The following is a 144,179-nucleotide window of genomic DNA, read 5'->3' as shown; positions in this document are numbered from 1 at the left end:
GCGAAACTTTGGGTGGAAATCGAGTAGTACTAAAAGGATGAAATTGAACAAAACTCAAAGAGGTTCAAGCAAACATAAAAGAATTCCCATGAACACGGTTCTAAAGGAGATAATACTTAAAGGTAACTATGACGAAAAGGAAACTAACGCATCCTAACTAGTTTCATCGAAGAAACTTCCATCCTTGTGTCATGTCCTATCCTTGGCCCGGGTTGTTGGATTCCTCTTCCTCGGTTTCGGAGTCAGACTCAAGGTGTACCACCTTAGATGACCGCTTTTTAGATGCTGAAGCGTTCCTATCTAGGAAGGTTACGACGGGCAGCTGGGGTTCTTCTTCCACGAACTCTCGACCTAAGTAGATAGTTTGAAGCACGGTAGTAGTGGTTGCAACTACCCACGCATGCTTCGAGGGGTCATACTCAGAAGTTACCTTCGGGGGCACTGCGTCGTCTCTATCCGCTATGCCATCTTCCTCTGGAGACAGTATGGGAAAAGAAAGGGAGTGAGAACCTAACGTCTCAGTAGGAGTGCTATGCAACACCTCCATATCCATCTCCAACCCACGTGCGGAATTTTTAAAAATAAGCGTATAACATGGCATGTAATATGTATCTTTCTTGTAAAACATGTGTGCAAAAAGGAAAGCAAATAGGAAAATAGAAGGATAACATCTTAAGTAACATCAACATAATCATAATTAAATCTAAAGAAAAAAAACATAAACATCAAACTTTCATTCATGCTTTCTTCTTTCTTAACTTTTAACTTTTATGGAAGGTATTGAGCTCAAACCGGTATAAATGAGAGTCCCCTTCCCTTACCGAAGGTTCTTATCTCGAGTGTCTTGGCGATCACCTTCCCTTACCGAAGGATCATCTCGATCGATCACCCTCCCTTACCGATGGATCATCTCGATATCTTGTCTTTGGGGGTCACCTTCCCTTACCGAAGGATCACTCCCTCAGTTCAATTTACAATCAAGGTTATTTAGACATACACAAGAAAAGAATTATATCAACAAAGATATCTTATTAAAAAAAATTGATGGGAGTTCCCTTCCCTTACCGAAGGTTCCCAAAGGATTGCCGATCACCTTCCCTTATCGAAGGATCATCTCGATTCGATCACCTTCCCTTACCGAAGGATCATCTCGATTATCTTGTCTTTGGGGGTCACCTTCCCTTACCGAAGGATCATTCCCTCAGTTCAATTTACAAGTAGGGTTATTTAGGCATATACAAGAATAGATCATGCGAGAGGAGAGACATATACCATGATAAAATAAGCATGTTGAATAAGACTTTATAAGAAAGTAGGTACTCTCGTCCCTAGAGGGGTATTAATAATATAAAATAAATGTACATTATAAAAGATAGAATAATTTAAATAGTTGAATAAAATAGTTATAAGAGAGCGTGTACTCTTTAACTCAAGGAAATATTAATATTAATCTAATGGTATAAAAGTCAATATAATTTCATGTAATAAAGTGGGGAATATTAATTAGTTGAAATAAAATAATTATAAGGAAACATGTACTCTTGACCCTAAGAAGATATTAATGATATACTGTATAAAATATAATCTAAGTGCATATAATAAGAAAGAGGGTATTTGAAATATTTGGATTAGATATTATAAGAAGCATGTACCCTTGATCTTTAAATTAAAGGAGCAATAATAGCATAATGATATAAGGGGTCATTTAGTTGCATATAATAAAATAGGGTTCTTTGAACAAGACACAAAAAGGGGCATGTACTCTCAATATTAAAGGAATAATAATAATGTAACGGTATCAAAGGTCATATAAGGGCACATAATAAAATTAGGGAATGTTAAATAATTAGATACAATATGGTAGGAAGGTATGTACTCTTAACATTAAGGGAACGTTAATGATGGAAAGCCATGTAAGTACATATGGTAGGATTATGGTACATTAAATAATAAAATATGGTAGAAAGGCATGTACTCTCAAAATTAAAGGAACGTTAATGGTATGAAAAGTCATGTAAATGCATATGGTAGAATTATGGTATATTAAATAATTAAATAAAATATAAAATCAGGAACATTTATAATGATATGAAAAGTCATGTAATTGCACAAGGTAAAAATTAGGATATATCAAGTAATTAAACATGGTAAAAAGGTATGTACTAATGAATCAATAGGTCATGAATGATAGAATAGATGAACATGGTCAACATGGATAAGGGATGAGAACAAGGTACTAATGCCATGTAACACATGAAAAGATAGTAATCATGCATGGATGGAAGGAAATAAACTAGAGCATACTACATGCCAACATAAGTAAGAAAGGCATAATTCCCTACTCTTTTTCCTAACGCTTCTTCGAGCTTGCCTCTTGTATTTGCCCACAGAATATTATTTCTTTGTAAAAAGAGAAGGGAGATGATTAGTATTTGAGAGGAGTGATTTTCTACCTATGGGTGCTCCCCCATTTATATACATTTGGGGATAGGGTGGTTGGGATATTTTAAATTCAAACGGAAGGCGGTTACTAGATTCCTATCCATAATTCAAAATTCTAAGCCCAGCTTCCAACTGACTTTTGAATTTCAAATTAAATTTTTTGTTTCTAGAAGGGGTGGTTGTTACATATCACAAGCATCTGGGAAATACCTTCTCTATTAGCTAGTATAGCTTTCTGCAGGAACTGCAAAAAAACTTGACCGCATGCGATCTGTGCCTGTTCCTCGCTCGTGACCTTTCTTGACGAATAATGCATTAAGACGATGGTAAGTAGACTTCACAATAGAACAAACTGGAAAGTTATGGGTACCCTTGAGAACAGAATTGATACACTCCGACAGGTTGGTTGTCATATGACCATATCGTCGGCCCTCGTCACGATGCTGCAGCCACTTCAGAGGCTCCAACCCTCGGATCCAGGTCATCATTTGCAGAGAAGAGACTGGATCCTCATTGCTAATTAACTCAAGGTAGTATTGTGTCTGCTCTTGTGTCTTGGAATACGCCGCGTTGACTAGGTGCCTTTTTGCTTCTTTGCTCTTGAAACTGGTTACAAAGTTAGAGGCAATATGTCTCACACAGTACACATTGTGTTCCCATCCACACCCAGCCCGCTCTAAAGCAGTCTTTATTGTTGCATGCCGATCAGAGATAAGCAATATCCCTGGTTGAGTTGCTACATGTCTCCTGAGGTTCGAAAGGAAAAAGAACCAGGACTCCGTGTTCTCCCTTTCGACAATCGCAAACAACGGGCAGAATGTTGTTACTCTTGTCCTGCGCTATGCCCATCAACAGGGTCCCTGTGTACTTACCATACAAGTGCATTCCGTCTACGAAGATCAGTGGTTTACAGTGCTTGAAGGCTTCAACACAGGACGGAAACGACCAAAAAACCTGATGAAACATGACACTGTGACGGTCCAACATGTTGCCGATGTAGTTCGGTTGTGTTTGGATATCAACAATTGTGCCTAACACGACTACACTTAATTAGAACCACACCATAACGACTCCAACTTATAAATTACCGTAACTTTCAATTGACAAAAATACCTGGAACAAAAGCTTGCAATGCATTGAAATATCTCCGAAGCTGGTCGTATGACTCCTCCTAATCACCATAAATTTTGGCAATTGCCTTCTGCTTTGCGTGTCAAACCTTCTTGTAAGAAACCTTGTACCTATAGGCTGCCTCGACTGATCCTTGCAACACCTTAATGCAAATAGTAGCATCTGCATGAACCATGGGGAATACATGCTGACAGATGACATTGCTATCAAGCTGAGCATGATCTTGAGACATGGAGCTTGCCAAACAACTGTGGGGCCCTTTGTATTTTCGAATTATCCAAAATCTGGAGGCCTTTGTCTTTGCAACTCGTACCATCCAACGACATTAGTCTCCAAACTGCTTGCATCGACAGGCATACCTAGCTTGATCTGACTCTACCACCTTATATTCTGCATTTCTTCGAATGTTGTAGTTCTTTACAGCAAGCATCGCAGTTTCTCTATTAAAAAATTTCAAACCAACCTCCAACTTCATCTCACCAGACAAATCATAGTTTTTCGGTGTGTCTTCGGCGGTGGTCGACATCATGGCACCAAGATTTAAAGACAGGTAGTGGCCTGGGGTACCACTAGATCCACCACCACCCCCTCCCACAGCAACTGATTCAACACGATTCGGAACATCCCTCTCGTGGTAAACATGTTGGCTTTCGGGAACTACTTCGGCTTCTTTACCACTATCATCTTCGATCTCATCTTCATCAGAAGTTTCTACCAACCCGTCAACAATACCTTCTGTGGATGGAACACGGTTAGAAGGGGAGGGACGTGAACGACGATTTGCTATAGTTTGACCAGGTGTCATAAAGGCGTTGAAGGTTGGACTACAAGCTCTTAAAATCTCTTGACCTAGCATCAAATCTGCCGCACTGAAATTTCGAGCTTGCTCCACATTATTGGAACTAGAGGAGCTTCCTCCAACATCTTGGAGATTCACACATAGTTCCAATGAGTAGATACTTCCAATGCTCCGATGGTAAGAAAACATCATCGACACTTGTTGGTCAGATTTAATATGCATTTTCTAATACGCAAATGAGTTGGCGACTGCAACTGAAATTCTGTAAGTCAACTTCGTGATTTCCTTCTTTCTGACCATACCAGTATTCATGAGGATCACATTTTTCAGCTTTTGCAATGATGTTTGGGGCGTGGTCATTTTCCACAGTGGATCGTCACAAATAAATGTAATAGCTTCAGATGTATGAGAAATTTCTCCATTAGGATATATGATAACGTAGACATTTTCAGAAGTTATAGGCACAACAACGTACCAACTTAAGTATTTTATAAAGAAGGTGAAGAGATGGAGATAGAAGAGAGTTGTTGGAGATGGAAGAGAGTGGTTGGGGATGAATTACTCGGAGACACAACAATGATTTCCAAATGTGGTTTTGAACTAGCTGCCACAGCCCTTTATATAGCGAAATCCATGCTCTATTTCATAGGAGGTGCACCTGAGTTGCACCAATTCGTGTGGGGTGCAACTGAATTTGGGCCAACTCACGTCTGGCATCCCAGTTATATGTCTCATGTGCCATTTCGTTTGTACCTCCTAGGAAATGGCCCAATTCGTGGGTGCCCTACCTTAAATGCCAATTTCTTGGACGCTTGTCGCATAATGGCACCCTGGTCCAATTCGTGAGCACCTTGCTTAAGTTGGAGGCTAAACTCATTTCGTGGGTGGTGGCCGAAAAATGATGCTATGCATTTAGATAATAATTTTCATGGGTGCATATTTAGGAAAATAATGAATTTTCTTTATTTATTTCAATAAAAAAGCCGTTATTTCAATTTGTCAATTTCTATTTAGAGGGATATATTTTGTTAATAAAATTATTTAAAAATAAAAATATTTAGTAACAACAAATTATTAACCAAAAAACTACTAAAACTTATTATTTTTTATTTTTTTAATGTATCTTACCATAAATCAATTTAAATTAGTTTTTTTTTGTTTTTCTAGTATTACGGAAAATAAATCTCTTATCCATATATATACCTTTATGCGCACCTTGCATTAACTTCAGTAGGTACCTCCCCTCTCGGAGTTAGATAGGTTCATCTTTTATTATTTACACTTAACTTTTTATTTTGGGTAGTAGACTTTGCACTTAATCTTTTAAAATGGTGTATTTATCCATCACGGGTGGCCCCAAAGTTGCCTTTGCCTTTTTTTCTTTTTCCCTTTGCCCCCACTACACTTTTAAGTTTTAACTCACACTCACAAAGTTTGAAACTAATTAGTAGACTTTGATACACAGATATCATAAGATAAATACAGATATAATATCATCACCCTCTTCTTCTTTTTCTTTTTTTTATCTTTATCTCAGTGCTATCAAACTAAATATGTCTGCATATTTCTATATTTATATATTTCATTAAAGTCACACATGCATGCCAATTGCCAACCTTATAAGAGTTACGTTCTTAGTCTCAAGTGTTTGTACTTTGTTCACTTCACCAAATGAGACATAATTTGCAGGCCTTCTCACAGTTTTCATCTCCACAAAATGCCTCACATTAAATACAAAACCGTACCTCTTCCTCTTTCTTTTCGTCCTTCAATTCCTCCCCCCTTTTAATTATATATAACTCCATTTCTAACTCTTGTATGTAACCCTTGTCATCTCCATTATACTCTCTTACCTTCTAAGCTTGTCTTGCACAACAATAAATAAACATGAAGAAGAAAGGCTCAAAGAACAAGTTCTTTACCTGTATCCGCCCCGTTGTGGACATTGATTCCATGCTAGAGCCTAAAACTACCGTCGTCGATCGCTCGTCTAGTCGTCGTTTTTCGTGTATCCCTGCCGTTTCAGAGAAGCATGAAGAGGATTGGATTAATGTTACTCAGTCAAACCCTCCAAAACGAAAGCTTGCTAAGGTGATTAAAGCTGTGCTGCTCTTTGAAACACTATTGGTTAGTCTAAGCTCCTTAGATAATTTTCATTCCTACTATTCTTAATTAACAATAAAAAAATGCAGTTTATCTTGAATAATTGTTATATATCCTAGCAGAACAAAAGGGCTCAACACAAAAATCATTTTGGATCATCAAAGGGATGCTTTCCGGTTTACTCATCATCAAGTTCATCACCAAGTAGCTCTATGGACACCAAAACGAAGAAGGCTCTTGAATTGTGCTCCCCTGTATCAAAATCAAAGGACACATCCAAGCACGTTAATCCCAACAACAGAGATCATCAATTATTGGAGAGTTACAAAACGTTCCGGTGCATTATTGGAGTGTTGTTGTTTCTCATAAGCTTATCAATTACGATCATATGGGGCAAGTTCAAAGGCATAGTTTTGACATCAATATGGCTATACTTTATCTCTCTTTTGATAACATGCTTTAGAAGAAGGACCACTAAAATTATGGTTTAGGCCTTAGGGCTTCTCTTTTTCGTGCTTGTTGAGATTTCTTCACCGTGCTTCCTATAAAATAATAAAGGTTTCTTTAGGCATAAGGGGGGCACAATACAAAGAAACACAAGTTTCTTGCCTTAATATGTCTCTTTTCACTTTTCGGAAGTAGCTCACACTCCTGTTCATATTTATTTCCCCTGCTCCGATCCTTCTTCTACCTTTTCTCTTTGCCCCCATATATACATATCTAATTAATGCAAGTTATAAAATGTACTTGTTAGTTTTAGCTTTTACTTTTATTTATTACCATATCTGTTTAGTTTTTAGAATTAGTTTTTGTATATATACATCATTGAATTAACAAAAATACGTACACTAAAATTAGCTATTAAAATCAGTCACTAATTTGGTGACTAATTTTTGTGTACTCCTAGCATAGTCCTTGAATTAATATATATATATGTACAAAAAAGGCCTTAAAAAGTGATAACAATGGATAATAAACAAAAAGTGTAACCTCACTAGTCACTACTCACTTGTCATTCCTAGACATTGCAATGGAATAATGGCTCATGCCATAGCTAGGACTATTAGATATCATATGATAGTGTAGGAAAATGGAATAAAAATGATGATATATAGTGATATTAGAACTCTAATATCTGTATTTGAATTTTTGTGTGATTGAATTTTATTTTCCTGATCCTAGTAACTTGATGGCTATGCCATAAGAGCGTGGATTACCGAAGATTTTCATAAAAACAAACGAAGAAAAAAAAATAAAAAAATTAAAATACATGAATATAGACTGCAAAAAGGTAATCAGCAAGCATTAAATTCTAAATCACTTAATCCCCCCCCCCCCCCCCCCCCCCTTCCTTTTTTTTTTTTTTTTTTACTTTTCAGTTAAAACGGTTTGAGTCAATTCCCTTTCAATGCAGCACGGCAAACTATACGATCACGGGAGATATATAAACAGTCACAAAATTTAACACTAATACATCCCTTTTTCTCACAAGTTCAACGCAATATTCACGGGTAGTGCATAATAAGAAGATTCAATCTCTAGTTTTGACATAACAGATATAAAAATAAATAACAAATAACAACTAATGAGAAGATTATAGAAACTGTAATTCTTATTTATGTTGTATCGTATTAATATTTTAAAAAATTATTTGTCATAATGTTACTTCTCCTAAAAATTTAAGTTGTGTAAAAAAGTAACATAAATAAATAGTTATATCTCAATATACTTTCTCAAGTAAGAGTATCTTTTGAGTTTGTTTGATTTTTATATAAGTCTTCTCAAACATAAAGTTATAATTAATATCATATCATGAAACCATCCACTTCTTTCAAACGTTGAAGATGATAGAATGAAGTAATATGAATACATTAATAATGTTTCTATTTTTTCATGCCTAATAATAGAGCATTTTCTTTGTCCTTTATGCATGGTTGAATTCGTACTCTTGCATAGTTCCTTGCACATGAAGATGTTGGTTTTCCTTACGTGTGGGTAAGTGTATTGCAAAGAAGGAACTTTGCCATTCTAGGACCTGAAATCTGTGATACTGTTGATGTTGATCTTGATGTATTTGATGTTATACATGATTGAACATTTTTCCCCTTCTGTTTTTTTTTGGACACTGTCTCTTCCCCCTCTTGAACGTAAACTCTATATATATATATATATATATATATATATATATATATATATAACAAGTTTTTATAAAAATGTTGGTCCCATCCCTAAAGTTGGCTTTGATACATACTATGTTCAAATCAAAAGGAGAGGAGAAAATATGATAAAATTAAGGTAATACAAACTCATTCAAATCATATATTAATGCTATTATTAAACATTAATCAAATAAAAAAGAAAGAAAGTTTTAAGAACCAATATTATACACCCAATATTACAGTCAAAATTTAAAATAAGAAAAAAATATTTAAAATTCTTTTAAAAAAAATTCAAAACTCAATTTAAAAAATATCCAAGTTTAACAAAAACTCATTTTTAGTAAAATTTATATTAGATTTATTTGATAATATGGTATAATATTAGCCAAAATTAGTTATTATAATGTTGATTCCCTGGTTACTCAAAAAAAAAAAAAAAAAAAAAAAAAACCAGTTTCATCATTTCACTTTTTGTTTATATAAAAAAATGAAAAGATCAACTCACTAAAATCAGGGCGTGTCTCTAAACTTAATAAACACTTAGAAAAATACTTATGACTTGTATCTTTGTAAAATACATTCTAAATTTTTAGGTCATGTGTCAATTATTTTAAGTCGAATAATATGCTCAACTAATTACCAACTCTATTTTACTAAATTGGGCTAGGCCTAACGTATCCTCGTTAGAGAAAGAATCAACTATATGCCGTATTATTTTGAATTTTACATTCATATTGAAAGTTGCTGCTTGTTTGATATTTATTTACCAGCATATATAATCCATACTGTGACGCAATGCATTGCAGCAACACGCCAAAGATCTGAAATAGAAGGTTTGTGGGCGAAAAGAAACTTCCAAAGAAATAGTGCTTCTAATTTTTCTTTTTTAAAAAGAAAAGAAAAAGTTCTTACCCTGTTGTACTATGTTGCTTTTGGTAATACAAAAAGAAAAACAAAACTGAAATTGTCTATTCATATATAGTGCAGGCATTAGTGACATCAAAAGTGATGCATACATTTTTTTGGTGATTACCTAATGAAATATCAGATTTTTCCTTTTGCAGTTTGGCGTCATCTTTTGTTGTAGGCTTATTAATTAAAGAAGATGGTGTATTGTGACTTGTGACAACTACAACACGTTTAATTGACCTTATCCAATATACTTCTCTTTCGAATGCATGCGTGTTCTTCAGGGAACCATGCCCAAACATCGTTCATTTTCTTCGATGGATTCCATGTAATATATATGCATGAACTTCTACAAAGTCATCTTCAATTATTGTTGAACTGAAACATATTTTCAAGTAGTATCAGCTAATGCAACTTGTAATGTAAAGGGTTATGTCTATTGAATGAATATACAAGCTGCTAGCAATCATGGATAGAGAATATTATATTATTAAGACACAAACGTTACATTATTACAATTAATTTTCCACTAATTAATTTCCTCCTAAGGACTTGGAGCTTGCTGAAGAGATGTTACTTTTGGGTTGAGATGTTGTTGAGACAGTGGTGGTGCTCTTCACCTGTGAGCTCTGGTTGGAAGAGTTGGAATCGGTGAAGAAGACTATGTCCTCCTGGTTGTCTAGAAACACTTGAAGGGTTCTTGGAATGGGAGGCGAAGCGACATCCAAGATCCCTTCAAGTATCTGAACAACCTGAGCCATGGTTGGCCTATGAGATTCATCATCTTGGACACACCAAGAAGCTACTTTGATTATTCTAGTGACCTCTTCAACATCCGCATTCGCCTCCAACCTAGGGTCCAAGAGGCTAAGGACATTGCTGCCTTCAGTTACAAGAGTAGCAGCCCATGTAGGGAAGAACTTCACTCTGCCATCATCACAAGGCTCAGAGTTCCTCTTGCCGGATACAAACTCGAAAAGCATCATTCCGTAGCTGTAGACATCTGCTTTGGGGGTTATAGCCACCCCAGAGATCCATTCAGGGGCAAGGTAGCCTCTTGTTCCTCTCATTGTTGTAAGGACCCTGCTGAATTCTCTTCCAACAAGCTTTGCAAGGCCGAAATCTGCGACTTTGGGACAAAATTGAGCATCTAGAAGAATGTTCTCAGGCTTGACATCACAGTGTATGATGCAGTCTCTACAACTATCATGAAGATAAGTCAATCCCCTGGCCGTGCCAAGCGCGATTTGGTACCTCATTTTCCAGTCCATGATCTTGGAGTTGTTGTTCTGAAAGAGATGAAATTCTAAGGAGCCATTTGGCATGTAATCATAAACCAATAACTTTTTGGAGCCTTCGGAGCAGAAACCTCTTAACCGAACAAGATTAACATGTTGAACTGTCCCAATAGTACTAACTTCTGTTCTAAACTGCTTCTCTCCTTGGCTAATGCTCTCAAGCTTCTTCACTGCCACAACACTTGAATCACCCAAATAACCTTTGAACACAGAACCGAAACCCCCTCCTCCCAATTTCTCTGAGAAATTCTTGGTTGCGTTTTGTAGGTCTCTGTACCCAAATGCCACCAGTGAACCCTCCACTAGCTTTCCCTTCCCAACCATTCTCTTCCTTCGCCGAATCACCAAGAACAGAACAAGGCCGAGGAGAATCCCTATGGCAACAATACCTCCCACAATGCCACCAATAACTGGCACCTTGTTGCTCTTAGCATCATGAAACTCAGAAGCTGCAAGCTTTAGGTACAAGATTTGTCCACTGCTATCATCTGAAGATAGCTGCTGCAGATTCAAGAGATCTCCATTCCAAATTGAACATTGGCTACTTCCATATGCATAAGCAGTGCAGGAACAATTGTTCAAGCACGTTGATTCACATTCCTCTTTAGTTCCTGCCCCTACTTCTTCTGAATGTTTCGGTAATGCCATGTTTAGGATTGGTAGAAACCTGTCCTTTTCACCATTAGATGATTTTGAACTCTCACATTGCAAACTTGTTTTCCTGACACACCCTCCTGATTGATCCTGAAGATCCCAATCAGACTTTGATTTTGGCTCAAAACCTTGCAAGCAATTGCAGTATGGCATTGAGTTCTCGGTGCAGCTCCCGAAGGCACCACAGAAAGCATAAACCTGACACTGCGTTCTCGGCTGAGACCAAAACAAATTCCATTGCTGAATGCTATCCAGCCATGACAGTTGCTTGATCTGGCCCGAAACATCCATCACGAAGCGCGATATAATGGAAGAATTATAGACTGTATAGGTGAAATAGCTCTCGTTTTCGTTCGAAATGAAGCTGAAATTGTAGATGTAATTCAACCTCATCTCAGGGACCAAGCTGAAGATATGACCATTCCAAGGGCCACTCGTCCAATACTGTTCAGTCTTGTTCCAAAGAATAAGGTATGAAGTGCTCCCTTTAGGGTCCAATTCCAAAGAGAAGAGACCAGTTGCAGGATCTTCATTGTTCTTCCATGAAGTTAGATACTGAGGCTTCTTTGTTTTGTTATCAAGTTTGATTTTCCCTCCGGGAAGCCATGTATCAGTTGGGTGATCAAAACTCTGCCAAATGGCTTCTGATGATGATGATGCATTAGGCTTATTACTAATTATGAGGTTCCCATTATCGAGAAGAATAGATACTACTAGTGCAGAAGGTGAAGCAGGAGAGGTAGTTATGTTGGTTGACCAAACTTGAGTTTGAGACTCATCAAAGAGTACTAAGTTACCCTTTGAAATAGTGAAGTTGGCAGTGCTCTTATCAGATACAGGGTGGTCTCTATTGGCAACCCAAACAATTGTTTGTAGAGAGAGCTTCTTGTACCACATGCCTATGTAGTAGTTAGAGGAGTTACCTGGCTTGAAGAAACCGAGTTCGAAGATTCCACCTTTGGAGAGAAGGGTCTGGTCACCGGAGAGAGATTGAGTTGCGGAGATGGCGGTGAGTGGTGCAAGGGCAAGGGAAGGAGTCAATGAGAAGAAGCAGTAGTAGGAGAAGAAGGAGAAGGAGCAGAAGCATGGGTTCATCATGATGGTGGTGTCTCCAGGGAGGGTGGGAAGGAAGTGGAAAGTAGAAAGTGGAGAAGAGAAGAGAAGAAACAACGAAGCACGGAGCAAGTAGTAGTAATAAAATGGAACAACAGCGAGTGCTCTGGTGTTCCATCAAAGGAAAAAAAAGGACAAGTTGGCACTGCCTACTCACTGTTGTTCCCACAAAAGTTTGCGGAGATTTGTGGTCTGCCAAAAAGTCAAACGATATTATAGATTACCCCAATACCCGTTTTTCACTTATAATAAACAACCACCAAAAAGTCTCATGTCACTAAGCTCTAAGCACTCTTTCACATACAATCTGTAAACCAAAAATTATTACTATTATTACCTCTTCTTTAATTTGTTCATGGAATGGAATGGAAACTCCACTACTTTCAATTTGGAAAAAGTCTCATTCTCTCATCAGGAGTGCTAGCGTCCATAAAACATATAATTGGATATGATATCCTTTAATGTTGATGAAGACATTGGCGATGATCAGGTTGAGGTGTTGAGAGGTTAGTTGGGAAAAGACAAGGTGGTATTAATGCGTAGGGTAGGGTGATCTAAAACGTCCTACGTACATATAGTTTTCACTGGACAATGAAAATCGTAGGTTTGACCCTGGTGGGTTCCGCTTCATGTGACATCTTCTACCATCTTCAATGTTCTTCAAACCCAACCTCTTCACGTTATATATCTAGAGAATATACTCTCTAACTCTTGTCACAGTAGTGGTAGGATACTATATTTTGTAATTTGTAATTACTAATTAGTTATTATTATTTTTTAATAGTTTAAAATTATATTTAAAAGAGTCATTTAAATAAAAATATCTAAAATATTTTTTTAAAGATAGTTTTTGGTAATTAAAATCCAATACATATAATTAATTAAATAATATTATTTTTATTAAAATTATATAAAATAAATTGATTTTGCTAAAAAATATGATAAACTAAATTTTGAACCGATTTAAATTAATATTTGTTATAAAAAATAATTATAATATTTTTATTATAAAAAATAATTAAAATACTCTTATTATATATATATTGAGAACTCTAAATCTAACCATTTTTTTCTCTCTGTACCGTCATAGAGTTAAAATTTAGGTTCTTAAAATTTATATATATATATATATATATAAAGAGTATTTTAGTCATTTTTTATAATAGATATTATAATTATTTTTTATAAAAAAAATATTAATTTAGACTAGTTTAAGATCTAGTTCATTAATTTTATTGGCCAAATTGATTTGTCTGATCTAATTATTATAACAGAAATAATACAATTTAATTGATTATATATATTAAATTTTAATTATTAAATGTTAGCTAAATTTTAATAAAAGTGTTTACCCTAAAACTTTTTCAATTCACTTATATCCAATGCCATCTTATTTCATGCTTTTGATATAACTATCTTGCGTTATTCCTTGGCTTTATCATAAACATAAATTACTTTTAGGTTGTAAACATTTTTTTTCTTATTTTTGTCTTATATTTAAATTAATACTAGTCAATTTTTTTCCTTTTTACACTAAAAAGGTTAATAGCTTAACATTTGATAGAAGTATAAGTGAAAATAGAAAAAAAAAATATTGCATTCAATTCTTTTGGGCTCCGTTTGGTTAATGTCTATGTCTATCAGAGACATGGACACGGTGGTACGTGTACACCGTTTGTTTGCTGAGACATAAAATTTTAAAAGACACGGTTACACACAGATGCACATAAAAGACATGTATTCAGTGTATCTCTTTCAAGTTGTGACACTAAGACACAACCCATGAGACGCAGATTTTTCCAATTCTATCCCTAATTATTTTTTAAAATTCCAACCATTGTCCTTTATCTTTAACACTTGAGTTGTTTTAATTTGGAGATAAAATAGACTTTTGAATTAAATACATGTGTCTTGTGTATTATCACCAAACATGTTATAAAATTTGTGTATCTTTGTATTCATGTATATTTGTGTCTTTATGTCTATGTCTCTATTTTTTTAAGACAACAACCAAACACTGCCTTGGAGGATGACCTAAATTGGAGCAACCCTTCTAAATCAAACATAAGTTTGTTAATTTTTAGAAAGTCTTTTTTACGATGCCTAAATTTTATTCCTGAAATTAAAAAAAAAAAGAGTAAATTTCATCTTATTTTATTTTTATTTTTAGATAAATTAGACAAAACTTCTATAAGCACAAAAAATCTCTGTCTAGAAATTAAAGTTTAATATGCAGCCACAATTTTTGTATTGTTTGGTCAACTGCTGCCTCAAATTCAATCATGTCAAAATGAACAAGTAAACTTCTATCACAAGAAATGTTATATATATATATATATATATATATATATATATATATATATATATATATATATATATATATTACAAATAATTAATAAAAATGAAAAATAAAATATTTATCTTTTATATAAAAAATAAAATATATATTTAATAATATAAAAAAATAATGCAAATATTATTTCCTTTAATTTATATCGTTTTACTTCAACAATGCGCATAAACAAGAAAACCACAAGGAGTTAATCATCAGGAGTGCTAAAACAGCCACAAATTGGAGAATCCATTCTTTGACCTGATTTTGGTTTCACACTATTTTGGGGTCCTAACTCCTAACCCCTAACAAAACAAAAGGTTTGTTAGGGTTGTATGTATACAAATTGTTAAAATTATCCCCAGATAATGGATGATATAAGATATTACTTTAGAATAATAAATGCCATGTGACTTGATCTTATAGATGGATGATGACAGCACATCCATTAGAGACTTTTTGTTCACATTTTGGTGAAAAGTGAAAGCACGAAATCAACATACATATATTCTCATACGATTAATTATGGTGAATACAGAAATAACCAATTCATTCGTAAGAATAAAAATACGATAGTTACGAGAATTATATAAGAGAAGAAAAGAACAAAAAATTTATTTAGGACATGATTCATTAATTATAATTCGACTCAATTATACCTATTGATCCATTCGTTGATTATAATTCAACTCAAGTAAAATTATAAATTAAAATTTAGTTAAAACTAAATAAATACGCACTATCTTAAAGAGTATGTGGAGTACGTATTCTCTACAATATTAGATCCACTAAGTAACAGTTTTACAATAGTGTCTTTATAAGTGTACATATTCAAGAAAAAGCGAATCCGAGCTATATTTTGAAGTCGCTATTCACACAAGAACATTTGGCGCCCATCATAAAGTATAAATTAAATAACTCCACAACAACCTTTTTTATTATTTCTGCAGGTCCATGGATAATGATGTTATTCTCCCATCTACTTATAATAAATTGGTAATGAACATCACTCTCTAAGTGGAGGCAAAGAAAATGACCGATCTTAGGACCAACGGCAGCAAAAACGAAAGAAACAAAAAAGGGGCGAATAAACTAATTTCTACTCCAAAGTTCATAAAGTTGGAATTATATTCGAGTTTTTAACCAAATTTAACAATATTTTTAAATATTTTTTTACAAACTTATCATTTATTCTATCCTTTTAGTGATAGTAAATCTTTTTTATATTCATTTTAAATTCACGTATTACTTGTGGAAAATGGATTCTCTCCATTTTTTTGAACACTTAGAGAGAATAAAGTGTGATCTCTCACATTTAATTCTATAAGTGAGACCAAAATTAAATAGGAGAGAGAGAATAATGAATGGTGAGATTGAACACTGGACACCATCCAAATTTTTTCTCTGGAGATGATCCACTCCCGAATGAATATTCGTTTTATTCCTTATTTTACATTGCTTTGTTCTAATCATAATATTTATTATTATGCCAAATTCTTCTTTTTTTTTATGTTACCGACAATAAAAAATTTAAGCAACTTACAATGATAACAATTATTTCTCATTGATTTTTTTGCAAAATAGCATAATACATAATTATTTTTTATTTTTATTGATGAATTATGCAAAAAAATGTTATATGCGAAAGGAGTTACTCTTTCATCTTTCTATAAGTTTCTTAATTTATTTCTTCGAACTATTTAACAAAATATCTCTTTAATATATTGATGATTGGAACATGCCATATTTGATATATCTTCAACGATTAATCACTTGATTTTATAATTCAAATGCCTAAAATTAAAAATCTTGGTTGCTATATACTATTGCACCCTTATTTATTTACTATTTTTTATGTATTTTGCTATCTATTAAAAGTTTATAGAATTTTAACAAGATCCCATCCAATTAGGTGATATCAAACTATTTGTTATATGTTTTTAGAAATTATAGCTCCATTTTATACACGAAGTCTTTTTCTATTGTTTTATAATATAACCAAACAATTGATTCAACAAAATTTTACTATTACTGTTATATTACTTTGTCATTAAACTTAACCACATTTTTGGTAGATGAAATTGTCATGATTATTCATAGTGTCATGAATTGGGACTTATCTAATTCAAATCTACAAAAATAAAGGACTGATTGTAATGTTGTCCCACATTTTTTTGTCATTTGTTATTTCTTTTTTTTTGTAGACCTTGATCATAGTTCATGAGCAAATTTCATCTCCTCCTCCAACAATTTAGAGAGTTATAACTTATAAACCTAAAAGTCGAGATTGACAATTTTATTTCGGTAAAATCATGTATATGCATGATCTAATTTACTTTACTACTTTATATATTCGAATTGCTTCGCATTATGTATGTATTTTATCATTTCATGTATCAAAATCAATCAATCAATCCAAAAATAAAATTGGCTATTAATCAACAACAACAACAACAACAACAACAAAACCTTGTCCCACTAGGTGGGATCGGCTACATGAATCAAACGACGCCATTGTGCTCTGTCATGTATCACGTCTACAGAGAGATCATTTACATGTAGATCTCATTTGACCACCTCATGGATGGTCTTCTTAGGTCTTCCTCTGCCTTTCGTCCCTTGTCTATCTTCCATCTCATCCACCCTCCTGACTGGGTGTTCTATCAGTCTTCTTCTCACATGTCCAAACCACTTGAGACGCGATTCAATCATCTTTTTCACAATGGGTGCTACTCCAACTCTCTCCATTATATCTTCGTTCCTTGGTTTATCCAATCGCGTATGACCACTCATCCATCTCAACATCTTCATCTCTACCACACTCAGCTTATGTTCGTGCTCCCCTTTGGCCGCCCAACACTCTGTACCATAAAATATAGCCAGTCTTATAGCGGTGCAATAGAATTTACCTTTAAGTTTTAAAGGCACTTTTTTGTCGCATATAAAACCATATGCACTCCACCATTTTGACCAACCTGCTTGGATCCTATGATTTACATCATATTCAATCTCTCTATTATCCTGTATGATGCACCCAAGATACTTAAAACGTTTAACTTTTCGTATGATGTTTTCTCCAATCTTCACCTCTATATTAGGATTTTTCCTTCTCAGACTGAACTCACATTTCATATATTCTGTCTTGCTACGGCTTATGCGCAGACCATACACTTCTAGAGCTTCTCTCCATAAGTCGAACTTCTTATTTAGGTCTTCCCTTGACTCTCCCATAAGAACGATATCATCGGCAAAAAGTATGCACCATGGCACAGGCTCTTGGATGTGCTCTGTCAGTACCTACAAGACTAATGTGAAAAGGTATGAACTTAAGGATGATTTCTGGTGTAATCCTAAAAAAATAACTTTTTACCAATAAAAAAACAAACTCAATTAGCAATTATCGTTACTTGATACATGGGTGATTGGCTCATCCCTTTTATTTTTTTATTTTACAATAATTTATGCATGCTTACTTTCAATCTATTTTATTTATGTTACAAATCTTTATTATTCACTGAATATTCAATAATTAATTGCTTTGGGCAAAAAACTCATCAATAAGTTGTTGTGGGTTGAAAAAATTCTCATGACAATTGATCATTACATCCTCGGATCATACAATCGATTCGATCAAGGAATACATATTTTTGAACTTTTCAGTTCGCGTCAATCAAATACTATATGCCATCCATGAAAAATTGTTCTCAAGCAGAAAAGTATCCTCACACAATTATATTGATCGAACAACTCTTACCATTCAATTATTTTTGAATAAAATATCGACTAAAACTGACTAAGTTTGGGGGCTACCACTCATTGAATAGCCATAACTATCTCACTTTCTAATCTTTTTTATTCATCTTTATTTATTTGTTTATCTATTTCATCTGTTCGATGGTTCACAATCTTTCCATATAACTTTTCACTACCAAATTTTTTTATTTTTCTCTCTTTTTAATCTAACAAGTTGAGCTTGGGGGCTGTTTAATTGAAAACTTGCTTATCTTAAAAAGTCAAACATCACTAAGTAACAGCTTCACAATATTAGACCCACTAAGTAACTGCTTGTAGCACAACAATTCTATAAATACATCCACTCCTGAAATGAAGGAGGTACGTTATTCATTCTGAATAACTCATATTTATCTTCTACTTTTACTAACTTGAGCGTTGGAGTGCCTTTGCAGGTGCCCACCGCCGCCGTTCTTAGAGGAAACCAATCTATCATCCTTCTTGTCCAAGGAAAAGTGAGTCCGAGTATCAGGAAAACGAGCTATACCTTGGAGTCGGCTATCCACACAAGAACACCTATAAATCGAAAATTCGAATAAAATAAATAATATAAGATCTATTTTAGTTAGAGAGAATCTTGACTATAATAGAACTATTTGAACACGTGCATAAGTAATTACCAAAATACTAGGATTATTGAATAACCATCTATAGCATAACAACTCTATGAATACAAAATTCTAAGCACGTAAAAGGTACGTTGTTCATTCTGAATAACTTTAGACTCATCTTCTACTCTTATTAACTTGAACCAGGTGCCCATTGGCGTTCCTCTTAAGGCCGATATATATCTCTTCCACTTCAGGGGTTGAACAGGATGAGCTATACCTCTCCCCAAACTTATTACACAGGAACATTTGGGGTCCACCATGGGACCAAATTTATTTAATCCCACATTTTTTTCACTAGTTATTCCTCTCGTTTTTTAGGATCTCGGTCATGGCTGAGGAGCAAACTTCGCCTCCTCTCCCATCAACTTAGGCCGAGGTATAAGCCATAAATGTTGCATTATAAATTGAGGATTCAAACTTGATTTTCTTCGCCAACCAAGATCGGCATCATAACGAATAAAACCCTACAACTCACTACAAATCATTTTAAATCTCCTACATAAAGGCAAAATTATTTATTCTTATTGACATTAAGAAATATATTTCTTCTTATTTTTTTCAATTGTTTTTTTGTATTACAAATTTTGTCTAGCTATTTTTACGTTGTTATTGCTAATAAGTACTATTTTATTTTTCAATTGCATTTCAATTGCTCAATGCTCATACTTTTTTATTTGTGTTTTTTCTTCATTCACTCCAATTATTTGTTTCTCGGAGTGACGAAGTTTAGTTTCAGCTTTAGCCAATAAACTTAAAATATGCGTTTACAACATCACATTTAACTTCTTTTTCAAACTGAAATTGCTTTATCACTATATCATGAAATGCTGAGGTCAACATAAAAAGAATTTAAAATCAACTCAGAAGCATGGTGATCAGTAAAGAACTCTTTCTCTAATCATAAAGATTTTTCATTAATGACATATTTTAAATATTTATTTTAAATTGTGATTATAATTATTTTATTTGTTAATATCTCAACTCGATTTCTAAGTCACCCAGTTCACGATCAATTAGTCATTCCGAAACAATTATTCAAACCACTCATATGATTTAGTTTATCAAATGTCAATCCGAACTATACTTCATCTTTCAAAGGTAGCAGACGGTAAGGTATTCGCCACAATCTATTTTCCCTTTAATCGAGTTTAAAGGTCGAATAATCAAACCCAAATAAAACTCACAACACTCATACTTTAGTCAATTATTCAAATCCAGACTGACATATAGATCAGTTACCACGCTAACCGCAAATAATTCAAATTGAATTAGCTACTACAACTAATGACTATTGACAATATCAAAAGTCCAAACCTAGGATCCCATCAACAAAAACTATTCTAAATTTTTCAAATAATAATCTAAATGCACTTACCAAAATATCAATTCCTACCAAAAATCGGGAAATCAAATCTATTCAAATACTTCAGAGAGTAGCAACTATTTCTAAAACAACACATATCAATTAGCCTTTCTCTTATAATATCTATAACTATCCACATATATTTGCGCAAGCTAATCATCAATCACTTATATTCTCCTTATCAATATTTCTATTCATTATAGCGTAGAACCCCTACCGACCTATAGGTCAAAGCAGCAATACTCTTTTCTGAAATATATATTGCACCCATCATCGATTGTTCAATACAATAAAACTCACACAACAATAATCATATAGTTAACACATGATTTATATACTTCAAAAATTCAAAATAATTTTCCAAAAACAACAACTATTCTACAATTAACCGAATTATACTCAGCCTACTAACATATGAAATCACAAAAAGCTCATCATATCAATATACCAAAACACATTTAACCCTGTGTAAAATAGTACCAGTGTGATATAATAAGCTGTACTATGCAGTAAGCTGTCAAAATAAGAGAAGAGAAGTGAAAGCTAAAGCTGATGATAAAGCTTCAGCAGATTGAAATTGAAGAGGATAGTGAAAAAGATTTGAAGAAGTCAGAGAACTGGAGTTTGAAACTATTTTAGTATCCATGAAATCCGAATAGAACTGGCGTTTTTGCTGTGTTAGCATGGCCAGGACAGTATTGACATCAGAAAAAGGCTTTAAAAGCATGATCTGAGACTTGACAGTGGAATATTGCTCGTTTAAGCCTCTCAAGAATTTAACAACATACTCCTCAGATGCATAATCTCTAATAGTTTTCAATCCACAATTGCAACTATTGACACAAGCCAAACAACTAGGAATTGTACGAAGATTCTCTAATTCCTCCCAAATAGATTTCAATTTAGTGAAATAAGTAGTGATAGTGGAATCACCTTGGCGAATAGCATAGAACTCCTCTTTCAACTCACCAACTCTGAACACATCTCCATGCGAGTAGCAAATTTTCAGATCGTTCCACAAATCTGAAGCAGAAGTGATCCACATCACGCTCTTAGCAATTTCTGGACTGAGAGAGAGATTAATCTAAGAAAGAAGAAAGCTATTGCACTGATCCCAAACTTCGAAGGTAGCTTCATGCTCAGCAGGTTTCACAATTGATCCATCTAAGAATTTTACCTTATTCTTAGATTTGAGAGCATGCCACATATCGTGTGACAACTGATAATAATTTTGAGGTGTAAGTTGAAGAGGTATCAATGAAGTACCAAGACTTTCTGCAAGATGAAGAAAATAGGGGCTAATGGGGTCTGAAACAGGGGAGGAACCAGATCTGGGAAATTGAGCTTCAAATTGGGAGAATTGGGCCATGAAGGCAGTGAATCATTCGAAATCCGCAGCAGAATGAGCAGAGTTGGTACTGGTATTCGTATCATCGGTCGCCATTGAAAGATCGTAGGCTCTGATACCATGTAAAATGGTACCAGTGTGATGCAACAAGCAGTGTTTTGTAGCAAGCTGTCAAAATAAGAGAAGAGAAGTGAAAGCTAAAGCTGGTGATAAAACTTCAGCAGATTGAAATTGAAGAGGATAGTGAAAAATATTTGAAGAAGTCAGAGAAAAATTTGGATGATGAACATTCTCTGTATATTGAATGAATGAAGCATCATAATTTACACCGTAGATATACACTTTATATATCTGTACAAAGGAAGGAGATAAATCACTAATTCTCAGCTAATTCTCTAACAAATTGTAACAAACTCATTAGCTGTACAAGACTGGAAGCTTCCTAACAACTTTTTGTATTTTATTTTAAATTCAATTTTATTTTCAGACTGTCACATATTATGTTACACCCTGTGATTTCTAGTATAACCCTTATTAATTACTTGATCCAAATACAACGAGTACCTACAATTTATCCACTCAACTTCACATCTTAGACTTCTCAGGTTTGCTTAACAAAAGATCAATACCTTACCTAACTTCACTAGACTACATACCGTCATATCCAAAATAGTTAAACGTAAGTATCATAGAAAATACAAACCATTATTTTTAAACACCACAAACAAAACGTGTGCCCATTTCTTAAACAAATCACCATCACGGTACATCTATCTTTTCATCAACACCTTCTTGCGCTATGTCATCATCGACCAGCTCACCATTCATCACTATCTTATAGAGATTCAAAGCAGCAAAATCAACTTCATCTCAGTCACCCTGTTATCTAAACTAGTTATATCTTTCTCAAATTTTTTTCTCTTTTTCCTCTAATCCAGCAACCTTCCCCTTCAAATCCTTTATCTCTTCATCCTTCATAGTAATTTCTTCTATGGCTTTATTTAACTTTTTTTCTTTTTATGTATTCTCTAGCTTCAGTCGCTCCATATTTTCCCTTTTCAGTAGCCTCTTTGGTATGCTTTAGTTCCGAGGTACGACCAATACACATAAACTGAGCTCCCAAACCTACACATTAAACAAAAGCCGAATTATACTTATATTATTCATATTTCACAATAGCTATAATAAACTAACATATGTGTACATATAAGAATACTCAAACCACTCTCCTTTATAACATACTCTATTTGACACATTACAAGGTAAAACCTCGACTTTTAGTTTCTTTCCCTCCCTAACCCAACTCGCCGACCTCAACTAATCTATACTTTAATCATCATCAATAACGACACCCACGATTTAACACTTTCACCAACCCAAGACACAGGGTCCGTCTCATCTATCGCCACCTCCATTTCCTCTTCCAAAACCTCCTCCTTTCCCTTATTCTTCTTTTTTCCCATTCTGAAACACTCCAACAAGTAACAAACAAGAACAAAGCCAACACTTTCTCGTACATAAATAACAGAAAACACTAACCTTTGTAACACTCTCACTACCAGAATGTCACGCTTCTGACTGCGCCACCCCGATAGCAAGAAGTATTACGACTACTTTATATACTTAATATTAAAATAGGAACCTATGACTCCGCACCGCATCACTGATTTTTTTGAAAACCGAAAATAAATACTTTACCTTAAAAAACCAAATAGGCATAAATTCATATACAAGACTTCTTACATAATAGCTTATAATGTAATATACATATAAAACATACAACTCCTATCCCTCTTATAAAATTGTAATAACAAAGACGAGGGAAGAAAAATTATCTAATTAATACAGTATCATATAAACAAAACGCAGTATGACTCTACATAATGCTCTTTCACCCGGTTCCTGAAAATGTAAAGCTGTAGGGGGTGAGAACCTAACCACACGGTCTCACCATGGAGTTTAAGAATTGTAATAAGATATTTAATAAGAAAATTGTTTTCAAGCTTAGTGATTATCATAGCCTTATGAATCTTTTAAAACCCAATAGCTAATCATTCAAAATCTTTTCAAAGAAACCAACCACACAATCAATCAACACAATCATCAATTCAGCACCAAAGTTCATTCTCAAAAGTAGCATACCAGGACAAACACAGGCAAAATAGACAAGGAAAGTACATGTTTAGATAGCAGTTACAGCAAATAGTTCAGGTAGCAGTTAAGAACAGTTTAACAATTAGGCAAACCAAAACAAATTCAAACCCAAGCAAAGTATACAAATGCATATGATGCATGCCTATCCTATGACTAATGAGCTCATCTGTCGGTTATACAGCCAACCCGACAAGTCCAATTTTCTAAATCATTGGACTGTCCCCCGATGCGCATCGCCATGAGTCTATGCATAGATTTTTCTCATATATATATATATATATATATATATATATATATATATATATATATATCTCAATGGGGGTACCATTCCCGGAAATTTATAAGTGCCCGGTCACCCTTACGTTGTAGGGTCAACAGAGTATTGAATCTCAACCTAGAACACGTGGTGGCAAGCCACGGTACTTTACCCAGGGAAATTCGTATCTCAGATAATTCAAATTCATAAGCCATATAAATAATTCAGTTATAATTCATCAATATCCACATCATTCTCAATCGCATCTTATTCATCATCATAAATAAATCATACTCAATCATTATCCTTCATTATCACGCCTCCCATTCCGTTCATCAATAGTTCCAATTCAAAATATAATTCATTCTTTTCTAAATAAATCAAACTTAAAACATACTTATTTTCTTAATAACTCAAAATCAAACCATATAACCTTTGAATCCAAATCTTTTTAAATAATTACTTCAAACGAAACTTCCAATTTTATAAAATTTCGGCAACATCTCCTCTAAAACTTAGATTCTGCCACCCTTTTGGGTCCTAACCAAACCAAACCAAATGCCTGTTAATCGTTCAAATCACTTCCAACAACCATTATCACAACAACAACACTCAACCCAATGAAATTACAAAATCCAGAATTCAATCAATCAATCATATAAATCGCAATTTAAACCAACTTCAATCAACAGCATTATACAATAATTAAGAATTCTTGGTCTTCTCAAACAGTTTCAAACCAAACCATTCCTCAAATCATTTTCGAATCATTTTTATAATAGCAAATCATTCTCAATAAACAAGCCGTTTTCAAATATCAAGTCCTTTCCAAATTTGTTTTAAAATCAGATTCCGATATCAAATCGGGTTCAATATTAAATCAAATTTCAATATTAAATCTTTTCTAAAATCAAACAGTTTTCAAAATTAAACAAAATGCCAATAATAAATCTCTTCCAATAATTTAAGGAAAACCACTTTAACAACATCAATCAACTAATCAGAATATCCAACTTTCTCAATCGATCAATCTATCAATCGAAGTAATAATTTCATTCATCCAAAACAACTCAATTCAATTCATAAGACTTACGAGATCACAAAAATGTATTTTACGCATTAATATCGATTTATAACAACTCTGGAAAGTAAAACAAGTTTAAGAAAGGTGCCCCTACCTCGACTAGCTGAATTCACATAGATTAAACATGGTAACTCCCTTCCCTTTTTGTTTCATGGTAGCAGCGGTAATTCCAACGTGACCAAAACGATGGCAGCAGCACCAATTTTAATTTTTCAAACATACCATAACAGAACTAAAATAGAGACATACGCTGTCATAATTAAAAGAAGATTATAGCAGGAAATTAAAATGGCAGCAGAGCAAGGATAAAGGAGTTACATATTCAAAAATAGCATAATTGGGATTGAAACTGGAAAAGGGCAGTGCTGATTTGAAGACAAGAACAGAGGAGGCTGTGGTGGTTGAATGGGACCGAAGTAGTGACTAAGGTGGTTCAATAGCAGCGGCGTTCAGAACACTTCTCCAGCGGCAACCACGGTGACTCCAACGGCAGTGATAGCTAGGGTTCGGCGGCGGTGGATCCTTCTGGTGGCAGCTCGGACAGTAGACGCCACCCACAGCAACGTTCTCTTCCACAGACCTTGGCAGCAGCGGCGATGGAAAGGTGGCGCCGCTTCCTCTTCTCACTCGCGAACTCATCTCTTACCCTCTTCTCTGTTCGCGGTTCACGGCGGTGGTAGAAGCTTCATCAACGGCGATGCAGCAGCGGTGAGAGAACGGCGATCTCCGACGGCGAACTCAGCAGCAACTAGGTGCGACAGAGCTGGCAGCATCCTCTTCATTTGCGACGGCGACGCGGGCTCGGCTCCATGGAACGGTGGCGACGGCGCAGTGGCGTTGCGGCGGCAACAACAGGGCACGACTCCTCCCTCTCTCTTTTCTTCTTCCTCCATTCACAGCTGTCTCTTCCCTCTCTTTCCCCCTTTCCGTTTTCCCCCTTTTCTTTTCTTTCTCATATCTCCCTTTCTTCCTTTCTTTTTTCTTTGTTTCCCTTCTTTTTGTCTGAAGCTGGTAAAGGTTAGGGTTTTAGGGAAAGGGTAAGACGGTAGGGGTGGCAACGGGGCGGGTAGGAGCGGGTTTTTGCTCTACCCAACCCCACTCCGCCGTACAACAACCCGCATAGAACCCGCTCCGCTTCTACCCGCGAGTAGTAAAACGTTGAACCCTAACCCGCCCCTACGGGTACTCGCCCCGCCCCTATAATTATTAAAATCCAACAAATAAAATTAAATTTCAAAATTTATATAACTATCATCACATACATAACATAAATTAAAGTAAAAATTTAAATACGATACAATATTATTAATCATTTACTAATTATTTTACATATATTATACATATTATATATTAAAATTATATATATAGCGGGGCGGGTATTACCTAAATCCGACTCTGTTCCACCCCACTAAAAATCCGTCCCGAGCGGGTAGGGGCGGGGTGAGTACTTGCGGGTTCGGGTGGTATTGCCATCCCTATAAGATGGTGGGAGTAGAAGGTTAGGATTAGGGTAGTTTAGGAAATTTTAATAAAATTAGAGGTATAGAGTATTAATTAAAAATATAATTTAATCTATTAAAATTATTTTAAAAATGTTATTTGATTATTAATTTACTAATTGACTTTAAATTGAATATTTTAAATTAAAATTAAAGGTAATATAATTAATTTTTTTGTTTATAAAATTAAAATATTAAATTCTAGAATATTTATTATTTAATTAAATTATATAAAATTTTTACTCTTTTATAACTATTAAGCTGTATAATTTAAATATAGAAAATTATTTAATAACTATAAGAATTAAGTAAAATTTTTAATTTAATTATCAAAATTTAATTTAATTATTTTTAATAAAATAATTTTTAAAAATAAAATTTTTAATAAATAAATAAATTAAAATTAATTCATAATAATATTTTTTTTTAAATTATGGGTGTTACAACCTATGTTGCTCATACTTCAAAAACCTTTATCTGGTAACTTGTTACATCAAAAGAACTAAAAATAAGAACAACAGAGATAACTCCAAGCAAACCCCTTTCAAATTCACAAATATTACAAATTATCAAATAGAAGACCCATGAATAAAAACCTTTCAAATCATAAATTGCAGCTCCGCTGTCCATTATACCTACAAAATTCACTCTCCTTTTACCATCAATTATAATGGCATAGGGATTTGTGAGAGTAACTGCCACAATTTTTCATAGACATTCTTTCGTATGTCACCTCAACGTTACTATGTTGTAATCTTTTTCACTTTTATTAATATTTTCCTCTCCAGCTTTAGTCTTTTAAATTTTTATTTTATTTTTCCTCTTATATATATATATATATATATATATATATATATATATTAACTGATATTGATGGCTAATTCTCATGTTATTGTACTACAATTCTTTATGATAATTATTAATTTTTCTTTTATTTTATTATTATTTAACTCAAAGTTTCACACTCTTTTCTCTAACAAGAATGTTATTTTTCAAATGCAACAAATTGAATTTGGAGACTACTATTATTACCACAATTTCGATTTATAAGTCGAAAGTTTAATCTGTTTTATCAAAAAATATTATAAGTCAAGTTTGAAAACTATAATCCGTTAGTTATAACCTTACCCAATTATACTTATAAATCGGAATTCGAATAAAATAAATAACATAAGACCTATTTCAGTTAGAGATAATCTCGGCTATAACAGAACCATCTGAATACGTGTAAAAATAGTTACCAAAATATTAGGACCACGCACTAACCACCTATAGCATAACAATTCTATAAATACAAAACTCTAAGCACGCAAAAGGTATGTTATTCACTCTAAATAACTTCATACTCATCTTCTACTCTTACCAACTTGAGCGTTGGAGTGCCTTTGCAGATATCCACCGCCACCGTTCCTCTTAAGACTAATATATATCTCTTCCACTTCAGACGAAGGAGAGCTCAACCCCTGAACAAGACGAACTATATCTCTCTCCAAACTTACTATGCAGGAACAGGGCAAATAAAAACAATCTATTCATTCTTAATACCAACCAAGGTGTAGGATAAAATTGTAAACCTGCGAACTGTTAAATTCAATGACCACCAAATGGAGGATCGTAATTTACAAGTGAGTCAATACAAAGTAGACACATGATCTTTATGTTCACTTTAGACTCAAGAGGACATTACATAAATCTCGAATAATTAGTAAATAATTAGTCAATAAATTAATTATTAATCAAAAAAATTAGAAAATTTATTTTTATAGTTTAATGAGAAAGAATTAATAAAACATGAATTTTGACACTAATTTTAAAAAATTTAGCCTAAGATTGAGTCGAACGAGCCAAACCAATTGAACTGGGCCCAAAATGAGCCCAAGGCCCAACCTAAGCCCATCATTAATAAGAGCCTTAGCTCTTTTTCCCTTGCTTTATAATGAAACATGCTGGGAAATTGAAGAAGGGAGCAAACAGGGAATCAAAATCCTTGTTCCAATTTCGATTCGTCATAAATTTCGATCCAGAGCTCCAATTGACGAGTCGTCAGCGGTCACGCATTTGTCTCGGAATCCCTTACAAGATCCACTAAACAATTTGGTAAGAAATTTGAGTTTTCTCACCCAAATCTTCTCATCTCAGTTTCAAAAATTTGCGATTTTGGGTATTGAAGAATTGAATAATTTTGATGATTTAGGTGAATTCTGGCAATAGAAAATTATCGGATTTTGCCCAATTGCTCATGGGTAATGGTTGTGTAAATGTGAATTGGAACAATAATGATGTTGATGATGTTGGAGGCTTGAGCTCAGGTATTCAGAGATGGAAACTCACTTGATGAAGGTTTGGAGCTTGTGTATCGAGGGCCTGCGGTGCCTTGTGACTTAGAAAAAAATCGATCAAGGTGTGATTTCGGTTTTTCATAATTAAAATATAATGTAATATGAAAATTTAGGTTAGTTGATCATAGAATAAGCTTGAATGAATTTTGGTTAGTGAATAAATGTGGTTGATGTGTAATATGAAGAATATATATTGGCATGTTGTGGTATGAGACTAGTGCAATTAAATGAAATTGTTGTTGGTTTGGTATATATATGTGCGTGCGTGCGTGTGTATTGTTGAATGAAGTTGTTTGATGTTGGATTGTTGAGAGGAAAAGTGAATTTTGAATGTTGTTCATGATGTGGAATAAATGCAAAGTGTTTAGGCATGTTTTAGGTATGGTTGGTTGAATTGAAACTTGAAAACTTGTAAGTTATGTAATGAATGATTGAGTTAATGTGAATGATTTGAAAAAGTGTTGAATATAATATGAAGAAAGCTGTAATGACGATGACTGATCGAGATTATTGAGGATGAATATATGATTGATGATTAAATGATTGGGAGTAATTGAGGAAGTGTGAAAAAGTTGTGAATATGTCAGAAATGCATAAACGAGTTAATGAATCAATGAATGAATAATTTATAATGATTTAAAATGAAATTGATCTTTGAGCTTTGACCTGAAAAGAATTATAGTGGTTTACCGCTTGTCCAGTGCCGAAATGTCTGTGAGAATCGTGGTGGTTTATTGCCCACATGTGTGTTGTTTTTTCGAATTGAAGATCTTGCGAGATTCGTGGTGGTGTACCGCTCGCAAAGGTGGGGTTTGTGGTAGTGTACCAACCGCCAGGTGAGGTTCGTGGTGGTGTATAACCCACTGTTTTCAAGAGGACGATATCCGGGTTAGCTGCCGGATGTGTTGGATTCTAACAAAGTAACCAACACGTAAGCTCACGGCCAGTAGGAAAGGCATGCATCATATGCATTTATGTGTCTTGTTTAGTTTTGCACTACTTGGGTTTGCTTATTTGGATATCTATGCTTAACTGCTATATGTTTTGTTTGTTGTAACTGTAAACTACATGTGTTTTCTTTATATGCATTGTTGTGTATGCACCGGTGTTTCGGAGGATTGGAAAAAAGACGATGAACTTAGGGGTTACGTTAGAAATTGAGATAGAATCAAGAATCCTTAGATACCTCAGCCTATTTATGGTTTTTAGTTTTAGTTTTAAGTTTGAATCTATTTTCGGAAGTTCTAGAATCGCCTTTGACTTTCTCGGGACCTTATATGTTAATTATGTGGGAACCGTTACCATGTTGAGAACCTCCGGTTCTTATTCTATACAAATATTGTGGTTTTTAGATACAGGACGTGAGACACCTCACTGAGGCATACTAGGAGCTTTCTGAAGTGAAGAACTATTCTTTTGGGAGTTTTAATTTGGTAGAGCTGTATATATTTGTATCTCCATTGTATATATATTTTATGTTTATCCCTCTTAGAGGTTGACTTGGAGAAACAGGTTTTGTAAACAGTATTTTGGGTACCTTGGGACTTCTTATATATATACACACACGCTCTGACCGGTCTTGACTTCACGAGCCGAATCAGAAGCTTTGTTATCTGTATCTTTAGAATTCTTCTCTTAGGTATCTATACTACTTTATTCTTATCTTATACAGTTTACTTTTATCGACATCGAGAGATATGCGCTTTTCTATTTAACGCTTTTGTTTAACTTTTCTTTAAGACTCTTAAATATACACCCTTTTCAACTATATATATATATATATATATATATATATATATATATATATATATATATTATTTTAGAGATCATAATACCTGGCCACCTCTATTTTATGACTTAAGTATAAAATTCTGTATGGTAGGATGTTACACATTATCTTTTTATACAAAATTTACGTGATCTACAACGTACTTAACAAATTTAAATGATTTGCAAAAATAAGGAAAGTCACTATAAGAAAGTTTATTTACTAAAATGAATGTTCATAGTGTTTGTATAATGCATTCGGTTTTTTTAACACAAAGCTCAATACAATAAGCTTACAGTACCATTTTTTATAGTTTTTACACAAAAATGCAACAACATCCGCAATTTTTGATGTCTTATTCTAAAAAATTTTATGATTCTTTTCTAATCAAATGTTTCAAATAATGATAAAGAATTCCATCAATCACAATATGCAAAGTTCTGTCTTCATAGTCACACATATCCAACTTTTAAAGTATTCTTTAATAGTATATGAGATAGTCCAAGAACACCTCTCATCAGAAGTCCAAGAATACCACACCTGATACAAAAACTCACAAACAACAAATAAATAGAATACGTACACTCTCAAAATCCTTACCAAACAACACACACATATTCTCACTGATGTCAATTACACAAAATCTACACAATCTATCTTTAGTATCAATTTTAACTCGAGGTGAAACCAATTCCTTTCAAATAAATTTTGTGGTGCTATAGCTTGATATTTTTGCTAGTGTTCTTTTTTCCTGCAAAACCTGCACAAAAGAATTTGTAAAAAACAGTCATGTTTTATCAAACTTCCACACGACTGCATCTTCTCTTTCTCTTGTTAACTTGACAGCTAGTGAAGTATCGTGAAGTTGACCAAATAATTCCAATTCTTATTGGAACAGATCTCTCTTCCACTAGAAATTTCATAAACATTTTAATTCATCCCAAAATCAATATTTCCTTATGGTGAATCTCTTTTGGTCTCTTAATTCTATAGACAGCTATTGACCAACTTTTCTTTCACCTGATGCTCCTTAATTTATAGTTAACAGATGTCCTTTCATGGTTCACCTCTAATAAGAAGTTTATGTGCAGATAGCATCCGACTTGAATCCAGGTTATTACATAAGCACACAACCTTTTTTAAATATTTTTTAAAAAATTTTCACCATAATTTAAACAGAAGAGTTGTATGTATAACTGCATCACCAATTCCAAACCTCCCAGCTTTTTTTATAATACATTCGTTATGAACAAGTGTTCTTGTTTAAACAATTAAAGAAATTATATTTCTGTTGGTTCAATTGAACTTCGATCAAAACATGATATTCGACTTGAAATAAATTTTTTGAACAATGGGTAAATCAAGGAGAGAAAGTCAAAATAAAAGGGACTTTGGTCCATATGATCGATGACCAGAAAATTTATATTAGGATATCGACAGGAGTCGAAATAAAATGTTGAGACCTCCCAAATAAACCCATAAAATATAAATTGAGGCTTAACATAAGTTGTTTGATTAATTAAGATAGTGCATATAAAATGTGCTTCAAGAAGAGGGATAATAAAAAATGTAGTATGAGGTCAAAGTGAATGACACACTTAAGAAAATCTTATAAAGGTAAATAAGATAAAGACGGTCATAAAAATAAATGCAAATGATCACATTTAAAACATGCTTAAAGGGTTAATCTGATTCTAATAAATAATTGCTATATGGAAGTAGGTTAAAGAAAATTAACTCCTAAAAAAATAACCGCTTCTATGAATGTGGTCAAATTTCTTAATCTCCAAGATAAATAGAACGTGAAACAATATATTGAAGATTAAGCTGAAGCAGAACTGGGCTAATCTATGTGTAGTCTTAGGGGTGGCAAACGGGCCTTAATCCGTCGGGCCAGCCCGCGTAACCCGTCAAAAAAGGCGGGTTGGGCTGGAAAATTAGAACCGCCAAATAGCAAAAATCCGCCTAACCCGTACCGCTTAAACCGCAGGTTTTGGCGGGCTTTGGCGGGGCGGGGCGGGCTTCCCCGCCAGGCTTAGTATTTTTTTAATGAGGGGGTATTTTTACAATTTTTTTGCCAAAATTTAACTTCCTCCAACCTAACATACAAGAGTATGAAGATAAAAATTGAGTGGTTTGGATTATGTTTATGTTACTTTGAAGAGAATATTTATAATTATGATTTAAATTATGTTTATTTTGTTTTGGAAAGAATATTTATACTTATGTTTTGAATGAAAACTTGGTTTATAATTATATTTATTAGATATTTATAATTACAAAGATTTTAATGTTTATGAATATAAAAAAATAATTTTTTATGCTTTTAAAAATTATAAATTTATTAATATGGTTGTGAAATTATATATATTGTTTAATAGTTAATAGTAAAAAAAAAAAAAAAAAAAAAAGAGGAGCTTAAGCGGACTTAGCCCGCCAACCCACCAGCCCACTGTTAAGCGGAACGGGGTGGGATTCTAGGACCGCCTCATAAGGCGGGGCGGGGCGGACCAACCCATCAAAAGGCGGGCTTCTGGTGAAACGGGGCGGGGCGGACTTCCCCGCTTGCCACCCCTATGTAGTCTACAAGCAATGAAAAATGAACTAGAAATTTTACCTATAAATAAGAGAAGTCATATACTGAAAGAGGGGCTTCCATTCCACCACTTATTACAAAATCACATTGAAGAAAGTTTCTAGCCGCACTGACACAGTGAAGCAATGGGGTACAAGTCCATGTGAGAATTGAGAATCATTTTATTTTTAGTTTGTTTTTTAATTTTTTTAATTAGTTTATCTCTTTTCCTGTTTTTTACAGTTTTATCTTACTTATTCTTATTTTTAACATCTATTATTTCTCAAATTGTATATTTAATTCATTGTTCAAGCAAACATTTTTGAAATTTTTATTTGTAAGATTGTGATCAATAATAATAAAGCTATCGATTTTTCTCTATTTCTTACAAAGTATTTAGGGCAATTTACGTAAATAAATAAAGCGGGAGAATTATTTACGTAAATGTGCAAATCTGTTTGTTGTTACGATTTTGTGCAAAATGGATTTATATGTAAACCGTGGCAACTCACCACGGTTTCTAAACATGCATAAACCGTGGGAGGTCACCACGGATTAGGAGCAAATTTTTGTAGGAGGAAACCGTGGTAGGTCACCACGGTTTATGAAAGAAATTTGGCAAGCATAAACCGTGGGGAGTCACCACGGTTTATGAAGAAACTTGTTTGCACATAAAACCTTGTGGGTCACCACGGTTTATATGTGGTAAATAATGGCAAAAAAATCTTGTTAATTTTATGTCCAAGAGACACAAAGCTGTTTATTATAAAAATCATTATTTTTATAATAGAAAGAGTACAATAAAAAAAATCAGATAATACTAAGAAAATAATTTTTATAGTGCTTAAAAAATTGATGTCTATTTACTAAAAAATAAAAAATTAATATTTAATTTAAGATGATGAAATTTAATAAATTTAAAATATTTAAAATTTGTGATGTAAAATAAATTAGAAAAAAATTAGACTCTAATAATAAACACCATGAAATTTTTGGATTTTTTCTATTATAAAATAAAAAATATTTTTAAAAATAAATTACACTAACATTAATGTTTGGAATCTGTGTTTTTATTTTTTATTTTGAGTTTTTATGAAGTTTTCAAAATCTTAGGCGAACTTATAAAAACTACTCAAAAGTTCGTTTAAGCTTAAGGTGACCTCTCTCATTATATACATCTTTATTTTTTCATTTATAAAATAAAATTTATTACACTATAACATATTAATGAGTACAATAAAATAATTACTTGTTAATATTGGTATATTAATATTCATTAACATGCTTATTGATTAAATCTTTTATATAGATTTAATAAATTCACATATAAGTGTATATTGATACATTAGTATTTGTTAAATTTAAAATAAAAAAATATTTATTATATTTAAGAATATTAATGAGTACTCTAAAAAATATTAATAAGTAATTATTTTATTATGTTCATTAATATTTTTATAGTATAATAAATATTTAAATATAGTGTAAAATGAAAATAGGGATAAACATAATGAAAAACTAATTGATAATACATGTAAAAATTTTATATATATTAGTCAATAATACATAAAGAGAACGAAAAAATTTTATTATAAATATTCAATAGAAATAGATGATTTTTTTTCTTTATAAAATGTACTATATAGTGTGTATTTATTAGGCTGCCTTTGTTTTCAACAATAAAATAGGATAAGACACTGAAAATAGGACAGGACAAGACACTGATGGATAGAGACACAAAATTTGTGTTCTTGTAATTCTGCTTGGTGATAAACTAGAACAAATTATGAAATCTAATTTATTCTCATTTTTTCATTAAAAAAATTTGAGATGAAAAATATAATAATAAAAAATATAATTATAAAAAATTTAACAAGAATAATAAAAAAATAAAAAATAAGTTGTGTCTCTTGGACATAAAATTAACAAGGTTTTCTGGCCATTATTTACCACACATAAACCGTGGTGACCCACAAGGTTTTATATGCAAACAAGTTTTTTCATAAACCGTGGTGACTCCCCACGGTTTATGCTTGCCAAATTTCCTTCATAAACCGTGGTGACCTACCACGGTTTCTTCCTACAAAAATTTGCTCCTAATCCGTGGTGACCTCCCACGGTTTATGCATGTTTAGAAACCGTGGTGGGTTGCCACGGTTTACATATAAATCCATTTTGCACAAAATCGTAACAACATACAGATTTGCACATTTACGTAAATAACTCTCCCACTTTATTTATTTACGTAAATTGCCCAAGTATTTATTTCGATATCTATAGTCGATAAATCTAAAAGTTAAATACTTTAAAAAGAGTTGTATATAGCTATATGCTATTCAGTTGAGATATCCATACAAATTTAATCGACATCTCCTGTCTACATAAGAAAATTTAAAATCCAAACAAAACAATTTTAAAACATTTTTCATTTAAGAATAATCAAATATTTATATCTTAAATAAATTTAACAAATTAAAATTCTTTAAATAAAAGTCATATATTATATTATGACCTTCCATTAATAAATAATTTCAAAAATATTATTAATAGAATTAATACTCAAGTTGATATCTAAAATTAAACTTGTATGTCAATCTAATTTTTAAAATTTTAATTTACTCAATTTAGTTTCTAAACTTAAGTATCTAACTATCTGTGACTCATGCTGTTTCCATCGCAAAACAGTTAACGACATAATAAGATCTGAACTCTCTAATAGTAATTTAACATGGTAATTGAATTTTTTTTATCTCAATTTATTCTCTAAGAAACTTTTAAATTGTTATGTGAAATTAAAAATAGAATTTTATATACTTCGTGTGAAGTAAATTGAGGTTAAAAAATTTTTAATTATTACTTTGGATAACCATTAAGAAGTCTAGCTAATAGAATAGTTATCAGTACATTTTAACACGTTAAATTAATAAAAATAAAATTAGAAATTAATAATGTGAATTATGAATGCTAAATTAAAGAAATTGAAATTTTAAATATTGCAAGTGTAACTTTCGAACTTATATGAATATTAACTCAATTAATATTTAATGCCGTATCAAGTAGGCCGTGGATGACTATGGATGTAAAAGAAAGGTCAGATTCAACTAATGATACAATAGTACTTAAAACAGCTGTGACTGAAAAATGCTCTTGATAACAGGCGCTTGTGTTCATTGTACTTAACAAACACTATTTGAGTCGCATTTTATGATGTTACATGAACAAAATTGAACCATGCATGAATCCTCTATGGCCTAACTGATAGCAAACAAATGTTCGTCATGTATGCTCTTTAACCCCTCAATTATTCATTAATAGCCTAATAGGTATCGTTTCATCGTTTCTGACTGTCTGTTTTCCATGGTCCTCTGAACTTGCTAGCCTTATTGAATTCGCTTTGCTTGTTTAATTTGTTCTTGTTAGCCTTTTCCCTTAAAAGAAAACAAATATTTTTTGCCCAACATTAACAAATTTGTTTGTTTATTTATTTACTTGGCGTTATGACTAACTTGGAACCAGGAAATTCGCGAGCTTTCCATGATGGATTTAAACATAAACAATCCATGGTTTCTTGGTTTATGTAATGACAAATTAAATAATTTACAAAAATATATCAACCAGGCCCGGCGAATGGGTAACTAAAATATGATTTTTATGATTATCTTTCCCCCTTCCCTTCACAACATTTTCTTTGTATCATATTTTATATTTTTTACAGTGGAAAAGAGAAAAATATTTGTACGAAATGCATGTTCTTAGTCTTATTTTATTTCATGTAACATGTACATATTATTTGTTTATTGTATAAGATAAGAAACTCCGACGAGTGGATAGGAATGGATAAATTCTTATATATAATGAGCAATTAATTATTCCATTAAACACATAAAGAAAGATGAATAGGGCAAAGTCTAAAGGCTAGGTAATAAGCCAAATGAATAAAAAGACTAATCCACCCTTCTGGATGCATTGGATAGTGTCTTCTATGCTGACAAGTGACGACTAGGACTAACGCATGAAGAGTGAAGAGGGAAGGCAGGGAAGGAAGAAAGCAACTGATAAATTATTGAAGTCACTCGGAGAAAAAAGAAACAGAACCTTCTCGCATTATCATTTCAATTCCCTCAAACACTCCAATAACTTAAAAAAAAAAGAAAGAGAGGAAAATCTCTCTGTTCTGTCACCGGTGACCAAAACCGTAATTTCAGGTTTTTTGTGTTTCCCTCTGTAGTAAGACTAGAGTGATGAAGCCGCAATCACCGGATCGTCCGGTTCCCACTCTCTCCCCTCGCTCCCCCTTCGCCGCATCGGCCTCCGCTTCTAACCGCAAAATCGCTATCGCCGTCGATCTCAGCGACGAGAGCGCCTACGCCGTCCAGTGGGCCGTACAAAACTACCTCCGCCCTGGCGACGCCGTGATCCTGTTGCATGTGCGTCCCACGAGCGTGCTCTACGGCGCCGACTGGGGCTCCGTCGACTGCGGCGGCGGAGAGGAATCCTCGGAATCGGCGGAATCAGAGCAGAAGAAGCGGGAGGAGGATTTCGATAACTTCACAGCGACGAAGGCGAGTGACCTTGCGGAACCCTTGGTAGAGGCGAAGATCCCGTTCAAGATCCACATTGTGAAGGACCATGACATGAAGGAGAGGCTGTGCTTGGAGGTCGAGAGGTTAGGGCTTAGTGCTGTTATCATGGGGAGTAGGGGTTTTGGTGCTTCCAAGAGAGCTTCCAAGGGTGGAAGGTTGGGGAGTGTTAGTGACTACTGTGTTCATCACTGTGTTTGTCCCGTTGTGGTGGTGAGGTACCCCGACGAGAAGGACGGTGGTAACGGTGGTTTTGGTAGTGCTGGTAGTGCTCAGGGGAAGGTTGTGGATGAAGGGGATGTTCTTCACCCTGTGCCTGAGGAGGAGCACGAGGTTGAGGAGTATCATGATGCACAGGATGAACACCACAAAGGTTTGGACTTTCGACTTTAGCTTCTGTTCACTAGAAATATTGTTAGTCAACGCTTTTCTTATTCATTCAGAAGAATGAAAGTGATTGTTTCTGTATTCTTAAGGGTTTAATACTTGAGTTTGCATTAAAAACGTTGCTGATGTATTGAATGTTTGAAAAGTACAAAGCAGCTATTGATGACTGATTGTCATTTGAGTCAAAATAACAATTCAGTTTGGGGGGTTTTGAGAATTCATGACTAGGGTTGAGGTTGGTGTGGTTGGTTTCTTTGTGGAATTGAATTTTCAGTTTGAGCCTGAGGTTAGATTGCATTTTGCAGTTTGAAAATGATGAGGATCATGTCAGGAGGAGTTAGAAATGCCATTATTTATTAGTATTCCTTTAGTTTTTTAAACTTAGGTGGTGCTTTTTGGTTATTGTTGTTTCTGTTTAGCTTCAGCTTAGGAGTGGTGATGCCTATGCTATCATTTGAAGTAGTTCATGTTCAAGTGTTTTTCTAAATTGTTCAAATTTTCTCTGGCATTTCACGCTATCATTTTGAAGTAGTTCATGTTCAAATGTTTTGGGAGATAAATTATATAGGACTGTACTATTCTATGCACGATAACAACCAAGGGTAATACGGCCATGTAAAATCAAAGGGGCAGGGTGCTCTCCATAAGAAGACTGATTCCATTATCTTGACCTCTTTCTCATTCTGAATTCTAAATTCAATAAAATGTGTATTGCTTTGCAAGTTTTTATATAAGTTCTGAGTAGTTATCACTGGACTTTTGGAAGTTTTGAATGTGGTTTACTTGAAATGGTTTGATATGAGGCTACAATTCATAGGACTGATGAGGATGATATATATTATTCTCAAGTATAGTATACAATGCAAACATTGCTAGCCAAGGTCATATTTGTTAGTTGTCAATCCAAATCTCAGTATGTGTTTCATGAATATATTTCATTACAAAATCATGTCTAACATATATGATACTGATCATTTCATTCTTTTCTATTGTACTTCCACTAAATAATGTTATGTGGTTAGAAACTATAGACACTAGGAAGCTGGATTGAACTAATTTGCTATTTAGCACAAACCAAAAAGGTTCCTAAACTGAGGTTTTTGCAAAAAAAGAGGTATCTCATAGATTGATAGATATAATTTTTTATTTTGTTCAAGTTTTCTTAGGCAAGGCTATACTGCATTAAGAATTTAACATGGTCTTGTATCCAGTTGTAAGCATAATCAATATCGTTGTTTTTATTAAGAGGTCACCAAACTATGAAATTATCTATTTATTTAAGTTTGACTAATTTTTCTCGGGTTTTACATATATATTTTTGTCGGGAGAACAGATACTTGATAAGAAGAATAGAGAGCAATATCAATATCCTACTTACTACAGGTAATATGCATGAATTACGTTTGTATTTTATCATTAAACATTTTACCCTCAAGTTTTGAAGTTAGCTGTTATTGACTCCCATTGAAATGTTGTGATGTATTATCATGAATTGAACTGTGCTTTAAAATTACCGCGTCTTCAATTTGTTTTTCAGAAAGGAGTTACAGCGTTAAGGCATGTGCCTGAAGAAGAAGGACGTGTGAAATTTGAGAACCATCTTGGACAAATTATACATTTTAAAGCGGTTGTTTGTTTGATTAAGCATTTGTATGCTTTGTACAAGTTTGTTTGGACACTGCTTCAATGCTTCATTGAAAGCTTTGAATATGCTATCTTTCAACTTCAGTGTTTGGAAACCATTTTATATAAGCGAAAAAAAAAATCTCATTTGGCATATCAGCTATGTAATACCTGTTTCATTCTGTAGTTTATGTCAAAGGAAAGTTGAATTGAACATTCTTATCAAGAGGTCTCGCCACAAATTCTCAAGAACTATGAAGTTAAATTACTAATCCCTATATAACCATCAAAATTCTATCTCTACACAAAGTGGATAGAACGAGGAATCAAGAAAAGGAAATTAGATTAAGAAAGAAGGGAGAAAGAAAGATGTGCACAGAACAACTGCAGGAGGTGATCAAGAAACAGTATCTTAATTTCAAAGCCCAACTTTTTCTATTTGGTCAAGCAAAGCCTAACTTTTTTTTTGCTACAAACCAAAGCCTAACTTTGAACTTCAGTATCTAGCTATTTATCGTTGTTGGTGTATCATGCCATTTAAAAATCGATGCACTTAGGAGTTACGAGCCAAACCTGTTATGTGGCGGCAGAATGAGGAGGATAAATATTTACAAGCCCACAAACCAACCTTATTTTAAGGTGATCATCTCACATTCAATCCAAATTTTAAAAAAAAAATTGTGGCAGTGTATGGTGCATTTTAAATACTGCTATAAGACCGACTATGCTTTATGGTATAGAGTGTTGGGTGGTCAAAAGGAAGCACGAATATAAGCTAAGTGTGGCAGAGATGAAGATGTTGAGATGGATGAGCGGTCATACGCGATTTGATAAAATAAGAAATGAAGAGAGTTGGAGTAGCACCCATTGTGAAAAAGATGGTAGAATCGCGTCTCAGGTGGTTTGGACATGTGAGAAGGTGACCGACAGAGCACCCAGTCAGGAGGGTAGATGAGATGGAGGATGGATAAAGGATGAAAGGCAGAGAAAAATCTAAAAAGATCATTCATGAGGTGGTCAAACGAAATCTATATGTAAACAGTCTCGTTGTAGATATAATACATGATAGAGCTGAATAACGTCGTTTGATTCATATAACCGACCCTACCAGTAGGACAAGGCGTTGTTTGTTGTATGGTACACTTTGTCAAGTGCGGTGCACCATAGCAGTAGCCCAAATTAATGAGTAATGACATGTTCATTTGTGTGAAAATTGAACTTTGTTAATACTAGGGAATCTCAACTTCAGTTCACACTGATTTGAATACGTCGTACTAGTATCTATTTGTGGGTCTCTTACTTGTAGAATTGAGGAATAGAGCTAGTAGTAATTTATTGACTTAAAGTCTTGCAATTAAATCATTTATGAGGTACTGATCTGGTTTATGTGGTCAACATTTCAATGTTTTTCGTGAAATCTTGTCTTTATTAAAAAAACAAGTTTGAACTAGCACTACTACAATAATTTATGCTTGTCCAGTTGTCCTGTTAGGCAAGCTATGTTCAAGAATAGAGTAAACTGTTAAAATAATATTCAAAAATTCATATCACTAATAAAACAAATTTTAAAAGATATTAATAATAAATACGTTTTTAAAAAATTTAAAAATATAATAAAAATAATTAAACATTAAATATATTATAAAAAATAATACTAAGATTAAATTGTGATTTAGTTTTTTTAAGCATTATTAGAGAAATAAATTTTTTTATTTATAAAATTTGATAATTTTATGTCAAGTAAATTTTTTTAAAAAAAATTATGATTGTGAATGATTAATTTTTTTTATAAATAAAAAAATTCTAGAGATTAAATTTTGTTCTTTTTTTTTTGTGCACCTCCTAAATATTTATTTAAAAGTTGTAAAAAAAAATCGAATAAAAAGGATAAGTTATTTGCTAAATATCAAATATTTTTTTGTCACGTATAAAATATATTATATTTATTAATTATTTTTATCGTATTTTTAAATTATTCAAAAACTATTTTATTGATAACATCTTTTAGAAACTTTTTATCAGCATCTTCCCGTACCAAATTGGTAATTAACTCATCAAGAATATAATGGTTAGGTTGTTAACACTCAAGAGGACTTCACCATTCACTACCAAGGTAGGTAAGTATCCAATGGCAAAATGGCAACGAAAATTCAATGATTCAACGGCTAAATTATGACATAAAGGTGCAACAGTACATTAACACGGATGAAATTTGGCAAAAAACTGTGCCTAACTATTATCAATTAGAGTGGCTAAATTTGCATTGCGACTTTTTTTTCCCCCTTATCTTTTCAAAGTATGATTGACCGTAGATCTATTTTAATGAAAAGGCTCGAATTTTGTCACATCTGATATGGACGTGAATGTGCTGGAAAAGTCCTTGCAATAAGTTAAGTATAATAAGCATAATTGGTTTTTCAGTTAAAAACTTATAAACTTGGGTTCTGGCAAATACTTCTTTGACAACTTCTATCAATATGTATACCATAATTTTGGAATTCCAAGGTTCTAATGTAAATTCACACGTAGTGTAAGATAAAGGTGGTGAGTTGACACATTTCTTTGTATAAAATTAATAAGAGTTGGGAAACACTGACATTTGGATGAATAAGTGTGAAATAATAACTTATCCGATCACCTCCCATTTCATTCCATTTGACCAACAAAATTCAAGAATGAATAAAAGAAAAGAAAATATATGTTATATTGAAGATCGTAGTACCAAATTCAATAATAATAGGTTGAGTGTTGGAATGAAATTACCATAAATTGAACATTTGAACAAAATATTTTCCTTGATTTTTTTATGTTGGTATATGGCAGGCAAATTAGCTTAGTGTGCTAAATAAGGCTTAGCTTGCTTTCATCATATCATATCTACGGCATAATAAGATGGACAATGATTTTCTCTCGTTCGGCCACTAACCCAATTCCATGAAGATTTGTAGTGCCACTCACTTGTTTTGTGTTGTGAGGCACATGAAAATGTTGGCTGCTTAGCTTTTACCACATCTTTGCTCATGCTATGCATGCTGATTGGGCAAATCTTCCCACCTTCGCAATGATGTTGTCTTATATGCAATCAACACTAAAATCTAACTAGCGATCAAGTGGATGGATGTTCAATTTTCTTCTACCAGATATGTATATGTATGTACACTATTTTTAGAAACACAGACTAAACAAAAAACTGTTATGAAAAAAATAAAGAGTGTAATGTTTCTTGAAAATTAAATTGCTATTAAAATTAAAAAATATAATATTTTAAATTTTAATAGAATTTAAAATTTAAAATATTAATATAAAATATAATAAATAAAGAGTTAAGATTTGTTTTATTAATAAAATTTGTAGTAATAAATTAATAATGTAGTATTGCTTATTTATTAACAAGCATCGAAAGGTGAACCGATAAAAAATATATTTTTTATTAAAAAGAAATAAAAACACAACCAAACAAACATATTATTAAGTTATGCTTTTACAAGAAGTACTCCTCCAAAAATATAAGTAGAAATAATTTTTTATTGGATATAATTATATAAAGAATAATATTATATGACCAATAAAATTTATTATTTTTTGTTAATATTGTCAATTTTAAATATTAAAAACTAATTATGATATCTAAATTTTAAAATATAAATCTTAAATTCTAATAATATAAAAATAAGATATTTGTCTAAAATACTAATTAATATTAATAAAAAGTATTGATTTTCTAACATTTTTCTTAAATAAATACTTATATAATGGTAACGGAAAATTTTTTGATTTATTATATATGTCATATATATTTTTTTTGTAAATTACAATAATTAAGGATAAGTGTCATGATATTTTTTTTAATTTAAATTAAAAAAAGATATATGAATGATTATATTTTTAACACGTTTTTTTAAATAAAAGACATTAAATTTTTGTATAGATAATTTTTTTCTCTTTTTATTTGTTTTATGCTAGATTTTTTTTTTGGATTCACCAAAAATCGATCTAAATCTTTCAGACATAAAAGTTTTAATATCATATCATAATACAATTTTTTTTTAATTTACACTAATAAAAAATATAAATAATTATTTCCAAAAATAGATCTACATGTATTAGGATGGGGCAATTGCCCCCATTAAATTTTTAAAAGCTCAATAATATATATATATATATATATATATATATATATATATATATATATATATATATATATAGATAATTATCCCAATATAATAATTTATTTGCCTTCACACTTCAGAAAAAATATAATGTATAAGAAACATTTATGTTATTAGATATTAATACAATAAATAAAATTATTGTAATATATAAATTTAAACCAAATAATAATAACTAATAATAATATAATTATTTCATTACCTAAAGTGAAGCTTAACCTTTTAAATATAAATGAGATTATTAATATCTAATTTTTTTATAATATATATCATTTATTTACTTTTTATTGTTTTGTTTAATTTAATTTTTTTATACATTTAATATTATTTTCATCAAAAAAGTTTTTACTATAATTTTATAAAATGTCAACTTTGTAATTAAATATCAAAAAATTGTTTGAATATTTGCTTAACAGAAAAAAGATATTATTTTATCTATACCTATATATAAAGAGAATTGTAGTTGTTTCATTTAAATTTTTATTTTTTTTTTACAATTTTTTTGACCCTTTCACATAATTTTAATTAATATTCAAACACCAAAATAAAAAAAATAATAAAAATTCTAAATTAGTTAGTTCATCCGAGTTACACTCTTTATAAATTTTTTTAGCTATTGAGTTATTATTATTTTTTTTGTATCATATAAAAAATAATCAATAAAAATATGATTTGACGGAGTTTAGATGCTTGACTAAATGCTAGTATTAATAATAAATGTATTACTCATGCAATATTACCAAAACATTGAAATAAAAAATATTTTTAAATTAATATACTTTTAGATGTGTTAATTATATTTATTTATTAGAAACTTGACTAACTAATACATTTTAAGATTTAAATATATATATATTAATAATATTTTTTTATTAATTTATCTAAAATTTTCTAGATTCATCACCGGTTATGTCTCTAACAATAAATAAAAGTTTTGTCGACAAAACCACGAAATCTATCAAGAATTTGACTTGCACCGTAAAATGATACAAACAGTTAGTTAGTGTGTGTTTGGATTGAGGTTTATAAACGGAAGTTTGTATAAAATTGATTTTGTAAAATTAATTTTAATTAAAAGTGAGTTGGTGTTAATATAATTTATATTTGACAACATTTATATCAAAATAGATTATAATAAACTAAATATTATTTGAATTATACTATTCAAAATCACTTTTAAATAAAAAATTACTAAAAAATATATAAATTTAAATAATTATTTTATATTATCTTATTATTTTATCTTAGATACTTTAAATAAGTTCTAATATTTTTTCTTGTACTCTTAATTTTTTTTAGTTATAATTTTTTATTACTTATGATGTTAATATATTTTTATGTTAGTTTTTTTTATTTAATTTATTATTTCTAATAAAATTAATAGAATTACAATATAAAAAAAGTTATGCTCAAAAAAGAAATAACAAGAGCATAAAAGAAACTCATATAAACCAAAAATAATAATAACATAAATGAGAGAGTATCAGAAATAAATATTATAAAAAAAATAAAAATTATCATATAAATAATAAAGGACGAATCATTAGTAGATAAGAAATAATTTTTTTTAATTAATGGTTAAACGAAAAAAGCGAATGACAATAGTTAGAATTTTAAGTTTTTGGTGAAGGTAGGTTACACTACAGAATTATGTTTGTGTTTATGATTAAAAGAAATAGCTAAAAAAAAAAAGTAAAACTTGTGAAAAACTAAATATGTGTTTGAAGTTTCCAACACTAAACCAAACGCACTCTAATGATATGATGATCATGGATTAGGAATAGAATTTTAACGGGATTGCTCCTATTCCTCTATATAAAAACACTATTTATGAAACAATTATCTATTTATAATAATCAGGGTATAAACTTGTAAACTAAAGGACACTAGAATGTTCTAGGTGTTACTAGAAAGAAATATATCCCCTACATATATACATGCATCATGCATGTTACTGTGTCAGTCTTATAAATACAAAGCTTTATAACCTCCACTACTTACTCGGACGCGTGGCAAAGAAACTCAGCCAAGCATATAGCATATAGCTTCCTCAACCATGTATTCTCGATCATCATGCGAGGTGAAATTTTATAGCCCTTGCAATACTTTCCCATAATGTGTTAACATTCAATGCTGGAAAGTAGTGAGGAAATGCGTGACGTGTACTCGGCTTGGCATGCATATATATCGAAAGCATATGCCTAATTCATCTTCACTCCTTTGTGTTATGAGAAATTTCAAGCATATTTTATTGTGGGGCTACATTATTATAACCGCATGGCTTAAATTAGTTGCCCAATCCTATTCACCACATATATTCTATTTTTGATTCTATAAGTCAAATTCATATATATGAGTAGAGCTAGCTACTTATATATCCTCCACACTACATAAGTTAAAATATCTAGTACCTCGCACCAAAATATGGGCCATAAGATCTCTATGGTGGCATTAATAAATGAATCATATATCAATTTATTTTCTTTTGTTTTATGGTCATGTAAACCCATATCATCACCACCCTTCATTACTCATGATATAAACAACGGAATTATACATTATGTATGAGATGAGATTGAACTATATATAATAAAATTTTATAGTGATATATATCAGCTGATCAGATAATAACAACATAACATCTAGAGATCAAATAATTTTATAAAGTGATATATATCAAGTGATCCGATAATAACATAACATAATAGAGATCAAATATAATAGTATTTATATGATAATCATATTAAATATTATATATACTAAAATTAATTATTAAAATTAAAATATATATTAAAAATTAATTAAATAATATACATATTTATATATAAATATATAATAATTAATTTTAATGATTGATTGGAATATAATTTGTGATATGACGTTATTCGTTTTTTATCTATAATAGTACATATACATTCTCTAAATTTGTTATGTGTTGTCTTTAATTATTTAATTAGTTTGGAATTAATTAAAAAAACTTATTTTATTAGTTTTATATTAATTATTTTTGAATGATTAAATAAACAAATAATTATGATAATGTAATGAACCACAAAATCTTAAAAAAATTATTACTACAAAAGAATTTATATTTTATAAGACTTTTTTTCAAGTGTTGGCTCTTCATGTATGTGAAACTATTTTAAGTATTAGTCCCACAAAATTTACAACATAGCATCTCTCTTTAAGAGTTGGCATCCCAATGATTTACTATACGATATTTTATTCAGTGGTACTTTACTCGATCTTTTATCAGTTAAAATCATCCACTGATCAGATTTTTTTATAGGTAGTCTTTTTTGGTTGGCCAATTTTCAATGACGACACCAATATAATGAATTACAATATTTTAAGAAAATTATTACAACAAAAGCTAACTCATATGGTGAGAGAATCCAAAGCCTCATAATACGTGGTTGAAATGTTTTTAATACGAAGAATTTAAGTATTATTTTTTAGTTATTAGTTTATATTTTTAAATATTAAAATATTTAATTATTTAATTTTATATATTTTAATTTTGTTTATTTAATTATTAAATTAATTTTTATGTTAGTGGATTTAGAATTTTTTTATTTTAATCTAATAAGAATTTATAAAGAACTTTTAAATTGTTATAATCGTTATAGAGAAAATAGAAAATTGTCAAAGTATTTTTTTAATTTCATGATGAAATTATAGTGTGTGGATAAGTAAGATTGAATGAGTCTCTCTTTTGTTGTATTGAAGAATTGGGTAGAAAGTTGAGTAATTATTTTTCATTCAATTTTTGAACTATGGTGTGGACAAATTAACTTGAGTGACTCTATTTTCTTGTTATGTCAATAAATTGAATAAAAAATAGAGTGATTCTCTTTATATTCAGTTTCAATTTGTCCCTTTCATTTTTCTATTTTAAATTTTAATTTATCTTTTTTATTCAATTTCAATTATTGTCTTTTTGTTTATCCCTTATTAAGGCTCTTTTTCAGGTATTGATCCATCGATATCACTAGAAGAAAAATGGTAAATACCGTCGGATTTAACGCTGGATTTATTATAAATCCGTCAGTAATTAATATCGTCAGATTGAATTTGACAGTATAAACGACGCCAAAAAATTTTTATTAGCAGATTATTTCGTCTGATGCTAATTACCGACGAATTTTGCGTCGAATTTTGCAATTAATGTGACGAAAATAAACTGTTGGATACCATCGGATTATGTTTTGTGCCATATTATGTTTTATAGCGCCTAATTACCGTCAGATTATTCTACTGAAAATTTGACGGCATATTTTTTTTTGCACACTTAGCGCATAATTAGTAGTCAAATTAAAATTGTTGTTTACAAAATTAGGGCACAAATTCAAAATTATCATAAATCAACTAACCATTTTATTAAATATCAAAGATATGAATATAATACAAAGTTAAAAAAGTATAATACAATGAAATAGACATAAAATAAATTAAATCCCTAAATTGTACGAATCCCAGCAATCGTCGTCGTCGTCTATTCCTTGTTGAGACAGTAGACTAGGTGCTGATGTTAGCGCCCCACAAGTAGCGCCGCTGCCTCCAGCATGCATCTGGTCGTTGTATACCGCCATCTGGTCTTGCAAACACTTTAGCCGCTCTAGCTTTTCCGTTAGCTTCGACCTGATGGCAACGGTATCTTCTATACGTGGAAGAAGCTTGTTGTTCCTCTTCTCAGATTGCTTAGCTTATTGGTGAAGCTCCTATGTGAGCTTTTGCACTTCCTCCCTCTAGTCGACAACTTCCTCGGGATCGACAGGGCTGGTGGTAGAGGTAGAGGAAGATGAAGCCACTAATTTGGAGGTGCGGAGGCCACTGGCGAAAAATGACCCCAACTCGTAGACATGATTCTTGTAGGACACAGAGGCGGTCTCATACCAAACCCTATCAGGATCTACGACTGAGACATTGGAGCCAGTATCGTCCCCACTAGGCTGAGATTATTGGACGCGACCTCCAATCTCTGCGTGTAGTCCTCCTATGTAACACACATTGTGATTAGGATGATAGTTGATTGACTTTAAATCGAATACATTTCCAACTTAGAATTAATTGAAACTTACATAATGTGCGGTAGACTGCTCATCAGTAAATCTCTCCTTGTTAGACTTCAATGTATGGGTATATTTGAAGGCCTCCGCTAATGTCGCCTCACGTTCCAACGACTTATACTACACATATTGAAACCAACTAATAAAATAAATCAAGTAACAATTAATTCAAGTAATGATAAACAGAGATTACCAAGCTATATACCAGCCTGCTCTTCGTCTTCATGAAAGTCGCCGATCCACCGATATACTTCGACGACCTCAACGAAGCTCTGTTAGTTTTATTCGTCAGAAGGCAACACTTGAACTCCTTCTCAGTACTAAAATAGACATCTAGTTCCTTCTTAATATTTGGACAGAGCCAAACCGTGAGGTGGTCGCACCCCTGACGAACGTCTTGCATCATCTACTAAAGTCGTCTAGCTATCTGGTGGTCGTAGATCTTGCTGATCAAGATATCATGTTTCTTATCCCGTATGAATTTCTCATGCACAAAGTAATTCAACTACATTAGCTAGTCGAAATAAAATACAGTTAAAATATAGTTAATTCAATAATATTGGGTTCTTACCCCCACTTCTGAAACCACCCCTCTCTGGTCTTAGCAAGAATCTTCGTGTAGCTCGACCATAGGTTAACGTATATCGGTATATGGACTTAATCACATTGGAGATCTCCTATGTACATGCGTTGTTATTTGGGGGCAAACCTATCAATGAAAACCTTAAGATTAGCAAACACATAAAAACACATAAAACTTAACAAATTCAAAATAGATTGTGGATAAAAGACCTTAAAATAGTATGTACACACATTTGCATGTCATCAGGCCAAATCCTTATCCATATGACAGACAGTAGTGGAGGAGCATCTGATTGGAACGCATTAGAGGAATCACCTACCGCGGACTCTGTCAATGGAGCTGTAGGAGGCAGAAGTGGGCGTAGCAGAATGAGTCACATAGTTGGTGTTTAAGACTATGATGAACTGCTAGTTCGGTAGACCTGCTTGTGATGTCACAAGGGTCAACGAAGTAATCGGGGTAGAGGGTGATGGCTGAGAAGTTTTTAAGTACCGGTGGAAATCCTCCCTCTACCATGACCACAAGACTTATTCATGACACCTCTGCTACTTGTCGTCATGTCTACAAAGAGAATACCAATTAACACTAATCAACATATATACAACACAAATCCTTCAACATTTATATTATTTGACATAACTTCCCTAAACATATATCTATATTTGTCATTATTAGTACATGTTATAATGATAATTATATACTTTTTGCAGTCTCTAAAAATATTTTTACTAATAATTATATAATTTTTACTAAATTTTTTTAATGATAAAACATAAAATGATTAATGAGTAAATACCAATAAAAATATTAGCAATTATTTTTATTACTACTAAAAATAAAATAAATAATTACTAAAAATAATTTTTTTTAATAATAAATATGGATTTTGTTTTGTCAAAATAGTTTAAATTTACTTATAGAATAAGTTAGGTCAAATAGTAGCTGTACTTGCTAGAGAGATCCAACTATGTGAAGTTAACGTTTGATGTATACCTGGTGAGAAATTGAATGTAGCACCGTGTCCGTACGAGAATCGTTTTTGTTATTAAATTTGCACCGCTAACTTATCAATCATGAAGAAATTTAATACTTATATAACAATTCACGGTTCTCCGATGCTTCAAGTTATGTTAACTAGCACTATGAGTCTATCATCCAAGTTCTTTACTTTAGCTCTACAAGATTAATTAATAAACCAATAATTATGATTTGGAATTAGATCATTTGTGTTCTAAAAACTTATTTTAAGAATATAATAATAGAACTTTTTAATTTTAATATATTTAATATACTCTTAGAATGCAGATTAACAAGATCCTTATAATTTATAAAGTTTAATTCCCATTTTTATGCTCTGAAATATCAAAGTATAATAATATAAATAATAAAAAAGAAAATTTACATACATTTTTCGAAAATAAAAATGTACGTATAATTATCGAATTATTTAACTATTTTTAAATATCAATTTCAATAAATAATTGATGAGACGAGGAGAGAGTAGCGTATGAACTTGGTCAAAACGCGAAATGACATTGACCATGCGACCGGAGGTTGAAGTGTTGAACGTGTCCAAAAGAAAAAGAAAGCAGAACAAAGAAGAAAATAATAGAAAAAGAAAAAAGGGGAAAAAAATCTTAGATAATGGATACTGTATAGGAATACTGAATAGGGAATGGGTGAAAAGTCAGTAAATATTCGATTGTCGTTTTGAGAGGAAAATGAGCGCATTGGTCAGCGCGTACGCGAGATGCATCTAAGGACAATAAAGACACCACACACACACAGATCGTAACGGATCAGGATCCACCCTCTTTCGCCCTCAATCAACACAAACACTCTTCTTAACAAAGCATATGAGAAAAATCCACACATACATACATACATACATCCACCACCGTATATAAACACCGATCATTCTCCACCACATGAACTTACCCCCGCTACTATATACACATGCAACTATTATTTTTATTACTTTTTATACTTTATGTAATGTAATTATTTTTTGTAGCTGCAAGCGCCTCGTTTTTATCCCCTAGCTAGCTCCCTTGGTTAAAATTCAACGTTGTTTCAATTAAAATAATGTGATTAGACTAGGCTAGAGGATGATTAATAGATTAATTATTACGCGCGCTCCTTACCATGTGTTCCAATTCCAATAATTTGAATGGTTGTTTGATGAATGGCTGGCTGATTTTCTGGGAGAGCCTCCCTCAGCCACAACTTCTTTCTGAGGCTCTTAAGATACCTTTACTCGCTTAGTACGACTTTCTTTTTTATTATTATATAATTCATTAATGAACCCTTCTTGTGTGCTTCTTATAATATTATAGTACAAGTAACAGGTTTTTGTATCTCATTTCAATAAAGTTGAATTCCCTCTATTGTATAAAGCTTTTCATCCACTTGATGTGATGGCCGGCCACACCACCCATGATTATTATTTTTATTTCTATGTTCTACCAATGTGCATTCAAAAGTAGCATATTCATGCAAAGCCAATCAATCTTTTTTAGCTTTGATATTTGATTAATTATTTGTTGTATTAAATTAAGTACATTATTATAACGATAATCATGCTAATCCAACTGGACCACAACCACAAGGTTAATAAGCTAGCTCCCAGATATTTGGCTACCACAAGTCACAACCGCATTAATTACTAAATAAGAAAACGAAAATATCTACCACATAAAATAAGTGTATATTATATTATATTATATTATATTATACTAACATCTATGGATAGGAGCACTACTATGACTTGACCTTGTAGGACTATATTATTAATTGGTTGGTGAGATCAGATGGGAAATAAGATATTCTTAATTTAAGAATAGAAGGAAGGAAGGTGGTGCAATTCCAGGAACATGGCACGTGAAATAAGCATGGATTAGTGGTCATAAGAATTGGGAGTTCCCATTGATTTCGTAATTCATGTGTTTGTCGTTGTAAGGCAAGGGGACTAATCTAAGGACTAAGGTAGATAGATACATAGGCAATAGCATAACCGCTCCACGAAAGCAATTTCATCGCACACCACCTAAGAAAGTGCCATGATCTTCGTGAACACTAAACCCGATGGATAAAAATGCACACAAATATGTTAATTTTAAATTTTTGTTTATGATAGATACCTAAAATATAAAAAAATTTACATATTAACTATATAATATTTTAATCTTTGTAATAAATTTTAATTATATAATATAATTTAAATTACTTTTATATTTATAATTAATATTTCATATTATATTAAAACTAATTTTAATAAAATACATCGAAAGTAAGATTTAACACTTTGACATACTATCATACGTAAATAAATTATATTAAATATACATTAAAATTAATTATTAGTATAAAATATATATTAAAAAATAAAATATATTTTAAAAATGAATTAAATATAATATATTTATATACAAATTCATAATAATTAATTTTAGTATATAAATAATTTTTTATTTAAATATATCCAAATGTATTAAAAAGTATTATTTTTTACTTTTTAAAAGAGACAATTAGACCAAAAAAAATCTGTTAAACAAATCAAATATCAAATAAAATGGTGTATTCTTAATGTATGCAGCACATAATCACAACTCCTCAAGGAATTGTCCTTCCTTGCTAGCACACCATAGAAGGAAAGAGAAACAGAGTTTTGCGATTCATAGCCACAAGCCCACAACCACAAGTTTTCATGCGTCTGGCGTGTTTAACAACTGGTCGTAACATTTTCTTACTACTACAACTGCTCTCTTTTGTCTTTTCCGGATTCAAATAAGTAACCAAGTATATCCCTACATCAATTAATTTATTTTCAATTCATAAATTGGAATTTAAACTACCGGGTGTAGCTTTCAAGCCTCATTAGTAATTTGTTGGGTTTTCCTAGTAAGTTAAATTACATATCTTAGAAAAAAAAAACACATTAAAAATTTAAAACTCACCAATACGAAATTTTCAGGCCCTCTACTAGCTAAATTTCCTTAAAATATTTACTACATTCACTTTTGTTATTATACAATCATATCAAGAGTAAATGCATATTTCCAGTGTTTAATATCCTGAAAAATGAAGAAACAAGTCGTTCTGGCAATCTATAACAATAATAATAAATAAATAGGAAAAAAAAGACTATTGCATTTACAAAGGAAATTTAAAGGAAAAAGAGAAAGAAGCTATGTCATCACCAGATTCAATAACAATCTTAATCTTTAAAAATATAAAAAAAATTAAAAAATAAAACAGACTCGTACATGATGATGGTCATAGTCATCATCATACAAAAAAGGAAAAAAAAAAGGGCAACCGTCATGAGTGCTGTTAGAGGGTGTTAATCAAAGAGCTGAAGCACAAATAATTTCTTATAGTACCAACGCCAAAAGATCGTGCGGCTAAGATAACGCCACGTGCTCTCCTGATCAAACGGTTTCGGAGGCTCTACCAACGCATCAGCAACTGCAAGCAACCTGCAACCGCGTGGTCCATCAAAACTCCCCATCGACAACGCTGCCGCCGGGCTACTCCTTCCGGCGCTCAACGCCGTGCTCCACCGCCGTATCCTAACCAACCAACCTCCTCTCTCCACTCCCCCCGTATCTCCGTTTATATCTCCAAGCTTTCGAACCCTCCTAACAAAACATTAAAAACCAAAAGATAAATAAAATGAAAGAAGAAATCATCATTTTCAAGAATAATCAGTAATAACTAATAAGTCCCCCTTGTTTTCCCCCAAATCCGTAACGGTAATAGATGTATAAAATTATTCTTTTGTTTTTTCGAAGTAACTTATTTTGGAAGAGAAAAAAGAATTCAAAAAGGAGTAAGAATACAAACCAGAAAATCATCATGATCCACATCGTGACGATGCCGTTTTAAGGGAACTGCCTCAGAAAAATCCTCTTCGTCGGCGTGGTTGCACCGGCGGCTGACCGACTCTTCGCTGCTGGATGAGCTCGGAGCCGGCGGGGGCGGCGCCGTAGAGGACCAAGGCACCACCTGGTTGTCCCCGTCTTCTTCCTCCTCCTCGTCGGCGGGAACCTCGTCATCGTCATCATCCTCTTCCTCTTCTTCGTCTTCAAGATCGTCGTCCTCGGTGTCTATGTCGTCGTCATTGCCTCCTTCGCTCTCCTCCGCGGAGACCTTGTTGCCGCCGGCGCACATCTCACAGAGCGAGACGGTGTTGCCTAACCTGTCGCCGGAAGCCTTCCAGGGCGTGGGTGACTGGCAGGCGTGACAGAGGAGGGTTCTTGTGTGCCTGGCGACGAGGAAGTTAGCACCATGAACGTTGGCGTCGCAGTCCCAACAGAGACTGGCCTGGTCGGACTCGCAGAAGGTCCTGGCCGGAACCTTGCACAACTCGCAGCTCTTCATCTGCAGTCGTTGTTGCTATTTGAGAAGAAGAATGAAAGAGAATGATGGGAATTTTGAGTCTTACGGTTTTCGTCTTTGGTATGGTTTTGGTCTCTTCCTATATCTGTTTGTAACTGTATGTGTGTGTGGCCGGGATATATGGTTCCCTTTCTTTCTCTCTCTTGGTCTGCAGGTACGGTATGGGTTAGAAGGGAAGAGAAGAGAATTGAAGGGGCAGCTTGATGAGTATATATAAATAAATAAAGGTAAATAAAATACACCTACTGTTTATGGTTATGATACTTGTTAAAAAATGACAGTTTAATTTAAGTCACAAAAAAATACAGTTTTACTGTATAACACTATCTTTTCTTCCATTCCTAAATTAATTTCTGTAATTTTGATGTATAGAGATTATAAAACTCATTCAATAGCATTTGTTTTTTCTTTTAACAATTATTTTTATATATACCCTACATCAAAATTTAATACTAAAAATGGTTAAAAAAAGTATAGAGAAACAATAAAAATGAATAAAAAATGAAAATAAAAATAAAATTATAATTTTTTTATTAATTAATTAATAATAATTTTAGATTTTAAAATTTAAAAAATAAAAATTTTAAATTAAATCAAATCACAAATAATGCTTAGTTACACTAATAATATTCATTATCATTCTAACTTTTCTCTTTTATTCACAAATTTCGGTCTGTAGAATAATACACCGCTGCTTCACTTCCCTGCTATTTGGTCAGACGTCGCTCAAACTCAAGTTGCCGCTGCCTAGTCTTCAGTTGACACTGTCCAATTTTTCCGCGAACGTCCGATCGTGCCGTACAATCTCCTTCACGCTGTCCACCCGCCACGGCTGTGCAACCTCCCCCATAGCCCACTGTCGCCCAAACTCTAACCACAGCCACCCATCCTTCAATCGACGTTGTCCAACTTCTCCGCAAATGTGCGATCGTGTCGCACAAGCTCCATACAACAGCCTCCTTCATGCTGCTTACCCGCCACTACTGGCTGTGCAGTCTCAACCACAGCCTACTGCGTTCTCCGTCCTAATATCACCATCCGCGACTAATCTGTTTAACATACGTTGTCATACACGGTTGCATTTTCGTACGTTCAACACCCCTCACAAATAGAGTCCAAGTTGGTTGAACTGCTTTTTATTGTCCCATCTTCATTCACTGACGACAATTCCTCCACTGCCTCCATGTGTCGCCATCGACTCTCTCCACCCCGCAAATGTGTCGGATGTTCAATTTCCTATGTATATATATGGTTATTTTAATTCTTAATTGGATGGTTATTTTGTTCGATTCAATTTAAATATATACAATTAATAAATGTTGGATGATCATTTTATTATGTAGCTGGATGATTATTTTAATAAATACGTGGATGGTTGTTTGATGACGATCCCGCGACAAAAGAGGGGGCTATAGGGATGAACGATGATGGCCGGTGAGAGAGCTTCTAACGCAAAAGAGGTGAGATGATTGATGAGAGTGGGAGTGACAAACGATTTGGGTGAAGACGATGTTTGGATAAATTCTTTTGATAAATTAGAATTGAAAAGATTAATTTTTTAAAATAACTATTTAAATTTTTTAACTTAGGTAATTTGGAGAATTTTTTTATTTTTTTTCTTGTATTGAGCTAAATTTGTAGTTAATTGTTCATATTATTTAAATTCTTCATTATTTTCTTAACGAAATTGATTATTTAAAACATGAGAATTTGACGTTTATAATAAAATTTTTAATTTTAATATTTTAAATTTATTTTTTTAGATAATTACTTTTTGACATAATAATATATAACTAAATACATATATAAAATTTTTTTATATTAACAATACATTAAAATTAAATATTTTATAATATATATTTTAAAATTTTAAATTTTTTAATAAATATTTTTAAGACACTCTTAAGTAATATTTATAAAATTAACAATATCTTTTTTTTTTCAATATCATAAATTGGTTTATTATTAATCTCTCTATTATTATATTTAAGCTGACATTTTAAATAAAACATACGTTTTAGTATTTATGGTTGATATCTTATGTTAAATTTTATCTTTTTAATTTTAGTCCTAATTTAATCTGTTAGATTGATATATAAATATATACATACAAATCTAAATAAATATATTATATGTGAATCAAATTTTGTCATTAAAAATAATATTTTTTATTTTATATTATTGTATATCTAGAAGCTTTTTATTTTTTATTTTATTTTTTTACTGACATCATATGCAATGAGTATCCAATTTTGTTTAGATGACTGCTAAATATCAGTATAAAAATACATTAAAGATCATCGATAATATACTTAGTTTTATTCATTCATCATTGGAACTCTAATCATCCTTAAATAATGTATGGTGTTGTATTTAGGTTTGAAAATAAGATTTAATTATTAATTTGATAATTTTTATAAAAATATTTATTTATGTTTTTATCATACCAATAAAAAATTAATTATTTAATTTATACATTCAACGACTAAATAGTGATCATCTAAATAAAAAAAAATTGTTGAATAACAGTGTTAAAGAATTAAAATATTGAAATTAAATTTTAAATTCAATTTTTCAAATCATAATACGAAGCGAATTAAGAACTTTAAAAATGTAACTTTTGTGTTAATGTAAGAACAAGTTTTCCCAAACATATAATTTAATTATATAATGTTTGGATAATGATAATGATAGTATTTGATTTAAATTAGAATTTGTCTAACTTAAGTATAAAAGAACAGTTCGATCCACAAATATATTACGTTAAGTAATTTATGGTAAATACTGCATTCAAAAAATATGATATAAATTGCTTAATTTGATAAATACATTGGTGGTGGATTCTGAAATTTGAACTTATTAAAATTTGTTTAACTTAAGCATAAAAGAACTACAATTCGGTATATAAGTATTATATTACGTTAAATAAGATAGAGTCAAATCTAAAAAGTATAATATTGACGGCTTAATTTGAAAAATATATTATTAGTTGATTGGAATATTTAAACATGTGATCGTAAAATCACATAAAAATAACTTGTTAGATATATTAAAACAAAACAAATTTATATGAAAAGGAAAATTACTCAATAATGACAATGATTTTAAACGATTTTTAATAAGTATTCTAAACGTAATTATTGCCAACACCCTTTAATTATTCACTATCTTAGGAATGTTAGAAATAAATTAAATGTTAATATAATCAAGTATTCAACTGAGTAAAGACAAATTAGCCGTGAATGAGAGTATGTGTTTAGTTTAGCATTTAAATCACATCGGTAATGTTAGAAAAAAAAAGTCAAAATTTATTTTAATAATTAATAAATATTAAATAAAATAAATTTTAATTATTTTTTATTAATTATTTTTTATTATCAAACAATTTTAAAATCACATAAAATATGTATAATTATTTTGGACGTTTTAACTTTTGTTTGACTATTTTTTAAATATAAATATGATTTTATATTCTAATTTTCTATTAGCTTAAAATAATAAATTAAATTTTTGCGTTATGATTAAAAGAGTAATTGAGAAATTTTATTTTTTAATAAAATTTGTATTTGTTTTTTTTTTATGATCATATTTGGTCTTTTAAGTTTTATATGTTTTTATAAAATATTTTCAATTAATAATCCAATTAAGAGACAAAGAAGAAAGGAGACAGAAAAAGAGAAAAAGAAAAAAGGTATTTGCGATGGTTATTTGGCGAAGTTGAAAGAAGAATAAGAAGAAGAAGATGATAATGATGAAGGTGGTGGTTATGTAATTCTAACAGAGATGTTGGAGGTGATGATTGATGGTGGCGTTGTGTTGATAGTCAAAAAGAAATCAGGGTTTAAAAAAGGGGAAGTGATTTCGACTTTAGAACTCTGGACTTCTGATTGAGTGGATGAAGGGACATTTAGAACGCTGGCTCTCTTATTGATTTAATTTGCGACAATTAAAAAGCTAACCGCTATTATCTTAGTTTCTTTTATAGCAAAAGTCTAAACTACTATTATAATCGTCCATATCTTATCAATTTATGACGATGTGATAAACAACTGCTAATTAACCGTGGCTATCTTACGCATTTACACGCATTTGAAAAAGAGCAAATGCGTTTTAGTTTTAGAGAGTTATCATATATATTGATTAATCATATGATCAACCAATAAATTTGGAAATAGCTCCACAAAATTTTAGTTGGCGAGTATTATTGCTACGACATGGTAATATAAATTCTCAATACTTCAAGTTTACCTACTAGTACTATAAATAACTGAAGAGTGTTAGAGTAGTCTTGGTTAACTTTACTAGATATTATGGTAAGTAGAAGAGTAGCAAGGGGCTCTCCAAATGTTAGAAAATTATGCCCTCATGCATTCATTGTTCGTTTTGGAACTAAATGATTAGTACTTGTGTTTTTAGTAGCTCACTCAATTATTTGTGATCTTATTAATTTTTTTTAAGATCCAATAAAACCATTCAATAATACACATATATTATTTTATAATGTGTGGTGAAAATCTTCATCGTCATGCATGGTTGAGGGCTTAATGGTACCGTAATTTGTTGTTAGCCATAATTAGCCGGCCAAGAAAGAATAGTAAGGTTATAATAGCCAATAGCCATAGGCATATTATATGTGGACTTAATGCAAAGAAAGGTCTCGTCAGTAATGAAAGTTTGTATTATACATTAGCTGAATTTGGTCATGCATTATAAGATTTAGCGTGTTTTCTCTATTCGTTTTATGAAAAAAGGACAAGATTCTTTAATATAATTTTGACGTAAATCTTTATTATTCAAACGGTGGCTTGATCATTATCAGTTTATCACGAAGCAATTTTTTGACAAAATTCCAAACAATTATATATACAGCATAATTGAAGCTCATCCCTAACATAAAAAATTCAAATTAGCGTCGTTTTTTTTTAAAGAAAAAAGAACAACTTGGTGATCTTTTATTGTATTCTAAAAGGAATTATATTTTTTTTGAGGAAAGAATTATAATTTTATTATTGTCTGTATAAATTCAGGTTAATTTTTTTTATATGAAAAAATATTGGTATTTTTTGTAAAAATAAAATTATTTAATATAATTATATATGAGTAAATTTTATAGATAAAAAGTCAACACGTAAAAAGCGTGTTACAACACATAAGAGAGTGTTAAACATATTACAATATTCCAACTAATACATGAAAGCATATTAAAATACGTAGAAAAATATGTTATATTTTTATAATACTATAATACACTTTAACTGTTAATATTTAAATAAAATATTATTTTTATTTTCATATTAAAAATAATTTCTGACAAATGCATGCTAATTTGGAATTCTGTTGTTTCTTTAATGTTAAAAAAATAAAATTCTTGTTCCGGTCAAGCAAGTAGTAATTTTGTGAGCTACACGAAACATAGAAATATCGATGGCAAAATGGCAATGTCATAGGGGTATTTTAATTTTAATAAAAAAATGAAAATAGTTTCTACATCTACATCTACAGTAAAATACTAGTACTAGTAGAGAGGAATAGTAGAAGTGTAGAAGTAAATGAAGGAAGAAGCAAAGGTGATGGTGACGTGGTGTGTAGGTTATGTGGTGAAAGGGGATGCCAGGTGTCTCATTTGAGGGAACAAAAATGCTTTTTCTGTTTCTCTTTTGTGTTGTGTGGTGATAGAGCCTCATATATACCATACGTACCTCTTTCGGATTCGGGTGTTGGCGATATTTTTATAGCCTTGCAAATTTGGAAGCAACGCGGTGGCTCCACGTGGCATGCAAAGCATCGTGGAGATTTCGATTTGCTTGCGTGGCTTGATTTTATTCACTGGGTTCACACTAGGCCATGTGGGATATATGTGGATGGATGGATGTGCTCTTCTCCACCTGATTTGATTCTCTCTCTCTCTCTCTTATATCATCGACCACACCCAACCCATAATTTATCATCACCAACTCCAACCCTTCCTTTTATTCATTTCGCACACGCACTCGCACTCGCGTATTTTGGAAACTGCAGTCACGCGCTCTTGTGGGACCCACACCCACGTGGTCTATGAGTCTATGGCATTTTTTGCTTTTTCCATTGGTTAATTCCAGTATTCTCCGCTGCTTCCTCTAGCTACCACACCCCATGCTCTTGTGGGTGTGTTTTATTTTATTTCTTCTTCTTTTTTTTTTCTTAATATAATTATTAATTATTATTCTGTGTGCGGTGATGAAGAGAAAACAACGCCGTTTTCGTAATGAGAATGTAGTAGTGTAGTACCGATTCCAAGTCTAGAATAGCCGTTTTTCAACGTTGGTTCGTCAACTCTTGCTAGTGCACGGAGACTTGAGGTTATACGCTTCCTTTAATTATGTATAGCATTTGTGAATATATTAGAATATAATTTATGACCTGTGTATATTGAATTCAAGCCATAGAATGCCTAACTTTGATTGTGTGTCAACAATGGAATAAACTACTATGCTTTATCACTTTATCAGCTTCTCCCGTTCAGATTTCATATTTTCAGTCCTACCAATTTCGTTTTTTTCATTTTGGTTCTCCATTTCCCCCTATGTTTTCCTCTATTCTACTTGCAAATAATTTGGGTGTATGTGGTAATTTCAGCTTCGATTGCTAAGGAAATTGACGAATCTACTGAAGTAGTATTATATTTGAACTTCCCCAGCTGATACAACCTTTTTGTCTGTATGTATCTATTGATCTGTCTTGCAAGTTATGCACATGATAAAGCATGAATGCATGACTGTATCAGCAATTCAGCGAGGACGATATATATAATGCATTATTCGTTTTGTTTCTCATATATAGCTAACGTGTGTGTTGCTTTTATTTTTACTTTCGTATATGTTATATGTAGGACACAATATGGGATACACCAATAGGAATTGCGTTAACTACACATGGCACTATTTTGGTGGTCGAAATTATTACTTGGACTTTCATTAATTTTCTTATAAAATTGACTAAATAGTATAGTAACCTAGCTCAGTAGCTACTATTTAATGAGATTCGTCATTATCAAATTATTAATGAGTTTTGATATTTAAACATCACACATGTTGAGCTTTGAAGTATAATATTTATATATATACATGCTGGATTCTTATGTGCTAGCCTTGTTGCTCCTTAGTCTATAATAAGCAAAACTAGACAATCTTTCACAAGAAGGCAAATCTCCTTATTACTCTGTATGAATGTGCATCTCTTGATGAGGCCGGACACTCTTGAGTTTTGAGCCACTCTATAATGACTATGTCTCATATTATTAAATTCGTAATCAAGGATGATAGTTTCTGATGCATACATTTGTATGAGTAGTGTCTCACAATTTTTTGGGTCATTTTCTTTTAATTTGAATTCTCAGCATGGATGAGTTTTTAGTACATGACAATATGGCTAAAGTGAAGTCCCGACTCCGGAGCCGTGACTTCAACGTTATAAAAATATGAAGAAAATAATAAATAAAGTAGAATAATATTATCGATTTTTTATTTTATATTGGAGAACGGGGTGTGAAATACACATATTGGATTGGGAATTGACAATAATCAACACTGGAATCAGAGAATCGTCTTCTCAGGTTCCTATTCTTTTTTTTTTTGAACTGGAGGACTGGAGGTTCCTAGTATTTTCTTTGGATAGGGTGGGTTCCTAGTCTTCTGAAACCTCTCTTCTCTCTTCTACTTGTACGTCTTTCCTTTTTTGTTTTCGGTCATTACTTCTTTCCCTTCTTAGACCAATCTGTTTGTGGGCTTGAAAACTAGAGCAACTAGGCCTAACATTGCACATAAAGGCAGAATTAATACTCTAATAGCATGGAAAGAAAAATTGAAATGTATATGTAATGGGCTCTTGAAAGCCCATAATATACCCAACGCAATTCACATGGAATATACACTCACCATTCACCAAATATACAATTCGACGTTATCAATTATCACTAAACAAACGTTGTTTTTTAATGATCATGTGGAGTCCTAATCAATAAATAAAGATAAAAAAAAATCGTATGGAGCATTGGTGGAGGAGCCGTCCTTCTATGTGTTATTTCGACTGCTGGTGTACCTACCGTGGATTGTTTGGATTTTGCATACGGTTTGCGTCGAATTGGCCGATTTTTTATGAATTTGCCTGTCATTGACCAATATAAATACAACAAAAATATTATTTATATACTAAAATCAGCTATCAATATATTTATATATAAATATATGTGTGGTTTAATTTATTTTCAAGGCGGCGTGTATTTATATTCCAACTTAGCATAATTGTAAATACAAATATGGGCCTAGTCTCTAACCAAATTGGCCAAATCACTGGTTGACTGATTCTGATTTTAATACCTATTTTGCTTCAAATAAAAAAGCTAGACCCAACGCTTTCACTACACCCCCACAAAGGCACAAACTTAGTGCTCCCCCAAAATATGGATCAATAATGAGCAAAATCATTTGTCTATTTGTGAGGAAGGACCATTTCATTGGCTTTTATTTTATTTTTCTCTGAAAGAGGACTAGTTCAATTGTTACATAATATCAAGGTTGTAGGCTTGCAGCCATTGATGTTTATGTTACGGTGATGATCGATTATAGTGAATACCATTTTCCATATTACTATTCAATAGCATTCCAGCTGGTTCCCATGATAACTATAAACCCTTGTATGTAATAGCAGAGAAAATTGTAAATATATGAAGTGCAGATAGAGACCACAAATATAAACATGTAGAAGGCTAGAAGCTGACAAATAACGAAGACTTTGACGCGGACTTGCCTGAGTTCTACATAACATAGGCATGCAGGGTTTAAATGTCGCGGCAATTTATTAATTATTTTATTTTATCGAAGACTAGTACTAGTGCATGTCCAACGCGGTTGCATTGATTAAGAATAAGAATTGAGTTAGAGGAATATGCAGTAAAAATAAAATGAATAATAATATTTGAGAAATAAAAAATTTCTGTCAGAACAGTTTAAATTTATTAATTACTACATAGTGAGGTATGATGGTGACATTTACAATGTAAAGTTAGTCTCAAATATAAATGATTTGAATGTGAGCAGCCAGGCATGCATGCATCACATAACATGTCATTCGTTCAAACCTGTGGAAAATATATGTATTATCATCACGTATAAATTTGGGTGGCTGAACAAGGTCTACTAGCAAGTCTTCCATATGTCTTGGATCGTTGTGATAGATTAGTCCACCACTGAACTTACTGAAATTACAAATAAGTCCTTAAATATGATTTTGTATTTTTGTTATTTCCTTCATGCAAACTGAAAAGTGGTCCCATATATACATCATCTGTATTAGGAAGGACCATTAACATTGTGTCATAATTTCTTCACCAGAGAATCATTAAGCAATGAAGGATCACAACTCACAAGCACTATAAAAAAATTCGCCATTATTCTCCTAGCAGAACTAGCAGTAACATGCGAACTACTCTTGTAGTTTTCCTTGTTTCATTGCTGCAATGCACTTCTCAAGTGGTTGTAGCAAAAGATATTATGGAGTCTGGCCAAAACATAACTTCAGAATCTTCATCAAGCTTTCTTGTTTCAGCTGGACAGAGATTTGTACTAGGTTTCTTTCCTCGTCCCGAAAACACATCAGAAAGTTACCTGGGGATATGGTACAACAATCAAATACAATACCCTGGAAAACAAACAGTGGTATGGGTTGCCAACAGAGAGATTCCTGTTGTGAGTTCCAATGTTGGAGTCTTTCATATTGCAGATGATGGAAACCTTGTACTAGAAGATGCATCGAGTAAACGACGCTATTGGTCCACATCAATAAGCTCTGCATCCACGGCGACGAACAAAACAAGGAGAGTGCAGCTAATGGATTCTGGGAATCTGGTATTGTTCCATGAAGAAGAAGATGGAGATTACATATGGCAAAGCTTCCAACACCCCACAGACACGTTTCTTCCGGGAATGCAGATGGACATGGATGGCATGGAATTAAGGAGTGGAAACTTCACCTTCAAGATGGTTCGGAAGAAGCGTTATGTCATCTACTTGAATGATCAACAACTCTATTGGGAAAATGATGGACTCAATTCAGATGCACTGAGCCCTGACAAACTCGAATATTTAACTAACTGGACAGACATCGATATCCCTACGTCTTCACGTACGGAAGGTGTGAATCGGACGATGAAACTTTCAGCCACTATGAACATATCCAGCACTGGGACCTGGGAAACCTTGTATAAGAAATACATGAACACAAGAATTGTGATGAATTCTTCAGGGGAGATACAGTATCTGAAGTGGGAAGAGGAAGACTCTACAGGTGCAGGATGGATGATATTATGGAGGCAGCCATCAGACAAGTGCCATATATATAATTTTTGCGGCAACTTTAGTAGCTGCGACATTGCAGATGATTCGAGGATCTGCAAATGTTTACCAGGGTTTAAGGAGAATCAGATTCAGAGCCATGAGGGAGGGTCCAGATTCCCAGGATGTAACAGAAGTACACTATCACTGTATGACAGCAGAGGCATGATGTTCATTAACTTGACCATGGTGAGAGTGACCGCACCAGACCTCAAATTCCTCGCAGAAAGCGAAGATGAATGCCGGATTTCGTGCCTTAACATGTATCTTCCCCGGTGCCAAGCTTATTCGTATAATGGCTCTGTTTCAGATTATGATCGTCTTCCTCTCACATGTGGAATTTGGACACAGGATTTAACTACTCTTCAAGTGGTCCAAGATGATGGTGCTGCTACTGCTTCTCTTTCTGTTCTGGTCAACCGTTCAGATATAGGTATATAATTATTCAATGTGTAGTTTAAGTTTTTGAGTTAGAGAAAGTGTTAAGATTTCTACATACGGGTGTCTCAAGTGTGTAGTGTATGTTGTGCAGCACCAAAGGCAAAATCATGTGAGCCTTGTGGTATATACGTAATTCCTTATCCCCTAAGCACTGGACCAAGCTGTGGGGATGCCACCTACAACAAGTTCATCTGCAACAACTCAACAGGGCAGCTTAACTTCACAATTCCCGGTGGAGAATCGTACCGAGTTACTTGGGTAGACCAAAATACCAGAAGGTTTTACATTCAAACCAGCAATTCTTATGGCTGTGATTCCAGCAGTCAAAATAGAGTCCCTGATCCTCCCTTTAATGTCACCAACTGGTGCTACGGAGAAGATGAAATTGAGGTCAGTTGGGATCCAGCGCCAGAACCCCCCTGTAATCACCCCACAGACTGCAATGATTGGCCTCATTCAACATGCCGACAAAAATTTCATCCAGGGGAAAAGAGGTGCTTTTGCCATTCAAAATATCACTGGAATGCCTCAACTCTTACTTGTACTCAAGGTTAGCCACCCTTCTTAACTCTGGCAATTTTCACTTTTTAGAATTTCAGAAAGAAAATTTCATGTTTCTTGGAGAAACGGCTTAACTAAAATATTAAGTAGTACATCGTGTCAATGAAGGTGTTTTGGCTGCATCATTTTGATTATCTTTATCCTTTTTCCTTGCTTTCACAGGAGAGGAATCAAAAAACCACAAATTGCTATTGGTTGTAACTCTTACCGTCATGCTTTTGCTAGCATTTCCAGTGATATTTGCATATGTATGGAGAATCAAGACAAACCCCAAGATTGGTAAGAACTTTAATTTTGGTTTTGAACATTGAATTACTCACACAACTATATTCTTCTTAGATTCTAATCAAAATGAGCTATGGAATTCAGACAGGGCAAACATTCTAATACAGGAGAGCTTGCATGATAGTGAAAGACAAGTCAAAGGTTTGATAGGCTTGGGAGGTTTAGAAGACAAACACAGTGAAAGCATTGCAGTGCCTTTTTATACTTACAGAAGCATTGTAGCAGCTACTGATAATTTCTCTGAGTCAAACAAGCTTGGAAGAGGAGGTTATGGACCAGTCTACAAGGTTATTTAATTTTTCTTAGTATTTCTTGCTAACTCAGCAATGAATCTGTGCAAGATTTTTTCATGACAATAAATTATTGTTGTTCAGGGAAGGTTTCCCGGAGGCCAAGATATTGCTGTAAAAAGGCTTTCAAGTGTTTCAACACAAGGCTTGGAGGAATTCAAAAATGAGATTGTTTTGATTGCCAAACTCCAACATCGGAACCTTGTTAGACTCAGAGGCTATTGCATAAAGGGAGATGAGAAGATTTTACTTTATGAATACATGCCGAACAAGAGCTTGGACTCTTTCATATTTGGTATGTTTCACTTTCACATATTGTATTTTGTAACTTTCAAGAAGTAGAGTTTGATTTTTGTTATCATAAATGTACTAACCTTGATCCTTTTGATGTGTTTTCAAACACTGAAATAAAAGACCGTTCAAGAACTTTACTCCTTGAATGGCCAATGCGGTTTGACATAATCCTAGGCATTGCACGAGGATTGCTTTATCTTCACCAAGACTCTAGACTAAGAATAATTCATAGAGATCTAAAATCTAGCAACATTCTTCTAGATGAGGATATGACTCCAAAGATTTCAGACTTCGGCCTTGCAAAAATATTTGGAGGGAAAGAGACCGAAGCAAGCACAGAGAGAGTTGTGGGAACCTAGTAAGTTCTCTAAGACTAAGCAATTGTAAACATATTGTTCATTAGCGGATATTTACTCATGATTATTAGTTTGCTACACATAACAATCGATTTTTTTTCTTTTCTAGTGGATATATGGCACCAGAATATGCTTTGGACGGGTATTTTTCAATCAAATCCGATGTTTTCAGCTTTGGAGTAGTCTTATTAGAGATTCTCAGTGGAAAAAAGAACACAGGATTCTTTCAATTCAAACAAACTGCTACCCTTTTGGGATATGTATGTTTTCCATATCTTCTAACTCTGTTATTGTTCTTTTAATTTGTTTTGTTTGTTTTGCTGACTGTATTACAATAATGGACATTATCTCAGGCATGGGGACTATGGACAGAGAATAGGCTTATGAATTTAATGGATACATCTTTCAGTGGAACTTGCAATGAGAATCAATTTACCAAGTGTGCACAAATTGCACTCTTGTGTGTGCAAGATGAACCAGGTGATCGACCAACCATGTCAACTGTTGTGACAATGCTTGATAGTGAAATTGCAACCATCCCTATTCCTACGCAGCCAACATTTTATGCAATTAGAAGGACTACGAGCACTACTGCATCTTCTTCGAGCAGACCAGAAACAACCATGCAAATTGAGAGCAGTTATCAAGAAGGGAGATAGATAATACATGGTGGATTAGACTCTAATATGGTAGAAAATAGAATCATGAGAAGTTATGGTATATAGGGTTTAAAGAAAATAGAATCATGAAAAATTTAAGCTATAGCTGTGTGCTTATAAGAAGAGCAATGTTGATTCCTCTGCAAGGAACCTATGGAGGTGCAGAAATCCACATATTTGGCACATTGTGCCATTTCTCTTCTATCTCTGCTAATACTAACAAACTGTAATTGGTTCAATATCAACTTTTAGTATGAATTTGCCCAAATATAATATGTGAAACGTGTTAATGCAAAGAGATTCATTGTCCTGTGAAATAAGATAGTTGAAAATAAGCTAATGGAAGTTTGTGTCATAATGGTTCAAAACATATTTTGTACAAGAACACAGGTTCAAGTTCTATATACTATTGTAAGATCTTTTTTGGCAAGTAATTTGTTGTAAACACCAATAAATTGACTAGTTTTGAAGCCACTTAAACTTTTTTCAAATAAACAGAAAGTTAAAAACACTCATCGAACGAAAAACCTCTCACCAAGGAACACCAAAACCATTGTTTTTCTAGTATAACTTAGTCAAAGCACAGTTCCAAAGGAGTAACAAGAGCTCTCTAGAGACGAGGTTTTACAAAGGTTAAGATATATCAATGATTGAGACTATTATCAAGATTTAGGTACCCGATTAGCCACTGCAAGCATACTTGTTTTAAATAGCATCTCTTGTTTTTCTTTAGCAAATTAATTTTTTACTGCTCCATAAAATATTGTAGCTACACCTGCTAGCTGCTAGCATCTCACCCGACGACTTTGACTTTTATTTGTATAGCACCAAGAGAGGTAAGCCATAGTATCAGTCATAATTGACTAAGTCAACTTGTTGAATTGTTTATTTATATTGGCAGTGAAAAGCTAAGGAGTAAAGACACATGTCGTAGACAATTTCTTGGATTCAGAAGTCACAAGTATATTTTGTTATTATTATATGAAAAGTTGGAACTGAGGATTATGTATCTTATTGTTTCTACATCTGTCAATTGTGAAAGTGATATTTTGGAGAGAGAAAAATGGAACCTTTTCCCACATTGTTATTACTTATTATACTTTGTTAGATACTTAACTGATGAGGTGGAAACCAAATTACAAATATACAAATCAAACTTATAATAGGAGGAAAATATAAATAATGAGTTATTCTGAACTTTGAATAGTATTTTTTCAACCACCACCAGTTGAGTGCTGTTAGGTCTATAAACAAAGTAGTTTCCATGACAATCAATGAATGAAACGATGATAACTAACATGAGAACCCTCACTTTTCTTTTTCTACTCTTCCTTCTCTATGATTTTTTGCAGGCGCATTCTGTACAAGATACTCTAATCACCGGCCAAAGCATACCTAGAACTAGAAAAGTTCTTGCTTCAGCCGGTGAAAAATTCGTACTAGGCTTCTTCTCTCCTCTGGAAAACCCAGGTCAAAGTTACCTCGGAATATGGTACAACACCAACAGAACTTACCCAGGAAAAACAGTAATGGTTTGGGTTGCAAATAGAGACAATCCTGTTCTGGGTTCCAATGGTGGAGGAGTCTTCCAAATTGCACAAGATGGAAATCTTCTAGTCACAAATGAATCAGGGTCAACGTTCTGGTCTTCTAAACTTGATAAATCCAGTTCCAATAACAGAACAGTCAAGTTAACCGACTCTGGGAACTTAGTGTTGTTCCAGCATGATGATGATGGCAATGGAACAAGCTACATAATTTGGCAAAGCTTTCAATACCCAACAGACACGTTTCTTCCCGGAATGGAAATAGACAGAGCCATGGAACTTACTTCTTGGAGATACGACGGCGGTGGCGGTGGAAGAGAGAGCTTCTTCACCTTCAAGATGTCTCAAACAGGAAACAACCGTTTCAGAATCATGGATAGCCAAAACCAACTTCACTGGGAGAATGATGGACTCAATTCCAATGATTTGTCCCCTGATGTGCTTAACTACTTGACAAACTTCACCGATGCAGAAAATTCTCCATCCAAGTATGTCAACACAAACACTTCGAAATCGTTGTACTATTCATACCAAGACACAAGGATCGTGATGAACTCTACAGGAGAGTTACAATTTTGGAAGTGGGAAGAATCTGAATGGATCATGCAATGGAAACATCCTTCAAGCATGTGCAAGATACACAATTTCTGTGCTAACTTTAGCAGCTGCAACGTCGATGATTGGATGCCATGCAAGTGTTTGCCAGGGTTTAGGCTCGCTTCAGAGTATGAAACTCAGAGCTATGAAAAGGGGATGAAATTCCCAGGATGTGTGAGAAAGTCAGAATCCCATGGCGACAACAGAGACATGGTGTTCCTCAATCTACCTAAGATAAGACTCGATGAGTCAGATCAAAAGGAATATAACACAGAGACTGAAGAAGAATGCAAGTTTTTGTGCTTGAACGTGTCTCATCCACAGTGCCAGGCTTATGCATACAACACTTCTAACGACTATCGTGTCGTTACTTCTTCTTCGTGTAGGATTTGGACAAATGATTTAACTACTCTTCAAGTAGACCAAGAGGCTGGTGGTGATCTTGCTGTTCTTGTCAAGAGTTCAGATATAGGTAAATTTTAAATGATTTGGCAACCAAAATTGTAACAAGTTGAACTGAGCCTGAAGTGTATATTTCTGTGCAGGGCGAAAAGTGGCATGTAATCCTTGCGGAATATATACAATTCCTTATCCGCTAAGTACAGGGCCAAACTGTGGAGACCCGGAATACTATAAGTTCAATTGCAGCTACTCAACAGGGCAGGTAAGTTTCATGATGCCCGGAGGACAATTGAAAAGAATTACTTGGATCGACGAAAATGCCAGAAAGTTTTACATCAAAACGGATGATACATATCATTGTGATTACATCTATCAAAATGACAAACCTGATCCTCCATTTGATGTGACTAACTGGTGCTTTAAAGAGGATCAAATAGAGATCAGCTGGCAACTGCCACTCGAACGGCCTTGTAATGAGCCTAATGACTGCAGGGGTTTCCCCCATTCAACATGCATGCCAACAATTGAAGGGAAACACAGGTGCCTTTGTGATCCAAAATATCAATGGAATTCCTCAATTTCAAATTGTATACAAGGTTAGGTTTCTATCCTATGTAATCTCAAGGTTAGATGAATCATTTATGCTAGGCTGCTAGGCTAAAACATTATTAGTCCAGAAATTTTGGGGTTCTACATTATAATTATTCTATGCATTTTATTTACTTCATTGCACAGATGAGAAATCAAGAAATCATTTGAGGGACCGAGTACATTTGATTCTCATAGTAACTCTTGCTGGTGTGATTTTTCTAGCAAGCACAATGGTATTTGCTTATGTGTGGAGAAAAAAAGTGATAGGTAAAAATTTTTGGTTTTGCACTTTCAATTATTCACACACATCTCATCTTCATAATGATCATAATTCATCTCTGTATTGAATTCAGAGAGGGAAAACATTCAAATTCAGGAGAGCTTGTATGACACTGAAAGGCATGTTAAAGGTTTAATTGGTTTGGGACGTTTAGAAGAAAAAGACAGTAAAGGGATTGAAGTGCCATTTTACACTTTTGGAAGCATTGTAGCAGCTACTGATAATTTCTCAGATTCAAACAAGCTTGGAAAAGGAGGTTATGGACCAGTTTACAAGGTAATTGGGTTAGTTCATTTAACTTTAATTTCTTGCAAACTAAGCAATCAAGCTATGCAAGAGTTTGTCATGACATATGCATGGATTAACTGTTATTTAGGCAAGGTTTCCTGGAGGTCAAGACATTGCAGTAAAAAGGCTTTCAAGTGTTTCTACTCAAGGGTTAGAGGAGTTCAAGAATGAGACTGTTTTAATTGCCAAACTCCAACATCGAAACCTTGTTAGACTCAGAGGCTACTGTGTAAAAGGGGATGAAAAAATCTTACTCTATGAATATATGCCAAACAAAAGTTTGGACTCATTTATATTTGGTATATCTCACATGGTCCATTATGTAACTTACAGGAAGTAAATCTTAATTTTTGTTTTCATAAATTATTAACCTTGTTTCTTTGAACATCGATGTGGTAGATCGGACACGAACTCTGCTCCTGAACTGGCAAATGCGATTTGACATAATTTTGGGCATTGCACGAGGATTGCTATATCTTCACCAAGACTCTATACTAAGAGTAATTCATAGAGACCTAAAAACTAGCAACATTCTTTTAGACAAGGATATGACACCAAAGATTTCAGATTTTGGACTTGCAAAAATATTTGGAGGAAAAGAAACTGAAGCAAGCACAGAGAGAGTCATGGGAACATAGTAAGTTCTCCAAGACTATGCAATTGTAATCATAACATATTTATCGGAAGATATTTACACATGGAGATTAGTTTTGTGACATGTTACAATAAATCTTTTTTCAGTGGATATATGGCACCAGAGTATGCTTTGGATGGATTTTTCTCAATCAAATCTGATGTTTTCAGTTTTGGTGTAGTCATATTAGAGATTCTAAGTGGAAAAAAGAACACAGGATTCTATCAATTCAAACAAACTGCTACCCTTTTGGGATATGTATGTTTTTCGTATCTTACAGTACTCTTTGTTACTGTTCTTTTGTTTTGTTGTTATGCTGACTTGATTACAATAATGGACATTATCTCAGGCATGGGGATTATGGACAGAGAATAGGCTTACGGATTTAATGGATGCATCTTTCAGTGGAAATTGCAACGAGAATCAATTTATCAAGTGTTCACAAATTGCACTCTTGTGTGTGCAAGATGAACCAGGTGATCGACCAACCATGTCAAATGTTGTGACAATGCTTGATAGCGAGATTGCAACCATCCCTACTCCTACACAACCAACATTTTATGCAGTTAGAAGGACTAGGAGCACTACTCCTTTTTCTTCAAGCAAACCAGAGACAACTATGCAAGTTGAGAGCAGTTATCAAGAAGGAAGATAGATAGTACATGGTGGATTAGTGATACGTGCTTCAAATGTTCGAGATATGAAGAGTTCAAGTATTATTTAGAAGATATTAGTTTACATTTTTAGAATATTTTAATTTAATGTATTTTTATTTTTGTTTATTTAATTACTAGATTGGGCCTTATGATTATGGGCTTTAGGGTTTTTCTTTGTTTTAACCTAATAAGAGGTTATAAATACCTCCTTAGCTATTGTAGTCGCAGAATAGAATTTTTAGAGGTTTCAAAACCCCTTTTGGTTTCGTGATGAAACCATGGTGTGGACAATTGAGGTTGAGGAGTCCCTCTCTTGTTACATCGGGGAATTGAGTAGAAGGTTGAGGAGTCCCTTCGATTCAATTTCCAAACTATGGCATTGGCAAGTTAGGTTGAGGAGTCCCTTTCTTGTTGCGTCAAGATATTGAGTAGAAAGTAGAGTGATTCTCTTTGTACTCAATTTCAACTTATCTTTTTTGTTTTATTTCAATTTCAATGTATCTTTTCTATTCAATTTCAATTCTTGTCTTCTTTATCCTTTTATTTTCGTATCATTCTCCTCCTCTTCAAAAAAGATTCGTCCTCGAATCTTGTAGGTGGAAAAAATAGAATATGAAAAGCACAAAAATTACAAGGAAGATAATTTCCTTTTTTTTTGTATATATTTCTTTTTTTTGCACTGTATGCTTTTTTTTATTTTTTTAAACAATAAAATCAACAATGATGACAAAACAATAATGAAACACAAACGAAAAACAAGAACACGAAAACTTAAAGAAAGATGCGACATACTGGACTCTTTTTTTATGATAAAAGAAGAACAAATATAGATTAATAAGAATTAATCTAATACCTGAGCTCTGATACCAAATGATATGGAAAATAAAAGATAAACAAGAAAATAAGGATTCAAACTGAATAAAAAGATACATTGAAATTAAAATAAAAATAAAAATGATAGATTGAAATTGAATACAAAGAGAATCACTCTACTTTCTACCCAATTTCTTGACGCAACAAGAAAGGGACTCCTCAACCTAACTTGCCAACGCCATAGTTTGGAAATTGAATCGAAGGGACTCCTCAACCTTCTACTCAATTCCCCGATGTAACAAGAGAGGGACTCCTCAACCTCAATTGTCCACACCATGGTTTCATCACGAAACTAAAAAGGGGTTTTGAAACCTCTAAAAATTCTATTCTGCGACTACAATAGTTAAGGAGGTATTTATAACCTCTTATTAGGTTAAAACAAAGAAAAACCCTAAAGCCCATAATCATAAGGCCCAATCTAGTAATTAAATAAACAAAATCAAAATACATTAAATTAAAATATTCTAAACATGTAAACTAATATCTTCTAAATAATACTTGAACTCTTCATATCTCGAACATTTGAAGCACGTATCATTCTCCTCCTCTTCAAAAAAGATTCGTCCTCGAATCTTGTAGGTGGAAAAAATAGAATATGAAAAGCACAAAAATTACAAGGAAGATAATTTCCTTTTTTTTCTTTTTTTTGTATATATTTCTTTTTTTTGCACTGTATGCTTTTTTTTATTTTTTTAAACAATAAAATCAACAATGATGACAAAACAATAATGAAACACAAACGAAAAACAAGAACACGAAAACTTAAAGAAAGATGCGACATACTGGACTCTTTTTTTATGATAAAAGAAGAACAAATATAGATTAATAAGAATTAATCTAATACCTGAGCTCTGATACCAAATGATATGGAAAATAAAAGATAAACAAGAAAATAAGGATTCAAACTGAATAAAAAGATACATTGAAATTAAAATAAAAATAAAAATGATAGATTGAAATTGAATACAAAGAGAATTACTCTACTTTCTACCCAATTTCTTGACGCAACAAGAAAGGGACTCCTCAACCTAACTTGCCAACGCCATAGTTTGGAAATTGAATCGAAGGGACTCCTCAACCTTCTACTCAATTCCCCGATGTAACAAGAGAGGGACTCCTCAACCTCAATTGTCCACACCATGGTTTCATCACGAAACCAAAAAGGGGTTTTCAAACCTCTAAAAATTCTATTCTGCGACTACAATAGCTAAGGAGGTATTTATAACCTCTTATTAGGTTAAAACAAAGAAAAACCCTAAAGCCCATAATCATAAGGCCCAATCTAGTAATTAAATAAACAAAATCAAAATACATTAAATTAAAATATTCTAAACATGTAAACTAATATCTTCTAAATAATACTTGAACTCTTCATATCTCGAACATTTGAAGCACGTATCATTAATGATACGAAAATAAAAGGATAAAGAAGACAAGAATTGAAATTGAATAGAAAAGATACATTGAAATTGAAATAAAAACAAAAAAGATAAGTTGAAATTGAGTACAAAGAGAATCACTCTACTTTCTACTCAATATCTTGACGCAACAAGAAAGGGACTCCTCAACCTAACTTGCCAACGCCATAGTTTGGAAATTGAATCGAAGGGACTCCTCAACCTTCTACTCAATTCCCCGATGTAACAAGAGAGGGACTCCTCAACCTCAATTGTCCACACCATGGTTTCATCACGAAACCAAAAAGGGGTTTTGAAACCTCTAAAAATTCTATTCTGCGACTACAATAGCTAAGGAGGTATTTATAACCTCTTATTAGGTTAAAACAAAGAAAAACCCTAAAGCCCATAATCATAAGGCCCAATCTAGTAATTAAATAAACAAAAATAAAAATACATTAAATTAAAATATTCTAAAAATGTAAACTAATATCTTCTAAATAATACTTGAACTCTTCATATCTCGAACATTTGAAGCACGTATCATTCTCCTCCTCTTCAAAAAAGATTCGTCCTCGAATCTTGTAGGTGGAAAAAAATAGTATATGAAAAGGACAATAATTACAAGGAAGATAATTTATTTCTTTTTCTTTTTTTTTTATATTTTTTTCTCCTTTTTTCTCTTATTTTTCCTACACTTTATGCTTTTTTATTTTTTTTAAACAATAATGAAACGCATACGGAAAATAAGAACACAAGAACATAAAGAAAGACACGACATACATTGGACTCTTTTTTTTTAATTGATAAAAGAAGAACAGATATAGATTAATAAGAATTAATCTAATACCTGAGCTCTGATACCAAATGATACGAAAATAAAAGGATAAAGAAGACAAGAATTGAAATTGAATAGAAAAGATACATTGAAATTGAAATAAAAACAAAAAAGATAAGTTGAAATTGAGTACAAAGAGAATTACTCTACTTTCTACTCAATATCTTGACGCAACAAGAAAGGGACTCCTCAACCTAACTTGCCAACGCCATAGTTTGGAAATTGAATCGAAGGGACTCCTCAACCTTCTACTCAATTCCCCGATGTAACAAGAGAGGGACTCCTCAACCTCAATTGTCCACACCATGGTTTCATCACGAAACCAAAAAGGGGTTTTGAAACCTCTAAAAATTCTATTCTGCGACTACAATAGCTAAGGAGGTATTTATAACCTCTTATTAGGTTAAAACAAAGAAAAACCCTAAAGCCCATAATCATAAGGCCCAATCTAGTAATTAAATAAACAAAAATAAAAATACATTAAATTAAAATATTCTAAAAATGTAAACTAATATCTTCTAAATAATACTTGAACTCTTCATATCTCGAACATTTGAAGCACGTATCATTCTCCTCCTCTTCAAAAAAGATTCGTCCTCGAATCTTGTAGGTGGAAAAAAATAGTATATGAAAAGGACAATAATTACAAGGAAGCTAATTTATTTCTTTTTCTTTTTTTTTATATTTTTTTCTCCTTTTTTCTCTTTTTTTTTCTACACTTTATGCTTTTTTATTTTTTTTAAACAATAATGAAACGCATACGGAAAATAAGAACACAAGAACATAAAGAAAGACACGACATACATTGGACTCTTTTTTTTTAATTGATAAAAGAAGAACAGATATAGATTAATAAGAATTAATCTAATACCCGAGCTCTGATACCAAATGATACGAAAATAAAAGGATAAAGAAGACAAGAATTGAAATTGAATAGAAAAGATACATTGAAATTGAAATAAAAACAAAAAAGATAAGTTGAAATTGAGTACAAAGAGAATCACTCTACTTTCTACTCAATATCTTGACGCAACAAGAAAGGGACTCCTCAACCTAACTTGCCAACGCCATAGTTTGGAAATTGAATCGAAGGGACTCCTCAACCTTCTACTCAATTCCCCGATGTAACAAGAGAGGGACTCCTCAACCTCAATTGTCCACACCATGGTTTCATCACGAAACCAAAAAGGGGTTTTGAAACCTCTAAAAATTCTATTCTGCGACTACAATAGCTAAGGAGGTATTTATAACCTCTTATTAGGTTAAAACAAAGAAAAACCCTAAAGCCCATAATCATAAGGCCCAATCTAGTAATTAAATAAACAAAAATAAAAATACATTAAATTAAAATATTCTAAAAATGTAAACTAATATCTTCTAAATAATACTTGAACTCTTCATATCTCGAACATTTGAAGCACGTATCATTCTCCTCCTCTTCAAAAAAGATTCGTCCTCGAATCTTGTAGGTGGAAAAAAATAGTATATGAAAAGGACAATAATTACAAGGAAGCTAATTTATTTCTTTTTCTTTTTTTTTTATATTTTTTTCTCCTTTTTTCTCTTTTTTTTTCTACACTTTATGCTTTTTTATTTTTTTTAAACAATAATGAAACGCATACGGAAAATAAGAACACAAGAACATAAAGAAAGACACGACATACATTGGACTCTTTTTTTTTAATTGATAAAAGAAGAACAGATATAGATTAATAAGAATTAATCTAATACCTGAGCTTTGATACCAAATGATACGAAAATAAAAGGATAAAGAAGACAAGAATTGAAATTGAATAGAAAAGATACATTGAAATTGAAATAAAAACAAAAAAGATAAGTTGAAATTGAGTACAAAGAGAATCACTCTACTTTCTACTCAATATCTTGACGCAACAAGAAAGGGACTCCTCAACCTAACTTGCCAACGCCATAGTTTGGAAATTGAATCGAAGGGACTCCTCAACCTTCTACTCAATTCCCCGATGTAACAAGAGAGGGACTCCTCAACCTCAATTGTCCACACCATGATTTCATCACGAAACCAAAAAGGGGTTTTGAAACCTCTAAAAATTCTATTCTGCGACTACAATAGCTAAGGAGGTATTTATAACCTCTTATTAGGTTAAAACAAAGAAAAACCCTAAAGCCCATAATCATAAGGCCCAATCTAGTAATTAAATAAACAAAAATAAAAATACATTAAATTAAAATATTCTAAAAATGTAAACTAATATCTTCTAAATAATACTTGAACTCTTCATATCTCGAACATTTGAAGCACGTATCATTCTCCTCCTCTTCAAAAAAGATTCGTCCTCGAATCTTGTAGGTGGAAAAAAATAGTATATGAAAAGGACAATAATTACAAGGAAGATAATTTATTTCTTTTTCTTTTTTTTTTATATTTTTTTCTCCTTTTTTCTCTTTTTTTTTCTACACTTTATGCTTTTTTATTTTTTTAAACAATAATGAAACGCATACAGAAAATAAGAACACAAGAATATAAAGAAAGACACGACATACATTGGACTCTTTTTTTTTAATTGATAAAAGAAGAACAGATATAGATTAATAAGAATTAATCTAATACCTGAGCTCTGATACCAAATGATACGAAAATAAAAGGATAAAGAAGACAAGAATTGAAATTGAATAGAAAAGATACATTGAAATTGAAATAAAAACAAAAAAGATAAGTTGAAATTGAGTACAAAGAGAATCACTCTACTTTCTACTCAATATCTTGACGCAACAAGAAAGGGACTCCTCAACCTAACTTGCCAACGCCATAGTTTGGAAATTGAATCGAAGGGACTCCTCAACCTTCTACTCAATTCCCCGATGTAACAAGAGAGGGACTCCTCAACCTCAATTGTCCACACCATGGTTTCATCACGAAACCAAAAAGGGGTTTTGAAACCTCTAAAAATTCTATTCTGCGACTACAATAGCTAAGGAGGTATTTATAACCTCTTATTAGGTTAAAACAAAGAAAAACCCTAAAGCCCATAATCATAAGGCCCAATCTAGTAATTAAATAAACAAAAATAAAAATACATTAAATTAAAATATTCTAAAAATGTAAACTAATATCTTCTAAATAATACTTGAACTCTTCATATCTCGAACATTTGAAGCACGTATCAATTAGACTAAAATATGATAGAAAATTTTTTGAAAGATTAATTTAAGATGCTCTTTGGATCATGAAATTTATCTTGATATGATCCTTTTCGCTAATTATCATGTAAGGTTCAAGCTAAATAAACGTTAGAAAAAGATAGAAAGATAAAGTGTAAAGAAAATGGAATCATACAAATTTAAGCTATAACTAGTGTGCTCATATCCTTAATGATTATGCGGTTAAAACTCATGTGAAAGTAGAAAAAGCTCCTCCTCTATAGCATATCTAACATTGTTGGTCGTCTGTTTCAATTTTTTTTTATTAAATTTAAATAACATCTCATAATATCTCTTGGGAAAAAGAATTCCAATAATAGTACAAATAATACCATTCAATGATTGAATTTTCTACTTAGGTATATGGGATTTAGCAGCATTTACAACGACTTGGACTAGCATGGCAGCTAGCAAGTCACGAGTCCTTGTGGGGAGTATTACTTTTTATTTATATATTCATGTTGAAACTAAAGCTAAGTACATACCGGAATATTATGATGGAGGAGGATAACAAATTAATAATACCCAATGTGGTAGTAGGAGAAGGACAATTGTATCAACCTAGCAGTTTGTGTGCAAATTGCAGCTGAAGGAGGATAACAAATTAATAATACCCACATGTTCTATAGCATACCCCATTTTTTGTCATGACATGCATAAAACTACCAAACCTCCATTATTGACCTTAACAGGTAACATGAGAACAATCACTTTCCTCTTCCTCTTCTATCTGCAGTTGCCATGCTCCTTTAAGTCCTGTTTGGCAAGAGATTTCTTAAATCCTGGCCAAAACATAACTGGAACTACAAGTCTTGTTTCAGCTGGACAAAGATTTGTATTAGGCTTTTTTTCTCCTGCTGGAAACCCAACAGAGACTTACCTTGGAATATGGTACTACCAATCACAGACCTTCTCATCAGAACGGCCGACAGTGGTATGGGTGGCCAATAGAGACAAACCAATCTTGAATTCCCATGTTGGACTGTTCCAAATTGCAGGTGATGGAAACCTTGTGGTCAAAGTCAAAGACGGCTCATCAAGCAAGAGTTATTACTGGTCCTCTGAACTTGAAGGGTCTTCAGCAAGAAACAGGACAGTGAAGCTAATGGATTCAGGGAACCTAGTATTGTTCCAAAACGATGAGAATATATGGCAGAGTTTCCAACACCCCACAGACACGTTTCTTCCGGGTATGAAAATGGACACAAGCATGGAACTAACTTGTTGGAGTGGTGACAGTGATCCACGACCTGGGAACTTCACCTTCAAGATCATGGCTCAAACAGCAGGGGACAACCCTCGTTACATAATCTTGAAAAACAATAAGCTCTATTGGGAGAGTAGTGGACAAAACGGAGACTTGAATCCAGATTCAGAGTTTGATGCTGTAGCTTACTTTTTGAGCAACTTCAGCTCTTCAACGAAACAAGGTAATCTGAGTCCTACGAACTACGAGAACAAAAGGCTATTGATGAATTCAACTGGGGAGCTTCAGTTTCGAACAAGAGACGGTTTCCAAGGTGATTGGACCCTTTTCTGGAAAGCTCCACAGAGCTTCTGCGACTCATACAATGCTTGCGGCAACTTCTCCACCTGCAAAGACAACAACGGGGAGCGATGCAAGTGTTTACCGGGATTTAACCAAGTTAGCGGAAGTAACTATTGTGCTAGAAAATCAGCGGCATCATCGTGGTGTGGAGAAGGCATAAGGTTCTTGAATTTGGTGATGGTGAAAGTGCGAAACCCTGATATATATTACACGGAAGCAAATGAAAGTGATTGCAAGAACAAGTGCCTTCAAATGTGCCCCAAGTGCCAGGCCTACTCTTATAGTGTTCCTCAGGACACTACAAGGCGTGACCTTAGTTTCTCTACTTGCAGGATTTGGACACACGATTTAATTACACTCCAAGAAGGATACTTTGGCCGTAATCTCTCTGTCCGGGTAGATATATCAGACATAGGTATACTTTCAATATCATGCTTTTTCTTACTCATACATTGATTTCCAACAACCATGCTACACAATTTATTTGAAAAATGAAATGGATAACAATTATCATGTTTTTATGAGGCATTGCAGAAGCAACTCCAAGAAGTTGTGAGCCTTGCGGAACAAACATAGTCCCTTATCCGTTGAGCACTGGACCCAATTGTGGTGATCCGTTGTACTTCACGTTCAGTTGCAACCGCTCAACAGGAGAGCTTAGTTTCGTACCTACTACGACAAGTGACGGTTACACAGTTATTAGCATTGACGCAGATTCTAGAAAGTTCGTCATCAAAGTCAGTTCTGCGGAAACTTATTGTAATCTGCAAACTCGTAACGATAAAACTCTGCAAATCCATTTTCCGTTTAACGTGGCTAACGAGTGCCGCACAGAAGATGAAGTAGAGGTTACTTGGCTACCACCTTCTGAACCCATCTGCAATGAATCAGTGGATTGCAAGGGTTGGAACCACTCAACTTGTGAAAAAACAGGAGATTCTAAGAGGTGTCTTTGCAATTCAAACTATCGTTGGAATAACGCTTCTCTTAATTGTGATATTAACGGTAAGCATGTTATTTTGTTGATCACTCATTCTTGCTAATTCACTCAACATACTATGTATAAAATTCACTCAAGCATTCATCCTACTTGATCTTTCTTTTGCAGTAGCCATAGCCATTCCTGGTGGTACAGAACAAAAGGTAAGAAAAGGAAACTCAAAAAGCCAAAAGTCTTTGATTATCGGAGTAACTCTTGGAAGTGTGCTTGTTCTGGCATGTGCTGTAGTTTCTGCTTATTTATGTAGAAGGAAAATAACTTACAACAAAGGTAACTTTCTTTATAAGAATAGTTTTCAAATGCATTGCATTTAATTATATATGTCACAGGATAAAAAATAATTACTTTTCACAATCATCGCCTGAATGATTATCCAAAAAAATAGGAATATGATTGAATGAACCTGTAGCATCAAAATTAAACTCTTTCTATTTGAGAAATTTTTCATTCACAAAGTTGTATCAACTGCTTTTAATTAAAAAAAAAAAAAAAAAACCCATTGTTATCTGCCTGTTTACAAAATTTCAGACAAGGATAAAATTCAGAGAAATCGAGGGCGATTTTATGACAGTGAGAGACATGTGAAGGATTTGATGGAGGTTGAAGGATTTGAAGAAAAAGACCATGAAGACATAGAAGTACCATACTTTGATTTTGAGAGCATACTAATAGCAACAGATAACTTCTCTGATGCAAATAAGCTTGGACGAGGTGGTTATGGACCGGTCTACAAGGTGATCAACGAGGCATATATATAGATCTAATTAAGTTTCGGAGAATGACATAACATGTTATTTGTTTTTTCAGGGTAGGCTTCAAGATGAAATTGTTGCAGTAAAACGGCTTTCAAGTATTTCATCACAAGGTTTACTTGAGTTTAAGAATGAGGTTGTTTTGATAGCCAAATTACAGCATCGAAATCTTGTTAGGCTAAGAGGCTATTGCATCAAAGGAGAAGAAAAGATTTTACTCTATGAGTATATGCCTAACAAAAGCTTAGACTCATTTATTTTCGGTTAGTCCCAAAGTATATCTATCAGTATGATTTAGTTCATTCCAGATATATCTAGTTCAATTACTAACTGTAACTGCTTTCATTGGCATGCAAATTTGGAATTCTGCAAAGATCCTAAACAAAGTGTACATTTGGATTGGCAAATACGGTTTGACATCATTTTAGGAGTTGCACGAGGAATATTATACCTTCATCAAGACTCCAGACTAAGAGTAATTCATCGAGATTTAAAAACTAGCAACATTCTTTTGGATAAAATGATGCAACCTAAAATCTCAGATTTTGGCTTGGCAAGAATAGTAGGAGGCAAAGAAACTGAGACGAACACAGAGAGAGTAGTGGGTACTTAGTAAGTTTGAAGCCAGTGATTGGAAAATTGATAGTTTGTGTATGTTTTGGCATGATATTAATTCATTGTTAAAGATTGCTTTCATGTTAATTACTGACGATTTTTTCTTTTTACAGTGGATATATGTCTCCTGAATATGCATTAGATGGATTCTTTTCGACCAAATCTGATGTTTTCAGCTTTGGTGTAGTCTTACTAGAGATTATAAGTGGAAAAAAGAACACTGGATTTTATCAATCCAGCCAAGTTCCAAGCCTTTTAGGCTACGTAAGTCTCACCCTAGTCCAATAATTTCCCTTCAAATTTCTTTTAGCTATGTAAGTGTGATTACTTATTATTATTTTCTTTCAAGATTGTTCCAGGCCTGGAAACTGTGGACAGAGAATAAGTTGATAGATTTAATGGACATGAGTTTAGTAGAAAGTTGCAATGAGAATCAGTTTATTAGGTGTGTACATGTTGCACTCTTGTGTGTCCAAGATGAACCAAGTGACCGACCAAGCATGTCAAGTGTAGTGACCATGCTCGATAGTGAGACTTCAACCCTTCCAACCCCAAAACAACCAACATTTTTTGCCAGTAGAGGCCAACCCACAACTTCTTCCAGTAAATCAACAGAAATAAATATGCAATTTGAGAGTACCACTCATTATCAGGAAGGTCGATAGAGTAAGAAGGCTCAAGGCATCAAATGATATGTTTTTGCTTCTTCCTTGGATCTGAAGCTGCTTTCTAAAGCGCTTGGTTCATTTTTATTGCATTTCTTTGCAGCAAGTCCTAACCTCCAAATTGATCAATGTTTCACGTAACTATTGCCTTGCTAAGGCCTAAGGGGTGCATTTTTAGTCAAATTGTATTGAGACTTCACAGGGTAAAACAAGAAGAAAACAAGGTCTATGCATATCCTTAATAACATTGAAGTTGGTAATGCTCAAAAATATAAAAAAGAAAAAAACTACAAAAGTAATCTTCTTTGCTGTAAAAAATTGACTCTTTTTTCCCCTAAAGAACATAACATGTAAACTCTAAGATGAATGTTACCTGTGTAATTACACTCTTATGCTTGTACACATCTTTTTTAGAATTTAAGGTGAAAGTTAGGTAAAGAGAAAATGTAAAAAGTTTGTTTTTGAGTTGAAATATTATTGTTTGGTGCGGTGCTTGCAGCATTCACTTTAATTTGCCTCGGTCAATAGCTGAAGCATTACTTTTAGGCCGCCTTTGAAAGAGAAATTAAGATTGAGAAACTAAATTAAGTCTTCGTATTATGTTTAGTGTAAAATATAATAGATTGAGTTATATCTCAGTATTATGTTTAGTTTAAAATAAATATAAAAATTGAGAGATAAATTTAAAATTTAAAAAATTAAATAAAAGTATCTTTTGAAAAAATATTTTATTAAAATTTCAGCCTCTGTACTAAAAAATTTTAGTCCTTGTATCTCCATTTTTTGGAAGTACTAAAGAAATTAAAATTTTGTATCTCATAACTAAAATTTTAGTTTTAATCTCTAACTATCAAATATAATACTAAATTCCAATCCTCCAGTTTGGGAAAACAAAAGTTTTTCCCTTTTGAAAAAACTAAAAGATGCATAGATATGATTGATAAAGCATCCACATAATGTTTTAGTAGTTGTTAAAAGGATCACAATTACAACAAATTTGGTCACTACTGATCTTATTAGCTAATAACTAATAACAACATGAAATACAGAACACCCTTTCTCTCCCTCCATTGTTTGCTGTGCACTTTCCATTCATGTTTAGCAAAAGATTTCTTAAACGTTGGTGAAAACATAACAGGAACAACAAGTGTTCTTTCTTCAGCCAAGAACAAATTCGTACTAGGCTTCTTTTCTCCTCCTGGAAGCCCTACAAGAAGTTACCTAGGAATATGGTACAATCAATCAAAGTATCCAGGACCGCAAACAGTAATATGGGTTGCCAACAGAGACAATCCTATTTCAAATCCCAACGTTGGAGTGTTTCGAATTGCCAATGATGGAAGAATCACTGTAACAGATACATCAGGTTCTGGCCAGACATGTTATTGGTCTTCAAGGAATGAAGCTTCTACATCAAGAAACAGGACAGTGAAGCTATTCGATTCTGGCAACCTAGTGCTGATGATGGTACTTGACGAAGCCATCATCTACCAAAGCTTCCATCACCCCACAGACACGTTTCTTGCCGGCATGAAAATGGACTCGGAGATGAAACTAACTTCTTGGAGCAGCGATGATAATCCTAGAACTGGATCATTCACTTTTCAGATCGCCGGGGACGGTGATGACTACAGCTACAAGTACAAGTACAACCCTTCTTATGCTATCTTAAAGAATTGGCAACGCTATTGGGAGAGTGGGAAGCACTTGGATTCAGATTTCGATGCCATAGTATCTTACATGCTCACCAACTTCAGCACCGGAACAAACACGTCTGACAACTTTGACAACACCATGTTGGTGATGAAGAGTACCGGAGAGCTTAAGCTTCTGTTTTGGGACAGCTTCGGACACGATTGGTTGGTTCGGTGGAAGGCTCCGGCGAGCCCCTGCGACCAGTACAACTTTTGCGGCCACTTCACAAGCTGTAACGGTAATAACTACAAACCTTGTAACTGCTTACCTGGCTTCAAGAGAGCAGAAGTTAGCGATGAGAACAACGGATGTGTTAGAAGGACAGCCACAGAAGAATCATGTGGTGGAGGCGGAGGAGAAGGTAGAAGTGCTTTCTTGGAGTTAGTTAAGGTGAAACCTGGAATCCCGGATGGTAAATACCCTGCAGAGAATGAATCAGAATGCAAAGAAAGATGCCTTCAGAACTGTAGTCACTGCCAGGCGTATTCGTATGTTGAAGCTGATGACAACGGTTATAGGTGTTGGATATGGACACAGGAATTAGATACAGTTCAAGATGTTGAAGATGATCATCTTCGTAACCTCTTCGTCCGCCTAGACAAATCAGATATAGGTATATATTTGTCTAACTGAGAACTCTCAGATGATTTGATATGTTTAACTAAATTGTTATTTAACGATTGCTGGCAGAGTCAACTACAAGAACTTGTGAACCTTGTGGGATAAACACAGTTCCTTATCCGTTAAGCACTGGGCCAAATTGTGGTGACCCCAATTACTTCAACTTCAGTTGTAACCGCCCAACAGGTCAGCTTACATTCATTACTAGAACTTCCACGAGTGGCACTACTATCCATCATAAAGTTACTAGCATGGATGTTGAATCCAAAAAGTTGGTTATTCAAGTTGACCCCTCAGTCACTTACTGCACATATGAGACATTTAGCAGCGATGAAAGTCTCCACATTGGATCTCCATTTAGTGTGACCAATGATTGCCTTGACGAAGATGAAATAGAGGTCACTTGGGAACCGCCACATGAACCAATCTGCACTCACTCACAAAATTGCGAGGGATGGAATCATTCAACTTGCAAAGCAACAAGAAATGGAATGAGGTGCATTTGTGATGTCAATTATCGTTGGGATGGTGATTCTCTAACTTGTAAACAAGGTAATCAAACTAATGACATATAAGTTTCTATATAGTTTAAAATAACAAGAAAACAAGTTTGTTTGATAAGTAGTTTACATTTTTTTTTTAAATATGGTGTTTGTTCTCTTTCTTCTTCTTCTGTAGTTCCTAGTAAAGGAAATTCAAGTGGCAAAACATATTTGATTCTTGGAATAACTCTTACAAGCGTGATTACTCTGGCATGTGCAATTATCTTTGCTTACTTATGCAACAGAAAAAGGAAGGAAGGTAACTGTTTCAATTACTTTAGAATTTTGAATAGGTTTGGAAAACCTTTTTTTTTATCAGCACAAATACAGTGGATCTTTTATTTGCCCATTTAACTACTATTTCAATTCAGACAAGAAAAGTAATAAGAGAAATCGAGGGCGCTTATTTGACAATGAAAAGGATGTGAAGGATTTGATTGAGGAGGAGGGATTAGAAGAAGAAGACAATGAAGGCATAGAGGTGCCTTATTTTGATTTTGAAAGTATATTAGAAGCAACAGATAACTTCTCAGATGCAAATAAGCTTGGACGTGGAGGCTATGGACCTGTCTATAAGGTGAATATACGATATATCTCTGTTTGAGTTTAGTTACTTTAGTTTCTCCTTAACCATTTGTTTTTATGGAATTCCTCACCAAAATTTTGATAATGTCATCTATTGATTTTTAATTTAGGGTAAGCTCCAAAATGGTGAAGTTGTTGCGATAAAGAGGCTTTCAAGTATTTCATCACAAGGCTTACATGAATTTAAAAATGAAGTTGTTTTGATCGCTAAACTTCAACATCGAAATCTTGTTCGACTAAGGGGCTATTGCATTAGAGGACAAGAAAAAATTCTAATTTACGAGTATATGCGGCACAAGAGTTTAGACTCGATTATATTCGGTTAGTATTACAATACATAAATACTCATTTATAGTTTCATATATCATAATTTTGCACTTAATTTCTTTGACATCATGCCAGTTAAATGAGAAAAAAAAAAATGGTGTGACAAAGAAAATCTAAAACAGTGTCTACATGACTACATGTATTCGTTTACAAATATATTTATTAGCATTATTTATGGTGCGTTTCAAATATATCATGTTTACTAATTGCATGATTTCTTTTTATCGAAAATGAACATCTAAGCAGATCCAACACAAAGTGGATTTTTGAATTGGCAAATCCGGTTCGACATTATTGTTGGAATTGCTCGAGGAATGCTGTATCTTCATCAAGATTCTAGATTGCGAGTAATCCATAGAGATTTAAAAACCAGTAATATTCTATTAGATGAGGAGATGAAACCAAAAATTTCAGACTTTGGATTGGCGAAAATAGTCACAAATAAAGATATCGAAACTGACACAAAGAGAGTAGTAGGAACTTAGTAAGTTAATTTTAATTCATCTTATTGAGAATGTTAACAATTTTAATTAGTTCCAATACAAAAATAAATAGTTTTTTGTATAAATTATACCAACTTATTATAATTTTTTTAGTGGATATATGTCACCTGAATATGCAAGAGATGGACGTTGTTCGACCAAATCTGATGTTTTCAGTTTTGGTGTAATCATACTTGAGATTATCAGTGGAAAAAAGAATACAAAATTTTCCCAGTCCGACGAATATCTAAGCCTTTTGGATTATGTAAGTTGTGTTTCACATGTTGAAGCCTTTGTTTTCTTTTCATTTAATTTCTTTTATGCAATCTAGCTAATTAGTATCATGATTATTTTGCTAACAAATTGTTCCAGGCTTGGACACTATGGACACAGAACAAGTTGCTGGAGTTAATGGACAAGTCTTTAGGTGAAAGTTGCAATGCGAATCAATTTATTAGATGCGCACATATTGGACTCTTGTGTGTACAAGATGATCCAGGTGATAGGCCAACCATGTCAAATGTTGTGACATTGCTTGACAGTGAGACTGCAACCATTAAAACTCCAAAACAACCAACTTTTTTTGGAGGCAGAAGAGCCCTCTCCACCACAACTTCTTCAAATAAACCTGAAACAACTTCCAGCAGACGAGAAATAACAAGTATTCAATTTGATAGTACTAGTAGCATTCTAGAAGGTCGGTAGAACATGATGATCAAGGCATTTAGTTCTTCTTTCTAGGCATGCGTTTTTATGCAAACCTATATTCATGATATGTTTTTTTTTTTTTCAAAATTAGGAGTGAGACTCGAACCCACGACTTTTAAATGAGTATGCGAAAACTATGTCATTTGAGGCTTTGAACTATAATTTGTTTGCCATGATGTGCTTTATTATCATTATGGCGTATGTTTTATTTCATTTGTTGAGTCATAATATACAGAGTCCTTGTTGTTCAGGATATAAATGGAAAGTAACACGTTTGTGTTTATTAAACAAAATAATAATAATAATAATAAAGAAACAAATGTTTGGTATTTGATTATTTTGTTCTCGGGCATGCTCTTGATAATAAAATATAAAATAATTAAATTAAATTAAATATGAATTTATTTTGCTGGTTAATTAAGTTAATAATTTGTGTGTAAAATTGTCCGTAAACTAATGACGGATCTTTTGCAAATTAGAACTTTAAAATTTATCGTTAGTCAATAAAATAATATATATACAAAATAAAATTTAAATTTTTGATATTTTTTTTAAATAGATGAATGAACTAAATCCTTATCAATCTAAGTCAGTTATTTTCATTCCTTACTTGTACATTAGTTTTCAAGCGATGGATTTGCATTCCTTTTTGAATGATTGATGATTGATCACACAAGCATATCGTCCTATGCACCTATCTAGACAAGAAATTAAAGACCTTACTCTTTTTCTTTTTCTCTTTGAAAAAAGAAAAAAAAAGGTAGAATGAAAAAGAATTACCTGGAAAACATTGGAAGGAGTGAAGGACTAATAAGTAATAACAGTAGTAATGTGGGGCAAAAGAGTCACCGGCGATGTGTTTAACGACTAAAGTTTACTAATAGGTATTCTACTTGGTGAAAATTCAGGTGTTGTCGACTTCACGTAAAATTGATAGATGAGAGTCGTTAGATGAAAATTTAGTCAAATCAGTCAAATTATTTAACGGCTCTCAACTATCAACTTCGCGTGAAGTCGACTACACCTGAATTTCCACTTAAAATCACATAATCATTCTCTAACTTTTGCTCTCAAAAGAGGATAAGACGCTCACAGCCACATTTTATATGGAAGTACAGGAGATCATCGTAACGTGAGGATAATACAAAATGATCACTATCGGTCCATTCATTGTAGCTCAGAAATATCCTCCTTATTACGAAGTCAACACCTGCTTCCTTATTATTGAAGATCTTAGCATTACGTTCCACCCAAATGTTCCAAATCACTGCAAAGAACCCAGTCAATCACCGCTTCTGCTCTTGTTTTCGCTTATGCCAACCAGTCCAACTCTCAAACAGTTCCCTTATGGTACCAGGAATAGCCCAAACTTCACCAAAGGACCACAACCAACTACACCACACCTGCCATGTTAGTTCACAGAGAAGAAATAAATGCTTGACCGATTCTACCTCCTTGTTATAAAGTACACAGATGTTATCAGTTGGCATAATAACGCCTAGTCTACTCAACCTCTCCTTGGTATTAACTCTACCCACAAGTACAAATCATCCAAAAAGCTCAATTCTCGGAGGTACCACTCCTCTCCAAACTGAACTTGTAAAACTGTAGCTCGTGATATCAGCTGACAAAGTCTCCGATTGTAGGACCTGCACCACAGATTTGGTAGAAAATACCCCTTTGCAATCAAACTTCCACACTATATGATCCTCTTGACCATCTGCCAACTTCACCGTCCGTAGCCTCTCATGAAGCTGGTTGACAAGCTCCAGCTCCCATTGGAACAACTCTCTTCTCCACTGGAAATTTCATATCCACTCGAGCCCATCCCAAAATCCACAATCCCCTATCATAGATCCTTGTTGGTTTGAAATAGAAAAGAGTCTTGAAAAAGTCAGTTTTAGGGGCTCACCTCGCAGCCAGTTATCTTTCCAAAATAGGGTGCTCCTTCCATTCCCTACCTCTCTTGCCAGGCCAGTAAGCATTTTGTCCTTTATCCTCTGCTCTTTAATGTTCAAATGACAGATGTCTTTCCATGGCCTTCCTTTACTCAGTAGCTGCTGAGTTACTAGCATTGCATCAGAGTTCAGGTTGTTACATGAGCATACAATTTTTTTCCACAAGGGGCAATCCTCCTTTGAAAACTGCCACCACCATTTAAATAAGAGAGCTGTGTTTTGAAGCATTGCATCCCCAATCCCCCAGCCTTTTTCGGTGTCTGGACCAACTCCCACTCAACTAACGGGATACCATCATTACCATCCCCCTTACACCACATAAATCTCCTTTGTAACACAATCAGCTTATCCGCAACCGCCTTTGGCATCCTGTACAGACTAAAATAATATATCGGTAGGCTATTCAGCACTGATTTGATGAGCACCAGCTTGCCCGCTTTGTTAAGGACCTTTGCTTTTCACATGCTGAGTTTCTCTTCCACCTTATCTATTATCGGTTTCCAAGTCTTCACCATGCGCGAATTCGCACCCAAGGGAATCCCGAGGTACCTAACTGGTAATACCGCTTCGTTGCACCCCAGCAGACCACATGCCTGATCTATCCATTCCTGCTGGCAATTTACCGATATCAGATTTGACTTCTCAAAATTGATGCTCAACCCCGACATCAACTCGAAACACCGCAGCAGTCTCTTATAATTCACGATTGTATCTATTACCGGGGGACAAAATAATATCGTATCATCTGTAAATTGTAAGTGTGACAATTCGATATGCTCTCCTTCGACCAGTAGCAGAGCAATGCGCCCGTTCCTGACAGCTTCTCCCAACATCCGATGTAACACATCAACCACTAGCACAAACAAAAATGGAGAAAGATAATCCCCTTGTCTGAGACCTCTCTCAATGTGAAACGGCTTGGATGGCGACCCATTTATCAGGATAGCCATAGTGGCTGTACTGACACACTCTTTCACCCAATTCCTCCAACGCTGTCCAAATCCCATTTTTTGTAACACTATATCCACAAACTCCATCAAACTCTATCATAAGCTTTACTAAATTCAGCTTAATGGATGAATACTGTTGCAACACGTGACACAAACGGACACGTGGCTAAATAACATTGTAACACGTGGCACAACCATTCACGTTAGCATGCCACGTGTCACTGGTCACCACATCATCATACTATTATACGTGGTCAAATCATAAAATGACACATGTCCCTTACAGTCCACGTCATCAAGTCATCATGTCATCACATCGTTAATGGAAGACAATAAAGTATTTATAGAGAGTACGCAGAGAGACTATGACCCCTCTTCTAGCTGTTTTGTCTTTTCTATCAATTTGAAGCACAAATACTTTGTTTTAGGTTTTGTAAAAAAATTATGTATTTATGTTTATAATTTCTAAAAGCTAAATATGTTTCTAAGAGTATTTTAAAATTGTGTTATACTTATTAAAATTAAAATGTCAAATATAATTTAAATTTATTTTTATATTTATGTCAGTTATTTTGATAGTGGAAAAGAAAAAAAAAGTAATAGATTGTATGGGATGTGAGTCTTTTTTTTATTATTATCTTCTTCGATTCTCTTTATATATTCTTTATATATTGTCTTTCTTTTTTTAGGATTTGAGTTAAAATTTGTGGTGGAATAAAACGAACTTTTTAAAAATAACGAGGTCCGTCGAAAAATACGATAAACTTATTCTAAATGTTAAAAAATTATATTTTAAAAATTAAAGTTTTAATAATTTCTTTCGAAAAATAAAGTTTTTTTTTATTTTCTAATAGAAAAAAATTCCTATGTTTATACAAAGACAATGATTCCTGCGCTAGATAGATGAAGTGAAGAATATAATGGTGTGTTTCAACAATAAAGACATTCACATCAGACTAGACAATAATAAAGATATGTCTACTTTTTTTTTTCTTTTCTCAAAAGAAAAAAGGTGAAAAAGAGTATCAGCAGGCGTGGAAAACATTGTAGGGATTAAAGCACTTGCCTTTAGACAGAGGTCCATACGAAACGAGACTTTGACATGTATAACTTAGAATCAATAATTGCCTCTTTCACCATATATACTGTTATTACTGTGTGACAAATGCATCTCATGTTCTCTTTCTTTTTAGCTTTGAATCATTTTCGCCTATTTGTAGGGGTGTCCATAGATAGGATCTGATTCGCATATTTGCGGTGTTTATTTAAATCTGATCCGAAAATTGCGGATATGGATCCGATCCGCAAAGTTTTCGGATCGGATCCGCACACTAATTGAATCGGATTGCGGATTTTGTGTTGATATCCGCATATCTGCTATCCGCAAAATTAAAGAAATAAATAAGTAAATATTTTTTTATGTTTTATTTCAATTAATAATTATCATATATGTTATATTATTTTAATTTATTATTTAAGAAAAATATATTTAATATTATTTTAAGAGTAAATATAGTTAAAAGAATAGAAAAAATAAATTTTATTGATATTTTTTAATAAAAATAAGCTTTTAAAAATATTTTTTATGTTTTGCAAATCCGATATCCGATCCGATCCGATCGGATCCAACTTAAAAACTGCGAATATTGAATCCGATCCGATCTGATGATTTTAATGCGGATCGGATCGAATTTTTGACGATATCCGATCCGAACCGCAGACACCCTTACTTATTTGTAGCATTAGTTATTAGAAATACTATTTATATACTAAAATCAATTATTAATATATTTATATATAAATATATATAAATTTAATAAGTCACCAAAAATTATATATATAAATTTAATTTATTTTAATATATATTTATATTTTAATATATATTTATATTTTAATATATATTTTATAGTAACTAATTTTAATAACTAATTTTAATATATACATAATATAATCATTAGTTATTTATCTTTGATTTTAACATGAGAGAATAAAAGCAGGTACATTATTAATTAATTAATTTGCCTAAATTATTGGCCTTGGCAAACGATAATATTGTTTATTAGGATTTAACCTCTGAATAATTTAAAAAATTAATAATATTTAAGTGATAAAAAAATTAGTTAAAACAATCCAAATTTATTTTATTTAATAAATATTAAATAAAATAAATTTAAATTATTTTTTATTTTTTAATATTATTGTTATAAAAACAAAGAGAGAGATAAGTGTGAAAGTCTGATGAGTACTAGTAGGCCATTACAAGTAGTGGGGGCAAATGAGTGATTGATAATGTGGCAAATAATTATAAAAAAAAATTAACCAACAAAAAAATTATTTAAAAAAAATGAGTACTAATATCCATGTGAATTAATTATACAAAAAAAAATAATTTTGTAATAATCTAATGTGGTAAATAATAATATGTAATGCCAATGAATTATAATTTAAAATGATATAATCTCCTCATTTTCACTTAGAAGTTTCAAATTTAAATCCCACTCTTAATTTTAGAAATAATAATAATAATAATAATATGTAGCATTAATCAATACTACCATAAGTACCTACAAAAAATTTTAAGATGACACATTAGTAGAAACATAATTTTAAACAGAATTATCTATTGTAACGATAAAAATAGAAAAATTAATCACCATCATCATATGATAACACTGATTTTGTTAGTGAATTATTTTGTTTTCAATTTACTAACCAATAGATGAGCAAATATCAACGTGAAGGAACGAAAATTTTTAAAGGAAAAAAAAAAAGACTTACTAATTGGTAGTTGAAAAAAGTTTATTTTCAATAATCATTTCAATATCACAAGATATAAGTAATAAGTCATAAACCATATAATAAAGAATAAAACCAAGGTTTAGGTTTAGCAGGAAGTATGATGCATTTTATTTTCTCCACAACAACCCATGCAGTTTCGTCAGTGAATAAATGATTAATATGAGAGCCACCCTGCTTCTTCTCTTCCTCCTGTGTTCTCCATGCACTTTAAATGCGTTTTCAGGAAATGATGTTTTGAAAGGTGGCCAGAACATTCCTGGAACTACACTCTTTCTTGCTTCAGCTTCAAAGAAATTCATACTGGGCTTCTTTTCTCCACAGTCAAGGCCTAATGACAGTTACCTCGGGATATGGTATAACACATCACAGTTCCCTGGAACACAAAGAACACTGGTATGGGTTGCCAACAGAGACCGACCTGTAGGTTCCAATAACAATGGAGTCTTTCAAATTGCACAAGATGGCAACCTTGTAGTAACAGATTCTTCAGGGGAAACATATTGGTCCTCAAAACTTGGAAAGTCCTCTTCCACAAACATGACGGTGAAACTAATGGATTCTGGGAACCTTATGCTGTTACAATATGATCAAACGGGGAAGACTACTACTATGTATCAGAGCTTCGATCACCCCACCGATACGTTTCTTCTGGGAATGAACATGGACTTGGATTTGAAGCTAACTTCTTGGAGCAGTGACAATGATCCTCAAAGTGGAAGCTACACCTTCATGATGGCTTCAGATGGAGACAATCTCAACTCTTATGTGATTTCGAAGAACAGCCAGCTTTACTGGGAAAGAGGAACAAAGAATCTGAGTCCAGGGTCTATGTTTGGAACCGTAGATTTCTTGTTGAACAACCAAACAAGCACAGACGAAGACCCTTCTTCTGCAACAATCACTCCCCCCTACAAAAACATTGGTAACAGATTTGGCAAAAAAGAATCGCCAATTACGCGTGTTCCCGTTGATGAATATAACAAGACGAGGCTAGTGATGAAGTACAATGGGGAGCTTCAGTTTCTAACATGGGATGGTATCCAACAAGATTGGATCGTTCGTTGGAAGGCCCCAAATAGCTCCTGCGACAGGTATAATATCTGTGGCAACTTCGCAAGCTGTGATTATAATCTGATTAATCTCAACATCAAGGAGTGCAAGTGTTTACCGGGATTCAGCAGTGTTATTGGTGGAGTCAGGGGATGTACAAGAAATTCAGGGTCATGCAGTGGAGACACTACAGCGTTCTTGAATTTAGTGAATGTGAAAGCAAGAGAACCACCTGATGAACAACACCCTGCAGCTAGTGAAACAGAATGCAAACAAATTTGTCTAAGCAAGTGTCCTGAGTGCCAGGCCTATTCGTATGATGCAAAGGCTGCAACTTCCAAAAGTGGTGATGATAATGATAGTGCCCAGAAAAGTTGTGGGATCTGGACAGAGGAATTAGTTACACTTCAAGAAGGCTTCCATGGTGATGATACTGATAATGATGAAGATAATGGTGCTCATAGTTTCTATGTTCGAGTAGACATATCAGACATAGGTACTTTCATTTTTTTTTTCTTGATAAATTATTGGAACACTTAAAAGCAGAACAGATAAGCAAGTACAAAAACAGCTAAGCCTTCTTAGTGTGAAAAATCTGAGCACAACTTGATATCCATTAAAAATTTGGTTAATTCGACAAAACTACCTAAAAGACAGTTTTTTTTGGATGGTTTTGTCGCACTAATCTAATTTTTTATTGGTTTTTGAACTAGTTTATATTTTCATAGTTAGAATGATGAGCGTTCAAAGTTTTTGCAATTAAAAATATTTTTCTCATAAATCCAGCCTCGTAAAAAGTTAAAACCTTGGTGTTGGAATTGCATTGCAGAACCAACTCCAAGAACTTGTGAACCATGTGGGACAAACATGGTGCCTTATCCATTGAGCACTAGTTCGAACTGTGGTGACCCTATGTACTTCAACTTCAGATGTAACCCCTCAACAGGCCAGCTTAGCTTCATTTCTAGAACTTCCAATTCCAATGCAACTTATCAGAAAGTTGCTGTAGTGTATTCAGAATCCAGAAAGTTTGTCATGCAGGTTGATCCATCAAATACGCACTGCGAAGATGAGAGATCTGAAAGTAATGAAATTATGCAGATACACTCTCCGTTTTCTGTTGCATATGATTGTTTTGATAAAGCCAAAGTAGAGGTTACTTGGGAACCACCGCATGAACCTGTTTGTTCTGAGCCTAAAGACTGCGTAGGTTGGAACCATTCAAGTTGTAAAGTAGCCAGTGGTGGAAAGAGGTGTCTTTGTGATAAAAATTATCATTGGGATGGGATTGCTCTAGAGTGTACTATAGCAGATAAAGGAAAATCCAAAAGTCAAATTTCTTTGATTCTTGGGATAACTCTTGGAAGTGTGATTATTCTGGCATGTGCAATAACTTTTGCTTATCTATGGAGAAGGAAAATAACTCCAAAGATAGGTACTTTTGTTTATATATATATATACACATTGGAATTTTGAATTTGCCTTAGAATCTTATGTCTACATTAGTGAGAAATCAATAACGTTGTTATTCTATGCATTTATTCAAGGCAAGGAAAGCAATATGAAACAACGAAAACGCTTCATTGATAGTATAAGACATGTGAAAGATTTGATTGAGGATGGGGGATTAGAAGAAAAGGACAATGAAGGCATAGAGGTACCTTATTTTGATTTTGAGAGCATAGTAGTAGCTACAGATAACTTCTCTGATGAAAATAAACTTGGACGCGGTGGTTATGGACCGGTTTACAAGGTGATTGAGGCACAGCTTCATCTTTATTTAGTTATTCTCTTGTCAACCAATAATTATTTTTAGATAATGTAGTTTGATGATTTTTGCTTTCAGGGTAAGCTTCAAAGTGGTGAAATTGTTGCAGTAAAGAGGCTTTCTAATGTCTCATCACAAGGCTTGCAGGAATTTAAGAATGAGGTTGTTTTGATAGCCAAACTTCAACATCGAAATCTTGTTAGATTAAGGGGCTACTGCATCAAAGGAGATGAAAAGATTCTACTATATGAATACATGCCTAACAAGAGCTTGGACTCATTTATATTCGGTTAGTTTAAAAATATATTTATCACTATGTTTACTGCATTTTAAATGTTTTATGTATGCTAAGACTTGTTGTTTGACTTGTTTCTAATGGCAAATGGAAATCTTGAAAGATCCCACACAAAGCATACTTTTGGATTGGGAAATGCGATTTAACATAATCCGAGGAATTGCACGGGGTTTACTTTATCTTCACCAAGACTCCAGGTTAAGAGTAATTCATAGAGATTTAAAGACCAGTAACATTCTTCTTGACGAGGAAATGCAACCAAAAATTTCAGATTTTGGATTGGCGAAAATAGTGGCAGGCAAAGAATCTGAGGCAAATACCGAAAGAGTTGTAGGAACCTAGTAAGTTAACTTGATTTTTGCAATAAAATGTTGATAGCTGTCCTAAGGTGTAGCAATAAAATGTTAATAATTCTTCTTTTTTGTAGCGGATATATGTCTCCTGAGTATGCATTAGAAGGACTTTTCTCAACAAAATCTGATATTTTCAGCTTTGGTGTAGTGCTTCTTGAGATTCTTAGTGGAAAAAAGAACACCGGATTTTATCAATCTGACCAATTTACAAGCCTTTTGACTTATGTATGTTTCAGCTGATGAACTCGTTTCCCTTTTTTCCCTTCAACCTTAAATAGTAATCTACATGTCTTATTATCATAGTTTTTGTATTAAATCTATTCCAGGCATGGAGACTATGGACAGAGAATAGGATGATAGATTTAATGGACATGTGCCTCGGTGAAAGTTGCATTGCAAATCAATTTATTAAGTGTGCACATATTGGACTCTTGTGTGTACAAGATGATCCAGGTGATAGACCAACCATGTCAACTGTTTTGACATTACTTGATGGTGAGATTGCAAGCATTTCAAGCCCAAAACAACCAACCTTTTCTGGGAGCAGAGGCCAATCTAGCACAACTTCTTCCACTAGACCGGAAATAAGTCTTCATTTTGAAAGCAACACTCAAGAAGGTCGATAGGGTATGGCAATATAATGTCACAGCGTTGTAAATAAATTAGATTTCCTTCTTATTAAGGTATGAAATTTGGTGATGCTCCAATAAAAATTTTATAATTATTTTTATTTGAAAATATTTTTTTTTGACTTTTTAGACATGAATTATAAAGTTGGATTTTGATATATTATAAAAGTATTTTCTTTATTTAAAATGTGATTAAATAAATAAAATTATGAAATTTATATACACCTGCAGTCTAGGCTACTTGTCTAATTTCTGATAAAGCTATGATCCCTATTAGAGAAAAATTCAAAACAGTACCTAACAATTACTTTAAAAAATAACAAAGTTTTTGACAAAAAAAAATTACCAACCCGACTCCTGAGCTTTACTTTTATAGGACAGATTAGCCTCTGTACCAAAAAAAATCAATGTTGTTTTTTCTTTTTGTATAGGGGCTAATTAGTCCTAAAAAATATATTAGGAATCGGGTTGGGTGTTTTTTTTTTTTTTGTCTCATTATTTTTTCGAGATAATTGCAGGGGTCGAGTGTGGTATTTATTATTGCCTATGCTTTGTTTCGGAGAAGTTTAGGGCCTAACAGTTTTATTAAAATTTGGCTAGCATTTAATTAACAAAAAAAAAAATAATCTTACATTACTAAATATAATTTTACATCATTAAAAATACTAATTAATGACTATAAATCACAAAATTTACTTGGCTAGCACTCCTTCTTTGTTCCGTCTGTATGACTCTTTAATTGTGACAACTTTCAAATTATTATTTTGATTACATAAGTATAAAATAAGGAAAAGTATAAGGAACCAAAAGCTTATTAGCCAAAAACTAAATAAAACTACATTAATTTATATTAATAATTAATTAATTTTAATTTTTTAAATTCAAAATTTAAAAAAATTTTAAATTGATTAAGTAAACCTAATTAAAACCTATAAAAACTTTCTTCTTTTCTCTCACATTAACTTATCCACTTCTAACAATCACAAATTCAAAAAATATATAAAAGAACATCCATTTAATATGAAAAAGAAACATTCTGATATTTAGTAGAAGAAACATCCATATATATTAACTCGTGAAGATTTTGAATTCATCCAAAGATATTTGGCTGAATTTTGGCTGATATGCTTTTGGTTCCTAGCTTTACTCATAAAATAATTAAGCCAACCAAATGTATATGAATGGGTTTGCTCTTTTTACAAGTAGTTTGTGTGTGAATGGTCAAAAATAACCTCCTAGTCCGTCGGCTGAGAGGGCTCAGTGAAAGCAACTTAGTAGGTAGAAAAAAGAAATGCAAGAGAATCCAATCAATTCATAGTTACATGTGAAAAGGGCAAGCAACTCTATATTAGATTATAGATTATAGGTTTATAACAGCCATGATTTGCAATATTGTTGAATTGCTTTTTATATTTTTATTATTTTTTTTAAAAATAGAAAAACTCGAATTCGTGACTTTTAGGTGAGTATGAAAAAATTAGAGGCATTTAAGATTCGATTTGGCTCAAAATTCAGTCCAAATACAAGACATATTTTGTCGATTCAGGTTTTGATTTTTTACTTGGTATTATTTTTGGGTTGGGTTTGGATTTTGCTTCGGATAACTCAACCTGGTCTAAAGTTATTTTTTACAATAAAATATATATATATATTTGAGTTAATTAATAATATATTTTTATAATTCAATAAATTTTTTTATATTATACGGTATTATTTTTGTTTTAAAATAATTTATTTTGATATAAATATGATCTAACATTTGTTAAATTTATTTTTTTAAAATAAAATTTTATTATTTTAATATATAAAATTTACAAATTCATATATATTAATATTTTATTGGATCGACTCTCTCGGATTTAACCCGATCTTTTTTTCTTAGTCACTTCGAATTAGGTCAAAATAAATATGATATATTTTTATTTTTAAGATTAGGTTTGAATATATTTAAATTTGACCTCATTTAACCCATAAAAATTATGTCATTTGAGTTATAGAGGTGAGGTGCAATTTAGGTGATTGATGATTTCTCAAGCACATCATAGATACAGATCGAAGCAACCCTCCTTGATAAAAGTAATTTTGTTATTATTGCTGCTATCCAACTTTTGGTTGATGATCAACTTTTTGTGTGGGACAAGAAAGGCAAGTCACACCAAAAACTAAAGAAATAATGCTTTTCTTTTCATAAAAGAAACAAAGTGAAATGAAAAAGAAAATGATCAGGTTGCGTGGAAAACATTTCTGGGATGGACAAACATGGTGCTTCTACAGCAATTGAGGTACTAATTTTTTATTTTCCAATGCATAACAATAATGTAAAAAATTCTCACACATGAATTTCATGATGAACTAAGTTGCCTCCGGCCCATTATTATTATTGGATGGTATTATTCATTTATTTTATTTTCTAATTACTCTATTTGCTTACGGTCAATTAAAAAATTTTGAGATTTTATTTAAAATTAAAAAACTAAACCAAATGCCAAAAACATAAAATATAATAGAAATTAAATTTTAAAATTTTTTAATTCAATAAAAATATTTTTCAATTATTTATACATTTAAAATTGTAACATCTACAAATTTTAAAAATTTTAAAAGGGACAAATTTTCTATAGTTTGACTTTGACCTGGTGAAAGCGGTCAACGCCTTCAGTCCCGTAATGCTTGAATGGTTGAGGAGGTATTGAGGTAGGTTGCTTATCCATTTTCATCGCACTAGGTTTAATCCTTAAGCTGAAAGTCGTATTCTCCTAAAGTAGTATTAAGATGTTCAAATTCAATACTTATGCTTGAACATCATCATTATCTTGCTTTTAATTAGTTAACTCCTCCTCAATTTCAAATTAAATCATGTTGTACGTACCCAACCAAACTACATTTACATGTCTATTACCCCTCGTTTTAAACATTCCGGCACACCCACGATGACATTTTCCTTTCAACTAAATAAATATTGCTTTAATTTAATAATAATCAACTAACTAGAGATCGAAAAGATGGGTGACATGCATATGTTCGTTTCACAAATCTGAATAGAATCATACAGATGCAGTCACGGAGGGGGCAAGTAGTGGCATTGGTCCTCCTAACAAATTTTAAAAGCTCATATACTATTATAATAGATATCTTGTATAGAATAAAATTTAATAATGTAGTGATAGTAAAAAGAGTTATTATTCTTGTTAATGAGCTATAGTTTAAATGACATAGTGTCTCCATACTCAATTAAGAGGTCGTGGGTTTGAGTCTCTCTATTTTTGGTAAAAAAAAGTTATTATTCTTTATGTAATAGGGTTTAAATTTTTCTAGATATATTTATATTATTTGTATTTTTTATTTAATTCAAATTTTTTTATATCTTTTTCTTAAGATTAATTTTAACATTTATAACCATATAAAAATACTTTAATATTATTTATAATGATTTTTTTCTAATTTTATTTAGTTGTTTTCTTATTTTTTTAATTAATTTTTACCTTATTATTATATAAAAATACTTTAATATATTTTAAATTCACGTAACAAATTATTAGTACAATTAATTTATATTATTTTATCATATTTTTTAATAATATAAAACATAAAAATATAATTTACAGTCACATAAATACTTAATAAAATAAATTAATTAACAAAATATTTAAAAATATATAATTTTATATTTTATTAGATATAAAATTATAAAAAATTATAAAAATTAAAATAATTCTTTTATTTAATAAGTATTTATTAATTTTTTAAATTAAAAATTTAATTATAATTATATCTATTATCACATATATAACATTATATTTAATTATATAATATTTTAATTTTCGCCCTTGTCCCAAATGCAGTGCGTGTTACTTTTCCTGCTAGGAAGCTTAACCGGTGTTTCCAGTGCTAGAAAAAAAAAAAAATCCACGGAACCCAACAAAAGACCGCACGAGTAACCCCTTGTGAACAATGACGTCATCAATCTTTTATTGGTCTTCTTTTGACAACAATAATCTCCTTCATCCCAATTTATGAAAGTGAATTATTTAATTTTGACCTTTTCTAAACTGAAAGCTGTAGAAAGCTAATCATGTTCATAATGAATCCGTGTGGGTGTGGCTTCACAGATCACATACGAATTAACTGCGTAAAAGCAGTGGTCATGTCTTTGTCAAAGCCTTTATGTTGACAAACACAAGTGCTGTAAAATGACATAAATGCCCCCCAACCAGCTTCTAGGAAGCCTGGAAGCAACTACGTCCCCATTCTGAATAATAATCAAAATTGCTGTCATCTATTCCATCCCTTGAGCCTTGAGCCTTCATCAATCAATATATATACATAAACAGTTCAACAGAATCAATCATTCTCCACCATTAACATACTCACATATAAAGTGATGATGGCTGCAAGTGCAGGTGCAAATGCAGAGAGAGGAAAAGGGGCTGTGGATTTCGAGGACTTACTGCCGGTGATAGCGAAGAAGCTGGGCGGGGAGGGTCTCATGAGGGAGTTGGAGAAAGGATTTGAGCTTCTGATGGACAAGGAGAAAAGGGTGATCACGTTGGAGAGCCTGAGGAGGAACAGTGCTCTGTTGGGTCTGCATGATCTGAAGGAGGACGAGATTGTGAGTATGGTCAGAGAAGGTGATATTGATGGCGATGGCGCGCTTAACATCATGGAGTTCTGCGTCCTCATGTTCAGATTGAGTCCACAGTTGATGGAGGACTCTTGTTTCTTACTTCAACAGGCTCTGCAACATGAATTACATGCATCAACAGTATTCTATTGATTAGAGGGAATAGGGAACCAATCTTAAGTTTTCATCCTTTCTTCTTCATTACATTTCACCGGAGAAAAAACAAATGTACTAAACACAGTATAATTATAAGCTTATGCTTTCAATAATTTTTTTTTTTTTGGGAAATGGGATGGGGTAATGTATATATAGTTACTACTGGGGGCACTTCATCATTGCATTTGTTATTTGGCTTCTTTTTCTTTTACTCCCCTTTTTTAAATCTATGAAAAAATAGTTACAAGTGCTGCACATAAATCAGAAGCTTATTCATTTTCATTGAAGCCATTGGTTTTTCAGTAGTGTAATTCCCTGCAACCAAGCTGCTATGGTGTATGAATGCAGGAACCCATGATGACACTATTCTTATAGTATGATATGATGTATACCAATAAGAAATATGAAATCAATTTATTATAGAAAATGAATTATTGTGGATTCAATTCCAAATCTAAACCAATTCCTTAGCTTTCTCTTCTTTTCTTTTTTAGTTTTTTTCCCTTTCACACGGAAAGTTATTGATAATTAATAAGAAACTTTTAAAATATGAATTGGATCTCAAACACTACAAAGTAAGAAGAGATTGGATTATTCATTCATGAAGGTTTCTTTGTAGGACTTTCCTAGACGGAAGCAAGCGAAAACATGGGTAGTCGGTGGAAATTTCCTAAAGTTATTATATTATCCATTTATAATTTGCATGATGTGTCAAATTGCATACCACCTTCTTTGATCTTCAAGTTGAAGAAGGTGTAAACCACTTCCAGATTTTCGATACCTTACGTAAGCAGTGATTAATGAAAAAAGTTCCTAACACGAAGAAATTCATGTAAAATATTTTTTATAAAATTTAGCTAATATATATTCTCAAGAAAATTTCTAATCTTTTATTTTAATAAATAAAAATGAAGTAAATTAAAAACTTAAATTTATATTTTATAAAAACATTTTTAATTGGTAGTTTTGAAATTTGAGATTCCATTAATATTTGTGAAAATGCTTTTATAATATTTTTTTTGTTGCCCACGGTATCTTCCAACCCGACAGGTTAAGGGCTAATCCGTCGCGGATCTGAGCTCCATTTAAGAGTTTGTCACTGGCCAATGGATTAACTGCATGCACAAGGCGGAATTCGAACCCTCAACATACTTATTTAAGCGGACTAGTGAGCTGACCATTCGACTAACCCAAATTGGTTTGCGAGTATCTCTGTTTCTGTACACATAAGAGGCCCAATGGGCCATAAAAGAAATTACAAAATAAAGGAAGAAGCCCAACGAGGAAAGAAAGCCCAATCTCTCACAAGTGACTACCCTCTGTATAGTTACAGTAGCTGACCCCTGTAAGTAACCCAGCGAGAGATCTTCATCTGCAATTCTGCATCCTATCATAGTTTTGATCTATGAACGAAGCAGAATGAAAACTATTCTGCATCCTATCATAGCTCTACCACATATCATATCAGAGAGGCCTTAAATCATTCAATTTTAAAAAAGTTACGGAATACGGATATCTAATGTTATTTGCACATGTGAAACATCCTTTCTAATTTCATCATAGATATACAAAGCTAAATTTCTGATATAGAAATAGAAATAGAAATAGAGAAAGAAGTTTAGCGTTACAAACAATAAGAAACAGAGGCAACTATACAAAATAAGAAAAATCAAAAGTTACATGAATCATATAAGTATGGACGAACCATATTGAAATTGAAACTCAAGCAGTAAGCTCAGGCATCTTAAAAGGTCTAGAAATGCCATGAACGACGAATCCATCAGAAGTTAACATGTCAGGTGCTACAATCTCAACGCCACTGATAACAACACCAGGCAGGAACCCTAGAACCCCATCGATTTCAAGCTCATCATCAGGCATCAGAGTCCTCAACAAGCTCCTTACCGGCAACAACGTCAGCTCCTGATACGTCAGCCTCTTTGGCAGAATGTGAAGCCTCACAGCCCTATCAAGCAACGTCGAAGGGTACCCCAGAAGCGCCATATCAGGAGGCGCGAAGATCGTAGCAGACGTCAAACCCACCGAGTCCTTCGAAATCCCTTCAAGAACCGAATGCAGGGCTATTGAAAACGACGAGTAACCTTTTGAACCCAGCAACTGCACGATCCTGTTCCACTCAATAGCGCTTTGGTTGTTCGAAGAACTACTATAGCCATTAGAGGCTTGAGCCGGCGGAGGGTTTCTTCTTGTGTTCATGTTCACGCGACAAGTTGGTGGCTGAGCGTCGTCCAAGCCCCACGACTGGGGATCTTGACGGCGAACAGAAGCGAAGGGTGAAAGAACGCCGTGAACGGCGAGCTGAGAATCGAGGTAGATGTCGGGGTTTGAGATAAGGACGCGGTTGATCTCGATTGTTCTTAGGTTGGGATCGATTTTGGTGACCGAGAGCTTCTTCTGGCGGAAGAGGGTGGGAAGGCAAGAGCCTAGGGTGGTGTTGTTGAGGAGGTCTTGCATGGTGTAGATGGAGGTGGCGGTGTGGTAGAGGAGGAGGTTCTTGAGGAGCCATGGAGGGAGGGAGGAGTTGTCTGTGATGGCGGAGTCTTTGATGGCGAAGATGGTGGAGTTGTTGGGGGGATGAAAGAAGGGAGGCTTGTGGTGGAGGAGGTCGGCGATGACGGTGAAGCCGGCACGGCGGAGGGCTTCGGAGGCGTTGAGGGAGACGTCATTGGGTATTGGGGGTGTGACTTCTTGGGAGGAGTTCTTGGAGCTGGAATGCACGGCGGAGGATATTGCGATGACTCCCAGTGTCACGGACACCAAGAAGTACACTGGGAACCAGCACGAACAGCGAGGTGCCATTGTTGCAGGGAATGAAGAAGAAGAAGAAGAAGAAGAAGAAGAAGAAGAAGAAGAAGAAGAAGAAGAAGAAGAAGAAGAAGAAGAAGAAGAAGAAGAAGACTGTGACTGCTTCTTTTGGAGGGAAAAGAGAGTCACCAGTGTTATGATTTCAAAGAATCTTTGAAATAACTCTTCTCTTTAGTGCTCCTTAATTCTTATTTGTGAATTTGGCTTCAAATAAAACACAAGTCTCTAACAATAACTATATATACGGTACATATGTATGCATACTTCTCTACTATTAGCTACTAGCGTAAAGAATTTATTTACGTTACATATACAAAGTTCAGCTAATATGATGTATCAAAGTTGATGGGAAAATGTTATTTTTATGTTAGCACCTAAGTGAATACTAATCACTATATTACTATGTAGGTGACGATGTAATTGTGGAAAATTTGTTTAAAAAAGACAAAAATTGTAGAGAATAAAAAAAAACGAAGTTGACACTCTAAATTATCCAAATTTTAATACAATTATGAATTAACATTAGCCAAAATCTAATATGACTCATCAAAATAACTGTAATTTTAAACATCTGAGTTAATATTTAATTTCGTTCTTAAAGTTTTAGGTTGAATTCAAATTATCTCTTAGAATTTTAAATGACTCAAATTAACCTCTTAAATTTATAATTATAACTCACGTTAATTTTTGAATTAATCTTTGTTAATGGAACGTTGATTTGGTATGTTAATTTGTTACCATTTAAATTTCTTGCTTAAGTTTTTTATGATCCAAAATTATTAAAACTCTTAAAACTTAAAAACTTGATAGATGCTCTCATATTTCCAAATTTTTCAAATTAAACTTATTATTATTATTTTTGTGAGGATGTTGGAGAGTCAATTAAGTCTTTAAATGTTCTAATAGGTCTCAATCACATAAAACCTAAGAAAAAAGTTTAAATTGTGACAAATTAATGTGCAAAATTGGTACGACATTAACAGAAATCAGTTTAGAAACTAATACAAATTATTATTATAAATTTTACGATTCAAATTAAATCAATTATAACTTTAAGAATTATTTTAAATTCAATCTCAAATTTCAGAAGTGAAATTAAATATTAACTCCACAAATATCTTAATTTGTTAAATATTTTTTTCACCTTTCCGTTTTAAAATTTAAAAATAATAAATAAATAATCTCTCCATTTGACAAAAATGATCTCATTTTTTCTTCTCATTTGTTTTCATCATTTTTTTTTTCTTTCTTTTTTTTTTCTCAAGATGTGTATGTAGGTTTTTTTTATCTTGTTATTCATTTTTGGATTTTTTTTCCATTTCTTTCTACTTTTGTTTGATTGGATTTTTTGTTTTTTCATGTATTTTGATTACAAAATAAAAAGAAAGTTTAAGCATATGCTGATGATTAAAATTAAAGTGGTGATGAAAAAGATTAAATTCAATAACATTTAGACCAAATAAGATATTATTTTTATTTAAATATTCGAGAGGTAAAATGATTAGTTAAAAAGGAGAAAATAAAAACATTAATATAATTAATTTGAGTGGGTCAAACTGTCAAGTCAACAATCTGTATAAGTAAGTGTCATAGATTCAAATTCTACTTTATACATACAGCAACTTATTGATAAGTGACAAACTTAAATCCTTAAATGAAACTCCAATCCACGACAGATTAATTATTATTCTACTGAGTTAAGGGATACCGTGGATAACCCAAAAAAATATATAATTAATGAGAAAGTATAGGGAGCCAATAGAATATTTGTACAATGTGTATACTGAAGATTTAGGGAGTATTAGAGATATAATTATTGGTGTTACTTTTTTCTATCAGATAAAACTTTTAGAATAAGTGATATCATGATATAGATAGTATGAATGATGTTCATTTTGTAACTCATAATTAATATATATAAAAAGATTTGCATGGAAGGAATAAGTTAGTCCACACTAAACTAGTGAAGTGAAGCAGTGATACACAACTCAGAAGCAGCTGGCTAGCTGGCTTTATAATCTGTTGCAAGCAAGCTGGAAGCTGCACTACCTAATTCCTAGTCTATTCCTTTTCTAGACTTTTGGCACCTATTCTCCTCTCTCTTTGACTCCTAATAACTAATATTTGTTTGATCCTAAATTTGTTTAATTATTTTAAGAGTCTAGTTAACATATTAGGTTATTTAATCGAAACCATTTTCATAGAAAATATATACATTAAGATAAATATTAACTAAATCCTTACTTTAAAGATGCATATTAGACATGGGGATCTCCCAACAAAGATCATGGAGGCACCGCCCTTTTTGTGGAAAGTAGAATTGCTTAAGATTTATACTTACCAATTACCACCCACCATCTTGGACAACTTAAACAAATTTATTTTACAGAATTATTTCAACATTTATCTTTTTGTTTATGATTTTTTTATTGACGATTAAACTTATGCATACTCACCAATCAAAGTATAATTGTTTAAGACTTGGCTTGCTTAAAGGTTTGAAGAATTAAAAAAGCTTAAGAATTGAATTTTATATGCTAGTGCACATACAAATGACTCTTTTAGGATTGCAGAGGATTCTCCTTGTTCCTCCTTCTTTTTTTTTTAACAAAATTGGTAAAGGGCACAGTATACACATAATCAGATATTATCATGTCCTAAATCAATATTATACTGTTGTTGTTCTAGAAAAAGAAAATTATTTGTATGATTCAATAAGACACAATGCCAACAAATATTTGAGCAAAAGGGTTATCAGAATCTCTCGGCCACTTTTGTGCTTTCATAAGCAAAAGAAAGTGACTAATAAGGAAACGGGACACAGAACAAGTCAACAAAGAAAATTATAGTACAGAAATCTTAATCAAATTATATGGTATTCACAACAAAAACAGCTTATAAAACAACATAACACATAATCTATTGTTACAAAGCTACATTTAATAATGAATGCCTACACTAACCCTTTAAAAACAAAATGGAAAATGATTGAACAAGAGATAGAAGACAGAGGTCAGTAAGAAGAAGCAGGAGCAGTGTCCCTTCTCCTTGTAACACGGATGTAGCAAAAGACAGCAGCAAAAGTGGCAGTAACAAGACCGCCAAGAATGACACCACCACCCGCCACTGACTTGTCCGTTGTGGAATGATGCTTTCCCAGCCGTCTGATATTATCAGTAGGAGCCTCTGCTGCCTCTGCCTTTCTTTCATCCTTCAAAGGTGGTTTCAATGGAGCCTCAGAAGTTTGTTGTGCCATGGCTTCTTGAAGTACCAACATCTGTGTAGTAATAGCTACAAGAAAAGTAAACACAAGAAGCATGTTGCTCATTCTGAAGAAACTCAAGTAAGCTAAGTGTGTGAGGTGTTGTTCTGAAGAAGAGTTTGAAGTGATTCGATTTTTATGGAATAATGAATGCAACACCGGGGGGTAGGAGGGGTTTTTAAAGAGAGGGAGAGGAGCGGAAACAATGAATGAAGGGCCAAGATCTTTTGGTGGAGGGTTCATCTGTATGTGTAGTTATGAGAGTTTGGTTTAGGAAATAGTAGGAATGATAATAATAAAAAGGTGTAGCTAATAATGCCATTAATGTTATTAATTTCAAAAACTTTATAAAAATATAAAAAAATTAATTTTATAATATATTTATTGTGTATTTATTAAAATAACATATTTTATTTTTTTAATAGCAACTTAAATATATGCAATTTCAACATATGTTCTTACGAGATATGTTAGTCTAAAGTCTAAATTCTGATAATAATAATAATAATAATAATAATAATAATAATAATAATGAAAAGGATGAGGTTAATGCCTTCCTCTTAATTCAATTTCATTCTTTTAAGCTTGCTAAATGGTCCATCATAGCTAAGGCCAGCTTCACAACTCCCTACCACTCAAACACCCTCTCAACCGGAAGATTTAAATACTATTTTATCATCTCTTTTTTACCCTTTACAGTTATAGTAGAGTTGATCTTTTTTTTATTTTCCTTTTTCTTTTTTCCATTTAGAGTGAAAGTTGGTACAAGTAATAAAAAAAGGACCAGGCTAAATAGTGTCACAAGAACACCACAAAATCAGTCGTCTATCATTTAATTTACAATCCAGCGTTACCAACATCATTTCTGCCAACATCTGCCAACTCTTATTTATAATTGTGTTTAATGGAAGTGTCTTTATGGATGTGTCTAATAAAAATGTCTTTTTTATAGCTGTGTTTTAATAGAAGTGTTTTTATAAATATATTTTTGGATGTGTCTCTTTGTATATGTGTTTAAAATATAATAACTAATCATTATTAGCAATAAGTTGGCAGATAATATGTTGGTACCCTATACTTTTCCTTTAATTTATTGCAAATGATTTTATTATAATATAAACCTGTTTTTTTTTTCATAATATTTTTTAGTATGGCAAGCTAATAACTAATTTGTCGCAGTTCAGAGCTTCATTTAAGAGTTTGTTATTGACCAATAAATTACTGCATATCTAAGATAAGATTCAAATTTCTAACAATTACTTAAATGAACTAGTGGACTATCTAACTAATACTCAAACTAAATCCATAATGAAAAAGTTATCTTGGTATTTCTTTTATTGTTATGTTATATACACTACTTTTACATACATAAATAGTGATACACTTCCTTATTTTGATAATAAAAGTTATTACTTATTAAGTTATTTAATGTTTTCAAAAAATAGTTTTTAATTAGAAAAAGGATATACATCACATTACCACTCTTGGTGTAAACTAGAATGATGCATAATTATTTATTTTAATCACACTTACATAAGTCCCTATCTGCCGAATCTAATGAAACCTCATCAGTTTATTTATTTTCTAACTAAAACATACTACACATATAAGTTATATATCTCAATCTAGGAATCATGATATCAACACATCCAACATCTAATCACATATAAGGAAGGTTAGAAAATCATTAGAATTTATTATTTTTAACTATTAATTAGTTATTAATATATAAAAATATAGAATAAGGTATGTTATTGAATAATTAGATTAAAAAAACTAAACTAAAGGAATTAAATTGATGACTAAATAATAACAAAAAATAATAAATTCTAATAGCTTCCAACATTTTTCATCTTATATTTTTGGAATAACGTGAAATGTGTTGGAGTTGAACATTTTAGGAAGTATTCATCTTGAAAGCAAAATATATAGTTTTCTTAATTTTTCCTTTTAATTTGCCCACAAATTGTATTATCAGCGTTTGCATGCATGGATATTGAAACTAAATGACGCATTGCATTTAATTTCCCAAACTAATTAGAGAATAGTTATGCACATATTGAACACACAATCCCTATTCCTAATTTTTCTCATCATATATGGTGTTCCAAAGATATATATGTGGAAGAAAACAGTTGGCAACCATGTGTAGCTGGAAATTAGTAGATAGCAGGTCAATGTGCATTCATCTCATGTATCACTTTCATCATTGAAATAATCGATTCCAACTTTTGGGCATAACCAACTATAATAAGATAGAGGACTCTCTACCTATATAATCACCATGGCCATTGTACTATGTAAAGCTTGTAACTTCAACTGTTTCCTCACCTCATAATTAACCATTATTCCACGACTTAGTCAAGGGTATGTATAATCTCATTACTAAGTCATCAAATTAAATTTTCAGAAGGGAACCGCGTAAAATATAGCATGTAGTTATTAATTTATTATTACTATTATTATTTGGACCATATTATAACAGATTACACAAGTTTAATTTGTACGAAAAGCTTGGTTAAAATTAAAAGGCATTAAAAAGTCGGTTGGGAGCTACTAGCTAGCCAGCAGGAGCCAAAATGATATGATTATTCATGTGTTTCAATTAACATATATAGGAGCGTTAAAATGATATGTCAATCGTACTAAAATAGAAACAGAAATGTGCCCCCCCAGTCTTCGGGTAGTTAATTAAGCTATCAAAGGAAGTAGAGATTAAGCAAATAATAAGCACCGAAATAGTTGGAGGCTACATATAGCATACAAAAAGATTATCTACATACTAAAATTAATTATTATATATTTATATATAAATACATATAATTTAATTTATTTTTAATATATATTTTATATTCTAATGTATATTCTATCTCAACGGTGAATCTCTTCAATTTTACATCCAGTAATATAGGAGTATCAATTCAATAGTAGTAAAGGGTCAATATAATTGTACAACCAATCTAATTACACAGATACACATCTTAGTTTTAAAAATGGAGAAAATAGATGAGTAAATAACATGTTAAATAGGTTGCACAATTAATTTAAAACAGATATATATTTGAGTGCATATATCTCTTTTCTTAAACAATCATAGCCATCGACCCATTATTGATTGTCACATCAGGTTTAGATTTCGTATTGTGTGTCTTCAGTTTGAATATGTAACGTGGACGAAAATACTCCTTTCAAGTAAGCTCGAGCTACTTTAAATCATACATTCTAAAGATTATTAATTTATTATCATTATTTTGGTCAATATTCTGAATCAAAATAGTCAATTTTTAGTATTATTTTGGACCGGGTTACCAACACATTAAACAGCAATATATACTCATCACAAAGGGCAATTAAGCTCCTATATCCAAGCTCTGGATTTCAATCCTTTTTAAGTTTTTGGTCAGAGAATTTAAATCCCATACAGAGAAACAAAACGTAGACCTAACAAACTCTTATTAAGGCCCAAAGTTATCTGGATAACATACTCTCACTCAAAATCATTACCACCTTTTTCTAGTATATATTGTTTTTGACCATTGACCCAAAAACTAAAACAAAATTCCCCAAGAAAAGGGATTAGACCCAAAAGTTAAGAAAAGGAAATATACTTTATTGTACCATTAAAATACTAAAGTCACACCTCAACTCCTCAAGGCATTAAAAACGGAAAAATAACTAACACATGAAATATGTACTAAGTACTATACACTTTTTTATGGTATGTCCTCTATCTTTCAAGCTTGCAAAGTAATCGTATCCTGGAGGTTAAGTAAAGAAATAAACTTGCAAAATGTAATTTGCTGAGTGATAATACACCAAGACTCCAAGTGACATTCTACAGATAAACATCTTAAGTGATCTAGTAAGAATTAAAATTCATTCATCGACACTGTCAAAAAACGTCTAATAACACACAATTTGCGGTGAAATGTAATAAAGCATCAGGCTAATGACAGTGGTAGGGAATGAATATTCACATATTATGTTCTCAAAGGATGTTGTTGTATTGTTTCTCATCCACACTCTTGACTCTTGAGTAATGAAAACTCAATACTATTCGATCTGTATAACCAATTTATAACCCAACCACCACCATGGATAGAAAATCCAGTGTACTAGACATAGATATTAACATGAGCAAAGGAAGCAAGATTAACAAACCACATTGGCACATGCAGTGTTCTAACACAATTCTAGTAGAATGCACAACATTTTCCACTACTTCCAAGTAAACTATATATGACAATTGTAAGTCAAAACTGGACTAGGATGTCCAGTGTGGTGCATTAGCCCAAAAGCTGAAGAAAAACGAACACTTTCCAAATTCCAAGCAAGTTCCAAGTCTCCTTCCGTCTAAATCTAAATCATTACAAACTAGAACCGGATAAGAGTTCTATATAGCCATGAACAAAATGTACATACACATCAGGAGGAAGAAGGAGGGGAGTTACTAGCCCCAGATTCAGCCTCCACAGCCTCATGCTTTACACTTAAGGATAATGAAATGACATCATCATCGTGGTGGTTTTCAGGCGGAGAAGAAGAATGGTGGGAGAAACTGGAGACAGAGACGTTGGGGAAGTTGAGGCGGGCACAAGAACCGTACATAGCGCGGGCAGCTTCGTCGTAGGCAAGGGCAGCACCAATGGCGGTCGGGAAAGTTCCAAGCCAAAGCCTGCTGCCTCTGTTTGGCTCTCGAATTTCGGCAACCCATTTTCCCCAAGTCCTCTGCCTCACTCCCCTGTAGTTACACCGCGAATTCTCAGGTCCCCCTTTTCCCTTCATACACCCCTTCTTCGACCCCTTCGCCGGAACTTTCCGAATCGGTTTATCGGCGTCGCTGCTTGAATCAAGCTGTGCGTTGTACTCTTTCCATTTTGCAAGTATTTTTGCTACCGACTTCGATCCACCATCCCCCTTCGTGTTCCCTTTCCCCAACATTTCTGCATGCAATGCAAACCCTAATTTTACAACACTTTGCCTTCATTAGATTGGGTACACCAAAATTGACCGAAATAAAATCAGATTTAAAGAATTCTTTGAAACTAAAACGAAATGAAGAGAATGATAAAGAGGGAGGAGGAAAAGAGCTAACCTGAGAGGAGGCCCGAGTGTTTTAGCTGTGTGATCGGAATTGAAAAGATTAGGGGCACATGATTGGGGACAATGAAGAAAAAGAAGGAAGAAGGAAGATGATGTTGAAAACAGAGATGAGCACCGACAAGACAAAGAAACTAGGGTTCACTAGCCGCCTGCATTTTGTTCCTACCACTATACTCCAAACTAGACAACAAAATAATGAGACAATTATTTTGATATTCTTTTATACTTAGAGAAATTATTTTTGTATATTATTATATAATAAATTTATGGATAATTCACCTAAATAAACAAAATTGAATGCAATATTATATGGATGTCCTAAAATCAAACTGTTTATATGTATGTTTGATTTTCATGTTCATTCTATGTAAATCAAAGCTATGAAACTCGATTTAAGTGTCGGGCAAACATTTCAGTTATAATATTTTATCCCATAAGCTCAGATCGGTGTGGAGACTCAAGGGAGGATATGATCTCTTAAATGTCGGTTTTAATTATTTTATGGTGAAATTTGATCTTTTAGAGGACCGAGATAAGGTGCTTTTCGACAATTCGTAGATAATCATTAGACATTATCTTCCTGCCAAGTCATGATCCAAGATTTTCGACCATACGAACCTTCTTTCGATCAATAATAGTGTGGATCCACACTGTCGGTCTTCTGATCTGGTGCTACTAGGAGGACGAGATGTTGCACATTGCAACTGCTATAGGAGTCCCGATCAAAGTTGATCTTGCACAAAATCAGCAGAACGAGGCAAATATGCACGACCTGGGTTCAAATCAATCTCGAACTCCCGGTGATTAAGAAACTCTTAGTTGATGGCTATGAATATGAGGTTGAATATGAGAGTCTCCATTTGATTTGTGGGAGTTGCTCATGCTTTGGCCATGGCACTAAAGACTGCAAGAACCAAGGAAAAGTAGCGGCACCGAAGGCGGTTCTGCAAGAGCAGGGGTTAGCAGAAGGGAGGCCTCCAAAGAAGATCTTCTTCCACCGTCATCGGTGGTGCCTAACCCTCCAAATTTTCAAATTGAAAAGGTTTTTCAATTTGGCAAAAATTATGAGCATAATCATGAGGAAGATATTTTACCATCTATGGAAGAGAATCTCCTACATGCAAATTACATTATTCACGTAGGTCATGGAGATGATGAGAATATTGGTAATAAGGAGGAATGGACTACTGTTATGAGGAAAGGAAAAAAAATTGGGCCAACAGGGTCACTGGCCCATAACAAATCATACCAAGCAAATGAATAAAGAAACTGGATTTGGATCTCCATCAATCAATGTTAGAAAAAAGGAATTCAGGGTCAGGTAAAAGTCTAATTCTCTTTCTAGATTGTCACTTCATCAAAGAACCAAGGGCCTCTGAACTTGCAGCAGCAAACTCTCGCACCGAGGTCTATTCGTAAAAGGTTCCGGCTAGCATCACTCCAATCATCTCCGAAAAGGGTAAATGAGAGAGGCAAAGCAAGCATTTCTCAAGATGGCCAAGGTGGGGCCTCCTCAACCAAAGAGGTCATATCTCAAGCCCTTATGGCGATTTAGATGTTGTCATCTCAGTGCCATTACTTCTGTTTGTTTGTTATAGATTGTTGCAACATTATTATGTAAAATATTAGAGGTGCCTCCAACAAGGTGGCACTAATTCACTGCAAGAAGTTGGTTAGAAAAGTTAATCCCTCATTTTTTCATTTTAGTTGAAACACATTCTATTTTTTTCAATTTAAAATCTTTTTGGAAAAATCTGAGTTTTCATGCTTCTCGTGTTGTGGAAGCCGTAGGACACAAAGGTGGAGTTTAGTTTCTTTCCTCCAATCCTAATCTAAAGTGTAGAGTGATTGGTCAGTTTAAACATTGTATAACTGTGGCTATTAGCTTTGGCTCTTCTGAGGGATTTTGCAGTGCTGTGTATGCTAGTCCTTAGTTGGTAGGAGATCTTGTTTTTGAAATCATTTAAGCAAGTTAGCACGCCAGATTTATGGCTCTTGGCTTGTTTTTAGGGACTTCAACGAGGTTCTTAGACTAGAAGAGGTGAATGGGGATCTCTTTTATCCATAACGGGCTGAGCGGTTTGCCTTTGTTCTAGATGATTGCAATTTACTAGAGCTACAAATAATTGGAAGGAGGTTTTCTTGGTATAGACATATTCAACACCATAAATACATTATTAAGAACCTTGATCATGTCTTGCACAATGCGAAATGGCTAAATTTTTTTCTTGAGGTTTATTCAGAGATTCGTAATAGACTTCACTCTGACCACTGCCCGATTCTTATTCAATGTAATGGCTGCCCTCAAAATAAAGCAAATCATCCTTTTAGATTTCAAGCAGCTTGGTCAACCCATCCCATGTATAGAAATGTTATTAAGGTAGCTTGGCATCCCAGGTCTTCTTGCTTTTCCTCCAAACTGCAATATGTTCATGATGATTCTTTGGAATTTAATTCGAAGGTATTCGGTAATATCTTTGCTAAGAAAAAGGATTTTGAGAGACATATTAGTAAGATTCAGAGGCATCTAAAAGAGGTTGATATTCTTTCCCTAAGGGTTAAAGAAAAGGAGCTTAATGATGACTATAATCGAATTTTCCTGCAAGAAGAGCTTTTTTGGTTTTAGAAATCTCGGGAGCAAGGGGTTAAATTTGGAGACTGTAATACAAAAATTTTTCACTTGCAATCAGTAATTAACAGGAAGAACAACAAAATTAAGGGGATGTTTGTGGGTGACGGTACATGGTCTTTTGACTCTTCTGTTCTTCAAGCTGAAGTTGTATCTTCTTTCAAGAACCTTTTTTACTCTGTGAAAGATATTGATTTGGACTGCATGGGTGATGTCCCTCTTTTGACTCTTAGCCCAAATGCCTGTGAGAATCTCACTGCTCCAGCTTCTTTCTCCGAGGTCAAAGCGACTGTCTTTGGCATGAGCTCTTTTAAGGTTCCAGGGCCAGATTGCTTTCAAGCCTACTTTTTCAAGGAATATTAGAATATTATTAGAGCGGATGTCTAGCATTTGGTTGGCCTTTGCAGATGGGTACCTTAACTCGAAACTTATAAAGACTCTCAATATTTTGATTCCTAAGATAGAAGTGCCAACATTTATGAAGGATTTCAGGACCATTAGCCTAAGTAATATGGTGTACAAAGTCCTTATGAAGGTGTTGGTTAATCACTTACGACCCTTCTTAGAAGAGATCATCAGCCCCTTCCAAGGTGGTTTTATTCCAAAAAGGGGCACTCTGGATACTATCATTATTGCCCAAGAAGTGATGCATTTTATGAAGCATACAAAGTCAAAAAAAGGTATGTTGTCCTTTAAGATTGATTTAGAAAAAGCACATGATAGAGTTAACTGAGGGTTTCTTGAGCATTCCCTGATAAGTTTTGGTTTTCCTGCCCCCTCGGTTAGGCTTATTATGTCTTGTGTCAAAGCTTCTTCTCTATTCATCATTTAGAATGGTTCTAGACTCGACAATTTTTCTCCTAACAGAGCGCTCTGTTAGGGTGACCCCATGTCCCCATATTTATTTGTCATTTGTATGGAGCGGCTTGCCTGTTATATTTCCACATTAGTGGACAATGGGTGTTAGGATCCGGTAGCTATTTCTAGAGGTGGCCCGAGAATATTGCACTTTATGTTCACTGATGATCTGATGTTGTTTTGTAAAGCAAAAAAAAGCTCAAGTGCAAGTTGTGATGAACACTCTTAGCAGCTTTTGTAAAGCTTCGTGCATGAAGATCAACCTTGAAAAGTCTAAAGCTTTGTGTTCCAAGAATGTCAGCAATAGAAGAAAATATTTGTTCACTGGGGTATCTTCCATCCGGTTCACCCAAGACTTAGGGCATTATCTTGGTGTGAATTTGAGTCACTCAAGGATGATGGTGCGCGAAATTGTGATCACTACAACTTCACACAACTAACCAGCAAGTGCACTGGGTCGTCCAAGTAATACCTTACGTGAGTAAGGGTCGATCCCACGGAGATTGTTGGTATGAAGCAAGCTATGGTCACCTTGTAAATCTCAGTCAGGCAGACTCAAATGGGTATAGTGATAAACGAATAAAGCATAAAGATAAAGATAGAGATACTTATGTATATCATTGGTGAGAGCTTCAGACAAGCGTATGAAGATGCCTTCCCTTCTGTCTCTCTGCTTTCCTACTGTCTTCATCCAATCCTTCTTACTCCTTTCCATGGCAAGCTCGTGTAGGGTTTCACCATTGTCAGTGGCTACCTCCCATCCTCTCATTGAAAACGATTGCATATGCCCTTGTCACAGCATAGCGGAATTCATCTGTCGGTTCTCAATCAGACCGGAATAGAATCCAGTGATTCTTTTGGCGTCTGTCACTAACGCCCCGCCCTCAGGAGTTTGAAGCACGTCACAGTCATTCAGTCATTGAATCCTACTCAGAATACCACAGACAAGGTTAGACCTTCCGGATTCTCTTGAATGCCGCCATCAAGTTCTGCCTATACCACGAAGATTCCGATTAAAGAATCCAAGAGATATTCACTAAGCCTTGGTTGCTTGTAGAACAAGAATGGTTGTCAGTCACCTTGTTCATGAGTGAGAATGATGATGAGTGTCACGGATCATCACCTTCATCAAGTTGAAGAACAAGTGATATCTTGGACAAAGAACAAGCGGAATTGAATAGAAGAACAATAGTAATTGCATTAATACTCGAGGTACAGCAGAGCTCCACACCTTAATCTATGGTGTGTAGAAACTCCACCGTTGAAAATACATAAGAACAAAAGTGATCATTGGTTTCGGCCCCTAGAGAGGGAACCAGAAGAACCAAGATGAAAATACAATAGTAAAAGGTCCTACTTATAGAAAACTAGTAGCCTAGGGTGTACAGAAATGAGTAAATGACATAAAAATCCACTTCCGGGCCCACTTGGTGTGTGCTTGGGCTGAGCATTGAAGTATTTTCGTGTAGAGACTCTTCTTGGAGTTAAACGCCAGCTTTTATTCCAGTTTGGGCGTTTAACTCTCATTTTGGTGCCAGTTCCGGCGTTTAACGCTGGAATTTCTTGAGGTGACTTTGAACGCCGGTTTGGGCCATCAAATCTTGGGCAAAGTATGGACTATCATATATTGCTGGAAAGCCCAGGATGTCTACTTTCCAACGCCGTTGAGAGCGCGCCAATTGGGCTTCTGTAGCTCCAGAAAATCCACTTCGAGTGCAGGGAGGTCAGAATCCAACAGCATCTGCAGTCCTTTTGAGTCTCTGAATCAGATTTTTGCTCAGGTCCCTCAATTTCAGCCAGAAAATACCTGAAATCACAGAAAAACACACAAACTCATAGTAAAGTCCAGAAAAGTGAATTTTAACTAAAAACTAATAAAAATATACTAAGAACTCAACTAAAACTACCAAAAACATACTAAAAACAATGCCAAAAAGCGTATAAATTATCCGCTCATCACAACACCAAACTTAAATTGTTGCTTGTCCCCAAGCAACTGAAAATCAAATAAGATAAAAAGAAGAGAATATACTATAGACTCCAAATTATCAATGAAACATAGCTCCAAATTAGATGAGCGGGACTAGTAGCTTTTTGCCTCCAAACAGTTTTGGCATCTCACTTTATCCTTTGAAATTCAGAATGATTGGCTTCTTTAGGAACTCAGAATCCAGATAGTGTTATTGATTCTCCTAGTTAAGTATGATGATTCTTGAACACAGCTACTTTATTGAGTCTTGGCTGTGGCCCAAAGCACTCTGTCTTCCAGTATTACCACCGGATACATACATGCCACAGACACATAATTGGGTGAACCTTTTCAGATTGTGACTCAGCTTTGCTAGAGTCCCCAATTAGAGGTGTCCAGGGTTCTTAAGCACACTCTTATTGCCTTGGATCACAACTTTATTTCTTTCTTTTTCTTTCTTTTTCTTTCTTTTTCTTTTTCTCCCCCTTCTTTTTTTTTCGTTTTTCTCCTTCTCTCTTTTTTTTTTGTTTGTTTGTATTCACTGCTTTTTATTGCTTCAAGAATCATTTTTATGATTTTTCAGATCCTCAGTAACATGTCTCCTTTTCCATCATTCTTTCAAGAGCCAACAATTTTTAACATTCATGAACAACAAATTCAAAAGACATATGCACTGTTCAAGCATACATTCAGAGAACAAAAGTGTTGCCACCACATCAAACTAATTAAGCTAGTTTTAAAGATGAATTTGAAATCCTGTACTTCTTGTTCTTTTGTAATAAAAACAGTTTTCATTTAAGAAAGGTGATGGATTCATATTCATAGCTTTAAGGCATAGACACTAAGACACTAATGATCATAAGACACAAACATGGATAGACATAAAGCATAATTTTCGAAAAACAGAAAAATAAAGAACAAGGAGATTAAAGAACGGGTCCACCTTAGTGATGGCGGCTTGTTCTTCGTCTTGAAGATCCTATGGAGTGCTTGAGCTCCTCACTGTCTCTTCCTTGTCTTTGTTGCTCCTTTCTCATGATTCTTTGATCTTCTCTAATTTCATGGAGGAGGATGGCATGTTCTTGGTGCTCCACCCTTAGTTGTCCCATGTTGGAACTTAATTTTCCTAGGGAGGTGTTAATTTGCTCCCAGTAGTCTTGTGGAGGAAAGTGCATCCCTTGAGGTATCTCAGGGATTTCTTGATGAGAGGGGTCTCTTGTTTGCTCCATCTTCTTCTTAGTGATGGGCTTGAGGTCATGCCTTCTTATTTGAACCGGCTTTGGATGCCATAAATGGTTATGGAAAAAACAAAAAGCAATGCTTTTACCACACCAAACTTAAAAGGTTTGCTCGTCCTCGAGCAAAAGAAGAAAGAAGAGAGTAGAAGAAGAAGAAATGGAGGAGAGGGAGATGGCTTTGTGGTTAGGCCAAAAGGGGAAGAAGTAGTGGTTTGAATTTGGATGGTGAGGTAAGTGGGGTTTTATGGAGGTGAGTGGTGAAGAGAGAGATGGGATTTGATAGGTGAGGGGTTTGTGGGGATCCTGTGGGGTCCACAGATCCTTAAGTGTCAAGGAAAAGTCATCCCTGCACCAAATGTTGCTCAAAATCACGTTTTGAGCCATTTCTGGCGTTAAACGCCGGGCTGGTGCCCATTCCTGGCGTTTAACGCCAGGTTCTTGCCCTTTTCTGGCGTTTAACGCCAGTCTGGTGCCCCTTTCTGGCGTTAAACGCCTAGAATGGTGCCAGACTGGGCGTTAAACGCCCAACTGCTAGCCTCACTGGCGTTTAAACGCCAGTGAGTTCTTCCTCCAGGGTGTGCTGTTTTTCTTCCTGTTTTTCATTCTGTTTTTGCTTTTTCAATTGATTTTGTGACTTCTTATGATCATCAACCTACAAAAAAGATAAAATAACAAAAGAAAATAGTTAACTATAAAACATTGGGTTGCCTCCCAACAAGCGCTTCTTTAATGTCACTAGCTTGACAGAGGACTCTCATGGAGCCTCAGAAATACTCAGAACCGTGTTGGAACCTCCCAACACCAAACTTAGAGTTTGAATGTGGGGGTTCAACACCAAACTTAGAGTTTGGTTGTGGCCTCCCAACACCAAACTTAGAGTTTGACTGTGGGGGCTCTGCTTGGCTCTGCTTTGAGAGAAGCTCTTCATGCTTCCTCTCCATGATGATGGAGGGATGTCCTTGGGCCTTAAACACCAAGGATTCTTCATTCACTTGAATGATCAACTCTCCTCTATCAACATCAATCACAGTCTTTGCTGTGGCTAGGAAGGGTCTGCCAAGGATGATGGATTCATCCATGCACTTCCCAGTCTCTAGGACTATGAAGTCAGTAGGGATGTAATGGTCCTCAATCTTTACCAAAACAATCTCTACAAGTCCATGAGCTTGTTTTCTTGAATTGTCTGCCATCTCTAATGAGATTCTTGCAGCTTGCACCTCAAGGATCCCTAATTTCTCCATTACTGAGAGAGGCATGAGGTTTACACTTGACCCTAAGTCACACAGAGCCTTCTTGAAGGTCATGGTGCCTATGGTACAAGGTATGGAAAACTTCCCAGGATCTTGTCTCTTTTGAGGTAATTTCTGCCTAGACAAGTCATCCAGTTCTTTGGTGAGCAAAGGAGGTTCATCCTCCCAAGTCTCATTTCCAAATAACTTGTCATTTAGCTTCATGATTGCTCCAAGGTATCTAGCAACTTGCTCTTCAGTGACATACTCATCCTCTTCAGAGGAAGAATACTCATCAGAGCTCATGAATGGCAGAAGTAAGTCCAATGGAATCTCTATGGTCTCATTTTGAGCCTCAGATTCCCATTGTTCCTCATTGAGGAACTCAGAGGAGATTGGTACACGCCCACTGAGGTCTTCCTCAGTGGCGTCCTTCTCCTCTCTTTCCTCTCCATATTCGGCCATGTCTATGGCTTTGCACTCTCCTTTTGGATTTTTTTCTGTATTACTTGGGAGAGTGCTAGGAGGGAGTTCAGTAACTTTCTTGCTCAGCTGACCCACTTGTCCTTCCAAATTTCTGATGGAGGACCTTGTTTCATTCATGAAACTTTGAGTGGTCTTTATTAGATCAGAGACCATTGTTGCTAAGTCAGAAGTATTCTGCTTAGAACTCTCTGTCTGTTGCTGAGAAGATGATGGAAAAGGCTTGCCATTGCTAAACCTGTTTCTTCCACCATTATTGTTATTGAAACCTTGTTGAGGTCTCTCTTGATTCTTCCATGAGAAATTAGGGTGATTTCTCCATGAAGAATTGTAGGTGTTTCCATAGGGTTCTCCTAGGTAATTCACCTCTTCCATTGAAGGGTTCTCAGGATCATAGGCTTCTTCCTCAGATGAAGCTTCCTTAGTACTGCTTGGTGCATTTTGCATTCCAGACAGACTTTGAGAAATCAAATTGACTTGTTGAGTCAATATCTTGTTCTGAGCCAATATGGCATTCAGAGTGTCAATCTCAAGAACTCCTTTCTTCTGACTAGTCCCATTGTTCACAGGATTTCTTTCAGAAGTGTACATGAATTGGTTATTTGCAACCATTTCAATCAATTCTTGAGCTTCTGCAGGCGTCTTCTTCAGATGAAGAGATCCTCCAGCAGAGCTATCCAAAGACATTTTGGACAGTTCAGAGAGACCATCATAGAAAATACCTATGATGCTCCATTCAGAAAGCATGTCTGAGGGACATTTTCTGATCAATTGTTTGTATCTTTCCCAAGCTTCATAGAGGGATTCTCCATCCTTCTGTCTGAAGGTTTGGACTTCCACTCTAAGCTTACTCCATCTTTGTGGTGGAAAGAACTTTGCCAAGAAGGCATTGACTAGCTTTTCCCAAGAGTCCAGGCTTTCCTTAGGTTGAGAGTCCAACCATGTCCTAGCTCTGTCTCTTACAGCAAAAGGGAATAGCATCAGTCTATAGATCTCAGGGTCAACCTCATTAGTCTTGACTGTGTCACAGATTTGCAAGAACTCAGCTAAAAACTGATGAGGATCTTCCATTGGAAGTCCATGGAACTTGCAATTCTGTTGCATTAGAGAAACTAATTGAGGCTTTAGCTCAAAGTTGTTTGCTCCAATGGCAGGGATAGAGATGCTTCTCCCATAGAAATCAGGAGTAGGTGCAGTAAAGTCACCCAGCACCTTCCTTGCATTGTTGGCATTGTTGTTGTTTTCGGCTGCCATGTGTTCTTCTTCCTTGAAGAATTCGGTCAGGTCCTCTAAAGAGAGTTGTGCCTTAGCTTCTCTTAGCTTTCTCTTCAAGGTCCTTTCAGGTTCAGGGTCAGCTTCAACAAGAATGCCTTTGTCTTTGTTCCTGCTCATATGAAAGAGAAGAGAACAAGAAAATATGGAATCCTCTATGTCACAGTATAGAGATTCCTTGAGGTGTCAGAGGAAGAAAAAATGGAAGACAGAGGTAGAAAATTCGAACTTATCAGAGAAGATGGAGTTCGAATTTTGCATTAAGGAATAGTGTTAGTCCATAAATAGAAGGATGTGAGAAGAAGGGAAGTAATTTTCGAAAATTTAAGTAAAAGATTTTGAAAACATTTTGAAAAACACTTAATTGATTTTCGAAAATAAGAGTGGAAAAGAAATCAAGTGATTTTTGAAAAAGATTTGATTGAAAACTTATTTTGAAAAAGATGTGATTAAAAAGATATGATTGAAAAGTTATGGTTTTAAAAAGATATGATTGAAAAGATATGATTTGAAAACAATTTTAAAAGATATGATTTGAAAACAATTTTAAAAAGATTTGATTTTAAAAAAATTAATGACTTGACTAACAAGAAAAGATATGATTCAAACATAAAACCTTCCTCAACAAAAAAGGCAAAAAATGTTCAATCAAATCATTAATTGTTAGTAAGTATCTTTGAAAAAGGAAAGAAATTGATTTTGAAAACATTTGATTGAAAAGATATGATTTGAAAAAGATTTGATTTTGAAAAACTTTGAAAACTTGAAAAAAAAATTGATTTTGAAAACAAAATCTTCCCCCTAGCACCATCCTGGCGTTAAACGCCCAGAATGGTATACATTCTGGCGTTTAACGCCCAAAATGCTACCTCTTTGGGCGTTAAACGCCCAACCAGGTGCCCTGGCTGGCGTTTAAACGCCAGTCTGCCTTCTTCACTGGGCATTTTTGAATGCTCAGCTTTTTCTGTATAGTTCCTCTGCAGTATGTTCTGAATCTTCAATTTTTTGTATCATTGACTTGAAAAGACACAAATAAAAAAATATTTTTGGATTTTTAATAATCAAAATGCAACAAGAATCAAATAACAATGCATGCAAGACACCAAACTTAGCAGTTTGTATACTACTGACACTAACAACATGAGAATGCATATAACAAAACACTCAAGTCAATAGAATTCAAAGATCAAAACAAGGAAATCATCAAGAACAACTTGAAGATTAGTGAAGACACATGCATAAATTCGAAAAATGCATGAAAAATAGAAACATGCAATTGACACTAAACTTAAGATGAGACTCTAGACTCAAACAAGAAATATTTTTGGATTTTATGATTTTGTAATTTTTTTTTTTGGATTTTTCGAAAATTAAGTGAAAAGGAAAATAAAGGTATCAAAATTCTTAATGAGAATTCCAGGAATCATGCAATGTTAGTCTAAAGCTTTAGTCTAAAAGAATTAGACATAGCTAGCTAAGCTTCAGCAGGACATTGCATTCAAGAGCTAAATTGATGATGATCAATCAGCTTTGGTGATGATAAGAACATCACCTTGAAACACTAGAATTCATTCTTAAGAACTCTGAAGAAAAATAATACCTAATCTAAGCAACAAGATGAACCGTCAGTTGTCCATACACAAGAACAATCCCCGGCAACGGCGCCAAAAACTTGGTGCGCGAAATTGTGATCACTACAACTTCACACAACTAACCAGCAAGTGCACTGGGTCGTCCAAGTAATACCTTACGTGAGTAAGGGTCGATCCCACGGAGATTGTTGGTATGAAGCAAGCTATGGTCACCTTGTAAATCTCAGTCAGGCAGACTCAAATGGGTATAGTGATAAACGAATAAAGCATAAAGATAAAGATAGAGATACTTATGTATATCATTGGTGAGAGCTTCAGACAAGCGTATGAAGATGCCTTCCCTTCCGTCTCTCTGCTTTCCTACTGTCTTCATCCAATCCTTCTTACTCCTTTCCATGGCAAGCTCGTGTAGGGTTTCACCATTGTCAGTGGCTACCTCCCATCCTCTCATTGAAAACGATTGCATATGCCCTTGTCACAGCATAGCGGAATTCATCTGTCGGTTCTCAATCAGACCGGAATAGAATCCAGTGATTCTTTTGGCGTCTGTCACTAACGCCCCGCCCTCAGGAGTTTGAAGCACGTCACAGTCATTCAGTCATTGAATCCTACTCAGAATACCACAGACAAGGTTAGACCTTCCGGATTCTCTTGAATGCCGCCATCAAGTCCTGCCTATACCACGAAGATTCCGATTAAAGAATCCAAGAGATATTCACTAAGCCTTGGTTGCTTGTAGAACAAGAATGGTTGTCAGTCACCTTGTTCATGAGTGAGAATGATGATGAGTGTCACGGATCATCACCTTCATCAAGTTGAAGAACAAGTGATATCTTGGACAAAGAACAAGCGGAATTGAATAGAAGAACAATAGTAATTGTATTAATACTCGAGGTACAGCAGAGCTCCACACCTTAATCTATGGTGTGTAGAAACTCCACCGTTGAAAATACATAAGAACAAAAGTGATCATTGGTTTCGGCCCCTAGAGAGGGAACCAGAAGAACCAAGATGAAAATACAATAGTAAAAGGTCCTACTTATAGAAAACTAGTAGCCTAGGGTGTACAGAAATGAGTAAATGACATAAAAATCCACTTCCGGGCCCACTTGGTGTGTGCTTGGGCTGAGCATTGAAGCATTTTCGTGTAGAGACTCTTCTTGGAGTTAAACGCCAGCTTTTATTCCAGTTTGGGCGTTTAACTCCCATTTTGGTGCCAGTTCCGGCGTTTAACGCTGGAATTTCTTGAGGTGACTTTGAACGCCGGTTTGGGCCATCAAATCTTGGGCAAAGTATGGACTATCATATATTGCTGGAAAGCCCAGGATGTCTACTTTCCAACGCCATTGAGAGCGCGCCAATTGGGCTTCTGTAGCTCCAGAAAATCCACTTCGAGTGCAGGGAGGTCAGAATCCAACAGCATCTGCAGTCCTTTTGAGTCTCTGAATCAGATTTTTGCTCAGGTCCCTCAATTTCAGCCAGAAAATACCTGAAATCACAGAAAAACACACAAACTCATAGTAAAGTCCAGAAAAGTGAATTTTAACTAAAAACTAATAAAAATATACTAAGAACTCAACTAAAACTACCAAAAACATACTAAAAACAATGCCAAAAAGCGTATAAATTATCCGCTCATCAGATGACCAGGGTTACTTTTAATAAAATCCTGAACAAGATTAGAGGGTGTCTTGCTGGCTTGAAAGGCAGGATCCTTAAGGCTGTGTTTGGTTTATGTATGGGTGAAGACATAGACACAAATACACAAATATTGAAGACATATACATAAGGAGACACAAAATTTTTACTTTTTTTGATAACTATGCACAAGACAGAACATAAATTGCAAATGTCAATATTATCCTTATCTCCAAAAAAAAAAAATCACCATAGTCACTACTATTAAGAATAAAAGTGAAAATACTTGTGTCTTAGTGTCTCAATAAAATGGCAGTATACAAATTTTATGTATTTGTGTACCAATGTGTACCACCGTGTCTTTACTTAATTTATGTATTTGAAAACCAAACATGAAACATGGGTGTGAATGTGTCACCGTGTCTCAAAATTTGGTGGACACACCCACTAAACAAACGGTGCCTAACAAAGCGGGTAGATTGTGTCTCATCACCTCAATGGTCTCATCTATCCCTATTTATAACATGCAAGTGTCTCTCTTTTTAGTTGGTGTTCATAATGACATCTCTTCCATGATGCGTATATTCCTCTAGAAAGGGCAGGTTGATGGGAGATGGATGAGTTTTGTTAATTGGAAGCCGATAATCACCCGTAAAAAATATGGTGGTCTTGGAGTAAGGTATCCTCGATGGTCTAATATTGTCCTTCTAGGTAAGCTCATTTGGCACCTTCACAATTCACCGAAAAAACTGTGTTTGACCTGTCACACATAAATACCTTTCAAATAGGGAGGTGAAAACTCTCCTTTTTTCTAATAATGCTTCCCCTTCTTGGAAGGGTATTTATAACGCCTTCTAAATCTTGCAAGATGGTTATTCCTGGAGTACTGGTCCTTCTCACCAATCCTTCTGGTATGATGGTTGGAGATTTGAAGGGCCCTTGTAGACATTCTTCCGATCCATATGTCCACATATCGGATATTGAGCTAAGACTTCAGGATTTATGGGAGAATGGTACTTGGAATTTGAATCGGGTTTGCACCATGATTCCAGAGGAGGTGAGAAAAATTATTCTGGGCTATAATCTGGACCTTCAAGTTGGAAGTAGCACTGGTTGGTTTTGGAATGCATTCTCTTCAAAGGTTTACACCTCAAAATGGGGCTATTATCGGGTGTGCAAGAGGAACTTAAATTGAGATTATCAAAGAAATGAGTTGTGGCTTTGGCGCTTGAAGGTTCCTAAAAGGTATAAGTTGTTAGTGTGGCTTTCTCTCCATCAAGGGTTACCTACTGCTTCCTTTCTTTTTCGGAGAGGCCTTACCTCTTCGGATCTTTGTCCTCGGTGCAATTCTAACCCTGAAACTGTGCTTCACTGCCTTCATGACTGTCCTATGTCTTGCGATATTCAGCAAAGGTTGAATTATGATCAAGTGAATCTTGATTTATTACTTTGGATTTTGAGAGATAAGAATCGTAATGCTTATCGCTTCTTCTCTTCTCTTTGGTGGATATGGAGGGAGAGATATAACGCCATTTTCAATTCTTTGGATCCTTGGACTCTGGGTAAGGTGGTTGCTCTAATCTATTCCTTTGAGAATGAGTTACACAAGATTTTTACCTTGCAACAAACTTCCTGTATGTCTCCTTTGATTCTGAACTGGATCCCCCCTGCCTATGGATATGTCACAGTCAATTGTGATGCTGGCAAACTTGATGATAATGGTGCTATTGGCTTCGATTGTGTTATCCGAGATTAGAATGGTGTGTGAAAGACAGGTTCTATTGGTATTATTTCCCCTTCCAGTATTCTTCAGGGTGAATTATTTGCTATTTGGAGAGGATTATTGTAAGCTTGGGAGGCAGGTTTTAAAGATGTTTGTTGCAAGACTGATTGCCTTGATGCATGCCTTCCTTTTGTTTAGAGATTTTTCTGCTCATACTAAGGCAGGTCAAGACTGGTGTTGATTCAGAGAACGGCGAATTGTTTGGCTGACTCCTTGGCCAAACATGCTATCAAGGAAGGTGTTTATCATGCTGAATGGCTGGTGCCATGGAAGGGTCTTCTATTACTTCTTCTTCAGGACATGATGCCTTAGTTATTTTGGGGTTCTTGTTCCGTGTTCCTTTTTCCTCTTCTTTTTCTTTTTTAGTTACAATCACAAAAAAAATTGATTTAAGGTTCCTCTATGTAAATCGAATGAAACAGATTCAATTTACATGCATGAGTAGTAAATCAAATGAAGCAGATTCGATTACAAGAGAATGAACTTTAGTGAGGTAATTCAAAACTGTTTGTTTCGATTTACTACATATTACTAAATCCAAGTAAATCAAATCTAATAGATTCGATTTATTTAACACGATGAGCCAAAACAAATCGAGTTCAGATAATTCGATTTAGGGTACGAGTCTAAGGTATGTAAATATGAGCATAACATTGAATTCTTCATTAGACTGGCATTCACAGTGGCTAGTGAGGATAGTTTTTTAGTTCTTATGCACTACAGAGGGACCATTAAGAAAAAATGCAAGAGAAAATAAAATTTTTACAGATAAGGATCCGTTGAACGTCTTTATCAATCCTTATACGAATTTTTTTTTTTAATTTTTAGAGTACTATAATACAAAAAGTAGAACTGCATGGCATGAAACATGTGAAAAAGTCATTTAATAGAATTCTAATTTCTATTATTTGAGATGGTGTGAAGTACAACTCCTTTGTAATAGACAGTGACGAAGATTTTCAAGTTTTATTTCACTGTCATCGTCAATTTTCTGAGGTAAGGACCCATGAGCTATTAGCCAAGCTTGGAGATGTGGTTTGTAGATCAAGAGGATTGAATCAGAATTCTTAATCTGTAGTCATGTTAGGAGCCTCTAGTTCAATGTCTATTGGAGCCTCTTCATCTCTGTGCTTGTCATTGCACCTGGGAAAATTTTGGTGACATCTCCGTCCTTCACAGCTGATCTAAACTGCGATGGCGATGGACAAATAGGTGATATTCGATCTTTTGGTCAGCTTGCTATTACGATAGTGGGTATTCCTGTCATGATCCCAGTTTCAGGGGAGGGTGGAGAACCAGATGCCATCAAAGATGTACTGCGGGATGACGATGATGTGGAGCCTGCCATGATTGATGAGGATAGCAACAATGATCTATGGAGGAGTATTCCAGTCGGGGGTAGTGTAGCATCGAGTTCAAAAATTCAGCAATACCCCTCACATTTTTCGACTTTAGACTTGGAGGCCATGACATAGCAGAGGGTTTCCCGATGTAGAATCTGAATTTGGGGCCAGAGATATATGGAATACAATAGGTCTAGCTGAGTTCCAAGCTGGTGATAAACCCCTTTTTAGGGTTTATCTTGTGTTGAATTCAGTAGATTTTATCAACTTTTCTCACATGTATTCAATGAAATAGCATGGTTTTGTAAATTTCTCCTAAATTGTGCTTAAAAGTAAAAACATACTTTTTAGGCCTTAAAATTACTAAATTTAATTCACTTTAATTCCATTCGATGCCTTGATATGTTTGTTGAGTGATTCTAGGTTTATAAGGCAAAGATTGGATTGAAGGAATGAAGAAAAAGCATGTAAAAGTGAAGAATTCACGAATAAATGAAGTTTGGAAATCTGCCATACGATCACGCATACGCGTGACAAGCAACACGTGAGCTTATTTAATACAATACGTTGGGGGCGAATTCTGGGCCTCCAAAACCCAATCTAACTCATTTCTGAAGCTATTTCAAGTAGAATTCAAGAGGAAACAAGGGAGAGCAATTAGGAGTAGAATAGAATCATGCTTTAGGTCATATTCTAGAGAGAAAATCTCTCTCTTCTCTCTAGAATTAGGGTAGATTAGATTAGATTTCTATTAGATTTAGGTTTAATTGTTGCCTTGATTTAGTTTTCCTTGCAATTTTTTGTTGCTACATCTTGCTTCTCTTAGTTTACATGATTAATTTCCCTTTTATGTCATTTTTATGTTTATGAGCACTCTTGTTAATTTTAATTTCTATTAATGCAATTTATGTTTTTATGTTTCTTATTGTTTAATTGAGTTGTTATTATTGTTTTCTTGCATTTGGTAATTTTAGATTTTATATTTCTTGCTATTTTACCATACTTTCCTTTTATGCCTTCCAAGTATTTGATAAAATGCTTGATGAGATTTTAGTATAGAATTTTGTACTCTTGGCTTGGGTTGAGTGATTGGAGACTCTTGAGTTATCAAATTTTTTTGTTGATTGGTGATTGAGGATTGCTAATTGGCTTAAATTTTCCCAAAGCTAGTCTTTGATTAGGACTTGTGGATTAGAGTCAATTTTGCTTTCTTGACTTTCCTTCAAATGTTAGAGGATAACTAAGTGAGAGCAAAAGACAATTACCATCACAATTGAGGATGATAAAGAGGATAGAAATTCCAATTCTCACTCCTTGCCAAGACCTTTCGTAGTTGTAGCTTTACTTTCTTGTTATTTACATTTCTTGTCTCTTATTCAAAAATCCCAAAAATACTTTTCCATAACCAATAATATGTACACTTTCCTGTAATTCCTTGAGAGACGACCCGAGGTTTAAATACTCTCGGTTTTTATTGAGTTTGTACAAGTGACAAACAAATTAAACTTTGATTGAGGGTTATTTGTTGGTTTGAAAATATACTTCAACGAAATTATTTTGTGAAAAATATTAACCGACGATTTCTCTCACATCAGATGGTTAGCAGTTTCAGAATAAAAAGGAAGTCATCTTAAGTGTAAAGGCTTATAGCATCCGTCGAGGGGTTGAGTAAAGACTGCTAGAGTCAGATCATACCAATTACCATGAAAAGTATAAGGAGTTTGGAAACGGTTGTAGATGGTTGATTCAGATCACTCTTTGCCAGCGTAAGGGTATTGGGAGGTAAGACGGTATAATAGACCTCAGACATGTTAATAAGGAAAAAAACAAAAGGATACAAGGATAAGAAAAAGATAGAGAAATGACGCAACAGAAAAATAAAAGGATAGATAAATGGAGTTTTTTTCCTGCTAGACCTCTAAGAAACCTGTTCTTAGCAACCTAGGTCACCGGAAGGGGCTCCCTACTAGACCTTCAAAGAACTTGTCCTTGACAACCTATATCAGAGGGATGAAAATTGAATCACTCATTTTTCTCCATGCAACAAGCGAAACAAATCACTCACCTCACTTAATCACACAAAAAAATGTGCCTAAAGCACTAAAGAAAATTTATTCATCAAAAGTTATTCCAAATTGTTTCACCAAAGGTGTTTAAATAGACCCATAACAAACTAACTAAAAGATAAGATAACTAATTTAAATCAGATTTGATCTTATTGGATTAGATCAGATTTGATTTAAATTTTAACATTCTAAAGATATGATAACTAATTTAAATCAGATTTGATCTTAATTGATTAGATCAGATTTAAATTTAAAATTCCTAAAAATACTACTAAGCAAATTGGAAGTAAATCAAATCTTCCAACAAACTCTAACAGCAAAACAAATTAAAATAAATTATTAAGAAATTCAAAAAAAATAATAATTTATGCCTCCCACAGAATTTGAAAAGCATTATTGGGCTTCTTGCTGTCCTGACTTAGCCCAATGGGCCATATGAGTTGTCGCCCTTTTAGCACTACTGTTTTTGAGACGGACTCTAGGTCTTCTTGATGTCCAAGACTGGTATGGTGCAATTCTTTTAATATTCAAATCCTTGAATATGACAAGATTACCATTCTGCCCCTTAACTCCAAAATAATGAAAATGCCCTCCTGAGCACGTATCATTCTCTCCCTCTTCAAAAAGATTCGTCCTCGAATCTTGAATGAGATGCTCTTCGTCCCTCCAAGGAATCCAAACCCAATATCCGGGTTTAAATACCATTGTTTGATGGCTCTTCTTTATCCACTGAATTGTAGCTATGTCCCTCATGTGTGCAAGTTCAATCTTTCCAACCATGGTTTCACCATCTTGTCCAAAGTGTGCAATTTGTCTTTCTTTCTTTTTATCCATATTAATGCCTCTATAATTGACAAGTGAATCTACAACACCTGAAAATTTCGATATAAAAACACTAGGAATTTTGTGGTGAGATGTATGAGAAACTAAGGACTCTGTGGATTTCAATGAGACTAATGCACTCTTGTCTAAGCTAGAACTTTCTAAATTCTCTCACAAGTGTGTTTATTGAACTTAGTTTCTTTTTCACTCATTGACTCCTCTCGCTCACTATTTTCATCTTTTCTCTCAAACCCCTCGCTTTCAATCAAACATGGATTCTTTTCACTCAAACACTCAATCTCTTTCTCAATTTCTTTTCTCTCATATTCTTCAAATTGCTCACATTCCAAGGACCCAGTTAAGAAATTCTGCACTGTTGAATCTTCCAAGGACACATCACCCTCTACAGCATACTCAACAAATTCTCCCATCTCTGACTTTAAAGAAGAATGAAAGATAGGCGTAGAAGAATTCCTCTTATTATGGCGAGCTATCATTTGTTGCACCTGCTCCCAATCAATGGCCAATTTGACCAAATTGTCCATGGTTGTGTAACGGTAACGTTGGACTTCATCTGCAAGTTCTTCACGTAATCCAAACAAAAATTGGTCCTTAAGAATCTCAGGACTCCTTTTAATATTAGCCATGTCCATCAAATATAGAAACTCCTTGTGGTACTCCATCACTGATTGTGAGCCTTGTTGTAACGTAAAAAATTTTCCAAAAAATGTATTGTGGTATGATGATGGTACAAACTGCCTCCTCATGATTTTCTTCATCTTCTCCCAGCTGCTAATTGGGCGCTTTCCGTACCGTCTTCTAGATCTTCCTAATTCAGTCTACCATATACGGGCAGTATTGGAAAAATTGGCTTGTACCAGTTGAATCTTTTTTTCCTCTGAAAGGATGCAATTTGTAAAAATCGATTCTACCTTCTTTTCCCATCTGAAATACGCTTCAGGACCATTCTTCCTTTTGAATGCAGGGATTTGAAACTGAGAACTCTTTTTCGCATATGAGCTTCCTTCATCATCACTATCGTAATACTCAATCATTTTTTATTATTTTTTTATATTTTTTTCAGATACTGACCTAAAGTAGGATAAATGCAAAAACAAAATTAAAAAAGGATTTTTTCGTTTTTTCACTCTAACGTGAATTTACAGAAATTAAAAAAAAAACACAAAAGGATACAAGCATAAGAAAAAGATAGAGAAAAGACGCAACAGAAAAATAAAAGGATAGATAAATGGAGTTTTTTTCTTGCTAGACCTCTAAAAAATCTGTTCTTAGCAACCTAGGTCACCGGAAGGGGCTCCCTACTAGACTTTCAAAGAACTTGTCCTTGACAACCTAGATCAGAGGGATGAAAATTGAATCACTCATTTTTCTCCATGCAACAAGCGAAACAAATCACTCAACTCACTTAATCACACAAAATAATGTGCATAAAGCACTAAAGAAATTTTATTCATCAAAAGTTATTCCAAATTGTCTCACCAAAGGTGTTTAAATAGACTCCTAACAAACTAACTAAAAGATAAGATAACTAATTTAAATCAGATTTGATCTTATTGAATTAGATCAGATTTGATTTAAATTTTAACATTCTAAAGATATGATATCTAATTTAAATCAGATTTGATCTTAATTGATTAGATCAGATTTAAATTTAAAATTCCTAAAAATACTACTAAGAAAATTGGAAGTAAATCAAATCTTCCAACAAACTCTAACAGCAAAACAAATTAAAATAAATTATTAAGAAATTCAAAAATAATAATAATTTATGCCTCCCACAGAATTTAAAAAGCATTATTGGGCTTCTTGCTGTCCTGACTTAGCCCAATGGGCCATATGAGTTGTCGCCCTTTCAGCACTACTGTTTTTGAGACGGACTATTGGTCTTCTTGATATCCAAGACTAGCATGGTGTAATTCTTCTAGTATTCAAATCCTTGAATATGACAAGATTACCATTCTGCCTCTTAACTCCAAAATGACGAAAATGCCCTCCTGAACACGTATCACATGTCTGGCCACGTCGATATCTAGTTATCACAAGAAGCTTGATTATCATGTGATATCTATTTTCATCCTTCCTATTATCAGAGCTGATGCAGTTGTGTCGATCAAGGTACTGCAAAATGCCACAGAGGCATATTTTAGATTTAGACTGACTTACATGAGGGTTTGGTTCACTGCTTAATACCGTCGGATTTAGGGACGGACGTTACTGACGGATTTAGCAACGAATTTTTTGATGGTTACGAGTGAAAATTCGTCCCTCAAATAAGTTACCGTCGAATTTAAAATTTCGCCGCTAAATCTAACAGTAAATAAAGGCGTGAAAATTAATTTTATTAGCGCCGAATTTATCATCAGAAAATTTTGACGGTAACAGGATTTAGTGAAACACGTCGTTTGGGCAACGATGAACATTTTACCATCTCATTTTTTCACCGGTAAATCCGACGATAAATTTGGGATAGAATTCAAACACGAAACCATTCTCCCTCACTCTTGCAAACTCTCTCTCTTCTCATCTCTCTCCCTCTGGTCAATTGAAGAAGGTTATGTTGCCACCACTTGGACCTGCCGTCGCCGCTGGTAAGCCACATTGTTGATTGTTGTTAATTTTTTAAGTTTATTATTGTCTGAATTAATTATTTTCTAAATTAATTTTGCTGAGTTGATTGTTGTTATTTTACTAAGTTTGTTGCAATTCACTCATTTGAATATATGAACTTTGATTTGTTTTTTAATTATAATTTGTGTGTTGATTACGTTCATAGTTTGTGTGTTGATTATGTATATAGTTTATAATTGAAGGTGTACAATATGTTATTCTAGAAAATTCGCTTGTAGACAGTAGGTTTATGTTGCAAAACCTCCAACTAAGTTTATAAGTTGCTGAAATTGTATAAATTTAAATAAATATACTATTTAAGAGACATACATATGCATGTTAGTGAATTAGTTGGAATCTTAGATAGATATACAATTTGTATAATTAATTTTTCTTTTCAGTATTTTATTATCTAAAGAGTTTTAACTATGTAATTTACTTAGCCATCATGAGGTATCTTGTTTTTCATATCGAACCTTATGTAAGTTCATCTTTTCTGGCTTTTGAGTATATGTTTATAGTGCTACTTTTTTTTTCATACACGAGTAATTATTATTTTTCTTCTTTATTCTTAAACTTTAATGTGTGAATTTATTTGTGAATTTTTAACAAAAAATTATAGATAAATTATTATGAAAAATTATAAAATTTAAAATTTTGTTTGTTTAAAAATTATTGAATTTAAACATTCAAAATTATATATTGAATTTTTAAATTAAAAATAAAATTTAAGATTACCGTAGAATTTATTGGGGATAAATCCGATGGTAACAAGATCCATAATTTTACCAATTAAAAGTTAATATCCGCTGCTAAATCCGTCGGTAAATAATTACGGACGAGTTTTATACCGTCTGATTTATTTTGATAATAAACATATTGCCAGCAGATTTTTTGATAAATTCACCAGTAAATTCGATAGTACTCAACATTTTTCTTATAGTGGTTTGGCTAAGCAGGTTGGAGTATGATAAGTGGGCTCAATATCGAGACGAGGGTCAGAGATTCGGGTATGATAAGTGGAGTATGATAACTGCCTTTTGCTTAGCCAACAAAATCTTCTTGTAAGTCGGTTTAAATCCAAAATGTGCTTCTGTTGCATTCTGTAGTACCTTGATCGACGCAGTCGCATTAACTCTGATCATAGGAAGGATGAAAGCAGGTATCACATGATAATCAAGCTTCCATTGATCACTAGATATCGACGTGGCCAGACATGTACAAGATCTATTATACCGTCTGATCTCCCATATACTCTTACACTGGCGAAGAGTGATTTGAATCAACCATCTACAACCGTTTCTAAACTCCTTACACTTTTCATGGCACTTGACATGAGCTGATTCCAGCACTTTATACTCAACCCACGGCGGATGCTATAAGTCTTTACACTTAAGACGACTTTTTCTTTATTCTAAATTTGCTGACTAACTTGGAGCTCAGGTAGACCTGGTGTATCCTGTGTATCTCTGGTCCCAAATTTAAATTCTACATCCAAAAATCCATACTGTGTCATGGCCTCTAAATCTAAAGTAAAAAAGTGCAGGAAATATTACTGAGTTTTCAAGTTCGGTGCTCCACCACCCCAATTGAAATATTTCTCTCTAGATCATCATTGTTATCCTCATCAATCATAGCGGGCTCCACATCATCATCCTGCAGTACATCTTCTACGCTTTTTGGTTCTCTAAACTCCCTTGAAACTGAGATCATAACAAGAGTATCAATAGCAAGCTCACTGAAAGATTGATTATCACCTAATTCTCCATTATCATCGCGGTTTAGATCAGTTGTGAAGAACGAAAATGCCACCAAAATTGCCACAGATGCAATTACAGGCACAGATAAAAAGGCAACAACAAGGGTTGAACTAGAGGCTATTATCATTGCTACTAATTGATAATTCTGATTCAAACCTCCTAAACTGAAAGCCACATTCCCAAGCTTGGCAAATAATTCATGGGTTCTCATCTCTAGAAGCTGACGATGATAGTGAAACAAAACTTGCAAGACAATAGCAAAACAAAATTTGTAAATCATCGTCATTATCTATTACAAATGAGTTGTACTTAACCCAATTTTAAACAATAGAAATCAGAATTCTATAAAATAATTTTTTCATCTGTTTCATGCCATGCAGTTCCAGTTTTTGGATTATAGTATTCGAAAACTAAACAAAACTTGTAGAAGGTTTGATATACACTCAACGGATCTTTGTCAATAAATTTTATTTCCTCTCGCATTTTTTTAATCGTCCATCTCTAGTGCACAAGAATTAAAAAACTATCTTCACTAGTCATCGTGAATTCTACTCTAATAAACACCTAACATTCTTATCTTATTTATATAACTTATATTCCTTAGTAAATAGAATTAGTTGAATTCGATTTATAGAATATTAATTCAATTTAATAGGATTTATCAAAAGCATTAAATTAAAACAACTTGTTTCAAATTACATCACAAATACTACTCTTAGTAAATTGGATCAATTTATTTTGATTTACAACTACACTAGTTAAATCGAATCAAGTGAATTTAAGTTATATAAATTTGTTGTAAATTAAATTATATAGCTTTGATTTACATAATTTTATAACGAGACATATATGTAAGCTGTTTTGTTTTAGGATATTAGTATAATATTGAAGGTAATTTAATTTATTTATGTTATTTATCCTAAAAAATATGGTGAATATTTTTTGTGATAGAAAAAGAATAAAATATAAGATGACATAACAATCTAATATACTTATAAACTTGTTAATATGATTTTTTTTTTAAATTTAAAAATTTGGTATAGGTTTATCAAAATGTGAGTTCATTATTATAATTTCCGGGACCAAAAAGCAAAGACAACAAATGAATCAAGAATGTATTAACCATGGTATTTAATTTGCTTTAGGAGAGTAGCTATTTCCAAGTTAACAGGATATATGTCTTTGTATTTGCCTTTTGGTATCTGTCTCTGCGGAGATATTCTTTTTGGATCCGTCCTCCTTGGTTCTACGTTGATGGGAAAAGGGCTTCTGGATCTGTCATATCCATATAAGCCCACATGTCACACTCTCAAACTAAAATTGACCCATTATACATCTTTTCTTTCTACTTTCTTTTAAACATTAAATAATAAATTTAAGAAAATAAAAATAAGGAGGCAAAATAATTTTGAAGGAAATTTATACCAGAAATTAATAAAAAAAAATGTAAAAGCCACCCTAGTTTTTTTCTTTTTGGTCAGTGAAAGCCACCCTGTTATCATAAAATAAATGATGCACAACCAGCCTTAGTGGAATTTACAAAATGATTGCATTTTAGTATAGAAGTTCGCTATTATTTTCTTTTGTGCCCAGAGCTTATCAAATCAATTACTGGTTATAGAGGAAGAGGACCATCAATGAAATCATTTGACTGAATTAAAGACGCAATCAACTTTTTCATGTCATCCCATTCAGGATGGGCCATATCCATCCATTTCCATTGATGGACAAACCCATCATATCCTTTCACATCTATCTCACTTTAAAGTTGTTTTAATTCCCTGGCCCACACAATAAGCCCCTTTCTTTAGTTTAGTAGTAAATGATGAAATATTGTTATCACATGTTTTATTTTCCAGTTGGAGTGTCGGACGACCTAAGAAAAATTTTGAAGACATGCAAAATATGGATACCTATTTATCACTTTCAATCTCAGATTTTAATGTGCAGATTTTGTTTTTGATATTAGAGTAGCAACAGTATTTTTTTAAAATATAAGTTAATGTGGTGTTATTCTCAAATATGGAACCGTTTAATTAGATAAATAAAAATCGAACCGTTCGATTTGTGAGGATACATAAATTGGACGGAGAAATTTGTGAGAGTATAGAAATTGGATCGAGAGATTTCTGTTTAAAAAAATTAAAAAATTTGAAGTATAAAAAGCAGATCCTTCAATTTGTATATCTTTCACACTTTTAAAAAATACCAAAAATTACAATATTAAAATATATCACTACTTTTGCTTCTATATAAAAAAAGCCTTTTAATGTGGTCTAATATCCAAATTTTAATGCCGAACATAAAGTTCATGTGCTCAACTTTTAAGTTTTTGTAAAAAATTATAATAAAAATAAAAAATAATTTTTTTTATTTTTATTATCTTCTTTTCTTTATAAAATTCTAAAAATAAAAATATTAAAGACCAAAAAAAAAATCTGAGTTTACATATAGTTGCCTTTATAAATGTTCCGAACATGATTATTGATCCTATATACAACCAAAATAAATTTTTAAATTCCAAATAAAATAGACATCTACTTTTAAATTATTTTTGTACTGCTATCGCTTTCGAACTTTTTCTCCCCATTATTGTTGGATATTTTAGAGGTCCCTAAACTATAAAGCATGCATGTTTATCTGCATCTTAAGTAATTCTTGCACATATTTGTAAAAATTGATAATAAAAATATGGTAGAAACTCATGTGCAGTCGACTTCAGGTGTAGTTGATAGTTCAAAGCGGTTAAATAATTTAACTTATTTGACTAAATTTTCATCTAATAACTCTCACCTATTAATTTTAGGTAAAGTTGAGTACATCTTAGTTCCACCTTAAAATATATAGTTTTTAAAAAGAATTACGCTCCTACGAAGTTAGACACTAACATTAGCTACAAGGTCGCGCTTATTTTCACTGGTGTGTTGGGATATTTTTTGTTAGGGATTAAAAAAGACCATATAATGATACGAGAACTAGAAGTGTCATGAAATAAGCCGATATATATGAAAGAGGCTTCCACTAAATATCTCTATAAATCCCTGATTTCTTTTTTTTTTTTTTTTCAAATCACATGAACCTTAACTATGGTGTTAATAATCTTGTTATTCCAGCTTCATGTTTACAGCTCCCTTCCCTAGAATAATATAGAGAGTATATAGAGTTAAATCCTTGGGAGTTGGGACCCTCCCTCAATTATTTGTTACCTTCAATATAACATACAACAACTCTATTCCCTCTGTACCCTGTAGCCTTCATTCCACGATCGAACAATATTATTCTAATCTTCTTGGGTCCCCAAAGGCAACCCGTGAGTCTTAGCTCTTGTTGTTGTGGTACCCCAATGCGGAACATCTCAATCTCACCACTCCCTATTATTATTTAGTCCTCTCCAAGATCGCACTACTCCATGATGATATATATTATTTTATTATTTGATTATTTTTAAAATAAGATTAAGTGGGTTCTTTTTATTCTATGTATGCAAATTGCAAAGAAGGAAAATAAAAGAATTAACATTAAGAGCTAGCTAGCTAGTAGCTAAAAATAATATTACAAGGTTGATGAGAGGGAACAACATGGTTAGTGACGGTGGTGGACACACTCAGCGGGTGTGACTGGGAACCTAGCAGTATCAGTGCAATAGTCATAGACCATATGGTTAGCCCTAACCCACATAAGCTGGTGGCTCTGGTGAACATTCAACTCCGACATGGTTGGTTCATCCCACCAATACTTCTTATCCTCGCTGCTACTGCACCTCTTAGCATTTTCCGGGGCCACTGATGACGATGACACTCCCACTGGGCACTCACACGCGTCAATCGTGAAGTCCTTGTATGTGGCAACGAATGGTGCATGGCTCCAATCTGTCTTCACCCTACCACCCTGTGTGGCCCAATCATCTGCGTTCCATATTGAGCTGTACACTCCCATTGCTTGGTCTTTAGGGAAAGGGATTCCCTTGTGTTCAAGGTTTGTGTGCACCCTTATTGGCGTCTCGTCCACTAGGAACCTGCCAAATTCGAAATTAAAAGGTTACATGGCTATATTTGTAATTTAACCAAGATTCCCATGACCCAAAGGGGACACACAATGACACCAAGCCTAACCATGCTTCAAACACCACTTATCAAAAGCATGCAATTTCGTGTCCTCTTTATACAGCTTTTCCAGTACCCTTTTAATTTCCCTTGTGCTTTATTTCTTTTTTGTTTTTTCCCACCTCATGGAAAATAATAACATCTCCAATGCATGTGCATTAAATAATAATGTTAACATATATGGCTTGATGGTGATTGGTGCTTACACAACTTGGCGTTGATTCCAGAAGATAGAGTAGGTGTGGAAGTCTTTGGTGGGATCGAACCATAGGTCGAGTCTCTGCTCCCTGTTACCAACACCATTCACATATACATTCGTCTGCACCGAATAAGGCTCACCAGTAGTGTTCCCCAAGAACTCAAAATCAAATTCGTTGTGATTTGGACCCTCCGATGACATCTGCCAATATAACAAGTTAACTTGTAAGCAATATATTCTTTGGTTGGTTTGATGGTTTGCATTAATAATGAATCGGATTTATGGTAAATCACGTTGTGAAAAAAAGGAGTAGGTAGCTGACACTAAATAGCTTTGGTATTAGTCTATTCATGGATTATTTTAGAGTTGTCAGCACTTGAATAAGATTCAATGTATTGAGCTAAATCGCATGAAAAATTAAATACTGCCTATAGAATAGGGACCCATAGATAAATAAAGAGTGAAGTACTAAAATCTCTATATGAGAGGTTTAGCAAATCAAATATTTATTTATTTTTTATTTCACTTACATAGAAAGCAGTAACGGTTCCAGCAGAGTCACCCTCCACAAGCTTAAGTTGGATGCTCACTTTCCCAAACATATATTTGCTCTTTGATCCAAAACCAGCGCCTACAATGTCCCAAAAAATATCACATTATAACTCTAACACACAAATATCCAAATGGCATTAGTTTAATAAAAAATAAAGGATGGGATAATGACCTGAATAGTTATCAAGCTTGAGTTTAATGAGTTCGCCATCGTGGATGAAATGATCCAAGGCCCAAGCAGGTTGGTAGAGTTCTTCAAACTTGGAAGAGGCAACAACCCCCACCAAAACTAGACCCACAAAGAATCCCAAGAGACTAGACATCTTAGACATTGTTATGTTGAAGAGAGATAGAAAGAAAGATGGGAAGAATTTCTGAAATGCGTTCACTGTGTGTGTGTGAGAGGGCTCACATGAGAGTGGTGTTGGTGTTGGGTTCTACTTATAGGCCGCATTCTGAACCATATCCACGTAACGGTGTTCTATGCCACGTCATTTGCCACGTTGGATTTCAAATTCCAAGAAACGGATGGATAAAAGAAATTCACACAAAATTACTACTTATTAGTTACTACTTTCCTTTATTACTATTAATTTTAAGAGACTCAACTAATTCTAAATTATGACGA

General features: G+C 33.6%; 12 protein-coding genes, 1 long non-coding RNA gene and 1 other non-coding gene across 20 annotated transcripts; 8 read left to right on the top strand and 6 right to left on the bottom strand.

Moving 5' to 3' along the window:
- The first annotated feature begins 6,043 nt into the window (after window positions 1-6,043).
- LOC130946793 (uncharacterized) lies at window positions 6,044-7,199 on the top strand. Of its 3 annotated transcripts, none has more exons than XM_057875640.1 (2): window positions 6,044-6,463; window positions 6,598-7,199. In XM_057875640.1, the coding sequence occupies exons 1-2, from the start codon at window positions 6,260-6,262 to the stop codon at window positions 6,964-6,966; spliced, it is 573 nt and encodes a 190-aa protein (XP_057731623.1). In that variant the 5' UTR covers window positions 6,044-6,259; the 3' UTR covers window positions 6,967-7,199. The 3 variants fall into 3 exon arrangements, with proteins under 3 accessions (XP_057731623.1, XP_057731621.1, XP_057731622.1); XM_057875638.1 differs by having other exon boundaries at window positions 6,044-6,499; window positions 6,595-7,199; XM_057875639.1 differs by having other exon boundaries at window positions 6,046-6,499.
- Window positions 7,200-10,014: 2,815 nt separating this feature from the next.
- LOC130946935 (G-type lectin S-receptor-like serine/threonine-protein kinase At2g19130) lies at window positions 10,015-12,759 on the bottom strand. Its single transcript, XM_057875839.1, has one exon. The coding sequence runs from the start codon at window positions 12,591-12,593 to the stop codon at window positions 10,077-10,079; it is 2,517 nt and encodes an 838-aa protein (XP_057731822.1). The 5' UTR covers window positions 12,594-12,759; the 3' UTR covers window positions 10,015-10,076.
- Window positions 12,760-37,645: 24,886 nt separating this feature from the next.
- On the top strand, window positions 37,646-40,525 carry LOC130943315 (universal stress protein PHOS32-like). Its single transcript, XM_057871140.1, has 3 exons — window positions 37,646-38,682; window positions 40,030-40,079; window positions 40,234-40,525. The coding sequence occupies exons 1-2, from the start codon at window positions 37,971-37,973 to the stop codon at window positions 40,035-40,037; spliced, it is 720 nt and encodes a 239-aa protein (XP_057727123.1). The 5' UTR covers window positions 37,646-37,970; the 3' UTR covers window positions 40,038-40,079; window positions 40,234-40,525.
- Window positions 40,526-54,330: 13,805 nt separating this feature from the next.
- Window positions 54,331-55,726, bottom strand: LOC130943657 (zinc finger protein CONSTANS-LIKE 2-like). Its single transcript, XM_057871632.1, has 2 exons — window positions 54,986-55,726; window positions 54,331-54,780 (listed from the first exon to the last, which is right to left on the bottom strand). Exons 1-2 carry the CDS (start codon window positions 55,520-55,522, stop codon window positions 54,712-54,714), a joined length of 606 nt encoding a protein of 201 aa, XP_057727615.1. The 5' UTR covers window positions 55,523-55,726; the 3' UTR covers window positions 54,331-54,711.
- A 5,719-nt stretch (window positions 55,727-61,445) lies between these two features.
- LOC130943310 (uncharacterized) lies at window positions 61,446-62,657 on the top strand. The gene is made up of 2 exons (XR_009071778.1): window positions 61,446-61,878; window positions 62,156-62,657. It is a non-coding gene; the product is annotated as an uncharacterized LOC130943310 (long non-coding RNA).
- Window positions 62,658-64,873: 2,216 nt separating this feature from the next.
- LOC130945833 (uncharacterized) lies at window positions 64,874-74,308 on the top strand. The gene is made up of 16 exons (XM_057874529.1): window positions 64,874-66,340; window positions 66,440-66,898; window positions 67,072-67,188; window positions 67,279-67,481; window positions 67,569-67,779; window positions 67,899-68,136; window positions 68,244-68,394; window positions 68,488-68,790; window positions 70,071-71,409; window positions 71,483-71,935; window positions 72,075-72,197; window positions 72,284-72,486; window positions 72,587-72,797; window positions 72,898-73,135; window positions 73,240-73,390; window positions 73,482-74,308. Exons 1-16 carry the CDS (start codon window positions 64,993-64,995, stop codon window positions 73,785-73,787), a joined length of 6,054 nt encoding a protein of 2,017 aa, XP_057730512.1. The 5' UTR covers window positions 64,874-64,992; the 3' UTR covers window positions 73,788-74,308.
- Window positions 74,309-80,553: 6,245 nt separating this feature from the next.
- Window positions 80,554-84,890, top strand: LOC130944914 (G-type lectin S-receptor-like serine/threonine-protein kinase At4g03230). Of its 3 annotated transcripts, none has more exons than XR_009072171.1 (8): window positions 80,554-82,040; window positions 82,160-82,630; window positions 82,734-82,895; window positions 83,154-83,359; window positions 83,433-83,640; window positions 83,752-84,028; window positions 84,106-84,256; window positions 84,352-84,419. XR_009072171.1 is itself a non-coding variant. In XM_057873510.1 (8 exons), the coding sequence occupies exons 1-8, from the start codon at window positions 80,729-80,731 to the stop codon at window positions 84,375-84,377; spliced, it is 2,784 nt and encodes a 927-aa protein (XP_057729493.1). In that variant the 5' UTR covers window positions 80,554-80,728; the 3' UTR covers window positions 84,378-84,609. The 3 variants fall into 3 exon arrangements, 2 of the variants coding, with proteins under 2 accessions (XP_057729493.1, XP_057729492.1); XM_057873510.1 differs by having other exon boundaries at window positions 83,752-83,989; window positions 84,342-84,609; XM_057873509.1 differs by having other exon boundaries at window positions 80,555-82,040; window positions 83,752-83,989; window positions 84,352-84,890.
- A 240-nt stretch (window positions 84,891-85,130) lies between these two features.
- Window positions 85,131-99,490, top strand: LOC130945832 (uncharacterized). The gene is made up of 15 exons (XM_057874528.1): window positions 85,131-86,965; window positions 87,043-87,525; window positions 87,652-87,774; window positions 87,887-88,092; window positions 88,211-88,421; window positions 88,674-88,911; window positions 89,024-89,174; window positions 89,282-89,606; window positions 95,473-96,870; window positions 97,204-97,809; window positions 97,922-98,127; window positions 98,221-98,431; window positions 98,541-98,778; window positions 98,865-99,015; window positions 99,117-99,490. Exons 1-15 carry the CDS (start codon window positions 85,696-85,698, stop codon window positions 99,414-99,416), a joined length of 6,117 nt encoding a protein of 2,038 aa, XP_057730511.1. The 5' UTR covers window positions 85,131-85,695; the 3' UTR covers window positions 99,417-99,490.
- Window positions 99,491-103,688: 4,198 nt separating this feature from the next.
- Window positions 103,689-104,659, top strand: LOC130944649 (calcium-binding protein PBP1-like). Its single transcript, XM_057873075.1, has one exon. It carries the CDS (start codon window positions 103,801-103,803, stop codon window positions 104,191-104,193), a length of 393 nt encoding a protein of 130 aa, XP_057729058.1. The 5' UTR covers window positions 103,689-103,800; the 3' UTR covers window positions 104,194-104,659.
- Window positions 104,660-105,825: 1,166 nt separating this feature from the next.
- On the bottom strand, window positions 105,826-107,016 carry LOC130945831 (fasciclin-like arabinogalactan protein 21). The gene has a single exon (XM_057874527.1). The coding sequence runs from the start codon at window positions 107,014-107,016 to the stop codon at window positions 105,919-105,921; it is 1,098 nt and encodes a 365-aa protein (XP_057730510.1). The 3' UTR covers window positions 105,826-105,918.
- Window positions 107,017-109,667: 2,651 nt separating this feature from the next.
- On the bottom strand, window positions 109,668-110,473 carry LOC130944650 (uncharacterized). The gene has a single exon (XM_057873077.1). The coding sequence runs from the start codon at window positions 110,348-110,350 to the stop codon at window positions 110,036-110,038; it is 315 nt and encodes a 104-aa protein (XP_057729060.1). The 5' UTR covers window positions 110,351-110,473; the 3' UTR covers window positions 109,668-110,035.
- A 3,910-nt stretch (window positions 110,474-114,383) lies between these two features.
- On the bottom strand, window positions 114,384-115,568 carry LOC130944648 (putative dehydration-responsive element-binding protein 2H). 3 transcript variants are annotated; one of them, XM_057873072.1, is made up of 2 exons: window positions 115,380-115,568; window positions 114,384-115,245 (listed from the first exon to the last, which is right to left on the bottom strand). In XM_057873072.1, exon 2 carries the CDS (start codon window positions 115,223-115,225, stop codon window positions 114,710-114,712), a length of 516 nt encoding a protein of 171 aa, XP_057729055.1. In that variant the 5' UTR covers window positions 115,226-115,245; window positions 115,380-115,568; the 3' UTR covers window positions 114,384-114,709. The 3 variants fall into 3 exon arrangements, with proteins under 3 accessions (XP_057729055.1, XP_057729057.1, XP_057729056.1); XM_057873074.1 differs by having other exon boundaries at window positions 114,384-115,265; window positions 115,380-115,562; XM_057873073.1 differs by having other exon boundaries at window positions 114,384-115,227; window positions 115,380-115,562.
- An 8,966-nt stretch (window positions 115,569-124,534) lies between these two features.
- LOC130947044 (small nucleolar RNA R71) lies at window positions 124,535-124,642 on the top strand. The gene has a single exon (XR_009072457.1). It is a non-coding gene; the product is annotated as a small nucleolar RNA R71 (small nucleolar RNA).
- Window positions 124,643-142,185: 17,543 nt separating this feature from the next.
- LOC130943640 (xyloglucan endotransglucosylase protein 6-like) lies at window positions 142,186-143,975 on the bottom strand. The gene is made up of 4 exons (XM_057871611.1): window positions 143,724-143,975; window positions 143,530-143,630; window positions 143,007-143,200; window positions 142,186-142,712 (listed from the first exon to the last, which is right to left on the bottom strand). The coding sequence occupies exons 1-4, from the start codon at window positions 143,881-143,883 to the stop codon at window positions 142,280-142,282; spliced, it is 888 nt and encodes a 295-aa protein (XP_057727594.1). The 5' UTR covers window positions 143,884-143,975; the 3' UTR covers window positions 142,186-142,279.
- Window positions 143,976-144,179: the final 204 nt, after the last annotated feature.

The sequence above is a fragment of the Arachis stenosperma genome, chromosome 8 (genome assembly GCF_014773155.1).
Source record: "Arachis stenosperma cultivar V10309 chromosome 8, arast.V10309.gnm1.PFL2, whole genome shotgun sequence".
In the NCBI taxonomy this organism is placed as follows: Eukaryota; Viridiplantae; Streptophyta; class Magnoliopsida; order Fabales; family Fabaceae; genus Arachis; species Arachis stenosperma.
The sequence above is the reverse complement of the archived record's forward strand: the minus strand, read 5'-3'. Positions and strand labels throughout refer to the sequence as shown.

Coding starts and splice junctions, on each gene's coding strand:
- LOC130946793 (XM_057875638.1), top strand. CDS start 6,260: ATGAAGAAGAAAGGCTCAAAGAACAAGTTCTTTACCTGTATCCGCCCC. Junction 6,500..6,594: donor TGCTCTTTGAAACACTATTG/GTTAGTCTAAGC, acceptor TATATATCCTAG/CAGAACAAAAGGGCTCAACA.
- LOC130946935 (XM_057875839.1), bottom strand. CDS start 12,593: ATGATGAACCCATGCTTCTGCTCCTTCTCCTTCTTCTCCTACTACTGC.
- LOC130943315 (XM_057871140.1), top strand. CDS start 37,971: ATGAAGCCGCAATCACCGGATCGTCCGGTTCCCACTCTCTCCCCTCGC.
- LOC130943657 (XM_057871632.1), bottom strand. CDS start 55,522: ATGAAGAGCTGCGAGTTGTGCAAGGTTCCGGCCAGGACCTTCTGCGAG. Junction 54,781..54,985: donor TGGATCATGATGATTTTCTG/GTTTGTATTCTT, acceptor ATGTTTTGTTAG/GAGGGTTCGAAAGCTTGGAG.
- LOC130945833 (XM_057874529.1), top strand. CDS start 64,993: ATGCGAACTACTCTTGTAGTTTTCCTTGTTTCATTGCTGCAATGCACT. Junction 68,791..70,070: donor GCAGTTATCAAGAAGGGAGA/TAGATAATACAT, acceptor TGACAATCAATG/AATGAAACGATGATAACTAA. Junction 71,410..71,482: donor TGTCAAGAGTTCAGATATAG/GTAAATTTTAAA, acceptor ATTTCTGTGCAG/GGCGAAAAGTGGCATGTAAT.
- LOC130944914 (XM_057873509.1), top strand. CDS start 80,729: ATGCATAAAACTACCAAACCTCCATTATTGACCTTAACAGGTAACATG. Junction 83,360..83,432: donor GTTATGGACCGGTCTACAAG/GTGATCAACGAG, acceptor TTGTTTTTTCAG/GGTAGGCTTCAAGATGAAAT. Junction 84,257..84,351: donor TTCCAAGCCTTTTAGGCTAC/GTAAGTCTCACC, acceptor AGATTGTTCCAG/GCCTGGAAACTGTGGACAGA.
- LOC130945832 (XM_057874528.1), top strand. CDS start 85,696: ATGAAATACAGAACACCCTTTCTCTCCCTCCATTGTTTGCTGTGCACT. Junction 87,526..87,651: donor TTCTCTAACTTGTAAACAAG/GTAATCAAACTA, acceptor CTTCTTCTGTAG/TTCCTAGTAAAGGAAATTCA. Junction 99,016..99,116: donor TTACAAGCCTTTTGACTTAT/GTATGTTTCAGC, acceptor AATCTATTCCAG/GCATGGAGACTATGGACAGA.
- LOC130944649 (XM_057873075.1), top strand. CDS start 103,801: ATGATGGCTGCAAGTGCAGGTGCAAATGCAGAGAGAGGAAAAGGGGCT.
- LOC130945831 (XM_057874527.1), bottom strand. CDS start 107,016: ATGGCACCTCGCTGTTCGTGCTGGTTCCCAGTGTACTTCTTGGTGTCC.
- LOC130944650 (XM_057873077.1), bottom strand. CDS start 110,350: ATGAGCAACATGCTTCTTGTGTTTACTTTTCTTGTAGCTATTACTACA.
- LOC130944648 (XM_057873072.1), bottom strand. CDS start 115,225: ATGTTGGGGAAAGGGAACACGAAGGGGGATGGTGGATCGAAGTCGGTA.
- LOC130943640 (XM_057871611.1), bottom strand. CDS start 143,883: ATGTCTAAGATGTCTAGTCTCTTGGGATTCTTTGTGGGTCTAGTTTTG. Junction 143,201..143,529: donor GAACCGTTACTGCTTTCTAT/GTAAGTGAAATA, acceptor TTATATTGGCAG/ATGTCATCGGAGGGTCCAAA. Junction 142,713..143,006: donor TGGAATCAACGCCAAGTTGT/GTAAGCACCAAT, acceptor CGAATTTGGCAG/GTTCCTAGTGGACGAGACGC.